The sequence below is a fragment of the Heloderma suspectum genome, chromosome 4 (assembly GCF_057233095.1).
Source record: "Heloderma suspectum isolate Gila_16-S chromosome 4, 16-S_ref, whole genome shotgun sequence".
Classification (NCBI taxonomy): domain Eukaryota; kingdom Metazoa; phylum Chordata; class Lepidosauria; order Squamata; family Helodermatidae; genus Heloderma; species Heloderma suspectum.
This window is the reverse complement of record NC_139461.1, coordinates 54847988-54992166: the sequence shown is the minus strand read 5'-3', so window position 1 is coordinate 54992166 and position 144179 is coordinate 54847988. Positions and strand designations below refer to the sequence as shown.

Genomic DNA, 144179 nt, shown 5'->3' with positions numbered 1-144179 from the left:
TTAACGCTTTTTTAGCTATGTTTGGATGCATTTTTGAAATGCGAATCCAAAAGCTATTTTGTCTCTCATAGCACAAAATTTATCTACCGCTGTTAAGATATTTTCTCCTTTTCCTTGCATACTGGTGTTTATTTTATTCAAATGTTCAAATATGTCCGCAAGATATGCCAATTTTGTGCACCAAAGTTTGCTTTGAATTAGATCGCAGAATTCATTTTGCTGATTTTCCTCAAAAAGTTTAAGCATTATTTCCCCCAATTCATATACACGACAAAGCACTCGACCTCTTGTGAGCCAATGAACTTCTGTGTGTAGTAGAAGCTTTTTAAACCTTGCCCCCATGTCTTCACAAATATGAGCAAATAATCTTGATTGAGGAGGTCTAGTTTTAATGTAATTGACCATTTGAACCACTTTGTCCAAAACTTTTCTTAATTCATTTCCAATGGTTTGCACAACTAGTGCTTCGTGATGTAAAAAGCAATGAGTAATTACAATATTTTCATTCTCTTTCTTTGCTAAAGCTATAAAACCTTTTGTTGAACCAACCATTGAGGGTGTCCCATCTGTGCATATTCCTACACAGTTTAACCATTGCAAATTATTTTCCTTCATGAAGCAATCTAAAGTTTTAAATATATCTTCACCTCTAGTTCTCATTGGAAGTTCTAGACAACACAAGAATTGCTCAATAATTCTGTCAGTATGAATGAAACGTATAAAAACCAATAATTGTGCTAACCCACTGACATCTGTTGCTTCATCAAATTGCAATGTAAAGATCATATTATCGTCTTGAAAAATATCCTTCATTTGCTGCTTAATGTCATCAGACATGTCTTGAATATGTCTTCCAATCGTGTTATCTGCCAAAGGGATTTTATTAACTTCTATCTCAAATTCGGGCCCAAACATTGTTCGAACAATAGTAGCACAGTAAGATTCCTTTATGGTGGTTTCAGCAATAGCATGTGGGTCCTTGTTTTCGGCAATTATTTGAGCAACCAAGTAACTTGCCTTTTGAGCTTTCTCTTATGTCTTCATTTGTGAAGGATACAGACTGCTTCTTTACAGATTTTGAAAGCTCAATAAAGTATTCTACTGGTTTTTCTGACAAATGACAGTGTTTTGAGATAAATGATGCTTTAATTTATTTGGTACCATACTTTCATTTGCAAGTATATCCCCACAAACTAAACACTGGGGACAAGGATTGTTTTCATTACCAGAAAATGTGAACCCCAGTTTCATATAATCTTTACTGTATAAACGAGGCTTGGAAAGTTTTCCTCTACACTTCTTACGTACTGATACAGACCGTTCAACAGTTGATTCTTGCATAGTTTCCTCTATAGCGGCTACATTTTGTTCATTGTAAACGTCATCTTCACCAGCTTTCCTTTTCTTAATTAGAAATGTATCCATTTTACTGGTAATTCAACTGCAATTTAATGAATAAATCTATGTGAATTTATTTCTAGGTTTTAGCATTAACTAAATATAAAAATAACAGGACTGTTTTTAGCGCTTATCTTTCTCTGTTTTTTCTTATGAAAATAACAGCACCTGTTCTCTACTCCCACAGTGATAAAGTGAAATAAAGATAGGAATCAGGACCAGGAGAAAATGTGAAAAATAAACAAAATTAACTAACGTATTTACAATACATATTAGGACACATAGGCCCAGGTAGGAGCTCAGCTGCAAAAACACATGAAGTAGAGAAGCAAAAGTCCAACAAAAATGGTGTAAATATATATGTCTCACTACAAGGCTATATTGCTGCAAATATTTGCAATGCCTATGTCCAGAGTCCAGTTCCAGCACACTCTGGTGGTACACTGCCGGTGGGTGGTTAATCCACGATTACAGCGGAATAAAAATAAAAATAAATGGCAGAAATCATATTATAAGCGCCACGTGGTGGGTGGCTTGCTGTTTGCCACACTGGGTTTGGAAGTGGCCTCCCTTCAGCCACCAGCAGGTGGGTTGACTGGGTGGCAGCCTGCAGCTGCGCTCGCCCGGGTGATTGGGAGCACGCTGATTCCGAGGCTTCTGGCTCCGTTCCGACTGGCCAAGATGGCAGCCAGCCTGCTTGGTGCAGTCCCAGGCGGCGTTTCCACCCACGCACTACTCTGGCCTGGCCATGCAGCAGCGCGGTGCAGAAGTCCGCGAAGGGCGCTCTTGAAATCTTGCAGGGCTGGTGGCCACTGCCACTTCTCCGCGCCGGCATCGGCCAAGCTCTGCTCCCAGGGCGGTGCCTCCACTCCCCTCTCTTTGCCCCGTGGCTCTACCTTGCTATACTGCTCCAACACCGCCAATCACGTGCATCCTACGTCAAGACGCCACATGATCCTAAAGCAGCTAATGTTAAAGCAGCTAAGCCTTAGCTGCTAAGCCTTAGCAGCTAAGGCTTAGCTGCTTTAACATTAGCTGCTTTAGGAAGTTCCGGGGGAGGGGCCAAGGGAAGCAAACGCAAGTAAGGGAGCTCCGCGGTGCCCTTCCGCACAATTTTCTGCATTTCACGTGACACACCTACACACTGCCACCAACACACTACTGTGTCGCAGCACACAGTTTGGAAAGCTCTGTCCTAAGGCAATAAACCAACCAACAGAGAATTGCAGCCTCGAGATCGTGCATTTAGAGCATTTAGGGAATTTGGGCTATAAACGGTGCCATATCAACTGAGGGGATCTCTGTACATTGTGATGTGGGCATCCAGGGGACAAGCGTCATTGAGCACAATGGGAGTTACTTCTGAGTAGACGCTAACTGGTTTTATCAGGGATAGGAAACACACAGGAAATACCCCTTTGACTGGGGTCACAGTGAAAGGCTCACCCTTGGGCAGGGCTAGCATACCTGAGGTCAATGTGGGGGTTGGGGCCACAACAAGTATACTGGAGTGAACCCGACTTAAGGAAAAGAATCGGACTTTAAGCGGTTTCAAGAAATCTGAAACTTCCCTGATAAGATCCGGGGTGGCTGCTGGATGGCTATGACATCATACATCCCTAATGACCTCCAAATGCAGCCGGCTCAGACAGAGGGCTCCTTCACAGGGAGCTTTTATCCTGCGATTGCGATTGCTCCTTCACGGAAGTTTGCGGGCTCTTTACATGATGACGTGACCCTGCCATGACCCTCCAGGGCATCTCCTGCACTAAATGCCCTTTGTTCCATTTTTAAATAGATCGCAGATAATGAGCTATCAAATTACCCGCTTGTGTTCTGCTTCAGTTTCCTCCGTGAAAAGAGTTAAAGCGGCAAGAAGAGAAGCGAAATCAATGAAAGATAATGGAAGACTCAGATATGGGGAGAAGGGGTGGGGAGGATGCGCATGTAAAGGGAGTCAGTGGTGATCCTGCATTTAAAATGGAAGTAGAAAGCCCTATTTTAAATGCAGGATTTTAGGCTGGTGTAGAAATGCCCTAAATCGCTGGTGGAGACACTTAACCTTAGGAAAGATTCAGAGGATACAGGCATTTCTGCTCCAAGTCATGCTTCAGTTTTCTTTCTCACAGTACAACAGATTGAGGTCTTTGATTAAGTGCAAGTAGGGATGGACGGAACAGTTACCTTCCGTTCTGTTCTGTTTCCGCGGTGGAGGGGAGGCGCTCCGTCCCTCGCCCTGGAATCCCCAGCGGGGGGGAGGCGATCCGGTCCTCCCCCCTGGAATCCTGCCTGGCCGGCTTGCTCTGCAGCCAAGCTGCAGAGCCGCTGGCCGCCCGCAGCCGGACATCCAGCCACTGTGCAGCCCTGCAGGGATGCAAATGGCAGCTGTTGTAGTCGCCGCCATTTGTGTCCCTGTATTTAGCCATGATAGGCTACATAAATATTTACGTAGCCTATCACAGCAGGGGGAAGAAACCCAGCGTACGCAAATGGCCGTAGCTGCACCATTTGCGTACGTTGGGTTCCCCCCCCCCCCGCCGTGATAGGCTACGTAAGTATTGACGTAGCCTATCACGGCTATGAAGAGAAGAGAAAGCGAATGGCGGCTGCAGGACGGCCGCCATTCGCAAATCAGCACAGACGGGAGCAGGGAAGTGCTTGATTTCGCGCGCATTTTGTGGGTTGGGGGTGGCGGGGACTTCGTCCTGCGCAACTTTTATGGGTTGTGGGGGCGGGGGCTTCATTCCGCGATGGATTTCGGGGGGCCAAATGCACTGGCATTCGGCCTTACCGAGATCCGTTGCGGAATTCTCTGACATCCCTAAGTGCAAGTTGCTCTCTCACGGAACATGAAACATGTCCATGAAACCTGTTGCTTTGTGGAATGAGCTCTGGATGAGATTGGTGAAGCTAGCCTAGTAAAATGAATGGGAGCAAACGCACAAATGATTTGGCAGAACACCGCCAATATTAAGAGGGTTTCTCCCCTCTTGTTCTCCATTGACAACATCTACTCATGAGCATGTGATTGCATAAAACTGCAAAACACATATATACAAACATACATAAAACTGAAAGTCATTCCAGTTTCTCTTTGATGTTTTTGACTCAACCATCTGGTGACATTTCTCAAAACTGGACTTCAAATACTGTCACACCCAAGAGGCTTAATTAAAGCTTTGGGTCATGATTAAAAGCCACATGGGCTCCCGCACCACACAGTGGCATATGAAGCATTACCCAAGATTGCAGAATTTTCTATGCACAGCTTTTAAGCATAGTTTAAGCCCTCTGTATGTGAACCAGACCTAAGGGATTATGGAATGTGCATACATAGGCACATATTCTGCGATTCTTAAAAAAAAGTTTAAAAAAATATTTATAGCCTTTTCTACAACAGACATTTGCATGCACATCAAACAATGTGATTGGGATAACCTGACTTTTATAGAAAAAGTGTTAATGTTTCTGAAGTATTTATATGTTTCATAAATATTTATAGCTATTATTCACTGTTGACAAGCATTTCTTTAACTGCCTTGGCAAGAATAATTTACATTCATTTTAGGAAGTAGCTGGAACTGATAGCTGGACTGCTCAAGAACTTCTAGAAATATGAAATATGATTCTTTAAAAGAAAAACCCTCTGTGATGATTGCCCCAGGAATGACATCCATGGAGGACAACGAGATTACAGTCTTCAAACTGTAATGAGAATGGCTTATGTTTGCTATTCCTCATGCATGGTGCAAACCTGTCATGAAAATGGATTGCCTCGGTTTGGTACTATTTTCTGTTCTTGTCATGATAATAAGACATCAGAAGTTTAATGTTCAATATAGCCTGTGAAATACAATAGTATATAAAGATGTGTGGATATTAAAATGCTTGCAACAGCAACCTCTAGCCTAATACCAGGGTACCACTAGCCAAGCTGTAAATGATCACTAGTACTCTAGCTTATTGCCTTTCTGTTTATGAGATTTATTTTGTAATTTTAAAGTAGATGCACAAGCAAGGTAAGGTGGAACAAACTTTTACTTTTGCTGGGTTGCTTTCCTATCCAATTTACACACCCAGAGTTCCCCTGATACGGATCTAAATGGTTAGGGGAAAGCTCCCATAGTCATGCTGGAGCACTTCCAGGTCTTTTCATAAGTGTGTCTCCAAAGACATTACCATGTTCTTGTGCACGAGCTCTGAATCCCCAAAGGATTTATTAAGTAGCTCTTCCACAAACACCATTTAGGCATTCAGTCCCAGGGTGGCTGCATTTTCATTGATGAACTTTAGCAATGTTGGCTAAAGTCTGACCAACTTGGCTTCCATTTTAAATGTATCAGGCTCCATTTTGGGAAACCATGAAGATTGCAAAACAGTTGGGCCTAATTAGAATGGAGGTTCAGCTAGTTCTGTCCAGCTGCACTCTTTCAACCTCAGGAAGAGAAATCCTGAATTCTGATGAGAACTGCCTATGCCACTATCCCCAGGACCCTGGAATTCCCAATTAAAGTAGTAATGGTTCCCTGGCAGAGGGCGGTTATCCAGTGCCTGCTGGCATTCACAGGAAACTACCTTATACTAGATCAGACTGTTTGTTTATCTAGGCCAGTGCGGTCTTTACTCTGACTGGCAGAGGCCTTTGACATCACCAGCTCCTGATCCTTTTAACTGGACATGGCGTGATTGGACCTGGGCTGGGACCCTCTGCATGCAGAGCATTTGCTCTGCCATTGAGTTATGCTCCCTCCCATTCATTCCTTGCCCAACTGTAATTAGCCCAGGGCTGGACCAAGACATTTTGCTATTTAAGTCAAAGGACAAGATGGCGCTCCCCCCATTCAGCATACAGAAACTGCCTGGATTGGCAGTTCTTACTTCAACCCCAGGGACAGGACAATGTTCTCCACTGCACCGAAGGGCAGCGGACTAACTTAGAGGCATAGGGTAGGCTGCATGGCACGCAGCTCTGTCCTCCAACACTCTGCCATTGCTCCACACCTCCCAGCCTATGTTGCTGCCTGAGACACTTGCCTCACTCCAGGCATGAAGGCACGTTCTCCTTTCTGTGGGCTTCTGTCTGCTGCATTCCCTCCCTCAGGCTGTACTGAGGGAGATGAGAGGGGGAAGCGGGGCCATTCCATCAGCCCTGCTGAAAAACTACTTCCCCCCCTCTTCCCTCCCCATTCCTTTTTCCTTGTGTCATGTCTTTATAGATTGTAAGCCTGCGGACAGGGGCTATGTTGTTTTTACTAATCGTATGTAAGCTGTCTCAGGAGCCTTTGTGGCTGAGGAGCAGGATAAAAATACTGTAAAGAAATTATTCCCTGTGCTGTTGAGCAGGCATTGTTGGGTGGGAGGTACTTTGCTCCTTCAGGTGAATCAGGCCTGGGGGAAGGTGTCCACAAGTATACTGGCTCAGGTTCCACATACTCCTGAACCCAGGTTGAGATCTGTTTCAGGAACATGGTCCAGTTTCTCAGCCTTTTTGATGGCTGTACCTAAGCTCTGGAACTCTCTTCTATGGCAGGCCCATCTCACCTACTCACCAACAACCTTCTAGGAGCTGGTGAAGACTTTCCCCTTTTTTAGAAAGACCTTCAGTGGGTAATTTACTTTTGGTTTAATTAGTCTCTGTGCTTTAATTTTTTATGCTAAATGTTGTGTTTTCTGCTAGTGTTTTTGGGTTATGGAGGGATGTTTTAGTGGTAAAATAAAATATTTATTTGTTGTGATAATAATATCATAAAATAATATATTTACCTAGGACTCCTTGGAGAATAAGAAGGTTATAAATATTTTAAATACATACAAATAGCAGGCCCAGAGTTGGCCAGCTCATCCACTACTGACTCTAAGCTCAAGGCTGGGACAATGACACATTTTCTCTCTCTCTCTCTCTCTGACACACACACACACACACACACACACACATACACAACACCACACACCTGGAAATGATAGACTATAGATAGAGGGGAAAAACTCAGAACTATAAAATTTGATCATAAGAAGAGCCATGATAGATCGGACCAAGGGTCCATCTAGTCCAGCATTCTGTTCTCACAGTGGCCAAACAGCTGCCCATGGGAAACTCATAAGCAGGACATGGGTGCAACAGCACCCTCCTGCCCAGGTTCCCAGCAACAGGTGTACACAGGCATACTGCCTCTGATACTGGAGGTAGCATATAGCCATTAGTATTAGGAGCTATTGATAGCTTTATCCTCCAGAAATTTGTCTAACCCCTTTTTATAGCTATCCAAATTGGTGGCCATCATACAACTTGTGGAAGTAAATTCCATAGTTTACTATGCACTGTGTGAAGAAGTACTTCCTTTTATTTGTTCTGAATCTCCCACCAATCAGCTTTATGGGATAACCCTGGGTTCTAGTATTATGAGAGAGGGAGAAAAATGTTGCCCTATCCACTTTGTCCACACCATGCATAATTTTATAGACCTCTATCATGTCTCCCTTTACTTGCCTTTTTTCTAAGCTAAACAATCCCAGCTATTGTAACAATTCCTCATAGGAGAGATGTTCCAGCCTTTTGATCATTTTAGTTGCCCTTTTCTACAATTTTACCAACTCTACAATATCCTTTTTTAGGTGCAGTGACCAGAACTGTACACAATATTCTAAATGTAGTCACACCTAGGGGTGGACGAAAGTCACTTACCTGTCCTCGAAGGACGTTCGCGGTGGGGGGGAGGCGCTTCGCTGGTCCCCCCGCGAAGTTCAGGCCGGGGTGGGGAGGCTTCCCGCCTCGCCCCGGCCAAAATTCAGGCTGGGGGGGAGGCTTCCCGCCTCGCCCCGGCCGAAATTCAGGCCGGGGAGGAGGCTTCCCGCCTCGCCCGGCCGCGAACGTGAAAGTTAAAAAAAACAAAACGCCCCCTGATAGGCTACGTGACGATTCACGTAGCCTATCACGGCTAGATCTGCAAAGTCAGCCGTGATAGGCTACGTCAATCGTCACGTAGCCTATCACGGGTGACTTAAAAAAAGAAAAGAAAAAAAGCACATACGCTAATGGCGGCCCCCATAGGGAGCCGCCATTCGCGTTCCTTATTTAGTCGCTGTAGTCTACGTAAATGTTTACGTAGACTACGGCGAAAATAAGGGCAACGCAAATAGCATTGCCCTTATTTTCGCCGTAGTCTACGTAAATCTTTACGTAGACTACAGCGACCAAATAAGGAAGGGGAATGGCGGCTCCCTATGGGGGCCGCCATTATCCGTACACGCTTTTTTTTTTTTTAAGTCACCCGTGATAGGCTACGTGACGATTGACGTAGCCTATCACGGCTGACTTTGCAGATCTAGCCATGATAGGCTACGTGAATCGTCACGTAGCCTATCAGGGGGGCGTTTTTTTTTTCCTTTCATTGCAATGGCGGCGGCGGCAGCTGGTCGAAAGACCGGCTGCCACTCCCACCTCGCTCGAACACCCGCCGAACCGCCGGCCGGACCAGCCACCGGGAGGGACATTAGGTGAAGGTAAGTCCCGTCCCGGGGGGTGGTGCGGGGTGCGGGGTTCGGAGGATTTCTCCCCGAAACTTGTTCGGGGGGCCGAACATGTTGGCGTTCGGCCCCCCGAAGTTTCGGGGAGAAATTCTCCGCCAACCCTAGTCACACCATAGATTTCTATAAGGGGGGTATGATATTGGCAATTTTACTTTCAATACCTTTCCTAATTATGCCTAACATGGAATTTGCCTTTTTCACAGCCATCACACACTGGGTTGACATTTTCAACAAGCTGTCCACCACAACCCCCAGATCTCTTTCTTGGTCGGTCACCAGTACCTCAATTTCCATCAGGTTATACTTGAAGTTGGGATTTTTTGCCCCAGTGTGCATCACTGTACATTTGCTTACACTGAACCGCATTTGGCATTTTGATGTCCATTCTCCCAGTCTGGAAAGATCCTTTTGGAGCTCCTCATAATTCCCCACCCCCTTTTTTTAAACCACCCTGGTGTCATCAGCAAACTTGGCCACTTCTGGTCACTCCTAATTCCAGATCATTTATGAATAAGTTGAAAAGCATTGGTCCCAATTAGGGATGTCACCCCCGAAATCCATAGTGGAACAAAGCCCCCCCGCCCCCACCCCGTGAAAGGCGTGCAGAACAGGACACCCACCTGCTGCCGTTCGCGCTGACTTGCAAATGGTGGCCGCGACTGCCATTCGCTTCTTCACTATAGCCGTGATAGGCTACATAAATACTTATGCAGCCTATCACAGCTAACGCAGGGACGCCATTTGCATCCCTGTGGAAGCCGTGATAGGCTGCGTAAGTATTATGTAGCCTATCATGGCAAAAAAAAGGGAACGCAAATGGCGGCTATGGCGGCTGCCATTTGCGTTCCCCCTTTTTTTTTTTGCCGTGATAGCCTACGTAAATATTTACCTAGGCTATTACGCCAAAAGAGGGGTGCAGATGGCGTAGTGGCCGCCATCTGCGTTCCCTCCCCCCCCCCCCGCTGTAATAGGCTATATAAATATTTATGTAACCTATCATCATGGCAAAAAAAAAGGGAATGCAAATGGCGGCCACCGTAGCCACCGCCATTTGTGTTCGCTGCTTTGGTTTTGGGTTTTTTTTGCCGTGATAGGCTACATAAATATTTACTTAGCCTATCATGGCAAAATACAGGGAAGCAAATGGCAGCGGCTATGGCAGCTGCCATTTGCATCCCTGCAGGCTGCCCAGCGGCTGGATGTAGGGATGGACGAAAGTTCCTTACCTGATCCCGAAGCTTGCTTCGTGGTGGGGGGGAGGCGCCCCGTCCCTCCCTGCCGAAATTCTGGCCGGGGGGGCACCCCGTCCCTCCGGCTGCGAATCCTCTAGTCCTGCTGGGACGCAAATGGCGGCGGCCGTAGCATTTACGTAGCCTATCATTTACATAGCCTATCACGGTGTTTTTTTAAAATCTAGCCGTGATAGCTTACGTAAATCTTTACGTAGCCTATCACATTTTTTGTTTTTTTGGTTTTTTTACTTGGAAATGGCAGTGGCGGTGGCTGCCGCTGCCGAATCGCTGCTGGAGCCACCGCAGCCAGGGACATTCGAGCAAGGTAAGTCCCATCCCAGGGGGGCAGGGGGGGTGGCAGACCGTTTCTCCACCAATTTTGGGGGGCCAAATGCGCTGGCATTCGGCCTCCCCAAGATTCGTGGAGAAATTCTCTGACATCCCTAGCCGGATGTCCAGCTGTGGGCGGCCCTGGCTGGCGGCTCCGTGGAATGTCCGCGGAGCAGAACTGGCTGGAGAGAATTTCGGGGGGAGGGACGGAGCGCCTCCCCACCACCACGAATGTCACCCTTCGAAAAGGTAAGTGACTTTTGTACATCCCTAGAACTTAGGGATGTCAGAGAATTTCTCCACGAATCTCCGGGAGGCCGAATGCCAACGCATTCGGCCCCCCCAAAAATTGGTGGGGAAATTCTCCAACACCCCCCCGCCCCCCCGGGATGGGACTTACCTTGCGCGAATGTCCCTCGCGGCGGCGGGTCTCGGCGGCGGTTCGGCGGCGTTGTGGCAAAATTCTTGGCGGGTGGGGAGGCGCCCCGCCCCTCCCGGCTGAAATTCTGGCTGTGGGGGAGGTGCCCCATCCCTCCCCGCCGAAATTCTGGCCAGGGGGAGCACCCCGTCTCCCCGGCTGCAAAAGAAAAAAGTAAAGTGTAACCCCCCCCCCAAAAAAAACGTGATAGGCTATGTAAAGATTTATGTAGCCTATCAGGGCTAGATTTTCAAAGTCAGCCGTGATAGGCTACGTAAATCTTTACGTAGCCTATCACATTTTTTTTTTTTACACTTTACTTTTTTCTTTCGCGGCCGGGGAGACGGGGTGCTCCCTCCGGCCAGAAGTTCGGCGGGGAGGGATGGGGCGCTTCCCCACCGGCCAGAATTTCGGCCGGGAGGGGCGGGGCACCTCCCCACCCGCCAAGAATTTTGGGGGGAGAACCGGAGCACCTCCCCAGCCCCCCGAAAAAAGCTGCGGGACCAGGTAAGGGACTTTTGTCCATACCTAATTTTACTATATTTACATCTTCTTTTTGCTTTTACTATAATTTGCTGTAATCATGGAAGGAACCATCAGAAAATCCTGGAACTTTCATTTCAGACTGTTTGGCCTAACTTAGACTGTTTAGTTGTTCTAAAAAGTAAATGTCCCCAAAGTCTTAGGAAATAAACCTTCTTTATAATAACCTTTGTAATGGAAAATCACAGTGTTTGTGCACCAGAAGAGTAATTTTAAGACTTATCTTGACACTGTAACACAGGAAATAAAATCAGAAGCTCCTTGCCTCCTTTCAGTCTTGACCAAGGAATCAAAACAGAAGGGCTGTATTTCAACAAGCAGAGGCTTGAACAACCATTCTACTGTGAATTTAATTGCAGAATGTAAGGACAAGTCCTCTTTTAGTGATGTTTTTAGAAGCAGTACACACACACACACACACACACACACACTGTCTTATTTATGAATCTATGGTTAAGGCTGTGAGTGACACAGTTCCCACAATTAGCACTTGGGCTCTTTAACTTGCATGGAAAAACTCCATTGCTGTAGGATATCTTTCTCTTAGGGGATAGTTACTCATTACATGCAAATGTGAGCAACAGAGATGCTGTGCTGTGTTTAAAAAGGGAAAGCAACATCAGGAGAGGAGAATTTAGAGTGGAGAAGTAGTGTGGGGAATGAAGTACCGTTTGTCCATTTTCCTGCCTGCTGCTTTTTTTCTGCTCAAAATCATGCCCCTATGGCTTTCCTACTGCAAGGTTCCAAAAACCTCACTGAAACTAGTAGAGCTGAGGGCTCTAGCCAGTGTGCCAGGATCCAACCAGCCAGCTTAGGGAGGCAGTTGGACCATTGGATGACAATAGAGTAAAAAGAGTACTAAAGAAGGATAAGGAGATTGTGGAGAAGCTGAATGAATTATTTTCATCTGTCTTCACTGCAGAAGGGGTAGGACAGATACCTATACCTGAACTGATGTTTTCAGGAAGGGATTCTGAGGAAGTGAAGCAAATAGGGGTGACAAAAGATGAAATTCTCAACCTTACTGACAAATCAAAAGTTAATAGTTCACCAGGCTCAGATGGTATCCATCCTAGAGTTCTTAAAGAACTGAAATATGAAATTGCTGATCATCTAACAAAAATATGCACCGTATCCCTAAGATCAGCCTTTGTAGCAGAGGACAGGAAATGGCCAATGTAACACTAATTTTTTAAAAAGGATCCGGGGGGATCTGAGAAATCACAGGCTGGTTAGCTTGATGTCTGTTGCAGGTAAGCTGGTTGAAAACATTACTAAAGATAAAAATTAGTAAGCATATCGAAGGAAAAGATCAGCTGGAAAAGAATCAACATGGCTTCCACAAAGGTAAGCCGTGTCTCACTAAGAATTCTTTGAGAGTGTCAATAAACATGCGGGCAGGGGTGATCCAGTAGACACTGTTTACTTGGACTTCCAAAACGCTTTTGACAAAGTCCCTCACCAAAGACTCCTGAACAAACCTAGCAGTCATGGAATAAGAGGAGAGGTTCTCTTGCAGATCAGTAACTCATTAAAGAACAGAAAGCAGAGAGTAGGAATAAATGGTGAATTCTCCCAACAGAGGGATGTAAACATTGGGGTCCCACAGAGATCTGTATTGGGAGTCACAGTTTCCACTAGGAAAACTCTAAAGCTCAGGTAGTGCAAGAACATTCTTCCCCAGTACTCCATTCTGAGAATGAAATGGGCAGATCATGGTTTGAGCCCCTCGCCCTGCCCGCAAAGTGGTCTCTCCTGGGTTTCCTCCTCGCCTGCATTGGTGTCCTCCTGTGATAGGCTTACTTGTAGGTAGTGGTGGTGGCAGCACTGTGAGCTGCATTAGACAGTTGCCAGCTGCTCACCATTTGAATTTCCCACAATTCCCTGGAGTGATGCTGAACCAGGAGCATGCTGGGTAATTAAAATGGCAGCTGGCTTCCAGACCTAGTCACCCACATAGCCCAGTGTTAGCACTAAGCCCTGCTGGGACACAGGAACCCCGGTAGTTTTTTGAGAACACCTGCTGCTGCCTTCGGCCTTGTGTTTGTTGTCTGAGGTGAAGCCTCAAAGCTACATTCGCTAGCTGGAAAGCCCTTCTTCCTAATTCCAGAAATACCCTGGTGTATCAGTGGTAAAGGTTAACAAATTATATATATATATATATATATATATATATATGTTGTTGTTGCGTGTTATTTGTTCTATGATATTATGTGAATGGTTTTATATTTTATATAATGTAATTTAATGGTTTTTAATTTTTGTGAATTGCCCAGAGAGCTTTGGCTCTGAGGCAGTATAGAAATATAATAAATGAATGTAGACATGATACTGCATATGCTCAGATGCATTCCTTTCTTGATTACTAACTCACTTTTCCCAGCAATGAACCCTCGTATTGGAAACAGATCCTTAATCCCTGTCCAATGGTAGTGTGAGCCCTGTTCACATTTTCCAAATACATTTACTGACTATATTACCGTATGGAAGGGGGGAGCAGGATTTTGCCCCTACCTGACAACCTCCCTACTTTTGATAGAAGGTGTGAATAGAGCTGTACATACAGACAACTTCATGTGCATACTACGCTCTCCATATCAGTCAGGGACTTTTGAGTGCAGAGGGTTCCTGATAGGATAGAAGATCCTATTCTCAGTGCAAAATAATGGTCATAATGTAGAAGTTCCCTGTCTCTGTATGGTCAGTGGATGCTGGTGGCTCCGATCTCAGTGGGGCAGTGAATCTGCTCCGGGTTTCAGTCAAAAGGCACCTTGGATAGCTCCTTTAGATTTCTGATTGGTTCTGACTGAAGCCCAGACCAGATTCACCGCCTCACTGACATCGGAGCCACCAGTCCCCACTGCCTATGCTCATCCAGTTGTAGGGTGCCCTTCACACCTTCTACTTGCAGAGACTGGAGACAGGGCCAGCTGCTATGACCCTGCTCCGGCCTACACATGTTCACATTTTGAAGTGTGAATTGGGAAAGTGTTCTTTCTTAATGGGTTGAACACTTGCTTCCACTATTTTCTAGTGATGCAGAATATTAACTTCCAAAGTGGTTAGATCCCCAAATTAGAGGTGGCAGGCCTTAACCATCAGACCTGAAATGCCTATGCCCAATCCCAGATTATCTGGCAAAATTACAACCCCCAGGAACAAGAGAAAGGCATTCTGTACATGCTCAAAGGGACCTTTTTCATCATTCATGTAGGTCTTCCATAGCTGAGTTGTGGTACTGAAAAGCAGTGCCTGTTTTGTGCCCTGTGTCTAAGCCCTGAGTTTGCAGTGGTTTCTATATATATTTACTCTCGCAGTGTTAGGAATTTTTAAAATATATGTTTCATTACTTCAGTCTCCTCAGAGACAGGCAGCCATCCTTATTTATAACTCCCTTTTTCCATTTGGAATTTGTGTGTACTTGGTTTTCATTCGTTCTTCTGTGTAGGTCAAATGTCACCTTTATTCTTATCTGCAAAGAGGTGAGCTGACCCACTTTGGTACTCACAGGAAGATAAGTGAATTGCAATTTTAAGATTAATCCCCATCAGCAACACACACATGGATGGCCTTGTCAGTATTAGACCCTATCAACATTGTTTCTCTTCACTGTGCAAGTGTACATTCCACACTGTGGACAAACTGTTAACATCTCTCCTTCCTGACTTTATTTACATTATATATTTATTTATATGAGGTGTTTTTACCTTGCATTTCTTAACAGCCTCAAGGTGGGCTACAAGAAAGCAATGAAAAAAAAGAATAAAATACATTAAAAACTTCAACAAAAAGAGAAGAGCAGAATAAAACAGCAGATTTAAAAACAAAACCATAATAAACTGGCAGCTAAAAGATAAACAATTACGGATGGACAAATCTCTCCATTTGAATTTCTCTCATTTTCTCATTTTTCCACTCTTAAATTTGGGTGGTCTCAAATTGTGAATTTCTTCAGTTTTGTTGTTCATTCATCTTGAACTTTGAGATTTTTTTTTAACAGTTGCATGCATTTTTGTGCATCTTTTGCCTAATACTTGAATTTTGTATGCATTTTAACTAATATACACATTTTTGCAAGCCATTTCCCTAATATAATGCATTTTAAGCATTATTCCCCCTAATATATGGATTTTTGCATGCATTTTTTCATTGGAGAAATCCATTGCAAAATTTGGAGAAGTACATATTTCAAAGGATAACAGAGTTTCATTTTCCATAGTGGTTTAGTTTCTACTAAAATGTGAACTGAACTAATTTCTCCTCTATCCCTATAGACAAACCTCTAGAGAGCTAGTGCGGTGTAGAAGAGTGCTGGACTAGCTAGGGCTGGGGAGACCAGGTTCACCCACTTAGCTGTGAAGCCAGCTGGGTCTGCATGACCTCCAGCCTGTCACTATCTTCTCCTCCTAACCTGCCTCACAGGATTGCTGTGAGAATAAAGATGGGAAGGGAAGAGACTTATGCACACTGCCTTGAGCTTCTTGGAGGAAAGGTGGGATACAATTTTAATAAATAAAATCACCAGGTCAGGTGCCACGAAAGGCCCAAGACAACAGGACTCGCTTTCCCTGGACTCCAAAATATAGTAAAGAAGGGCCCAGGTGACCCGGTGGAGGCCAGTGTCTTCGATGTCAGTGGGGCTGTGAATCCGCTCTGGGATTCAGTCAGAACTGCTCTAGGTTCCAGTCAGAACAAGTCAGAACTCTAAAGGATCCATCCAAGCTGCTGAACCCTATCCCCCAAATAGGTTCAGCACTTTGGATAGCTCCTTTAGAGTTCTGACTGAAAGCCAGAGTGGATTCACAGCCCCACTGACATCGGAGTCTCCAGCCTCCACCTCTGAAGGTTTTGTGTTTCTGAAGAACATCTGAACTCATGGATTCATGTGGGAGGAGATGGTCCTCATTTCTATCCCAGTGCCCATCCTGATGTCCAAGTTTGCATTCTGGCACTGTCCATATATGCACCTTGACCCCATCACTGAGGTTTCCTTATCTGCTGACAGAGAAAAAAGCAAAATACAATCTTATCTTATGTTAATCTTATCAGGGAAACCGCAGTATATAATCCTACAATTCTGTTATCTATAATCAGTGCTGTTTTCTAATGTGGTGTTATTCATGCCGATCACAGTTACTTTACCCATGTCATCTGGATCACAGATTTTCATTGGCACAAGAATGTAAAGGTTATATTGCCATCTTGTGTTAGGTAAAAGAAATAACAGCACTTTTCTCCCCCACGTATCATTACCACTGGCTATAGAATAACTTTGAAGGTACACTCTAGCTACTAAAATACCTCACCATCGCATTATCTCTGTCACCCTTAAGGGTTTGTCATCATGGGATTCATGGCAAATAATCTTAGGTTGGCCATGGTTGAGGTGGTAGACTCCTGAGGTGATAGACAATACAACTCCAGGCTGAAGGGGAAAGGATGAAATGTTCAATGGCGTTCCTGCATTACAACAAATCCCTGTATGGTGTGTTTCTGTTGAGCTAACTCATCACAGAGAAAGATTCTAATCCAGCCTGCTCCCTGTTGTGCTAGTTTTCTACTCACACACATTTTTTTAATGTGAGAAAAAAAACTTATCTCTTGCCTGCTGACTGAAGTAGAACAGCATATTCTGCCACATCATTCTTCTGTACAAATTAATTGCAGTGTGGAATGCTCCTTTTCAGGGTCCCAGTGGGCTATTTACTCCCTTTTCCAGGATTCCCTTCCATTTCCCCTGGGTTTCTGCTCCCTTCCCTCAGTCGTGAGTTTCTGTTTTCTTTTTCTTCTTCTTCTTTATTACATTTCTGTACCACCGCATAGCTAAAGCTCTCTGGGCAGTTCACAAAGATTAAAAACCATTTAGAAATGCATCCATTGTGGTGTAGCGGTGAGAGTGTTGGACTGGGAGCAGGGAGATCTGGGTTCTAGTCCCCACTTGGCCATGGAAGCTCACTGGGTGACTTTGGGCCAGTTACAGACTCTCAGCCCAACCTACCTCACAGGGTTGTTGTTGTGAGGATAAAATGGAGAGGAAGAGGAGGATAATGTAAGCTCCCTTGGGTTCCTTGCAAGAGGAAAAAAGGTGGGATATAAATGCAATAAAATAAATAAAATAAATTATACACAGTGTATAAACAGACAGCATTCACAGTGACAACATATATCAGAAATCAATTTATAAACAATCCACAAAAAGACAATCCAGGACTGATTAAACTTATTATATGCTGCCAAATGCCTGAGAGGACAGTTTTAATCCAGTGCCAAAAAATACCAATGTTGGCACCAGGTGGGCCTCGTCAGGAGATCATTCCGTAATTGGGGGGCCATTACTGAGAAGGCCCTCTCCCTTGTTGCCAGCCTCTGAGCCTTCCTCAGAGGAGGCACCCAGAGGAGGGCCTTAGGTGCTGAACATAGCATCTAGTACAGGTCAGTTCATGCTGAGATAGGTGCTCCATCAGGTACTATTCCCCTCCCCCTATAGTGGGTTTCTGTTCCCCTCCCCCAATAGTGGTGCAGCCCCCCCTTTAGATGGCTGTGCATATTATTTCACTTGTGAAGCACTCAAATAACATTTTTCTCTGCCTTCTTAGACTTTACAGATCCTACATTCCTTACGTTAGAATAAAAACAAGTGTTTGCAAACTCTGATATTATAGAATTATTAAGCATATGCAGTTCTGCTGCCCTCATCACCTTCTATCCTTTGGGTGGTCTGGCAGGCTGCAGGACCCTGGACTGTGGCCCCAAGGTCCAGTCCGAGATGCACCACTATAGTCAGCCATGTTCAGTCCTCATTGGGCTGTTTCGGGGTTCCCCATCTAAAGATTTTGTTGCATTTCTGAAAACTCTGTAGTTTGCCTGAGCATGCTGATACGGCCCCCTTGGACATGGGGAGTGCTGTTTTGGCTGCGTGAGAAACACACTTATCTCTGAACACTGGAAACAGAAGAGGTATTGTGTAAAATGGCTTTATTTAATAAGAACAACATTATGTGTTTCTGCTAACAGTGCATGTGCTCAGTAGTTTTCCATCTGATGCTCAAACTTGTGGTTAAGTGCCTGTGTGGTATAGTGAGCTAGAGCACTGGACTAAGGATGGGAGACCTTGGTTCAAATCCCCATTCATCTATGAAGCTCACTTAACGACCCTAGGTCAATTACTGTCAGCCTAACCTACCTCACAGGGCTGTTGTGAGGATAAAGCAGGGGTGTGTGTATGCTACCCTGAAGTCCTTGGAGGAAGACTGGGATAAAAGTGTTATAATTACTGACTCATTTATTTAGATTTGAAGGCTGCCCTGTCCCAATGTCTCTAGGTGAGTAACAACTTGAAGGCATATGCATCCATCAAAAAGTAATAAAAATCAACCTGATTAAAATGCTGTTAAGTCCTCATGCTTCTTAACCAGGGTCCACAAAAGACAGTCCAAACCTGCCAGTATCCAAGAGGTGTTCAAGCTTAGACATTGATGGGTCTCCAGAAAGTAGGATGCAATTCTAAAACTTAGTTCAGTTCTCAATTGAACTAAGCAGTAGGTCTCACTGAACTCAGTGGGTCTTACTTCCAGGTAAGCATGCATAGGACTGCATGAAAAAAAAACCCTCCATTGCTACAAGATAGCCACCAAGAAACCTTGTCCGTACGCCCCTGCTATCTGAGCCTGCATTGTGCAAGATGTCTCAAGGAAAAAGTACCCGCAGCTGCTTTTGGGACAGCAATGAAGGCTAGGGATGTACGGACTGTGTAAAATCCACTCTGTGTTTCGCGGATTGTCAGGCACTTTTTGTTCTGTCAACCGCCCATAGATGGATGCGAATATTTTTTTATGTCATTCGGAAAAATGCGGAAATATTTACTTAAGTATTTACGTAAGTATTTACAGAATTTACCTCAGTATGTAACATTTAGTGTATTGTCCCCATTCCATTCAACGTTTCCTCAGCAGAAGCTTTTTCTATGGATTTATATGCATAAATTTCGGGAAAGTAAAAAAATCATGCAAAAGTCCAAGGACTCTGTGTGGCCTGAACAGGGGGTGGGGGTGGGGCACTCTGCAGTAGATTCCGCAGGTTGGATTCTTAGAAATCTGAGCTCTTTTTAATCCATCTCGAATTTCTCCAGCATCCATTCCTAACGAAGGCAGCTTCTAAGCTAGGGATCGACAACTGCACACTCCAGTGCCAAATCTGGCCTCTTCAGAAGCTCCAGCTGGCTGTACTAGCTTGCCAACCTAGAGACAAGAAGAGGGTATGGAGAGAATGCCGCTTACCAGAACTGGGCTCTCTGACAGCCCACTCTGGCAAACGCAGAGCTTAGCCCATCATTTCATCTCCTCTGCAGACTGGCCTTGCTGTGAAACTTGTTGCTTACTAGGGATGAGCAGGCCTCCCCTCTTCTGTTCTTTAACTATTCTCCCAGGGGTTCACTCTGCCCTGCATTTTGGTCCCCCAGAATTCCAGGTACCTAAGGCATACCTGTGGACTGAAAAAAAAACATCCCCCAAATGAGATACAATTATACATATGGTTGCACGCTATTATTTTTGTCTCATTGTTACCTGTGTGCAGGAGCATGGGGGGCTGTTGGGAATTGAAATCCAAGGCATCTGGAGGGCATCTGGTTGGGGAAGGATGGTACAGTGGTTAGAGTAGTCAGAGTAGGGCTGGCGAAGCCAAGGATGGAAACCCCACTTGGCCATGAAGCTTCTTGTACGATCTCGGGGCAGTTACTAGCTTAGTCACTGGCCTAGCCTATTTCACCTCGTTGCGAGGATAAAAATGAAGAACCAAGTATGCTACTCTCTGAAGGAAAGAAGTGGGGTGAAAATGAAGCAAATAACATTTCCCCACAGTCACAGAAGTGATGGCAGATGTTACCTTTCATTCTGGGCAGGGAGACAGAAAAAAGCTGGGGTATGCTGGGAGTTGTAGAACTTTTTCTGTCTAAACATGTATAGGATTGCACCCAAAGCTGGATTCAGATTAGTCATGCTTAGAGTAGACCCACCGAATTCAATGGTACTTGTTAATCATGGCTAATTTAAGTCCCATTGATTTCAGTGGGGCTACTCTTATAAATATGGCTAAGTCTGAATCCAGCCCGGTACATCAAATTGGTGGGAACTTCAGTAGCACTAGAAGAGTCACTCAAGATTCACTTTGGCAGAAGATGCACGATTATGTAGGGATGTACAAAAGTCACTTACCTTTTTGGAGGTTGACATTCGCGGTGGGGGGGAGGCGCTCCATCCCTCCCCCCGAAATTCTCTCCGGCCGGCTCCACTCCACGGTAGGGATGGACGGAAGTCCCTTACCTGATCCCGAAGCTTGCTTCGCGGTGGGGGGGAGGCGCTCCGTCCCTCCCCCTGAAATTCTGGCTGGGCGGGGAGGCGCCCCATCCCTCCCTGCTGAAATTCTGGCCAGGGGGAGGCGCCCCGTCCCTCCGGCCACGAAACTTCGTCTCCTGCCAGGACGCAAATGGCGGAAGCCGTAGCCGCTGCCGTTTGCATCCCTGCAGTCAGCCGTGATAGGCTACGTAAATGTTTACGTAGCCTATCATGGCTGACTTAAAAAAAAAGCGCGTACGCAAATGGCGGTGCCCATGGGCGCCGCCATTTGCGTACGCGCTTCCCCCCCCCAAAGTCAGCCGTGATAGGCTACGTAAACTTTTACGTAGCCTATCACGGTGTTTTTTTAAAATCTAGCCGTGATAGGCTACGTAAATCTTTACGTAGCCTATCACGTTTTTGTTTTTGTTTTTACTTGGAAATGGCGGCGGCGGCAGCCGGTCAGAAGACCGGCCGCTACCGCCGCCGGAGCCGCCGCCGCCAGGGACATTCAAGCAAGGTAAGTCCCGTCCCGGGGGGAGCGGGGGGGCAGACCGTTTCTCCACTAATTTCGGGGGGCCGAATGCACTGGCATTCGGCCTCCCTGAGATTCGTGGAGAAATTCTCTGACATCCTTACTCCACGGCGATTCTGCAGAGCTGCCAGCCTGGGCCGCCCGCAGCCGGACATCTGGCCTCTGGGCAGCCTGCAGGGATGCAAATGGTGGCTGCCATAGCCGCCGCCATTTGTGTCCTTGTATTTTGCTGTGATAGGCTACGTAAATATTTACATAGCCTATTATGGCAAAAGAGATGGGCGCAAATGGCGGTCACTATGCCATTTGCGCCCCTCTCTTTTGCCATAATAGCCTATGTAAATATTTACGTAGCCTATCACAGCCCACCCCAAAAGGGAATGCAAATGGCGACCACTGTAGCCGCTGCCATTTGCGTTCCCTTTTTTTTGCCGTGATAGGCTACGTAAATACTTTTTTACATGCAAATGGCATCCCTGTGTTAGCCATGATAGACTACATAAGCATTTACGTAGCCTATCACGGCTGTAATGAAGAAGCGGATGCGGCCACCTTTCGCAAAGCAGTGTGAACGGCAGCAGGTTGGTGTCCCATTTCATGCACCTTTCATGGGGGGGGGGGCTTTGTTCCACCACAGATTTCGGGGGAGATCCATGGAGGAATTCCGCCGAGATCCATGGCGGAATTCTCTGACATTCCTACGATTATGTCTTAATCAAGGGATCATGTCTGCACTAGATCCTTTGCTTAGCTTTTTCTTTCTTTCTTTCAACTTGAGAGCCTACTAGGTGTAACACTCACCATATCATGGTCCCTGCTTCTCTCCTTTAAAGGAGTAGGGGTGTGTGCGTGTGTATCCTTTCCTCACCAAATGCCTTATTCCACTAAAAATCACCCACCAAAGTTGATATTCACCCCTGGAAGGTACCATTGCTTCTGGTCTGATCTGGAAAGCTCCCACACCCCACCCACAATCACTGTTTAAAAAACAAAAAAGGGACATGACCCCTGTCATGTCTAAGGTTTTTATCCTTCACGGAAGTTTGTGGGCTCTTTACATGATGCTGTGAACCTCCAAGGCGTCTCCTGCACTCAATGCCCTTTATTTCATTTTTGAATAGATCGCAGATAATGAGCTATCAGATTACCAGGTTGTGTTGTGCTTGAGTTCCCTCCGTGAAAAGAGGACGCAGCAAGAAGAAGATCAATGAAAGAGAACGGCAGACTCAGATATGAGGAGTAGGAGGGGCAAAGGGGGAAGGAAGCAGGTGAAAAAGGGAGTCCTTGTGATCCTGCATTTAAAATGGAAGCAGAAAGCCCTGGTGTAGGCTGGTGTAGAGAAGCCCTAAGTTTAGCCCTTTATTCATTCTCTCCAAATTCTGAACCTTCTTGGTACTTTTGCTCATTCCTTATGACCTTTCTCATAATACTACAAGCAGCATTGTGATGCCTGTAACAGCACACAATATTTGGTCATTCATATAAAGTCATGGTTGCATATGTGCTATAATGATAATGAGCTCTATTTAGCCTTACACTTAAAGTAGACCCACTGAAAATGGTAGGATTTAAGTTAGTCATACCTGACTTAAGTTCCATTGATTTCAGTGGGTCGACCCTAAGTATGACTAAGTCTGGATCCAAACCAGTATTTTCTGTTAATCCCATGTAATGTTTTGTCTACTTCATATTTGGATTAGACCTCCCTCTCCCTCCTTCAAGAAGATCATTTTTTAAAAAAAGTGTATTTGATTTATAATATATATACTGCCCATCTGACAAGTGCCTTCAGGAGGATTTACAATCCGTTTCCAGTTAACTGTGATAACTTGCAGTCAGCATGGTGTTAAATTCTGCAATTTTCACATTGCAAAGGTGGTTTTAAATGGAAGTGCTACAATCCCCAAATAAGAACTATTCCATGCCATAAATGGGCATCATTGTCAGATCTCAGTGTTTGTTTATTTCGTACCTTATTTTAAATGCTTATTATTTATTAATATGTGTATAACCCACATTTCTTAAAAGTTCATAGCATTTAACGTGGCTGGGAAATGCTGGGAATTGTAGGACTTTTTTCTGTCAAAACATGCATAGGATTGCATGCTTAATGCGTTATATCTGGCTGCAGTTTCACTCAGTGTTAACACTTTTCTCCTCAACTTCCCATTGGACACTTTATAAACAGGAGAAGAAAAATGTGCCCGTTTCAAGAACTCCCACCCCCGCCCCGTTTATTCAAATGTGCAAATTAGCGATGGGTGTGTGGGAACGGATTAACAATGGAGCCCAACAAAGGGCAGTTGAAGTAAACTGACTTGTCGTTTCCCGAGCATCCACTAGATGGCATGGCTAGGTTTCCGAATACCCTTGATGCCTGCCTGCCTGCGTATGATTGTATCGAGAATGGGACACGTTTGCTTCCCTGTTGTCGTACGTGAACTTACTGCTTTGAGGCTGATGAACTGCCTCATGACGGTTACAACTTCCGAAGTTGACGTCGTTAAGAGATTGAGACAGCTTCTCTTTCCCTTTCCCAAGCAGCGGTCAGCGACAGGGAATAGGTCCACAGCTCCTTCCAATACATCTTGCAAGTTATAAATACATAAGATAAAACAAGTAAGAAAGAACGACCAGGAGAAGGAATCTTTCCTAGCTCTTATTAAAATATTTGGTATGAAATATTACAGTCTTATGAAAATACAGCTCGATTCCGATCTGTCGCACTCGAGTAAACTGAGAATTAGTCCTTCCGATTTGTATAGATGAAGCTTGGGCAATGGGTTGGATCCAAATTTATTCATACTTAGAGTAGACCCCTTGAAATCAACGGGACATGAGATTAGCCATGATCCATTTAAATAGCACTGATTTCAATGCAACTAATCTAAGTATAACTAAATCTGGATTCACCCTAATATGTTTACATGTACGGATCAATCTACAGTTAACGCAGGGATTTTTACTTTGCAATACTATACATGTCTATCCAGAAGTAAGTCCCACTGATTTCAATGGGGCTTGCTCCCAGTTAAGTGGGTAAAGGACTGCAGTCTTAATCTGTTCTCCCGAAATAAACCCCAGTGATACGGGGAACTTTAATCCCCTGAAAGCCTGTGATCTTTAAACACACTTAAGTAGAAGTAAATGCAATTTGAACTAACGGGGGTTACTAAATTGCAAGGAAATTACACAAACAGGGTGGTAGAATTCTAGATTGTATCACTTTAGAAGACTGAGTGGGGTGGGGTTGGGGATCATGTGTTTGAACGCTCCTCCACAAACAATAAGAACGCCCTCTCCCTCCCTGCACGTAGTAAACTAGAATATTCGGGAGAGAAGTATGTTAAATGTTTTGGACTAGCTTACACATAGCGTGAGGGTGTGTGAGGTTATGGAAAGCGAACCTTCAAGAATACCCTCTCCCATCTGCAGACTGAAAAGTCCAGAATTCTTTTCTCCTAATCTACCTCCCCCAGCCTGCGTAATCAATTAGTAGTTTTTCCTAATTAGAAGAGGATGCTACCTAACGAGACGTGTTCCGTTTGCTTTGAAGCTTGAGATTTCTGTTCAATGGGGCTGTCTCCCTTCTTCCCAAAAGCCCAGTCCTATCTGTGCATACTCAGAAATGCCACTGAATTCAATGGACCTTACTGCCAGGAAAATGTGCATAGGCTTGCCGTTTACTAAGGGCACAATCCTATGTATATTTAAGACAGAAAAAAAAAGTCCTACAACTGCCAGCATTCCCCACCCAGCATGGTTTGTTGGGGAATGGTGGGAGTTGTAGGACTTTTTTCTGTCTATACAAGGATAGCATTGTGCCGTAAGTTTCTTCAGAACCGCAGGCAAGCCTTCGATTTAACGGGGGGTTGGTTGATGTGAAAGGACCACCAAAAAAGCATCCAGGGACCTAGAAAGAATTCCCTACTCTCTCAAAAAGAAAAGGAGGGAACCATTTTCACCCCCGTCCGTTCCTGAGAAAGAAAAGAGAGCTGCAGTCCTGCGCACAGTTTCCTGCTGGGAGTAAGGCCCATTGACCTCAATAGGACTTGCTTTTGAGCAGAGATGTGTACAGAACGACGCAGCTGCAGGAATAATACCGTTCGGGGAAGATGCAAACGCCACAGTTGCTGGCCTTCGTGCGTTGGATCTCGAACCCTACGGGGCCTCGCTCGGTTCAGTCCTGAGCTTGCCCCCCACCCGACTTTCGAGAAAGGCACCGAGGCGAGCCAAGGGCTGGGGAAGGACGTGTTCCTCCGGCACAAACAACGCCCGTAGTATAGATAGTTGCCAAGGCACCTCCGCCGCGCGTTGCATTGCGCCTTGAACCAGCCTGCTCCTGTCTCCTGGTGGCTTTTATTGCCCCTGCTATAAAGGGTCGTAAAAAGAAAAGAAAAGCTGACACTCTTTCTTGGCAATCTTTCTCTGCAGGTGGCTCCACAACTGTTCTCAGTTCTTGAGGAAAGTGGGACGGAGATGCTTTAAAAATCATAAATAAGGGTGCAATCCTATGCCTATTTAGACAAAAAGAAGTCCTACAACTCTCAGCATTCCCCAGCCAGAAAGAAGTCCTACGACTCCCAACATTCCCCAGGTAGCCATGCTGGCTGGGGACTGCTGGGAGTTCTCCTGTCTAAACATGCATAGGGTTGCGCCCTAAACAGAGGAACACAAATCCTTTGCCAAGAACAGCTAGAGGTGTCATCCACCTCCAGCACTCGTGATGAATCGGTTAATTGGACTTGGGACTATAGCAGCCTTCCTCAAGCTGGCCCCTTCCAGATGTGTCGTACTACAAACCCCTTCTTCTCCGGCCAGCATGCCCCATGCTAGCTGCGGATGATAGGAACTGTAGTCCAACACATCCGGAGAGCGCCAGGTTGAGGGAGAAGGCTGAACCTATGCGGGGCTACGCAGTGTGGCCCAATTCTGTCCTTCTTTACTTGGGGAGTGAAGTGCTAGCGAGATCGAAGGGGAATGATTCCCGAATCAGAGCGCCTAGGATTCCGGTGCAAAATCAACGGGAATTCCTTCCAAGGTGCAAAGAGGGAGAGGTTTCCCGAGCTTCTTATTGTTGTATTATAGTTGCATGCTGGCTGGGGAATCCTAGGAATTGTAGGATTCGACATAATGGTGTATGTTTAAACATCCATAGGACTGCGTCCTTAATTATTAATTAGTTTTGTATACCGCCCAACTGGCACGTGTCCTCCAGGCGATTTACAGTCATAGTTGTATAGAAGAAGGGGAGATTTATTTTAGCTGGTACAAAAAGCCCCACCTTCGGCAGTTCCGTCTTCTGCACAGGTTCTACCAGCACAGGATCCTGATCCTTCGAGACAGCTACCACAGGCACAGAATTCTGCCTCCTTTCACCATAACTACACTGCTCTTTGCGCAGGTGAACACAAGTGTTTCCTCTGCTCCCCCCCCCCCCGCGTGTGTGTAACTAGAGAGGAGTGTTCAAGTGTCCTTTCTATTACGTTTTACAGCCCGATCTCCCCTGCGTTTACACGGAAGTAAGTCACACTGAGTCCAACGCACGTGAGCTCAGGATGACCAACCTTGTTTTTTTAACCGCCTGATCCTTAATTGGCTTGTTTACTTCAGATTAAGCCCCACTGCATTTAAAGGGACTTGACAGCTATTAATATTAAGATTTCCCATCTGTACAATTATGACAATACCGGGCTACCTACCTCAAGAAAGTTGGATCAATCTAAAGAGAGAATTAGGTGATGAAGATAATGATGATTAGCACATTTAAAGTGCCATATACATTTTAAACAAGAGGAATACTCCAAGTCCCGCTGCGTTAGGAAAGAAAAGTATCTATTTATGGATTCAGGAGGAGACAAAAAATAGAGGCAGCGGTCTGATCAAATCGTGCATTGTCCACTTCTTCCAAGCCTCCGCCTCCCTGCCGGGCTATGTTCTCCTCCAGTCGTTTGCTTTTCTCAGCTTCTGTGTATTAAACTAAAAATGGATATCCCGAAATTTAACTCAGCCCGAGACAATGGTCATTACAAGATCATCGCTCGTGAAACCGGGAGATCAAAGCCCCCGCAACTCCAGCAGGTGGAAGTGAATCTACTGGGCTAGCAATCGGCGAAATAAGACTCAAATGTGATTTCTAAATAAATAACATGAATAATAATAATAATAATAATAACAATAATAATGCGTTTGACAGGAGCGGGCTGAGTTTCACTTAACTGTGTTTTCGGTTAATTTTTGGTTGAATCAGTCAAGTTATTCTACTGGTTATCTAAAGAGAATATATTAAGAGGCAGAATAGCATGGTTAGAAAACAGCATTAAAATTTCTTGGAAGTTGGAAGTCAGTTCCTTTGCAATCCGTGGGACTTACTTCCAAGTAAACGTGGGGAAAATATGGCCAGAACCCCACTGATTTCAATGGGGCAAAATCTTAGGACAAGAACCCCTGCTTCAGAGCTGTGTGTACTGTACCGAATTGCCCAATCCACATCTACCTACCTACCTACCTACCTTCGTTCCGAAGAAAAACGTGTTGATTCGTACTCGAAGTCTCCTTTCGGGAAAACCACTACCCAACTGGGTCTCCGTGAACGGGGAAAAAGAACAACCCAAGCATTTTTTTTTATTCATTTCAATGGGTCTATTCGAAGTATGACTACCATTGGATACAACCTCATGGGGGTTCCACCTTATTATTTCCCTCTTCAGTAATGTGTCTCCTTTTAAATGCTTGCACCATTATCATTAGGGGGTACAGTGCAGAAAGGGGATTCAAGAGATCCTGATGAATGGGCCTGAATTCTGACTTAACACGGTTGTTAATAGTAATAGCCTTATAAAGCAGTGCACTAGGCTCATTTCACACACTTTTCCAGACGCCTTGCACCCTGATGCTTTGTACGTTTACTCATAAGTAAGCCCCGCTAAGTTCAATGGGGTGTCTGGACATAAGATCGCAGCCTTAAACCTCACAGGATCCGGCCACATCAGCGCTCAAGTGCTCAGCTTAAGACGCTACTGGCCACCACAACGTGGTGAAAACAGCCCCCTGGAAATCTAGGGCGATTTACTTGCGCGCTAAGGATCGTCGGGGTATCTTTCGGCTTCGCTAGAGCCAGCCGGGTTCTTGGCATCCCGATGCTAAGGCGTCACTTCTTACAGGGGTCAACAACCTCCAGCCAGGTAAACCTGTTTAGAAATGCGTTGTGTCACACACATCAGCTCAGACCACACAGAAAAGTATCCGGCTTCTCGAAGGGCTCTCAGTATGGTTGCCCCTGGTGTCAGCTTTCCCTCCCCCGCCCCCAGTCCTGGCAGTGCCTTTGATGGCTACGTGCTAGGCAGAAATTGAACAGGTCAAGAGCCTGTGCCGGGAAAGCAGTGACGGGCAAGCTGCACCTGTTGAGTTTCCGTTTCCAATGGTTCACTTTTCCCTACTGCGCTTTAACTCCCGTGCCTCTGGATCCTCATGAAGGAGGGCACAGACCTCAGCCCGGCGCCCGGACGCAGTTCGGTTAGGCCAAAGTGCAGCAGGGCAAATCTGCCCTGGGTTTCAGTCAGGACCAGTCAGAACTCTAAAGGAGCGATCCAAGGTGCCGATCCCATTTTGGGGATAGGGTTCTGTACCTTGGATAGGTCCTTTAGAGTTCTGGCTGGTTCTGGTGGAAGCCCAGGATGGATGCACAGCCCCACTGACATTGGAGCCACCAGCCTCCACTGCCAAAGTGAACTTCTTGAAACCTAAAAGTCCTATCTCTTGGGAATGATTTTCTTTTAAAGTTGAGTATAGAACAGTCTGCTCCAACCCAGTGCTCTTCAGATGTGTTGCACTACAACTGACAGCACCTCCCAGCCAGCATGGGTGACTGGGGATGCTGGTATTTGTAGTCCATCACATTTGGTGAGCGCTAGTTGGGAAAGGCACCGTTTCTTCGAAGTGAGCCCATTAGCAACGCTATCTGAAAATATATATTTTCCCCATTCTGGAATCTCACTGATCTGGGTGGGATTTCCTTCAAAGCGAGTGGAATCCGGGTGGTAGGTTCACCTTGCGCCGCCCACGGTACAATCTTCTACATCATGTCCACTCAGAAGTAAGTCCCATTGAGCTCAGTGGGGGGCATACTCCCCGGTAAACTAGTTTAGAATTCAGTGGAGGCTGGTGGCTCCGATTGTGGTGGGGCTGTAAATCCATTCTGGGTTTCAGTCAGAACCAGCCAAAACTCTAAAGGAGCTACCGAAGGTGCCGAACCTATTTGGGGGATGGGGTTCGTCACCCTGGATAGCTCCTTTACAGTTCTTGCTGGTTCTGACTGAAACTCAGCATGGATCACAGCCCCACCACAATCGGAGCCACCAGCCTCCACTGCAATTGCAGCCTCAGGGCGCAATCCTATGCATGTTTAGACAGAAACAAGTCCTATAACTCCCAGCATGCCCTAGCCAGGATAGAGTTGTAGGACTAACTTCTGTCTAAACATGTCTAGGATTTAGCCCTTAATATGATTAGGATTCTGGGGGCAGGTTGCACAATAAGAAATGCCTCTGAGCATAAGCAGAGTGCCTTATCCTGTCTACCGAGTAAGGACCCACCCGGGATCTTGGGGTGGATCAGGCTTCCTAGGTAGGTCCGATGGAAAGTCTTGAAAAGTGTGTATCTCTTTTAAAAGAAATTAATCAGGGTCACACTATCAATAGCCTTTCCTTAAAAGGAACAATCCGGTGGATTTCCGAGTTCTACACGTCTTTTTCTGCCAAATCGTCCCTCGATCTAAACGAAACCTGCAATGTATTTGGGAGGAAGTCTTTTCCAAACGGGGCTTACGTTTCTGGGACAGAGCAACGGTGCGTTTAGGATCGCTGCCAATAACTTTGTCACACAAACAACGCACCTTGGCTTTACGTTTTGAGCCGCTGGTCTGTGAGCGGTCACAGACCACAGACCCCCTCCCCTCTGCGCGTTTACTCGGAAATAAGTTCCACTGATTGCAGCCCTAGTCCTACTGAAGCCAATGGGACAATACGCTGGTGTAAATTCAAGGGGTGAGATGGTTCGGCTGGAAGAAGGCAGTTTGCAGTGAAGGCCGGTGACTCCGATTTCAGTGGGGCTGTGCATGCAATCTAGGTTTCAGTCAGAGCCAGCCAGCACTCTAAAGGAGCTATCCGAGGTGCTGAAGATATTTTGCGGCATAGGGTTCAGCGCCATGGATAGCATTTTTAGAGTTCTGGCTGGTTCTGACAATCCCAGAATGGATTCACAGCCCCTCTGAAATCGGAGCCACCAGCCTCCACTGGCAGTTTGTACTGCTATCAGAATGTTTTCTCCCTTCTCCGTCCTCTCGTTTCACACACGGCTCAATGTAGCGGAAAAGTTCGAAACCGAGAGTGCCGTGAACAGAGCCCAGCCTTCTTAAATAGGATATCCTGCTTTTGTCCATCTTCCCCTAAGTAGAAGAGCCTGTTTGGGGGTTTAAATTGAAAACAAAACAAAAACCAGGTAATCGTCACTGGCACTTAACAAAACTCAGCCACAGGAGATCAAATGGATGTTTACTGTTACAGGTCTGGTTAATTCCCTGCCACCCGCCCGTCGATCATTCAGTTCAACACAGAGTGGGCAAAGGCGGCTTATACGATGAGATTTAGGTTAGCTTAGCTCCCCAACTACACAGAAATCGCCAGGCTTCAAGTGCAGAAACATCCAATGAGGAGTTCTGTAAGACTGGAAGCCTGTTTCAAGAACCAGCTGATCCAAGAGAACCCAAAAATAGAACGGAAGGTAGTATCTCTATCTCTCCCCCCCCCCCCCGCCCGCCCCTATTTTCTGGTCAACAAACAGGAATTCGAAAATCCACGCATATATAGAGGCCCTCCGCGCGATCTAAGTGGGCGTGTTTCCCCTCCGCACCTGGCTAATATTTATTACATGTTATACCTCTCCATATAGAACCCGTAGGAACCTGTTCCTACGGATATCCGCAGCTCGATCCTATGGAGAGTCAAGCGCGCCCAATAAGTATAGGTGCGCCTAATTCTCCATAGGACCGGGTTGTTCACTCTGTGCAGCCAGTATCTGACTGTTAAGAAGGCTGAATCTAATCGTTCTAGCACTAGGGCGTTCACGGGATGTATGCAACACACTCTCATCGGGCATTCAGTTTCGTATAAAACAGCTGATGCAAAAACAAGGGTCTTGGGGCATTTTAAGGATTAACAGCTCTATTGCGGCATACGCTTTTGCGGGCCAAAGTTCAGTTCGTCAATCGCGCGTTATGAAGCGTGATCCTCAGTGGGCAGATTCCTGAATACAAAGTGAAGGGAATGGGGCGATGTTAGTACCAAAAGGCCCAACAATGGCGCCTTGTTATGAAGACTACAAACGAGGACGACGTATAGGCAGTGGAGGCTGGTGGCTCTGATTTCGGTGGGGCTGTAGATCCACCCCAGGTCTCAGTCAGAACTCTAATGGAGCTATCCAAGATGCTGAACCCATTTTGGGTGCAGGGTTCAGCACCTTGGATAGCTCCTTTAGAGTTCTGGCTGGTTCTGACTGAAAGCCAGAATGGATTCACAGCCGAAATCGGAGCCACGAGCCTCCACTGGATAGACGATTCAAGCAGGGTGGATGGAACCACTTCCCAGATGCGGATGAATTAGCAGAGCCATCGTGTAACTTTCGGTCCTCATCGAGCCACTCCTAGTCTCCATTGAGGCCAAGTCTGACAGTATCTAACGTGGGAATGATTCCACCACAGCAGAGTCTATCTAGCCTGTTACGGGGAGATTACAATGCTCCTCCCTTGGTATCTGAATATTACTTTTGTGTGCATTTTATTCTCTTAAGTGGACAGTCCATTTTGGTCTATATAAATAACAGAATTGGTGTGAAAGTGTGCCATTTTCGGCGCGACACAAGGACAGTCGCTTGGGGAGGGGGGCGTTGTTTTCATTTGAATGGTCACAAAGATTTGAAGACGACATTTAAGTCCAGACCTAACTCCCTCCCACTGATACCAGCTTGTACTTAACTTTGGCTGGATCCGTACCCCCGTTTAGTGTATCCCTCGCAGGGGATCTGAAGATGAAAGTATTCTATCGAGAATTTATTCAAAACGGAGTTTAGGGCTGAATCCTATGCAAGTTTAGACAGAAATCCTACTGTTCCCAGCATGCCCCAGGCAGCATGGCTGCTGGAGGGATGCTGGAAGTTGTAGGTCCTTTCCCCCCAGTCTAAACACGTATGTAGTATTGAGCCCTTATTCAAAAGTAAGTCCCACTAATTTCAGGATTGTATACATACGGCTGCAGCATTTTGTTACGATTGGTTCTTAACCTAGCATTAGTGTCCCACAGCCTCGGCTGGTGGAAGACAAAACTAAACTTCGCCTGCGGCCCGTTTACATCTGGCTAGTTTTGGGCAGGGTCGGGTATGTGCGCGCGCCATGCGCTTTCCTTAGCCGATTTTCGCCTGCGATCTACACAGCCCACTGAACTTCCGATCCCAGGCATGTTTCCTCAAAGATCCAGTTGTGTTCGGTAATAGTGACTTATTTCTGACCAACATACGTAGGATCGCGCTGCGAGTGGGCTTCAACGTGTCCGAAGTCTGGCACCACGCGTCTATCCCTAGTGAATATCACCTGACTTCTTAGCACTCGTGCGGCAGAAGACTCCGAACCGAAGGGTGCAAATCCTTGGCAGAAAATTGTAGTGAATTTAATGTACCCTAATTCCAGCTAAGCGTAGGCATGATCCTGCGTGGAAGTGCCAACACTCCCGTTGTAAGCACGTTGTAGTAGCTGGCTGTCAGTCGCACTCCCTCCCTAGTGGTTACTTTCTGTAGGGCTGCAGCCTTTGCAAATCGCCTTGGGAGAAAGTCCCGTTGAACAAAGCGGGGCTTCCTTTCGAATAAACGGGTAGTGTAGTGTAAGATCGGGCTGTAAAATAGCAAGGCACCTGCCTGGGCCCCTCACCCTTTAATCTCTGAGCAATGCGGACAGGTGGCCGCTATTCGGTGGTTAAGAGGGAATTGCGCTCTGCACAAGCTCGGGGGCACGCTCTTTTCCTTCCTTACCCGAGAGGCCGCGGCAGACAGCTACGGCGAGCAGAGGGGAGACGGCTGAGCTGGGGTCATCCACAGCAATGAGGGGGGAAACAAAGGTTTCGAAAAGGGCCCGGGCGCGCGACGCGAGGAGGCACTAGCCTGCGGCGACGGCGGCTGAAGCTTTCAGTTTTCCTTGAGGCTCTTGGTTACTGTTTAACATCCCCACCCACGTTTCAGTTTGTTTAGTAAATCGATCTGATGCCGCTGGGGCTCTCTGCCTTCTTGCCCCGCCGCCATTGAGCAAAGTGAATCTAGCCCCTTCCCGGGCATCTGGCCTAAGGCGCTTGGCGAGCTCGAGTCGAGCCACGGACCGAAGCCGGCGCGGGGCGTCGAGCCAGCCCGGGCAGGGGGAAGAGGAGGCGCGCGGGTGGCCCGCCGCCGCTGAGCGGGCTCGCCCGCGGGCCCAGCAGCGACGCCCTCTCCGCCCGACAGGTAAGTTGCACCAGGGGCTGGCGCCTCCAGGGAGCCGGAGCGGGGCGCCGCCGCCGCGCCGCCCGGGACCAGGGCCGCAGCGGGACCCTGGCGGGCTCCGCGCCGAAGCGCTTGTTGCTGGCGAGCCACACGGCAAGCGGATCTACGGGGACAAACGGGGAGGGGAGGGGAGGGGAAGGGAGGAAGAGAGCAATGGCTTCTGGGCTGGGGTCACGTGCTTGCCTAGCCCAGGCCAGGGCCTCCCCCTGCCTGAATCGGGCCGGCGCTGGGACCCCCCCCCCCCGGACAAGGCTCCCTCCGGTCGTCTTCTTCACTCGCCCTTTTGGCACCTTCCTTTCGGGAGAATGTTTGCCTTAGAACAGACTTGCCTGCCCTCCCTCCCTCCCACCCACCCACCCATAGCTGCGAGCCGAGCTACAGCCCCACCCAGTTATACCGAAGTCACTTTCTGCCGCTCTTTTCGGACTCCGGCTTCGTAAAAGAAGAAGTCTGAAAGGGAATCGCGCGCGAGCGCCCCCGCCCCGCGCATCAGGAGCCGCTCCTTTGGTCCTCACTTCCGGTGGGCGGGGCTTCAGTAGAAATATTCTTGAGTTGACTTCCCCGTTGATCAACGAGAGGCCTGGGTGTTCACCCTTGTTCATCTCAGGATCGAGGCACTGGAAGACAAATGACTGCTCTGAGGACTTCATACTTCTGACAGTCCAGGAGTTCCATACCTGTAGCAGGGCTAAGGTCCCAGCGAGGGCCTGCTATGATGGACAGGGCGCCATGTTTATAACCACAATAGATGCAACCCTGGTACCTGCAACAAAATTCACTTTCTAACAGGGGTTATTCAGGGCACTGTTAGCCAGCCACATCCTTCCCTAGAATACTCCATTCCACCCCCACGTCAGTTTCAGTTTCCCCCCCCTATGGCTACTCAGTATGCCAAGTCCTCACTGGGCTGTTTTAAGGTAGGGTTGGGTGGGGGTTTGCCCCCTTAGGCTATTTTTTAAAAATGTTTTTTCCTTCGTACTTCTGCAGACTTTGGGGTTCCACTGACCATGGTGATCATTCTTTCTTTTTTTCAGTGTCCCATTTTGGCTCCAGTCCTCCGTGTTGCTGCTGATATTTGTAAGTCACTCTGGGAGCCATTTTGGCTAAAGAGTGGAGTAAAACGCTGCAAACAAACAATTATTTTTTAAAGCATGGAATTTTAGATGACTGTGTGGAACATTCCTGAAATGTAAACAATCCCTATTGGGGCTGAATCTACACATAGCCGTTATACCGCTATCATACCGTTATCATAACTATTGCTGCCCATTGGTGTCAGGTGGACCAACAGTTATGATAACGGTACGATAACAGTATGATAACGGTACAACGGCTGTGTGTAGATTCAACCCTGGTCAAACTTAGAGTTGTAAACTCTGGGGCTGAATCTACACACAGCCGTTATACCATTATCATACCATTATCATAACTATTGCTGCCCATTGGTGTCATGTGGACCAACAGTTATGATAATGGTATGATAATGGTATAACAGCTGTGTGTAGATTCAGCCCTGCTCTGTGCTGCGCCTGCCACATGTGGCTGTAGCTCGAATCTTGCAGTCAAATAATTGGCTGGTTAGTTCACATCTTTATGGGAATTTCAGCCCCTAACACACCCCCTTCCCCCATCCTTCTTTATTACATGTATTTATTTAAATATTTAAATGCCACCTTTCCACAAATCTTACCACAGTTCAACAAATGTGCACAATTCAAATAAAAGCAACAATACATAAAAGCAATACAACCAAATTACAACATTAAAACCACTACTCACAATTTAAACTCTGCCTTTCTTCGAAGGCATTCAAAACAATGTACATACTGTAGCATCCGCCCCCCCCCCCCATTTTATTCTGACAACAATCTTGTGAGGTACGTTGGTAGGTTAGGCTGTCCCAAGGTCCAACTGCCTCTTCATGATTGTCAAGTCATTGTGATTCAGTGACAGCAGAAGTCACACCTGCAGACTTGCTCTTCTGTGTGACTCTTTAAGATGAATGGACAATTTTGGGCAGTCTGGGGGGCAATTTCCAGCCCCTGGACCCCACTGCAGGCCATATACCTGCTGCTACCACCAAATTCAGTGGCACAGTGGTGGCAGCCTCCCAAATCAGTGGTTTACTGACCACTACAGAACTTTTGCTGACCACTACAAGTTAACTTTGGCCTTTCTAAAGTGCCATAGGGGGTTGGACAAATTCCTGGAGGAAAAGGCTATCAATTGCTACTAGTCCTGATGGCTATGTGCTACCTCCAGTACCAGGGGTGGTATGCCTATGTACAGCAGTTGCTGGGGAACATGGGTGGGAGGGTGCTGTTGCGCTCATGCCCTGCTTGTGGGTTCCTGGCCAACAGCTGATTGGCCAATTGTGTGAACAGAATGCTGGACTAGATGGACCCTTGGTCTGATCCAGCAGGGCTCTTCTGCTGTTCTTATGCTGCTGAATATTGGTGGGAGGTTTTTGCCCCCAATGTCCCACCACCAAATTTGGTGGTGGGGCAGTGGCAGGGACTACAGAAGAGGATGGGGGGCGCATGTGGGCTGAAGGATGTGTGTTGCCCACCCCTGCTGTAGACTGGGTGTGGGGAAACCAGTGGCCTTCAGTCTCCCTGACCATTGGCCATATTGGCTGAGGTTGATGGCAGTTGGAGGGCTGCAGGTTCCCACCCCTGCTGAAGGCCCAGCTTTTGCATGTGCATTGCTTAGTGCCCCTGCTTTGCAATCTCAAGGTCCCAAGTTCAATCCTGGCATCTCCAGGTAAAAGGGATCAAGTAGCAGGTTAATGCAAGAGACCTCTGACTGTGAGCCCAGATAAACATTGCCAGCCTGGATAGGCAGTACCGGGCTACTCAGACTTTGGGCTCCTTCACACGCAGCTTTTTATCCTGAGATTGAGATTGCTCCCTCATGGAAGTTGGCGGGCTCTTTACAAGACGCCATGAACCTCCAGGGCATCTCCTGCACTAAATGCCCCTTGTTCCTTTTTAAAATATATCGCAGATAATGAGCTATCAAATTAACCGGTGGTGTGGCGCTTGAGTTCCCTCCATGAAAGGAGGAAAAGCAGCAAGAATAGGAGCTAGATCAATGAAAGAGAACGGCAGACTCAGATACGGGGAGAAAGAGGGGTGGGGGGGAAAGGAAGCATATGAAAGAAAGAAGGGGTCCATTGTGATCCTGCATTTCAAATGGAAGCAGAAAGCCCCATTTTAAATGCAGGATTTTAGGCTGGTGTAGAGATGCCCTAATAGTCGGACCTGGTTTAAGGCAGCTTCCTATGTTCCTAGCAACCTGATGCCCTTTTGGTGTCCTGGCCCAGGCCCACAGTCTTCCAAAACAGCCTTCCCTGTTCACTTCTCTCCTGCCTACACAGCATGACCTCCTGTTCTTCGGCCCCACGTGGGGCTGTGAAGTAGCCCTAAGCCTTCTTCAGGCAGTCAAACACATGAAGGGACCAGCCGGAATGTGCAGGTAGCCCCATCCCCTCAATGATGACAGGCCATGCCCCTAGCCGACACGTGACCAGCTTCAGACTAAAGTGGGCCTCCTCTATGCGTGTAGGATTTCTTCCATGGGGATGGGAATCCTAAAGGACCAGGGGTCCTGTCCCCATATTAGAAACCTGAAATGTGTAGAAGGAGCTCTTTTCAGCTGATGCAGATCATGTGTCACCTGGGGTGGGGGGTGGCTGGTGCTTGAGCTGTGGTGTACTGGCCAATGTTGAAGTGCAGGCACCCACTGTGACAGTCCCTGTAGCCACACCCCCAAGGAGAGTCCAAAAATTCAGGCAGCTGGTTGATCCAAATCAACAAGATGGTTCTAACTGTTTTCATCTCCACCAACAGCAGTTCTTTGGTAAAGCCAATGGGTCTTGATTGCCCATTCAAGACCAGGCCACCTCAAAATCCTTTGCATTACAACAGGGAACGATATATTGTTCCTGGGAAAATTCATCCCCCGCCACTACTGTGAGGATTACAGCTAAGCTCAGAGGGGACAGGGAAGTCTGAGGTAGGGATGTCACAGGAGTCTGAGGGGGGGGGTGTACTCTGGCAGACTCCCCCCTGCTTGGCCTCCGGGACTCCGTTCCGCAGACCACTGTGCTTGCCTGACTCTGTGTGCAGTGAGCCAGGCGAGTGCGGTGGTCCCCACTGGTTCATTTACGTCTGGACCATTTCTGCCTGTAATCTCGAGTAAATGGCCGCTTTATGGCCCCCATTTGCATAAAAGGCCCTTTACATGAAAGAACACCAAGGAATCAGGTGGCCACACACCGTTTGCCCATGGACCACCTGCTGGCTCACCACGCAGCCAGCAGGGGTCTGGCAAGCAGCACATGAGGTGGACTTGGGTGAGTCTGTCCATCCTAGTCTGAGGGGTGGCGGAGGCAGTTACATCATCGCCCCTGCTAATGATGTAACTGGTGCTGCATCCCTGTGAGCCCGGGCTCCACTAGACCACTGCACATGAGCGCAGGCAGGGGACAGGAAGTGGAGACGAGTGGCTCCGATTTCGGTGGGGCTGTGAATCCATTCTTGGTTTCAGTCAGAACCAGCCAGAACTCCAAAGGAGCTATCCAAGTTGTTGAACCTATTTTGTGGCTAGAGTTCAGCACGTTGGAGAGCTCCTTTAGAGTTCCCAGAATGGATTCACAGCCCCACCGAAATCAGAGCCACCAGCCTCCACTGGCCCCTTCGTGCCTGAATAGGGCTCTACTGGTTCTGTGGTTCCTGCTGCTCAGAGTAGCTTCCACGGTTCTTCCCTTGGCCATTTTCCCCTCACAACAACCTTCCAAGAGAGGTTAGGATGAGTGCTGGTGGCTGCCCAAGCTCAGTGAGCCCTTCTCCGTGAGCCCCTGCTGAAGGAAGTAAGGCGGGTGGCTACTAGGAGGAGGGCTTTTTCTGTTGTGGCACCCCGGCTCTGGAATGAGCTCCCTAGTGAGGTTCGCCTGGCGCCTACATTGTACTCCTTTCGGCGCCAGGTGAAGACCTTTTTATTTCCCCAGGCATTTTAGCTTTCTAAATTTTTATCTTTGCTGTTTTAAATCTGTATTTTAAACTCCTGTACTGCTGCTAGGTTTTATTGTGGTTGTATTGTTATATTGTGGTTTTAATGTTCTATATATTTTAAATTGTTTTATTGTGTGTTGTTTGGTTTTAGTTTTTGTGAACCGCCCAGAGAGCTTCGGCTATTGGGCGGTATAGAAATGAAATAAATAAATAAAAATAAATAAATATAGTTGAGCAGGGATTTGAACCCAGGTCTTTCAGGTTCTAGATTAGGGGTGCAGAACCTTCAGCCCATGGGCCTAATTTGTCCTGTGCAGTGGCCCAATCCAACTCGTGCCATTTTGGGGGGTTCCTGTTGCGGGGAGGGCTTAGGTTCCAAGCTGTGCCTCCTGGAGAAAACCCCTTGGAGGGCTTCCCCACTAGCTCTGATCTCAGATCTGCTGGACCACCTGTGCAAGGGCAAGAACCAGCGCTCTCCCCTGGGTATGGCCCCAGCTTGTGCTGCCTCTCATGTCTCTGAGACTGGAGATAGCAGTGGGGATGAGAGGCGTTGGGGGTACGGGTGACCTGGGCTTTCTCTGTGCTGAAAGGAAACACAGTTCCATGCCTCCTTCCAGCACAAAGAAAAGAATGAACGAAAGAAAGAAGGGGGTGATAGGGGGCAGGGCTATGCCCCTGAGGTCTTCTGGTCCATGGGGTATGGTGCCCCCACCCCCAAACAGTTCTGCACCCCTGTTCTAGCTCAGCACTCTAACCACTTCTCTAAACTGGCTTTACACTAGGGCTGGACAACTTGTGGCCCTCCAGATGTTTGAGCCTTTAACTCCCATCAGCCCTAATGAGCATAGCTAATGGTGAGGCATGATGGGAGTTGTAGGCCAAAATGTCTGGAGGGCCACAAGTTGCCCAGCCCTGCTTTTCACCCTTCTTTCAACCTTATTGCCTCTGGACTCACTGAGCCTTAACTTTCCTACCTCCTATGACAAATTTCTAGTCCTCAGCCTGCTCCTCAAAGCTGCTTTTGTCCCTAGAGCAATGGTGCAGAACCTCTTTTAGCCTGAGGGCCACATTCCATTTTAGAGACGCTCTTGGGGCCCACATTCCAGTGTGGGACAAAGGGCCAAAGACCAAAGGAGAAGGTCCAAAGTACAATCCCCCCCTCCACATATTATACTTCAAAGCAATTACGGCCAGTAACTAAGCTTTAAGAGAGGCATTTCAACCTTTTTGAATGGGAAAAATGGCATGAAAGCTAGGAAGCCACAACTATCCATGTCTGGGGGGAAGTGGGCGGGGCCAGACAAAGAGGGGAGCCCTGGAGGGCCAGCTTTGGCTCCTGGGACTGAGGTTCTTCCCCCCTGCTATATAGCCTGTGAGGCTTTTAAACCCAGCCAAACAGGAAATTCAGCAAGTGTCTAGCTTGTTATGCAGTGCTGTGGTGAGGAAACCGGACCTGCCAAAATTTCCGTGTTGTACAGAGGAGTCCAGGGGCTGTGGTGGCTTAGTGGTTAAGATGCTGAACTGCAGACTGGAAGGTCGGCAGGTCAGCAGTTCGAGACCCGAGTGCTGCGTGACGGAGTGAGCTCCCGTCTTCAGTCCCAGCTTCTGCCAACCTAGCAGTTCGAAAGCAAGACATTGCAAGTAGATAAATAGGTACCACCTCGGCGGGAAAGGTAACAGCGTTCCGTGCACCTCGGTGTTCAGTCATGCCGGCCACATGACCATGGAAGCGTCTTCGGACAGCGCTGGCTCTTCGGCTTAGAAACGGGGATGAGCACCACACCCTAGAATCGGACATGACTGGTTGGGGACACCTTTACCTTTTTTTACAGAGGAGTCCAGACCAGATCTCTTTGCATCTGGTCACTCCACTTACAGCCCCATAGCTAGGTGAGTCTGACGAAGACCCAGGATCATATGCAGCAGCATACTGGTTGGTGCAGGGGTGCATAGAGTTAAACGTAGTAAGCAATATCTAGTAAATCATTGAGAGTCTAAGGGTAAGTCCCATTGAGCAGAATGGGACTTCTAAGGAAACATGTGCAAGACTAGGTAGTTATTTAGTGGATCGGTGGGATTTACTTTCAGTCAGATGTGTTTAGAATTCAGATGCAAGTTTTATCACATGAGAAGGAAATCCCACCTTCCACAATTTTAAGAAATGCTCCCAGGTTTTGTGTGTGTGTGTGTGTGTGTGTGTGTCGGCAGCTGGGGTGGGGGTGGAGACTCTGAAGTTGCAGTGCCTTTTAGATACCTTTTGCAGCCCAATCCTGTGCATGATCACTCAGATGTAGGTCCTATTGCGTTCATTCGGGTTCACACTCCTAGGGAAGTGTGAGCAGAATTATAGCCTTAAAATATGATTTTGCATTTCATGCTATATGCACAATGAAAAGGAAACAGCAAACCATGAAATATTCAGTTAAAGCCAGGTATGGGGAGAGTATTATGAACATTTTATTGATCATACCTTTCTCTTTCTCTTTCTCTTTCTCTCTCTCTCTCTCTCTCTTTTTTGATGTGTATAAAGGGAGTTAAGATGGAAAGCTTAAAATGCTGTTTTGTAACCTGCTCCATACTTCCCATAATTCCTCTGTCGCTCTGCAGCTTTGAGGAGGAGAAACACCCCCCCACCTCAGTTATAAATGCTGTTTTCATTGCCTGGTACTCAATTCCCTGTCTCTTTCTTCCTGTCTCACAGATGCATGGCAGCTCTGCCTGAGGCACACCTCATAAACATTAAAAAAAAATCCGGTGTAGGACAAGATCCCAATGCAGTTATCTTGTTCGGAATGTTGCCTTTCATTTTAGTGGCTCATAGAATTGGAGTACAGGAACAGAAAAACTTCTCACTCTTCCTTCTTACTCCAACTTTCCCCAAGCTTTATGAGGAACATCCAAGACTAAATTCCGTTCCCATTTAACTCTGAGTAAATGCAAAATAGCTTTCCTGTGGGTGAAGGTTTTGTTTATTTTTGAGGTGACAATGAACAAATTATACATTCTTTTGGGGAAGGGAATTTTTGGCAATGTTTAGTTGGGAGGAAAATGCAGAGGCATGGAATTGTGACATTTATTTATTTATTTATTTATTTACATTTCTATTTCTTACATTTATCACCTTTTAGCTCAGGGCTGCAGAGTCTGTTTTAGTCGGAGGGCCGAGTTCCATTTTGGAGCAGCTCTCAGGGGCTGCATTCCAGTGGTGGTGGGGGGGGGGGGGCGAAGGCAAAAAAGGGTGGGGCCAAAATACAAAAAATACCAGCCAATATTAGCTTCAAGCTCTTACTGTCAGTAACTATGCCTTGGGAGAGGCATTTCAATCTTCTAGAAAGGGGGGGGGATGAACAAAAGATGGGAAACCACCAAATGATTGGTGGTTGATGGAAAGGGGGTTGGGCTAGGAGAAAGGAGAGTGGCTTCCTGGGGACCCCTGGGTGGCTGGATTTGGCCCCCAGGCCTGGGGTTCTGCACCCTGATTTAGCTTATGTCAACAGGGGCGCCACACTCAAATCTGGGAGTTAATATTACCCCTCCTCTCAGCATTGACAGAGGTCCTTCTTGTATTCATTCATGTTAGCTATGTAGTATGCAGCTTAACTGCCCTTTACTTTTCACATACAAGTAATGGGATGGGGCCCCAATCCCAGTTAGGACCATCGCACATGGGTAGGGAAGGTTTAAACCCCCGTCTCCTAGGGTGTTGACAAGTTAGAAAAGCTGCAAGTTGAGAAGGATGTAGAAAAGCAGTTCTTAAACAAGATTGTAGGCCACAATTTTGGTTTGCTTGTTATTTGCTGTTGTATCTCAGTATGAGAGCTAGGGTAGCATAGTGACGAAGAGTGCAATCTGAAGTAAGTCCAGTTGAGTTCAGTGGAGCTTATCCCTAGGTAAGTGGGTATGGGATTGCAGTTTAACAGATTTACAGTGCAATCCTATGCAACTTTATCCAGAAGTAAGTCCCACTCAGTTCAATGAGCCTTACTCCCAAGTAAGGGCATATAGGATTGCATCCTTAGCAGGGAAACAGGAAGTCCCTGGTTCGAATGCTGCTTGTACCACAGAGTTTCTCAAACTGTGGGTCGGGACACACCAATTGGTCCCAGCCAACCTTCAGGTGGGTTTCACTGCTCAGTGCTTCTTTGCTTGACCATCCTGTGCCATGACTTCACCATGCACATTGCATAGCAAGGTGTGGAAGTGGGAGTTGGTTAGAGAGCAAGGAGGATGATGATGATGATGATGATGATGATGATTTAAACACTGGGAATAAAGAGGGAAGCTGTTATAGGAGGAAGAAATTGTAAAAGCAGCAGGGGGAAGGGAGGGATGAAACTGCAGTTTGGGATAGGGTCCAGCAGTGCAGGCTGGTGGCTCTGATGTCAGCGGAGTGGTGAATCTGCTCCAGGTTTCAGTCAGAACCAGTCAGACCTCTAAAGGAACTCTCTTAGGTGCAAAGCAAAACAAAGTCCTATGAGGAGAGACTGAAAGAACTGGGCATGTTTCGCCTTGAGAAGAGAAGACTGAGGGGAGATATGATAGCGGTCTTCAAGTACTTGAAAGGTTGCCACAGAGAGGAAGGCCAGGATCTCTTCTCCATCATCCCAGAGTGCAGGACACAGAACAATGGGCTGAAGTTACAGGAAGCCAGATTCTGGCTGAACATCAGGAAAAGCTTCCTGGCTTTTAGAGCAAAATGACAATGGAGCCAATTACCTAGGGAGGTGGTGGGCTCTCCCACACTGGAGGCATTCAAGATGAAGGTGGACAGCCATTTGTCACGGATGGTTTGACTTGGATTCCTGCATTGAGCAGGGGGTTGGACTCGATGGTCTTGTAGTCCCCTTCCAACCCTACTATTCTATGATTATATGTTATGATATGATATGGCCTACTGATATTGGAGCCACCAGCCTCCACTGGGATCCAGTATCAGAGGCAGTATAACTCGGAATACCACTGGTTAGGTAAAACAAGGAAGAGAGAACTATTGGGGTCATGAGAGCTTCCCAAAGGCATCTGGTTGGCCAGCAAGGGAACAGAATGCTCAACTAGATGGGCCTTTGTTCTGATCTAGCAGGGGTCTTGTTATGTTCTTATGTTCAAAAGAAGTCAGTGGAAAGGTTTCTGCAAGTGCAACTGTGTTTTTGCTCTTGGATGGAACCGAACAGAATACCTGAAACTGAATATCTGAAATAAAGGCAAATGCTGATTTAGAACTCAGCTCCTGTTGACCCTCAGTGCAGCTAACTGATATCCTACTAGGGATGGCGGAGAATTTCTCCACGAATCTTCGGGAGGCCGAGTGCCGACGCATTCAGCCCCCCGAAAGTGTTGGGGAAATTCTCCGCCGGCCCCCCGCCCCCCCCCCAGGATGGGACTTACCTTCAGCAAATGTCCCTCTTGGCGGCGGGTCCCGGCGGCGATTCGGCAGCGTTTCGGCGGGGGCGGCAGCCGGTCTCTCAACTGGCCACCGCCGCCGCCATTACAAAATAAAAAAGTACAGTAAAAAAACCCACACCCGTGATAGGCTACGTGACGATTTACGTAGCCTATCACGGCTAGATTTCCAAAGTCAGCCATGATAGGCTACGTAAATTGTCACGTAGCCTATCACGGGTGACTTTGGGGAAAAAAAAAAGCACGTACGCAAATGGCGGCGCCCCATGGGCGCCGCCATTTGCGTTCCTTATTTGGACAGGGGTAGTCTACGTAAAGATTTACGTAGACTACGGCGAAAATAAGGGAACACTATTTGCGTTGCCCTTATTTTCGCCGTAGTCTACGTAAATCTTTACGTAGACTAGACGTGCCAAAATAAGGAATGCAAATGGTGGCACCCATGGGGCGCCGCCATTTGCGTACACACTTTTTTTTTCCCCCCAAGTCACCCGTGATAGGCTACGTGACGATTTACGTAGCCTATCACGGCTGACTTTGGAAATCTAGCCGTGATAGGCCACGCAAATCGTTACGTAGCCTATCATGGGTGTGTGTGTGTGTGTGTGTGTGTGTGTGTTACTTTTTTTTTCGCGGCCGGGGAGACGGGGAGCTCCTCCCCAGCCTGAATTTCGCTGGCAAGGGATGGGGCACCTCCCCCCCGGCCTGAATTTCGGCCGGGTGAGGCGGGGCGCCTCCCCCCCTCGGCTGAACTTCGGGGGGAGAACCGAAGCACCTCCCCCCCACCGCGAAGCAAGCTGCAGGACAAGGTAAGTCCCTTTCGTCCATCCCTATATCCTAGTGACAAAATGATGCATGTATAAAGCTAACAGTGCCTATCTGCCTTTTAGGAACACTTCCTCTTTCTCTTCACTGTGTATAACTGGCACAATTGTTGCATAAAACTGCAGAATTCCTAACTGCAGTTGCTGTTCGGGTCTGGAAGAAACTGCTTAGAAAGGCATGTCATCTTTTCTGAAGGTTTTCAAGGCAAGTCTGAACGGGTAGCGCTGTGTTAAAAAATGCCTTCCGCATTTTTTTAAATCATTCTCATTCAACTTGATAGAAATTACTTTAAAAATATCCAAAGGAGAAGAAAATTTTGGAGAAATTCTCATGGGTGGGGTTCAGAGTTATTGTGCTCACTTTATTTCTGAGGTGGCTGAGGAGTGTGTGTGTCTGTGTGTGTCCTGTCTTTCATTGTACAATTGTATAGGGATGTCAGAGAATTCCTCCATGGATCTCGGTGAGGCCAAATGCCAGTGCATTCGGCCGCCTGAAATCCATGGTGGAACGAAGCCCCCCACCCCTACCCCACGAAAGGCGCACTAAACGGAGCACTTACTTGCTGCCGTTCGCGCTGCTTTGCGAATGGCAGCCGAATCTGCGCCCACCATTTGCTTCCTCATTATACCTGTGATAGGCTATGTAAACAATTACATAGCCTATCACGGCTAATGCAGGGATGCCATTTGCGTCCCTGCGGAGGCTGTGATAGGCTACGTAAGTATTTACATAGCCTGTCATGGCAAAAAAACAACAACAGCGGATGCAAATGGCGGCTACGGCGGCTGCCATTTGCGTTCCCTTTTCTTTTTGCCATTTTAGCCTACGTAAATATTTACGTAGGCTATTACGGCAAAAAAGAAAAGAATGCAAATGGCGGCCGCCGTAGCCGCCATTTGCATCCGCTGTTGTTGTTGTTTTGCCGTGATAGTCTATGTAAATACTTACGTAGCCTATCACAGCCTCGGCAGGGACGCAAATGGCATCCCTGCATTAGCCATGGTAGGCTACGTAATTTTTTGGCCGTAATAGCCTACGTAAATATTTACGTAGGCTAAAATGGCAAAAAAAAGGAACGCAAATGGCGGCTGCTGTAGCCGCCGCCATTTGTGTCTGCTGTTTTTTTCTTTTCTTTTTTTGCCGTGATAGGCTACGTAAATATTTACGTAGCCTATCACGGCAAAATACAGGGACGCAAATGGCGGCGGCTACGGCAGCTGCCATATGCGTCCCTGCAGGCTGCCCAGCGGCCGGATGTCTGGCTGCGGGTGGCCCCGGCTGGTGGCTCTGCGGAATCTCCATGGAGCGGAGCCGGCCGGAGAGAATTTCAGGGGAAGGGACGGAGCGCCTCCCCTCCACCCGAATGTCACCCTTCGAAAAGGTAAGTGACTTTCGTACATCCCTACAATTGTAACTCTGGTGGCCTCCCTGCCTTCCTGAACTTTAATTAAAGCCCAGGGGGAGATTTCATGAAGTAGCTCCTTCTCCATGGGGCTTTTTCAGATCAGAAAGGATGGGCAGTGAGGGAGGCTGTAAGGTGACAGAGAGATGCGAAAAAGAAAAACAAAACCACAGTGCCCTCGGCCACCTCGCAACGAATCATCGAATCATAGAGGTGAAAGGGGACATTCAAGCCATTGTGTCCAAGCCTCTGCTCACTGCAGGAATCCAGTTTATAGCATCCCTGACAGATGGCTGCCCAGGCTTTGTTTGAATACCTCCAGGGACAGAGACCCCGCCACCTCCCTAGGCAGTTGATTCCATGGACTGACTGCTTGACCGTTAAGAAGTTTCTTCTGATGTTTAACTGGAATCAGTGATAAGGTCAGCTCAAAAATAACACCAAAAGAAAATCTAAAGCACTCTGAGAATGAGACAGAAAAACAGAAGACTCTTGTCATGGGGAAAGAAAGTGTTTGGGAAACTGGAGGGCAGATTTTGGCACAGCACTAGCTCTACCTCTTCTCTAAAGCTGGACAAACACTGTTCCCTCTCACACCCAGTGCAGGGCTTGCAGGGAAGGAGCAGTATCATAAGCATCTGTATTAACAACAAGATGTATACACAATTACCCTTCAGAAATGTAAACTTGGGAGAACCTGGGGAAAGTGCGGAACACAGAATGACAACTAGAGCTGAGCCAAAATTTCTCAGAAGACACTTTTCTGAGAAAAGTTCTGAGATTTTTCTTTTTCTTACCCTCTAGAAATAGAAAGCCAATTTGCAGAATTTTCTCCACCATTTTTGGGGGTAGTGGCCCACCCTCACATGCATACAATGCCCCGGAATATGACTAGAGATTGCGCATTGTGGAGGATGCAAAATGGTGACCAGGCTGCCAACACAGTTGCTGTTGTTGCCACTCGCAGTTAGGGATGTACGGACTGCATAAAATCTGCTCCGTCTGTGTTTCGTGGATTGTTAGATGCCTTTTGTTCTGTTGCCTGCCCACAGATGGATGCAAATATCTTTTTTCCGTCATGCAGAAAATACGCAAATAATTACGTAAGAATTTATGTAAGTATTTACATAATTTACCTCAGTACGTAACATTCAGCATATTGTCCCCCATTCCATTCAACGTTTCCTCAGCAGAAACTTGCATGTTTTCCTACGATTTTATATGCGTTAAATTTGGGAAAGTTAAAAAATCATCTGAAAGTCTGTGGACTTTGTGTGGCCTGAAGGGGTTGCTCCACAGTGGATTCCGCAGGTTGAATTCTTAAAAATCCAAGCTCATTTTAGTCTGTCTCGAATTTCTCCAGCATCCCTATTTGCAGTGTCAGTGCAAAACGCAAAAACCCTTAGGAAAAAGAAAGAAGTTGTTCTACAGCCACTGCTAAGGGTGAGCCCCAGCTATTATAAAGTGTTAGAGAATTATTCCTCCCCCTGGAGAAATTTGGTGAAATGGTCCCTCTAATTTTTCTGCCCATAAATAGGGTGGAGAATTTTGACAGGCCGTTTGTAAATGACTATATGGACATTTAAAGCTCATGTATGATTTACATCAGGCCTATACCAGATAGAATGCTTCCCATGCCACCAGAAGGTTAATACCTCCTGTTTTTGTGGTTTTTGGAGGGAATAACAAAAACTAGGGAGCAGGGTGGGGGAGTTCTCAGCCATCTGCCATCCATATTGCATGGTGCAGGTCTGCCATGCAAAGTGCTGGACTAATACAACTATCTGCAACTTAGTTTAAAATATACAGTCAGGGCCAGAAATATTGGAACAAGGATAACTGTTTTGGCAGTTGGCCTCTGTATACCACCACACTGAAGTTGAAAGGAAACACACCCAGATGGGAGCGAAGTCAGGACTTTCAGCTGTAATTCAAGGGGCTTGACAAAAGTGGGGCACTAACCATTCAGGAAGTACAGCCAGTGGCAAACACACACACCCATCATTGGTGGCTCATAAGTAATGGAACGAATGGCTGACAAGCAGCTGCATGTCCAGGTGTGGCCTGTTTCCTGGGTGCCCCATGACCAATCAAGCAGATAAAAGGCCTGGAGGTGGTTCTGAGTGTTACATTTGCATTTGGTAGCTGTTCACTGGAACTCCCAACATGAGGTCCAAAGAGGCATCCATGAGAGTGAAAGAGGCCATCATTAGGCTGAGGAAACAAAGAGAGATAGCAAAAACAGTGGAAGTGGCCAATACAACAGCTTGGAACATCCTGAAAAAGAAGGAATTAACTGGCAAGCTCAGCAACAGCAGAAGGCCTGGAAGACCACGGAAGACAACTAAAATGGATGACCGCAGAATTCTGCTCATGGTGAAGAGGAACCCTTCCACAACATCTAGCCAGGTCAAGAACAGTCTTGCGGAGGTAGGCATGTCATTGTCAACATCTACATTCAAGAGATGGCTTTATGAATGTAAATACAGAGGCTTCACAACAAGGTGCAAACCACTGGTAATGCTCAAGAACAGACAGGCCAGATTAGCCTTTGCCAGCAAACACCTAAAAAAGCCCGCCCAGTTCTGGAATAAGATTCTTTGGACTGATGAAACCAAGATTAACTTGTACCAGAATGATGGGAAGAGAAAAGTATGGAGAAGGAAAGAAACAGGTCATGATCCAAAGCATGCCACATCATCTGTCAAATATGGTGGAGGCAGTGTTATGGCATGGGCATGTCTGGCTGCCAATGGAACTGGGTCACTGGTGTTTATTGATGACCTGACTGCTGATAAAAGCAGCAGGATGAATTCTGAAGTGTATAGGGCTATACTTTGTGCTCAGATTCAGCTGAATGCTGCCAAACTGATAGGATGCTGCTTCATATTGCAGATGGATAATGACCCCAAACATACAGCAAAAGCTACCCAAGAGTTTCTTAAGGCAAAGAAGTGGGATGTTCTTCAATAGCCAAGTCAGTCGCCTGATCTTAGGGATGTACGAAAGTCACTTACCTTTTCGAAGGGTGACATTTGCGGTGGGGGGAGGCGCTCCGTACCTCCCCCCCTGAAATCCTACCCTGGCTGGATCCGCTCTGTGGTGACTCCGCGGAGCCACCAGCTGGGTGCATCCGCACGGCAGGTCTCCGGACGCAAATGGCGGCCGGCGTAGCAGCTGCCATTTGCATCCCTTCACTGAGTCGTGATAGGCTATGTAAATATTTACGTAACCTATCACGGCAAAAGCGGGGATACAAATAGCGCCTGCTACGCCATTTGCGTCCCTGCTCTGAGCCGTGATAGGCTATGTAGATACTTATGTAGCTTATCACGGCTTGTCAGGGACGCAAATGGCAGCCGGCGTAGTGGCCACCATTTGCAGCCGCAGCCCGGCAGCGGCTGGAGCTGCCGGAGCTGCCGCTGCCGCCGCTGCAGCCACCACTGCAGCTGCAGCCAGGTAGGCTTCATTTTGTGGGGCTTTTGCGGGGTGGTGGGGCGGGTTGCTCCGTTCTGCCATGGATTCCGGGGGGCTGAATTCACTGGAATTCAGCCTCCCTGGGATCCGTGGCGGAATTTTCTAACATCCTTACCTGATCTCAACCCAATAGAGCATGCTTTTCACTTATGGAAGACAAGACTGAGGGCAGAAAGACCCATAAACAAGCAGCAGCTGAAGGCAGCTGCAGTCAAGGCCTGGCAAAGCATCTTGCGGGAGTAAACTCAGCATTTAGTCATGTCCATGTGTTCCAGACTTCAGGCAGTCATTGAATACAAAGGATTTTCATCCAGGTATTAAAGGTGATCCTTAAGTTTGAAATGATGTTGGTTTGTTCCATTACTTATGGGCCACCAGTGATGGGTGTGTGTGTATGCCACTGGCTGTACCTCCTGAATGGTTAGTGCCCCACTTTTGTCAAGCCCCTTGAATTACAGCTGAAAGTCCTGACTTCGCCCCCATCTGGGTGTGTTTCCTTTCAACTTCAATGTGGTGGTGTACAGAGGTAACTGCCAAAACAGTTATCCTTGTTCCAATATTTCTGGCCCTGACTGTATACATTAATATAAGCAGTCCATATATCTAAATAAAGATCCAGATGAAATTGACAACTGTAGTATGTATGTTCAAACGCAGCAACAGCAGAAAGATCTTCAGACCATTGAATGATGCGTGTTTATCCTTCCAGGCTTGAAATATGAGTCTCTTTGCAACTGTTAGTGCTGTCAAAGTCCACTTCTGTTGTCCATCTGCTAATCCTCACATCACCAGAATATAATTTAAAAGTGCACGAACATCCACAGTTATCACAGATTTTTCAAGAACAAAATTTATGCCGGCCTCTCTCTCTCTCTCTCTCTCTCTCTCTCTCTCTCTCTCTGATGAATGTAGTTGTGAATAGTTATTGTAAATGGACATGCTTTTTTGTTATTTTTGTTTGTTTGTGTTGTTGCTTTCCCACTGTTTTTGTTTTCTTTTGTTAGAACTGCAAATAAAGGTTAAAAAGGGGGGAAAAAAACCACTACCTGCAACTTACTAAGATCAGTAGCAAAGCGTCTATTGATTTTAATGGATCTGGATTGCACCCTAACTGACGTATTGGATGCTGTTGCATACCTTTGACCTGGCAATTCAAAGTCTCTTAAATAGATGCAAGCAGTGGCAGATAACATTGGGACACGCTCAGGTTTTATATTTCTTTCTTTCTTTCTTTCTTTCTTTCTTTCTTTCTTTCTTTCTTTCTTTCATTTCTATACCGCCCAATAGCCAAAGCTCTCTGGATGGTTCACAAACTAGGGATTTGGGATATTTAGTACTTGTTTGTATGTCCTTTTTAATGGGTGATGATTAATAGTAGAGAGATACTACTGAGGGTAGTGTGTATGCAGGACAGGAAGTAAGAAATGTGTTTGTTTTTAAGATGTGTCAAAATATATTCAAACCTGCTGCTTCCTTGTATCTTATGGTATGTACAAAGATATTTTTTGTATCTCTAAGAGTAAAAGTGGTTTTAATTTTGTACAGAAATGGCACTTTTCTTCCTTATAGTTGCCAAGACTATGAACAGCAGCTGAAAGTATTTTTACAAGCTGATTACACATTTTCTACTTATAATTTAAGTCCCAGTGAGTTAAATGGGATTTAGGTCAAGGAAGTATGCTTAAGATTTCAGCATTAGACTTGATTGCAGCAAATTACATGATGGATCTATTTTTTCAGTAGTATGAATGGTAATTTTACAGGTAGATATACAGTTGTAAAGATCTGATGATTAATTTCTTTTTGACACCTTGCCTAACTGAACCAATCAGCTGTACAAAAACCTTGTTGGGCATCCAAAATAAGTTGAAAAGCAGGTAAAGAGATTCCCGATTGTGGTGACGCTAAGCATGAAATGTAAGCAGGGCTGCATATCCTGGATCTGTTATATGAAACCAGCTCTTGTTGCTGCCCTGATTTATTGTTTTTGATAGCTGCATTATTCCAGTGCTTGTGCGGAACCCAATAGGAAGTAAGGAATGCCATTCTTTTGGCAATAAATGCAACTTATAAACATGAAGTCTATAATTTCTTTTATGAAGCTATGTTCTCCTAGAAAATTATCTTGGTAACATAAGATAATCCTGTAACTTTAAGCAAAGGAGCACATATTGCACTCACTATTATACCGTGTTATATTAAAACTAAGGTTGAAATTTGATGAAGGCTAAATGGGAATAAGACCTATTGAATATTGTAGGACTTAATTCTGAGTAAATATCCATAGGATTAGACTGTGAATGATTTCATCATTGTAAAGATGTAAGAGCATAACTGAAATAATTGACAGCATCAGAAACCATAATTGTGCTACATTTTGGGTCACTTTTGAGGTATTTTAAAATGTACTTCAACAGCTGTGATTGAAACAGGTTTTTCACTTTACATTTTCATATTTTTTTAAAGTTAAATCCAGGTTGGAATAACACGTATAATGTCAAAACTGAAATCTATCAAACTGAAAGAGCCGAGCTACATTTTCAAATCTTTTCCAATTGTCAATTTAAGTTAATTGAAAGCGAAAGGTCTCGGATTCAGGATTGGGCCATTTAAACACAAGCGTGCTGCTTTCATTTCGTAGAAGGGCAATCTCCCTCCACACACGTATTTTTAAAAGGTTCATTCATAATTCTCCCTTCACACTTCTATTGGAAATGACAGAATTCATTATTTTTGAGCTTCAAACTATTTTCCTCCAACTTGGGTGATGAATTGTATGAGATTTACTTCACAACATGACATGGCAGCCCTTGAGATTTTAAAATACTGTGGGCAAGCTGCCTGCCCTTTGTAACTCCTCAGGAGAAAGAGTGGAGGGAACTTTAGACCAGACTCCATGTCTCACTACCCTATAAGTAACAGGGAAGGATTTTCTTGGGGCCAAAACAGACATTACTTGAAATCGGTGTCTAGCAGCTAAGTCTATTTTCATTTTTTATTCCAGAGTAAGTGCAAGGCCCTGGATGTGGATCAGGGCCCTAGGTGGGGGGTGGATTTTAAAACCCTGATCAGGCCTTCTGACAAGATGTAGGTCCTATATACACATTTAAAGTAATGTCTGTTTGGCCCTTAGTTGTGCTTGAAACAGTTCTAGGGTTTTTAAGGCCTGGCATTCACTGGAGCTCTGATAGCCAGCAGCCTTTGAGAAACCAGGCTGCTGCCACCCTACCCTGCCCCGCCCCATCTTCATGCTTTATTTACAGTTACAGTATTTTATTTATTTATTTAAAACATTTCTATCCCACCCTATATCATTAAGATCTCAGGGCAGCATACAGATAAAATCAGTGTAAACAACATAAAACAATAAATAAACACCTAAAAACATATTAAACTATTAAACAAACTAATACCAGTTAAAATCTACAACAATGAAACAGTTAAAACAATGTGCTAGAGAATGCATTTAGCCCTCAAAGGCTTTGGTAAAAAGCCATGTTTTTACTTGGTATTCTAAGAGTATACAATAACTGGAAAGTTTTAAATCCATATGGTAATGCTTTTCTTAGACCAACTCAAAGATCACCAAAAATGTGCCTAATAAAGGTATTGCACTATATGGATTTTGGAATTTTTCTAATGGCCAACATGGCTGCTTTTTGGGGTGGGGGGTGAGGGGGCAATCTTGTTTATGATATAGTTAAAAATCCCAAAATTCTCCTAGCAGACATGAAACTATATATCTATATCTATATCACTGTACTTCAGATTGCAAATGTCCTGCAATGTAATCAGTTTACACACCCCTTCCCTTTAAAATGTGTGTGTTGAAAAGGTGAAGTTGGTGAGGAGAGTCTGGAACAGTTTACACTGTGCTATAGGTAACCTTCATACATGCCATTGATCATAATCCAGAGAAAGCTAGGTACTTAAGTCCTACTAATTCTCATATAATTTAGGTTTGCTCTTCTGAATTTTATTTATGTTTAGTTTTTAGATTTATTTATTTATTCATTCTATTAATACATTTATATCCTGCCTTTTTCCTCTCGCAAGGAACCCAAGGCAGCTGACATGGTCTTCCTCCTCTCCATTTATCCGCACAACAACCCTATGAGGTAGGTTAGGCTGAGAGTCAGTGAGCTTCATGGCTGAGTGGGGACTAGAACATGGATCTCCCAAGTCTCAGTCCAATACTCTAACCACTGCACCTCCACTTTTCAACCATCAGGCCCTCAAAGTGGTTTTACACCGCTTCAAAACACAGTTTGAACTTCTTACTCCCTTCTCCCGTCCATCTATCCCATCCTCAAATCTTACTATGTATCTCTCCGTCACCCTTTTGTAAACAATTAGAGAAAACCCCACTATTATCTTCATAGCTCCAAGACTTTATTCCCAAATGGTTGGTAACCTTTGGTATCTCCTCAGGGCTGCTGTCCCCTGGGGTTCTAGAGTTCTTGTAATGTATCAGGGGCCAGAGCAGTGAGGAGCAATGTGGAAAAACTGCAGTTGAGTCATCGAACATCTGCTTTGCATGTCAAAAGTCCCAGGTTCAGTCCTCAACATCTTCATCTTGGCCTAGGAGAAACTCCTGTCTGAAAACCCTGGAGAGCTGCTGTCCATCAGTATAGAGTATATTGAGTTAGATGGACCACTAGTACCATGTGGCATTCCCTGCCCCTAGGTTCGTGAGACCATCTGCCCTGGCAAAGGTGTGTGGCGGGGAAGAATTTTGTCAACTTTCAGGGGTTGGGTGAAAGTCACAGCCCCCCTTCATTAGATGGAAGACTGATTTGTGTGATTCTTCCCCTTTGTATTGGGGCAAGGGGCAGCAACAGTGCAAACTGGGCATTCATATAGAGTGACCATGACAGATGTGACATTGTATTAGGGATGTACAAAAGTCACTTACCTTTCCGTGGATTATGTTCATGGTGGGGGGGAGGCGTTCCGTCCCTCCCCCCGGAATCCTCGACGGGGGGGAGGCGATCTGTTCCTCCCCCCCGGAATCCTTGACGGCCGGCTGTGCTCTGCGGCAGCTCTGCGGAGCAGCCGGCCAGGCCTGGGCCAGAGCCATCTGCAGCTGGATTTCCGGCCGCAGAGGGCTCTGGGTAAACAAACAAACAAACAAAGAAAGAAAACCATGTATGCAAATGGTGGTGGCTACGGCCGCCGCCATTTGCGTTCCTTATTTTTCGCCGTCTTAGTCTACGTAAATATTTACGTAGACTATTACGGCGAAAATAAAAGGGAACGCAAATAGCGTAGCGGGCGCTATTTGCGTCCCTTTTTGATTTGCTGTTTTAGCCTACGTAAATATTTACGTAGGCTAAAACGGCGAATCAAAAAGGGACGCAAATAGTGCCCACTACGCTATTTGCATTCCCCTTTATTTTCGCCGTAACAGTCTACGTAAATATTTACATAGACTAAGACGGCCAAAAATAAGGAACGCAAATGGTGGCAGCCGTAGCTGCCGCCATTTGCATACGCGGTTTTTTTTTTTTAACCCAGCTGTGATAGGCTATGTAAATCTTTACGTAGCCTATCACATCTCTGTAAAAACAAAAACAAAAATGACAAGACTGCAAATGGTGGCGGCGGCAGCTGGTCGGAAGACCAGCCGCCGGAGCCGCCGCCAGAGCCGCCGCCGCCCGGAACATCCGCCCCAGGTAAGTCTCGTCCCAGGGGGGATCTGCGGGGTGGGGGGGTGGCAGGCCATTCCGCCACAGATTTTGGGGGGCAAAATGCACTGGCATTCGGCCTCACCGAGTTCTGTGGTGGAATTCTCTGACATCCCTACATTGTATGAGTGGTGGAGGGGAGGAATTCGTCTCTCTTGTTGACCGTGCAACATGTGGTAAATGAATGAAATGAAATGCTTATAAAGTTAAAACTATCAAGCATATAGAAAGTCAAGTTTTGTGAAGAAGAATCAACATGGCTTCCACAAAGGTGAGTCCTGTCTCACTAACATATGCTGCTCATTGATGACAATGACAGAAGTTGCTCACTGATGTCAATGGCAGGTTTCGTGCTACACTTTTTGTACTTTAGAGATTAGCGAGACAGGACTTACTTTTGTGGAAGCCATGTTGATTCTTCTTCAGCAAGACTTGACTTTCAGTATGTTTGATAGTTTTATCTTTAATAACACTTTCCATCAATTTACTTAGAGCAGACATTAAACTTAACTGCCCTGTAGTTTTCTGGACCCTCCGGATCCCTTTATAAAAATGGGTGTTACATTGGCTACTTTCTCGTTATCAGACACAGAGGCTAAGCTTAGGGACCTGTTACATATTTTTGTTAGAACATAACAATTTCACATCTGAGTCCATTAAGAACTCTCCAGGGATACCATCTGGACATGGTGCCTTGTTTGTTTTCAATTTGTCAAAAGGTCTATGACAGGAGTGGGCAACTTCCACTGGTCAGTTTCCTAGTGGGGGTCATACCCTGCCCAGCATTGCCATCATGCTGCTGGATTTGCCACTGAAATTTGGCAGCAGGTCAGCAGCAGAAAAGATATGATTTTGCCATTAAATAAGGCACACAGGGAGCTCAAACCTTGTTTTAAAGCAAAATTGTCTCCCTGGTGCCTCTGGGGAGTATGATTTTGGTTTAAAACAAGGCACGTTCTCCCTGCATGCCTTGTTTATCAGTAAAATTGTTGCTTTTTTTTTTTTGTGCTCCCAAATTTGGCTGGCATTAGAGGAGTGGACTGGGGCTGCAAAAAAGGCTGAGAGGGTCTGCATGTGGGCTGTGTGTTGCCCACCCCCTGGTCTGGAACATATCTCTTACTGGAAAAACAGGAAAGACAGATGCAAAGAACACATTCAGCTTCTCTGCAATCTTCTTATCCTAGCCTCCCTGAACCTGGTGCCTTCCAGATGTGTTTGACTACATCTTACAGCATGCCCTAGCCAGCATCTAACCACATCTGTAGTCAGATTCCCGCTTCTGATGAATGTAAGGATTTTTTTAAAAAAATGTTGGTCTTAATGTTATTAGTAATATGCTTCTGTGTATTTAAAAGGGGGGAAACAGTAATTTATACAACTGAGCACCCTTCATAACTGATCGCATATGTGCACATTTTGTACCTGAGTACAAAGTGTATCCTGAGGAGTGCCCTTGATCATTGTTAGGCTTGAAAATATAGCTTGCGAAGCTACTGCATGTTCCAAGGTAATGGATTCAGGACTCAATCTGAGTCAGAAAACTTCTAACTATATTGACAAGCTGTAGGGAGTGGGTTGTAAAGACAATTTGGCTCAAGGATCTATGCAAAAATGTCCTCCTTGCTTAAGGGTGGGAATACATAACTGGGTTCCAAGAAAAGTTAAAAAAAAGGTATGCTGCAGTCAGACTATATATATATATATATATATATATATATATATATATATATAGTCTGACTGCAGCATACCTTTTTTTTACTTTTCTTGGAACCCTGAGTGCTCATTGGAAGGACAGATACTGAAGCTGAAGCTCAAATATTTTGGCCACTTAATGCGAAGAGAAAACTCCCTGGGAAAGACCCTGATGCTGGGAAAGACTGAAGGCAAAAGGAGAAGGGGACGGCAGAGGATGAGATGGCTAGATAGCATCACTGATGCAATGAATATGGACTTGAGCACGCTCCGGGAGAGAGCGCAGGACAGGAAGGCCTGGCGTGCTATGGCCCATGGGGTCACGAAGAGTCGGACACGACTGAACGACTGAACAACAACAAAAAATATATATTTATATTTATTTAAAAGAACTGAAAGTGTTATGATGGAGGTATCATTGCCTTTTAAGTACAGACACATTTCTTTGGTCCCACTGCCAGTAGTGAAACAGGTTTTGCAAGGTTTAGAAACACTACCAATCCACGTCCAAGGTGATAATGAGATAATTGTATGTACTGTGGGTGATGATGATACCACCTTCATCACTTGGGAGTGGGGGAACCCTATTGTCTGTCTCCAGCTCGAGCAGGCCATCCTAATAATTTTTTTAAAAAGGGCTGGGAATCCCTAGCTGGTACTATCCATCTCCTCCCAAATCCTTGCTGGCAAGGCTTGATTGTGACAATTTCTTCTTAAGAAGGAGGCCGAAAACTGAGCTGAAATGCTGTACAATGTCTTTATTAAATCACGCAGAAGACAGAGAGGCCTTGCATGTTGATTTGATGGTTGAATCTGTCAGTTCTTGTTCTCTTTAGTGCAGGCTTTGATGCAGGTAAAATGGTAAAAAGTGGATTTTGTATGGTGGGTGCTTTCAGTCTCTTAGAAACTTGGCTGAGAGGCCAACAAGCGGATCTCTTGTTTGTGTTAACACGTTCTGTTGTTCTGAGCTGCCCGCATACTAAGCGGACTGGAACCTGACTAATCTTCTCCAGGCCCCAACCCATTGCTAACTGTAATCAAAGTGAAACCGACCAGCCTCTGAGGCTAAAAACACACACCCACACATACAAAAACACACATGCGTGTCCTAGGAGCACTGAAAAGTGAAACCAACCAGATTACCATTCAGCTATTCACCTTCCATGTAGCATATTATAGGACAATTGCATTTTACCAGCATTCATATGGCAACATTCTCATGTCATATTATGTTATTTTAAAGATTTATATATCACCATTCAGCAAAGATTCCAGAATGGTTTACAAAAACAAGATAAAATCCAAAAATCCAAATATGATAAGTTTCATTGTGTTAAAATAATGCTTTAAAAAGCCTAGGAAAATAAAAACATCTTTGCCTGGTGCTGAAAAGTTAACAATGTTAGTGTTAGGCAAGCCTCTCAGGGGAGTGTGTTGCACATATGGGGCTCCACCACTGAGAAGGCCCTGTCTCTGATAGGGATCCCTGGAACGCAGCCTGCAAAGATTACCTATGTGCATGGACATGTTGGTATGGCAGCAGGCATTCCTTCAGGTACCTGAGTCCTGAACTATATAGGGCTTTAAATGTAAGCACCAGCCCTTTGAATTGTACTTGGAAATGGACTGGAAGCATGTGAAATTCTTTCTGTTCTGGTGAACAGTCAGTCCATCTATCCATATTTAATATGGTTATGTACTCCTCCCTGCTACCACCCCCTCCATTGGACAGGGACAGGATATTGTTCTATTAGTGCTGGATCTATGAGCTTGTTGACAAATGCACATATACAGTATCATGTAATTTTTCATCACTTACTCAGTGTGATTGTTGCTGTTGGAGCATTAGCACTCAAGATGCTGGCATTGCAAATCCAAATCTGGCAAAAACTAATTCATGTGGGTGCAGGAAACATTTTGTATTACAAAAATGTCCAGGAGCTTCCAACACATTTCACATTTCTAAGTCTTCAACACTGACTTGTTTAAACAAGTCCCTTATCTTTACACTCTCCAAAAGGAGTTGCATAAGTTCCATTTCCTACAGGAAGTTGGCCTTTCATCCCTGACTAGCCCTGGAGCATTGTTTTGGTATTTTTTAATATGGCAAAGGAAGGAGCAGGTGTGCTCTATATTTGAAGAATCTAAGTTTATCCATAGCTGGATGGAAATCTGATGTGTGAGATGAGATTGTCAGTGGCCTATCTCCCCCCGCTGACGAGAAGCATTTAATTCTGTTATTGGTATATGACATTCTAGATCACTGTTGAAAATCGATAAGCTGCTAAAAGGTCAGCCTTACAGCTTGACCTAAATCCATTTAGAGCCACTTTATATACCTCATTAGTAATGTAATTTAAGGGTAAAATGCCTTACCCACATACTGTTATACAGTGTCATTAGTATGTTTATTTTTATTTTTCCCGTCACACAGCATCTTGATAACTGTGTACGTGCCTGGTGGTCTCTAGACGCTTACATTTACAGAATAAATAGATCAGAGGTTTTCACATTGTGGTCCAGAAAGCTTTTCCTGGCGGTTTGCAAACAACTGATGGATGACTTGATGGTATATCTTCTTCCTTATTTACAGAGGCTAAATTGTATTAGTAGAAACTAAAAACCCATTTAAATATCCCCCCCCTTCATATTATCTATATGAGTAATTGCTGTAATTTCAAAATGATCTTATGCACTTTTGGGCATGAGAAGTGAGCTTGTGCAGGAATGCCTGTCTAGGAAATAATTCATAGTACAGCCTATTACAACACAGGAAAACCTTTACAAACTTGGAACGTTTGAAATACAGTGCAGTATTTGACAGATTTAAAGCAAAGCTTTTAGTGAGTTTACTGAGAATTCTGCTAAGAGTACTCCTATCAAGTATTATCAAATAGTAATTATCACTTGGAAGGCACCAGACAGATACATTGGGTGAAGAGTTACAACTTGCATTAACATAGATGTGCAGTGAGACAAACAATAATATAGAAGATCTGTCCAGGCACTGCCTAACCCCAGGAGACTTCTTGTAGCATCCCATTGTGTCTATCTGGGCAATACCACCCTGGCTTGAAGCACTGGATCAACCAGTTGCCAATCCATGCCTTTCATTATCTGCTCACCATGAAGGTGGACCAAGAGACCCATGATTGCTTTAGCCCATCCCATCGGTCAGCGTAGCAATGTGATGACACCTGCATGGTCCAAGGGTGGCCTCTTACATCCCTTGGTAGCCGCATTGTTGCTGAGAGTGCGAGGAAGGCAGAAGGTATGTACCCAAGGCCAATCAGAATGCATCCCCAAACCCCACAAAACCCTACTCAAGGTTACCCAAGTTGGCAACTAGCGGCCGTCACACTTTTGCACAGGGAAGGAGGGCAGGTAGCCAGATAGAGAAGAGGCTGGGGAAAAGGTAGAGCTGCCTTAGAAGCCATGCAACTTGCTCCCCTGCCCAGACCAGGCATTGCCTCGCTGTAATGTGGGGTCACTTCCCTCATGTCCTCATTCAGCTTTGAGTGGGGAGAAGCAAATCCATGTCCAGGAAAGAGCCAGAGGAGTGTTAATCCTCAAGCGGTTATTTTTATCCAGCCTCAAATGGATAATGGTAGCTTCTTTTAATGTTAGTCGGTAAAGGATGTCCTGGTCGTCTCTGCATTATTAGTTCATTATGTGATGATGGATTCTGCGAATGTAGGAAATGGGTGCAAATTAATTTTGAAGTCAGCCAGTTTTCTTTACCCTGACAATAATTGGAGCCTTTCCCCTCCCAGTCAGTGTTAAGGCACATTGCTTTATATAGACAGTCTGGGGTGCTGCTTGTGAGTAGCCTCAGGAAAACTTTAGAAAAGAAAGAAAACAGAGGTAATATTTTTCCATTCACCCTATCTCCGGTGAAAAAGCTTATTGGGACTCTGGGGTTATGGAGAGATGGCATTCCAGGAGGGTGGTTGGGTGGTTGATGCAATGTCAGAGCTGGCTGAAGTTTCCCCCCACTTTGGAAAAGTTAGGGATCTGAAGTCTCATCAGAGACATAATGGCACCAAACCTGCACAGAATTGTAGGATACTTTGAATTGTTTAACCCTTGAATAATCCATAATGTCTGGGTTTGGACATCACCGAACAGCCTCGGGCGGAGCGGAGGTGGAATATTTGAAACAGCAGTGACATGTGCACAGCATACAACCTGGAAAAGTGTGGGTTGATTAATTAATTAACCCCCAATTTGCTGGTGTTACGTGTGAACCAGGTCATTGATATGTGAGATTTGGAGCCTATGGGGTCTGTGCTTTGTTCATGGCTCCTTTTAAAGACCCAAAATGGGGAGCTAGGGAAGTGATTATTATGCTTCAGACAGAGATATGCGAATCAGAAAAATTTGAGCTGGCTGAAGTTGTCAGAATTCCACCTTGAAGCTCATTCTGACTCAAGTCTGTATCAGTTTGCAAGCTTTGTTTTTTTCTTTTCACATGAAAATCCATCTGTATTTTTGTGTGTATTTTTCCAAATGTACACATCAATTGTCCATATCTTTGACATGTTTGCATTGTTCTCCAATTTATTAAAGTATATTTGTGTGCATTTTTCGAAAGTACACATTTGTTCATGAGCATTTTTCAAATGTACACAAACTGTCGAACACATTTTTGTGTGTCTGTGAATCACATTGTAAGCTAGGAAATGTACAGACTTTGACTGCAAATTGCATCTGAGTCCATGTTTGGTATGAAAGGTGCAAACTGGGTAAATCCTGGTAAAAAAACAATCTGAAACAAATTTCTCATACATCCCTAGCTGCAGATGAATATTCCCTTACTACTAGGGATGGCGGATAATTCCTCCACGGACCCCAGTAAGGCTGGATTCTTTTGAATCCGGCCTCCGGAGTCCATGGAGGAATGAAGTACTTACCTCCACCCCCCTGAGGAATCCTCCCTGGTTGGATCCTTCTCTCCGCCAGATCCGGAGCGCCAGCGATACAGCCGCCATTGCCATATCGCTGGCTGAGGCTGACTGACTCCGGATGCAAATGGCGTCCTCTATGCCATTTGCGGCCGTAAAGCTCTTAGATTAAGCTAAATGCAGCCGTAAATGGCTGTATTTAGGTTAAACTAAGGGCTTTACAGCCACAAATGGCATCTACTATGCCATTTGCATCCGTGGTTTTTCCTTAGGGATGGCAGAGAATTCTGCCACGGATTCCAGTGAGGCGGAACGGCCTCCTGCGGCTCCAGCGGCGGCAGCTCTGGCAGCTGGTCTCCTGGCCGGCTGCGGCCGGGCTGCTGCAGCTGCCACTGGCGTCCTTGCAGCTGTGATAAGCTACCTAAGTATTTACGTAGCCTATCACGGCTAACCCCCGCCCAAAAACCAGTGTACGCAAATGGCGGCTGCTACGGCGGCTGCCATTTGCGTTCCCTATTTTTTGCTGTTCTAGCCTACATAAATATTTACGTAGGCTAGAATGGCAGGAAAAAAAGGAACGCAAATAGCGCCCACTACGCTATTTGCATTCCCTTTTTTTTCGCCGTAATAGCCTACGTAAATATTTATGTAGGCTAGAAGGGTGAAAAATAGGGAATGCAAATGGCGGCTGCCGTAGCCGCTGCCATTTGCGTATGCCGTTTTTTTTGTGGGTTGCCATGATAGGCTACATAAATACTTATGTAGCCTATCACAGCAGCCTGGCTGGATGCAAATGGCGGCCGCAACGGTGGCCGCTATTTGCGTCCGCAGCAGCTCGTCTGCAGCCGGAAATCCGGCTGCGGATGGTCCTGGCCAGCTGCTCCGCGGAGCCGCTGTGGAGCAGAGCCATCCGGGCAGGATTCCGGGGGGGAGGACTGGATCGCCTCCCCCCCCGTCGAGGATTCTGGGGGAGGGACGGAGCGCCTCCCCCCCACCGTGAAAAATTCTGCGAAAAGGTGAGTTTTGTACATCCCTATTTTTCCTGTGATAGGCTAGCCTATTGCGTGAAAAACCACAGACACAAATGGTGTAGCAGTTGCCATTTGCAGCCGTAAAACTCTTAGTTTAAGCTAAATGTAGCCATTTATGGCTGCATGTAGCTTAATCTAAGAGCTTTACGGCTGCAAATGGCATAGCGGACGCCGTTTGCGTCTGGAGTCAGTCAGCCTCAGCCAGTGATACGGCAATGGCGGCCATATCACTGGCGTTCTGGAGCCGGCCAGCGGCTCCGTGGAATCACTGTGGAGCGGAGCCAGCCGGTGAGGATTCCGGGTGGAGGGATGGATTGCCTCTCCCCAAGTGCAGATTCCTCAGAGGACCAGCATGTAGGGAATCCTCCCATCCCTACTTACTACTGGAAAGGCAGAGATCAAGGGGATCCAGCGAGGCAGGGGAGAATATGAGTGAGTTGAGAGACCCTGGTGGGAAATGGCTATTCACATTACTTTTAGAATATTCTAGGAAACAAGTATTCACTAAGATATTTTTTTTTAATTGTGTGAGCAGAAAGCTATAGGGTTTGACCCAGACTTAGTCATGCTTACAGCATGCCCATTGAAATAAATGGATCTCTAAGTATGATTTAAATCTGGATCCAACCCATTGCTTGTATTTTTCAATTCCTCCCATGTTGTGTATAACTGTGCTGAGCAAGCAACTGGCACCGCCAATCTATAGTGTTTCTTGGAAGATCTTATTATATTTAATCCTTTTGTTGTTGTAAACTCTGCAATAGCAGAAGTGGCTGCATGCTCCTGAAGCTCAGGTTTGTGGATGAATCAAAAAGAATTTGCAGAACCTAAAAGAATGGGACTCGTAAGATTAGTTGTGGTCCACTTTCTCATTTGTGATTTCTTTCTTTCTTTTTTTCGTCTCTTCCCCCTCCTTCTTTTCATTTTGTTTGAGATTGAATTTTAGAAAGAGCTTTGTTCCAGACAGTAGCTTATAGCAGTGGTCTGCAGAGATGAGATTTTGTTGAATCATAGAACTAATACACAGACAGAAAATATGTGAAAATTGAAATGACAAGGTAGAGTAGCTTGGTTGTTGAGGTAGATAAAATAACCAGGTTTGCAGGGAAATGGCAGGGAGCGGTATGTGGGTGTGTGTACACACACACACACACACACACACAAGATCTGAACTGAATTTATCTTGAGCCACAGTTGTGGTTAATATGGCTACATGTTCTAAACACTTGCTAAAATGAATGATTTCTTTACCCCTCATTTTCATGATGCAAAGAGGCAGTAAGGTGGTTTTACTCCATTGTCTCATGTGTTTGGAGATAGATGGCGTGCGAAAAGAAGAGAATGGAAGAGAAAAGTCACTGGAAAAGTCACTGATGCTGGGAAAGATTGAAGGCAAAAGGAGAAGGGGACAGCAGAGGATGAGATGGCTGGATAGCATCACTGATGCAATGAATATGAACTTGAGCACACTCCAGGAGAGAGCGGAGGACAGGAAGGCCTGGCGTGCTATGGTCCATAGGGTCACGAAGAGTCGGACATGACTTAATGATTGAACAACAAGGGTGTAGAGCCTCTTTCAGCTCAAGGGCTGAATTCAGTTTTGGAAAAGCTTTTGGGGGGGCACATTCCTGTGGTATGTGGACCTGAGGGCAAAAGAGGCAGGGCCAAAGGCAAAAGAGGCATGGCTAATATGCAAAAGACACTAACATATTTTGGCTTAAAATAACTCTCGAGGGGCTGTAGTCCTGTGGTGGGTGGGGCCAAAGGCAAAAGGGGTGTGGCTAATGTGCAAAAAATGCTGACATATTTTGGCTTAAAGCTCTTACTGCCAGTAGCTAAGCCTAAGGGAGGGCATTACAACCTTTTAGAAAGGGGGAAAAATCACATGAAACCCAGGAAACCATCAAAAAATTGGTGGTTGTGGTTGTGGGAAGGGGTATGTGGCCATCTGGGGAGCTCTAGAGGGCAAGGTTGGGACCCCAGGTGGTCCAGAGGTGGACCACAGGCCTGAGGTTCAACACTGCTGATGTACGGACACCTCCTGCCCAGAGTACATGGGAGATGTTCATAACCACAAGCTGTGGTCCATGTGTTAGATGGTCACTGCCATGTCTGTTAGCAGTTCATAACTGACCAGGGGGTTGGACTCGATGGTTTTGTAGGCCCCTTCCAACCCTACTATTCTACTATTCTGCGGTTCTATGACCAGCCTGAAGAGGTCTTGTTCACTTACTAGAGGCTGCTGGATGATGAAGTATGTGTTGGATGGTTCACAGAGATCCCAGCTGAGCTGATTGACGATGTCTCTGTAGATCTCCACAGCTTACCTCAGCTAGTCACTACCAGGATCTATTTTCATTGCAATAGTGCACCCTGCAGCACCAAACAACAGAGAGTTGTTGTTGTTTTCTTCCTGTTGGTTGCCTTGATGTGTAATTGTATCTCCATTCCCCAAATCCCCATCTACAAAATGGGGAAATCATATCCTACTTATCTGGATTGCTAAGTTAGGACAAAATAAAAGTTTGTCAAGTGCTCGGTGAAAAATATTAACTATACATTTTAGATTTATCATGGTACATGTAGAAATTATTTTTCTGAGTTTAATTCTTAAACTTTCCGGATACTTAAGCCAAGTTTCTCTCTCACTATTGTGTGAGGTAATTAGTGAAATTTGTTATGAGTGAAAGTACTGTTCATTCCGCATGGTTTACAGCTTGATGAGGGCCAGTTTAAATGCTTGGGGAGATACTGTGACAATTAGTACAGACATGCATGAAGTATTTGTGTTGCTGAAAATGTTCTCCAGTTGAGTCATTTGTTTTACCTTATGAAACTACCTTCTTCATTGTTTTGAAGGTTCAACTGTTCTCCCTTCTTATCAGGCTGTGGGGCTTTCCAGTGTCAAGACACCTAGGTGGAGACTTCTCAGAACAGAGAGCTTATCAATGTTTGCTTAGGATCTATTGCCTTTTCTGCCATAAAAATAGCTATATATGCCTATAGTGGCCATAAATGGACAGATAAAACTTTTTCTCAAAGAGGTTTCTTCTGTAAAGTCAGAAGAGAGGAAACTTTGCAGTAGAGCATTTCCAGTCTTAAAGAAATTCTGATCTCCTCCTCCTGCTGCTTCTAATTGTAGCAGTTATGTTATTATAAAGCTTTGAAAGATCCTTGTGCTACTTATTAGGGCAAAATAGCTTGTACACAGCCAACACAGAGGCCTGGCTAAATATAATCTTTTCTTCAATTAAAGGATCAGGATTGGGTCACAGATTAGTGCACCTTCTCACCTCGCTTTCCTGGCTTTAAGTAGGATGCAGAAAGAAATTCTGCAGCATTCTCCAGATCACCTAAGCCCAGGTAATGTTACATCTACACTGGACCTACGGAGTGAGTCCTATTGTCAGTGAAACCATCTTATTTATGGTCATTGTGGTAACTTTTAGGGATGTACGAAAGTCACCTACCTTTTCGCAGATTCTGTTCGTGAGGGAGGAGGCGCTCTGTCCCTCCCCCCAGAATCCTTGACGGGGGGGGGGAGGCGATCCGGTCCTCCCTCCCGGAATCCTCGACGTCCAGCTCTGCTCCGTGGTGGCTCCACAGAGCAGCCAGCCAGGGCCGTCTGCAGCCAGATTTCCGGCTGCAGAGTGGCTGGTGTGGACGCAAATGGCGGCCGCTGTAGCGGCCGCCATTTGCGTCCAGCCAGGCAGCCGTGATAGGCTACGTAAGTCTTTACATAGCCTATCACGGCTGGGCAAAATACACACAATGGCGTACGGAAATGGTGGCGGCTACGGTGGGGGGGCGGGGGGGGCAGGAGGCCATTCCGCCATGGATTCCGGGGAGCCAGATTCTAAAGAATCCAGCCTCACTGGAATCCGTGGTGGAATTCTTTGCCATCCCTACTTGTATTATATCGCCAGACTCCGAAGTGTTATCCAATATATCTTCTATCACATTTCACAGCTATTGAATTTTTATTCAGAATACCACTGTATATCCATTAGAGATGTATGGATTCCCCACTGTCCGTTCCGGTGGGGAATCCATGAGGGGGGGAGCGATCCGTTCCTCCCCCCAGAATTCTCACGGAGCAGCTCCACTCTACGATGATTCCGCAGAGCCGAGGGCTGCCTCGTTCCGCCATCCGCATGCCCCAGATTCCCCCATTTTTTTCCCGGCTCCCTGAACTTACATAAATAATTCCATAAGTACCGCTGAAAAACCCTTTTCGCATGCACACCGTCAGTCCCCATAAACCTTGAGTCATAGGGAAAATGCCTATTATTTTCATAAAAAGGGTAAAACCCTTCTCAGGGATTCCCCACATAACGTCCGGTCACCTGACCTCACCTGCTCTCACCTCACCTGTCCTGACCTCACTTCACCTGACCTCACCTCCACAGACAATAAACAGAAAAGATGGAGGATTTCCATGGACTTCGCGACTTAGCCCCAGTGAAAGAAAGCCTTGTGTCACAGGGAAAATGCCTATATCATAAAAAGGGTAAAGCCGTTCGCGTTCTTCTTCCATTTCCGATTTACAGATTTCTTTTCGTGACAATTTTCGTAAAATCTGCCATTTGGTGGAGGAAAAAAAAAAGGGGTCCATGTGAGCTCCGGTCCAGGTTGACCAGGCCGCCCCGTTCCGAGGAGGATTCCACAGACCGGATTTGTCAGAATTCGATCCCATTTAAAATTCGTGTCATACCAGGAGGAGTCCCAAGTCAGTCTGATCTCAGAAGCTAAGCAGGGTCAGCCCTGTTAGTCCTTGGATGGGAGACCACCTGGGAATCAGGCTTCCTGCATTGAGCAGGGGGTTGGACTTGATGGTCTTGTAGGCCCCTTTCAACCCTATGATTCTATGAGATCTATGACTATGAAATGCCTGAATTCTAAAAACTTTACATGAGAAGAAAAGCCCTCTAGAATTTCAGGGCTGAGATGGGTGTGGGAAAACTGGTTCTGTGGTGCTCCTTTGCCACAGCCCACAGCTATTGCCTGGTACGAAGGTCTGTCATTAAGCAGCACAGCTAAATAAACAGGTTGGGATATGATTACTTTTATGCCCTTCCCTCACTTTATGTCACTTTATTGCCCTACTAATAGCTATTAGGTTAGGTGTATAAGAGCTCTGAAAACACACAAGTTGAAGAAGTATAGAAGAAAGCAAACGTTTCCCACAGAGGCTCTAGCTTTTCTTAATTGGAGAGACTAAATTACCTTGCATAGATAAGCAACAGCATGAGAGATGGGTTTAAAATCAGGTTCAGCCCTGGCTTTCATTACACTCAGTGCTGTCAGCCATGATTTTTACTGCGATGTTCTAGGGGCCCTGCTGGGATACAGGCTGTTATTACAGCCAAGGTTGTTAGTTTTTTTAACTTACCAAATTTCTGATCTGTGTACTGTGAAAGTATTCAGTATTGTATCACCCTTGATTTTATTTTTTTTTAAATAATGTCCTTCTTGTCTTCATTGGTATTTCTTCAAGAAATCCAGAAGATTGGATTAGCAGCAGTTTTCTCAAGGAGAGGGGCCAATGATAGTTTAAGAATATTTCAGCTTTCTATTTGGCATTCCCTGCAGTTCCCTGGGGCAATGCAAAAAGGGGATCACTCGGTGAGAACTTTGCTTAGGTCAGCCTTCTGCAACCTGGTGCCCTCCAAATGAGACCACACTCCCATCCTACCCGGTGAGCAGGGCTATTGATTGACTGGGGGATGATGGTTTTTGAAGTCTGACATATCTGGAAGGTACCAGGTTGGGAAAGGCTGGTTTAGATCAACAGAATTTTGTGGGGGCCTGTTATATCATTGTATGTATGTACAGTGGAAGCTGGTGGCTTCTATGTCAGTAGGGTGGTGAATCTGCTCTGGGGGTCAGTCAGAGCCAGTCAGAACTCTGAAGGCGCTCTCCAAGGTGTGGAATCCCCCTTATTCCCAGCTCCAATACCTGTACAGGATCACCACTGTCCAAACAAGACTAAATTTACATGGTTATCCATATTTTGAAACGACAACTTTCTTGGAAAGCTTTGGGGGAATAAAGACAAGAAGACTGAAAAGAAATTACAAGAGTGAGGTCACGGTGGAAAACCTCTGCTTTGATGTGATGTGGTCATGGGTACTGCATCACTGAAGATGAGAAGTTACTAGACCCTCTCTTCGGTCTAGTATATACTGGTGCCCCCTCTCCATATCTCTAAGCCTTCCTACACTTGATGTCTGCCATATAAGCATGAATTTATTGTTATTGTCAAGTCAAATGTAATACTGAGTAATACTTTTGAACCGAAAAGTGCAGAGACAGTAGGAAAAGGTAGGGATGGGTGAGAATTTCATTTCAGTCCCTTTTTTATATCGATTGACCAAAATGTGCAGATTTGTTCATATTTGGGTTGGAAAGAACTTGAGATTAAAACATTCAAATGTGGGAGAAACCAAAACTGAGAGATTCATAGGGGTGTACGAAAGTCCCCTTACCTGGCTCCGCCGGGTTCCACTGGGGGGGGGGAGGCGCTCCGTCCCTCCTCCCGGAACCTTGGCTGGCCGGCTCCGCTCCGTGGGGATTCCGTGGAGCCGCCGGCTGGCTCCGCCAGCAGCTGGACATCCGGTCGTTGGCTAGCAGGGACGCAAATGGCCATAGCCGCCGCCGTTTGCATCCCTGCAGTCAGCCATGATAGGCTACGTAAAGACTTACATAGCCTATCATGTCTGGCTTAAAACAACAACAACAACATGCGTACGGCGAAAATAAGGGGGAACGCAAATAGCATCCGCTACACTATTTGTGTTCCCCTTATTTTCACCGTCTTAGTCTATGTAAATATTTACGTAGACTAAGACGGCCAAAAATAAGGAATGCAAATGTACGTTCCTTAAGGAAATTTTAAATGTACGTTATTTAAAAAATAAGGAACGCATTTGCGTACGCGTTTTTTTTTAAGCCAGATGTGATAGGCTACATAAGTCTTTACGTAGCCTATCACGTCTTGTAAAAAACCCCAAAAAACAAAGCGACAAGACTACAAATGGTAGCGGTGGCAGCCGGTCGGAAGACCAGCCGCTGCCGAAGCCACTGCTGGAGCTGCCACCGCCCAGAACATCCGCCCCAGGTAAGTCTCGTCCTGGGGGGGATCTGCAGGGGGGCAGGGGGGGGAAGGCCGTTTCACCACAGATTTCGGGGGGCCAAATGCACTGGCATTCGGCCTCACCGAGATCTGTGGCGGAATTCTCTGCCATCCCTAGAGATTCATCCATCCAGGCCCTGGGCTTTGAGTGCTTTTCTTTTTAAAAGTCTGGGGTTGAATCCCTGTGTATTCAACCCTGTCAGTGCCTACTTCAGGTTGCCACCTCTTTTTTTGGACAATGCTTTTCATCTTTTAATAGCTGTATGGCAGGCATGTATATCATGGTACTTTTCATGCTGGAAATAGCTGTACCTATTGAATTTGGCCTGTGCAGATGGGTGAGAATGTTTTTTAAATTTGGTTTTGATGAGAACTTATAAATATCTTCATATTTACCGAATTCATACATGTCTGTGTATTTGGGATGGAAAGAATTTGAGAATTAAAAAAATTGCATTTGGGAAAAAAGTTGGCATTCCCAACTTGAAAACAGCACAGGAATCACTGATCCATAGCATCTGGGACACATGGTGCACCATTCAGATGTATGACTTATGCAGAGATCCCCAAACCTCTGACTATGTTGCCCAATTTGGCTGGGCAACCATAGGGCACAGCACATTACAGTTTGGGGGGCAGAGAACCAGTGTTGCAACACCCAAGATCAGAGCTAGTTGGATCAAGTTCCTAGTGCTTCTGATTACAATTAGGGATGTACGAAACACTTACCTGGCTCCATTCCGGGGCATCTGCGGTGTGGGGGAGGCACTCTGTCCCTCCCTCCAGAATCCTGCCCAGCTGGCTCCGCTCCGTGGCGACTCGGCTGCTGCCGGGCTGCTGCGGCCGCAAATGGCGGCCGCTATGCCGGCGACCATTTGCGTGGCTGCCAAGCCGTGATAGGCTACGTAAGTATTTATGTAGCCTATCATGACAAAAGGCAGCCACGCAAATGGCGGCTGCTATGCCATTTGCGTGGCTGCCAAGCTGTGATAGGCTATGTAAATACGTACGTAGCCTATTACGGAAAAGAGCAGGGGCACAAATGGTGTAGAGGCCGCCATTTGCACCCCTGATCTTTGCCGTGATAGGCTATGTAAGTATTTACATACCCTGTCATGAAGAAAGGCAGCCACACAAATGGCGGCCACTATGAAGGCAGCAGCTGGGAGACCAGCCGGAGCCACCGGAGCTGCCGCCGCCAGAGCCACCACCTCTGGAGCCACCAGAACGGCCGCCAGGTATGCTCTATCCCAGGGGGATTCTGCGGGGTGGCGGGGGAGGGAGGCCGTTCCGCCACGGATTCCGGGGGGCCAGATTCTTAAGAATCTGGCCTCACTTGAGTCCATGGCAGAATTCTCTGACATCCTTAATTACAATATTTTGAAAAGTGTGTGTGTGTGTGTGTTCTGCAGTCACCTGTGGTGTGGCAATAAAGAAGAAAGCTTTGGTCTCTTCTTCCCTTTTATAAGCCTTTGCAGATTCTATTTCAGGACATAAAACTATTTTTCCTCATAGCAAGAGGAAATGGGCTGATGGCACAAATTTTTGGATAATCTTTTTTTTTTTCTTTAGACCTTGGCTGTTTGGGGTTGCAAACCCCAGGGGAGCTGCTAAACTGGTGGCTGGCTAACTAGTGGGTTCTGTTCAGCTTGGTGGGCCAAAAATGGTGCAGGCATGAAGTAAAAGAAGTCAGGATAACCTAGCTATGTTTCGCCATATGGAAGCAAACACCAAGCAAAGCCTCCAAAAAGAAGATGGGAACACATTTGCCTCCTAACTTTGTAACAATCCATCATATTTGAGAACCACCATATTTTTGTTGCTCTGTGTATGTTAGAACATGGTGGTTATATTTCATATTACAAGACAAATTTAAGATAAATCTTTATTGGAGCTCATGTCTAGAATTTATTTTATCCCCCCCCCCCCGCCTCGGTAGCATTTAAACCAAACAATACTTTAAACTTGGGGTGGGGGGAGTTTTGTCACCGAAAATTTTAATGTAGGACACATTTCCCAACTGGCATAGCTTTCTTCTGATTATGAAGCAAGTGCAAACTGGTTCTTTGAACCACAGGAATGTAAAGGGAGCAATAAGTTATTAGAGATGCCCTCCTCTCTATAAATAGTTAAAGGAATTGCCACCAAGGGGTAGTCTCACAACAAACTACAAATACGTTTTCAAAGCATGGCTTTTCATTTTTAATGTACAAAGAGTTCACGTTTTACTAGAAATGTCTGACGGATTTTCTTTGAATGTAAGAGTTGATAACTTCTTCTGAATCTTGAGTTGCCCTTTTGGTAGAGGTCCCTACATTTTCAAAGGTAAATATCAAAGTAAAAAAAAGAAAAGAAGTCTGCATACATGATAGTGAAATCATTGGAGGATAAGGTTGGAAGGAATCCCAGAAGTCACTGATTCCAAGGATTTGCGCTAGGGAACACGTGCACTGAAACCTCTTCTAACAGATGCTTGCTGGCATCACCTGGGAAAACCTCTGGAGATCAGGATTGCACCACCACCCGTAGCAACTTGTCCAGCAGATCTGCCTGTTAATAGGGGTCCCCCTTGCCTAACATTTAACTGAAGTCTGCTTTATAGTAATGGAAGTAATGGAAGTTTCCAGGGTGGCTTACTAAAACAAGATAATACATGAAGAATACATGAAGAAGCTTGGGACTATAGAAGCCTGTTACTCAGAAGTATAACAGTGTTGGGTCTGGGTGGGCCTTTCTGCAAAGAGAATTCCACCAAAGGCAAAGCGGCATGGCTCACTTCCTTTCTATCTTGTATGAGTGATTGGTGTGTGTTTTTTCCTCTGCTGTGGATAAATTGGTTGTGCTTTGGACTAGAAATTCTCAGGCTTAGACCTATAGGGATTAGGGATGTACGAAACACTTATCTGGTTTTGTCCAGGGACATCTGTGGTGGGGAGGAGGCGCTCCATACCTCCCCCTGAAATCCTCGATGGGGGGGGGAGGCAATCCATTCCTCCCCCCAGAATCCCGCCCGGCCAGTTCTGCTCCGTGGCCAGGCCATGGAGCCACCGGCCGGGCCAACCCGCAGTAGGGCCTCCAGCCGCTGCCGGGCTGCTGCGGATGCAAATGGCGTCCTGAGTAGGGGACGCCATTTGTGTCCCTATGGTAGCCCGTGATAGGCTACTTAAATATTTACGTAGCCTATCACGGCTAAAGCGGGAATGCAAATGGCGTCCCCTATGTCATTTGCGTTCCCGCTTTAGCTGTCATAGGCTACATAAATATTTACGTAGCCTATCACGGAGAAAATGGGAACGCAAATGGCATAGGGGATGCCATTTGAGTCCCTGCTTTAGCCATTTACGTAAATATTTACGTAGCCTATCACGGGCTACCATAGGGATGCAAATGGCGTCCCCTACTCAGGATGCCATTTGCATCTGCAGCAGCCCAGCAGCAGCCGGAACCGCTGCTGCTGGAGCCGCTGCCAGAGCTGAAGCTGCAGCTGGAGCCGCAGCCAGGTAGGCTCCGTTCCGGGGGGCTTTCGCGGGGTGGTGGGGCGGGTTCTGTTCCGCCACAGATTCTGGGGGGCCGAATTCACTGGAATTCGGCCCCCCTGGGATCCGTGACAGAATTCTCTAACATCCCTAATAGGGATACAAAAGACAATGCAAAGCTAGGAATACGGACTGCACTCTCTCCTTGATGGTTTGGATAATGGAGAATCACACAGGTTTATACGCTACTTTGCAGTGAACTATCAAAGCAGTTAAAAAAATAATATAACAATAAAATCTAACAATAAAAATACAATAAATTAGTCACTGGTCAGCAATAAAACTGTAACTATACCGGCTGGGTTGCATGATATTCCCCCAATCTTAATCTAGGGTTGGTTCCCATATGATGGTGATGCCCACATGGTCACTTCACATGAGTAGCTTCGGCCACTGGATTAATAGTCCGGCTGTGCTCATATGGAAGTGCTGTCAGTATCAAGAGGTGGCCCTATGTGCACAGCGTATGCATAACCAGAAACCCTTTTTTTTTCGTGCTAGGTGACAGCTTGGGGGAAAAAATCATGTGTGAACAAGCCACACTGCATTTAAAAATGCAACTGCACTTCAACTGTTTGGAAACCACAATATCATTAGAACAGAAGCGCAACCTAGGAAAAATGCAGGGGGATTTTGTACTGCAAATGGACATTTTGAAAGACGGGACGATGTGGGAACATTTCAGTAGCAAACTCCAGTCAGAGGAACCTGATTGTCTGGCAACAAAGCAGTACGAAAAATTCAGAATGGAGATATTTTGACAGTGTTCTATTATTGGCTGTGAAGCAATCAGGGAGGGACCGCTGCCACGTGTGAACTGGCTCTAGGTTAAGGTCGAGGGAATGCAATGAGAATAGATTTATAAATTCTATAACAGAATTTCTGGAGCTTCAACTCTAATATGGAGTTTCAAGCTCTCTCCCTTCCCTTTCAGAGCAAAAAAAGAAAACAAAAACAAGGTAATTCACCATGGAAGACAGAGAGCCATGTCTCACTTTGTGAAATTATATTTTGGACTTGTGTGTTTCTCAAGGCAAATGAGGATAAAGTGTGTGTAAAACTTATCTAATACATAAAATGTTTATGATCAAACATGAGCCTATGTTTTTCATGAAAGGTTATTAACTAACTACTAATTGCCTAGCTTTTCTTGAACAGGGAGGGTTTTTTTAATCCTATAAAAAACCCAACTGCATCTTACATTTGAACTCTCTCCTCTTTCCTCCCCTTCTATCATTTATGAAGGTTTTTTTTTTCCGATTGGAAAAGAATAAGTAACTTGGTTTAATCAATATTTAACTAACTGCACCGGTCACATGCTATTTAACTATAACTCAGCAAATCTCCAATTGAGGATTGCTAATCTATACCCTAGATATGTACCTCTTCTCATCCTGATTACCGAAACATCACAGAAACTAAAGCACAGTTGTTGTTTTTTTAAAAAAACAATTTGTGTTCACTTCTATAGTATCTTATTGAACATAGAAATACCATCTCTAGAGGCAGTATGGTATAGTGGTTAGAACTAGGGGATGCAGCTTGAAATCCCCACTCTGTCATGAAGCTCACAGGGTTACCTCCCTTGAGCCATTTACTACCTCACAGGGCTGTTGTGAGGATAAAATGGAGGAAAGGGAAGAATCATGTCTGCCACCTTGAGCTTTTTGAAGGCTAGCATGTAAATGTAATAAAAATATTCTCTTCATCTTTTGAAAATGTTTAGCTTGTACATTATGACATGTAGGTTTTCCCTAACATGACTAAGAGTGACGGTGGATTTTCCTCATGAAAACAGTCTGGCAAGAAAGGGTTATCCCATGTCTGGGATAGCTGCTTATGCATTGCCAAGAAAGAGGACACAGATGTGTATAATAATAATATTTATTGATTGATTGATTTATTATGTACAACATTTTTATACTGCTCCACATCTAAACAGATTCCAGAGTGGTAAACAATAAAAGATAAAAAGAATAATATTTATTTATTTATTTATTATGTACAACATTTTTATACTGCTCCACATCTAAACAGATTCCAGAGTGGTAAACAATAAAAGATAAAAAGATAAAAATAATAAAACAGCATAATCTTTTTTTTTTTTACAACATGACAAAAGATTTTTTTTAATAATCTTTAAAAAATGCTAATATATATCAAATCTGGAAATGATTACTATAATTTAAATAGAAATATGGTCCAACTCAGCATAGTGGGGAAGACTATGACCAGGTGACTGGTGTGCCTACCTCCTCAGTCCGCTGTCCAGGTACACCTTCTAGGCCCCTGCTTCTCTCCCTCCTTATGGATCTTTAGCTTTAAACTGGACCTAGACTGGACAGCCTTCAAATAGGGGATGCTTTCAAACAGAGGATGGTCTTCTGACAGCCCTTCAAGCAGAGGACTGTCCTCTGTAAAGCAGGACATGTGGCCATCTCAACCCTGTCTCCCAGTGCTGTGGTCCCTATACAAATTGAAGTCCCCTGTGGCTGGTTTTTGTTGTTGTTGTTGTTGCAAAAACATAGAGAGACAGGAGATCTGATTACAGATCTCCATCTTGTCTAGTTTGGCTTGAAGTCTGCAGGCCTCTGCACACTGACTTGGGAGTAAGTTACAACTGAACTCACTAGAGCTTAACTTCTGCATAAACAAACATAGGACTAGACAGCACATCGGAGCTGTAGAAGTTATGATTGGCCAAGGTAGACACAGTGCAACAGTCATCTATCACGGCCTGCCAGGTTCCTGATAGCTGTCCTATTTTTACAGCTCTGAGCACACTTTGTCTTCGCCACTATACCATGTTGACTCTAGAGATGGTGTTTCTATATTCAATAAGATATGACAGAATATGAATATCTATGGGAATTTTAAACTGGTAACCATGTACATGACAGGCCTGCCACCCCCGACTATAAAAAGTGTAAATAAAACCAAGAAGAAAGGATATTGCAGCAAGCAGCATCAGCAGTGGTGGGCCTCAGGACACCCGCACTGGCCTAAGGTGCTACCACTAGGCCTGTTTGCTACTGCCACCATGACCTTCTGCTCTCTGGCTGGTCAGTTGAAGGCCGCCCTGAGTTTAAGGGGCCTAGACTTTGGCCCCGAGGTCCAGCCCGTGCTGCACCATTGAGGTCAGGAGATGCAGAAACACTTTAGGTCCCTTCAGAGAGTGGGATTTGTCTGCGGTCCATGCCCCACCATTGTGTCCTCGGCCAGTCCCATGTAAAGTTCCAGCTTATGGGAAGAGGCTACATGCATTCAGCAGGTTTCCCCATTGCAGGGATTTCCCTTATGCATGGACAATGTGAGAGTCAGAGGCCACGAGGGTGGGGTCAGCAGGCGTGTCCCTCCTCTCCCTTTTCACACAGTGTTAATCATGGGGGGACCAATGACACATGGAGGCTTCTGTTTAACCCAGTGGAGGCTGCTGGTTCTGATTTTGGTGGGGCTGTGGATCCATTCTGGGTTTCAGTCAGAACCAGCCAGAACTCTAAGGGAGCTATCTGAGGTGATGAACATAGTTTGGGGACAGGATGCAGCACCTTGGATAGCTCCTTTAGACTTCTGACTGGTGCTGTCTGAAACCCGGAATGGATTCACAACCCCACCGAATTCAGAGCCACCAGCCTCCACTGATTTAACCTTGATTAAAACTTAAGATATGTCCAGATGTTGAGCCAGTCATGTTGTCATGAAAATGGTACAGTAGCATTTCCTGGATGTAGCTGAATGGATGGTGATCACTGTGGATGTATGCTGCTCGAGAGATTTGACATAGAAAATATATATTCTCATTGCCAAAGTGGATTTTGGACTTAATCGTAATCAGTAAGGTAACTGAGGATTTAAACAAGCATACATCATTATTAAAAACAAACACAAACAAACAAACTCCCCCTTGATTGTGTGCTAAAGACGACTGAGAGCAGGTAGAGACTAAAAGACGGAGCTATGCAACCAGACGTCCTCGGTTTAGATTTTGCCTCAAGCTTATTAGGTGGCCTCAGGCAAAGCCCCTGCTCTCAGTCACTACCCCCTTAGCTGCAATTTGTGAATACAGTGCAGACATACCTTAAGCTTTTTGTAAGGGTGACAATATAGCAATGTATGTAAAATGCTTTGAACAATCTAAAATACTGCAACAACAACAACAACAACAACACATTAAGGATGCTTTACAGTGCAAAGAATCACTAGTTTTTATGTAAAGCCGGGACATGTCTAATTATGAATTTGGTGCACAGTAAGACCAACTTCCAGGTAAAGGTGCATAGAATTGGGCAGTAAAGGTGATTATGAATGCCCAGTGGCAGCAGGGTGGCTGTGAGAATATATGTTCAAGAAACAGGCTCGGAATTGTCGGTTCTCCCACACAGAGTTTACCTAGATTTCATAACAGCTAATATAACTATTTGCTGGAGTAAATGTGCTATGAAAATACCTCACTAACACTACAATCCTATTGATGTCTACTCAAAAGTAAGTAGACATCCGTAGTCATGTCAGTGTGTATAGAAATGCACCCTTAACTGACTCAGGGTGCACACCTATGCATGTTTGGACAGAATAGCCCTACATCTCCCAGCATGGCTGGCTGGGGAATGCTGGGAGTTGTAAGACTTTTTTTTTCTGTCTAAACATGCAGAGGATTGTGCCTTTAATGGCTGTGCTTCTTTTTCTCCGCCTTTTGACTGCTAAAGCTTTCAGATTCAGAGTACAACATGCAGCATACAGTGAAAATACAGTTAACATAAAAGACTTTTCAAGCTTGCTTTTTCACACAATAGCTCCTCACGCTGCTTTGGAGGCTGCTGCTAAGTCTCTGAATTTTAGGGGCAGCTTGTAAGGAAACTGCTTTTGGAGGGTGGACAGAAGCAATTATGGATGGAGCTCTCCAAAGATCCAGTGGATTCCAGACAGGAGTATAAGTCCCTTCTGTTCTGACGGAGTAGGTGGATAATCAGACATAGGCTTTCCTAGCCTGTTTCCCTCCAGATGTTGTTGACTACACCATCTGGGATTCCTGACTATTGGCCACGCTCCAGCCAGTACGACCAGTCATTGAAGTCCAAAGCATCTGGAGGTTGGGGAGGGCTGCTCAAAGCCTTCTCCAGCTTGCTGTTTTCCAGATGTGTTGGATCATCCCCAACCAGCATCACCAATGGCCATGCTGGTTGGGGATGATAGGAGCAGTAGCCCAACACATTGGGAGGGCACCAGGTTGGGGAAACCTGATTTAAAGACTGCATTACCTTTAACTTAGGTTTACACCATAGATTGACTGGGTTTGCACAACATGCTAACCCACACTCAGTGATTGAGTGGGGGTTGTTGTTGAACCATGGGTTGTTTGTTGAACCATGGGTTAGCGTGCCATCTGAACCCAGGACATTTTCCATAGGGTGGCTTGTTAACCATGCAGTGTGGCTTATTTTTCTCAAAGAAGCCACCTTGAGAACCCATGGTTTGTCGGTGGGTTGTTCAAAGTGATTAGCAAGCCACATTGCATGGTAAACAAGCCACCCTGTGGAAAATGTCCTCGGTTCAGACAACCCACGGTTCAACAACAACCCACACTCAACCACTGAGTGTGGGTTAGTGTGTTGTGTGAACAGCCCTTTACCTTTATAGCATTTGCTTGTATTGTACATGCTGCAATCATAACACAGGATGTTACAAAAGATGTGTTTTCACAACTGTGTAATGCAGGTACACACATCTTTTGATTGGCCACAGAGTTCTCTGCCACATGGGGAAACAAGTTTTCCTGACATATTTGGCCAGTGAATACAGACTGCAACCCCTACACATTCGCTTCTGGGATTGCAGATCTCCTGGTTGGCATACAAACAGGCCAGGAGGTTCACCTGGACTGATGACTGTCCCTGTGTCCCAGTGTGTCAAATGGTCTGAAGTATAGCAAGGAGTGTCAGTGATGAGAGGGTTAACTGCTCATGAATGATATAGAGGTTTGGTGAGGATGTGGCAGTTTAGGAAAAAATATGTGGAGCAAATATCTTTTGAGTAGGCGTTTAAGAAGAGCGGGTTGGCTTGATAGCGGTTTCAGGTGCAAGTCTCAACACGCAAACCTAAGGATTCTCAGTGGCTGTTCTGTTTGGTTTTTCATGAAGATGTTTATAGAAATAACCTTGATTTTTATTAGCTTGTTTTCTATTTTATATCATGATCAGAGTGATTCAATCTAGTAGAAACCAGGACAATTAGCACACGAAGGAGCCTTGTAGATAACACAGGAATGCTTTCTGATAGCATTCTTATCAGCTGGTAATGAGCTCAGAATCTTTTAAAGTACAAAACAATGACTTGAACAGCCATTTCCCCCCACCCCCCTTGTAAGGGTGGAACTATAAGTTAGAAGAAACACAGGATTGTTACCAGAACTGGCAGAACCACCTTCTAGTTCTTTTTTTGTAAAGGGTAACGTTAACTCTGAACTGATCTCCGGTTATCGTTATGCAGTGCACCTCTCTATTCCTAGTGATCCCACCTCCTTTCATGGTTGTCTCACAGACTGGATCATGTGTTTAGCACCATCTCCATGCCTTGCTACTGGGATATGTATGCGGGACTCTTTTCTATGGTTTTAAAGCAGGGTGGATGACAAGTGTATACTTTCTGAAGCCATATTTTTTATCTTGCTACTCCTGTAGTAGTAGGTGGGCCTAAGGCGTTTTGCTGTCTGGAGCAGCAACCCAACAAGTAATGTTGGCACCTGAGGCAGAAAATCCCACAGGTACCTCTCACCCACTCTGGCAATTAAAATACAACAATAATAAATCAAATAATTAGTAACTTGCTTCTATTTCACAGCACCTGAAATCTGGTATCTGAGGCAGCTGCCTCACTCTGCCTAATGATTGGGTTGGTTCTGGTAATGAGTGAAGTTCTAGGTGAAGCGATCCACAGATTAGTAAATGTTAGTACCGCTACACTCACACTGCCACTCTAAGAATGACGAGAAGTTTAGCTTAGTTATGACTTTTAATTGGGGACCCTGAAGCTTTTATTTTTAAAATAAAAATCTGGACCAATACTATTGAAAGATCATAATAATGGAAAAGAAATCTTCTGAAAGCTTATTTTATCTCTCCTGTTTTGCTGCTGCTCTCAGGGGCTTCAAGCCAAATGCAGCTTTCATACTGAAACCCAGAGGGACACTTGCCCATTTGGCCAGCAACTGAAAAGGTTTTACTCAGCAGCCTTTCAAGTAGAGATTGGCTTTCCTAGTTTATTTCAAGAAAATATTAAAAATGCTGTTTGGAAAACAAAGGTAAAAAAGTTTTGAGAAGCATAGAACACCCCCTCCCAGCACCTACCAAGAAAACAATACTAGAACAACATTCTCATTCCAGACACTTCTTGACATGAAATAGTTCAGTGTTGTGACCCTGACAGCTTGGTAGAAGTCTTAGTAAGCATAATAAGTCTTCTCTCTTCTGCTTCATGGTGTTCCAAGGATGTTTGTAGTTATCACGATCGCTGTGTGAAAGTTTACAAAGTGGGGTGTCCTGAGGAATGCATGAAATAATCTACTTTTTTGAGACTTAGTTTTACAGATTAGAAAAATGTGTCTTTTCTCTAGAAATAAATGCTGGTGCTGTATGAAGACCAAATTGAAAGGCCCCTTATATAAACCACGGCTTCTCTAAGGGTATTCTCTGGATTCTGGTCAGGATAGCCATTTCCCTGCTACTATTAGCAGTGAGTAAACAACAGCTGGGGGGAGGCTTTAGCCTGACTGCCCCTCCCTGCAATCCTAATCAACGTAATTGTTTCCTCACCGCTAATAGCAGCAGGCAGGGAAATAGCAGTCTTGATCAGGATTGCTTGGGTGGTGGGGAGGTGAGATTAAAACCTCCCACCCCAGTGACTGTAATCATCATCACTGGGGTGGGAGAGAGGAAATGAGTGTGTGTGTGTGTGTGTGTGTGTGTGAGAGAGAGAGAGAGAGAGAGAGAGAGAGAGAGGAATGTGTGTGTGAATATATGTGCCCTGGGTCCACCCACCACTGCCCCACTCAACACCAGCTCTGCCTGATGTCTTTTGCAGGGGCCAAAGCGGTCCTTCAAATCCAAAAAGATTGCCAGCCCCTGCTTTATAGCTTGGAGGTCTTCTTCTCCTATCATGGCTAACGCAGGGACTCCATTTGCATCCCTGCGGAAGCCGTGATAGGCTGCGTAAGTATTTACGTAGCCTATCATGGCAAAAAAAATGGAACGCAAATGATGGCGGCTACAGCGGCTGCCATTTGCATTCCTTTTTTTTTTGCCGTGATAGCCTACGTAAATATTTACGTAGGCTATTATGGCAAAAGAGGGGTGCAAATGGCGTAGTAGCCGCCATTTGCGTTCCCTTTTTTTTTCACTGTAATAGGCTACGTAAATATTTACATAACCTATCACAGCAAAAAAAAAAAAAAAAAGGGAATGCAAATGGCTGCCACCGTATCTGCCACCATTTGCATTCGCTGTGTTTGTTTGTTTTTGCCGTGATAGGCTACGTAAGTATTTATGTAGCCTATCACAGCAAAATACAGGGACACAAATGGCAGCGGCTATGGCAGCCGCCCTTTGTGTCCCTGCAGGCTGCCCAGTGGCCAGATGTCCGGCTGCAGGCGGCCCCGGCCGGTGGCTCCACGGAATCTCCGCGGAGCAGAGCCAGCCGGAGAGAATTTCGGGGGTAGGAACGGAGTGCCTCCCCCCCACCGCGAATGTCACCCTTCGAAAAGGTAAGTGACTTTCGTACATCCCTTCTTCTTCTTCTTCTTCTTCTTCTTCTTCTTCTCCTCCTCCTCCTCCTCCTCCTCCTCCTCCTCCTCCTCCTCCTCCTCCTCCTCCTCCTCCTCCTCCTCCTCCTTCTTCTTCTTCTTCTTCTTCTTCTTCTTCTTCTTCCTTTTTAAGAATTTGATTACCCCTCCCTGTTTTTGGTGGAGGCAATTTGTATGAAAAGAACATGCATCATAAAGGTGCCGCTAGGGAAGAAAGCTCCAAAATGTCAGGTTTGCAGGGGTGTTTTTATTTATTTATTAAATTTCTTAATCGCCCATCTGGCCAGTCACCCAGCAACTCTGGGCGATGTACAACAATACAACAGTTTTAAAACAATAAAATTCTACATTAAAAGATCATATTTATAAAAATACCCTAGCCCACCCCAAATGCCTGCCTGAACAACCATGTTTTTAATGCATGACGGAAGCTCATTAAGGAGGGGGCATGGCAGAGTTCCCTAGGGAGGGAGTTCCACAGAGTGGGGGCCACCACAGAAAAGGCCTTCTCCCTCATCCCCAGTTTAGCTGTCCTGGCTGATGGGACAGAGAGAAGGCCATCTGAGGCTGATCTTGTTGAGCGGCTTATCTGGTGTTGCTGGAGGCGCTCCGGGAGATAGGCTGGGCTGGAACCATATAGGGTTTTAAAGGTCAAAACCAACACCTTGAATTTGGCCCGGAAAACAACTGGTAACCAGTAGGGATGGACGAAAGCCCCTTACCTGATCCCAAAGCTGGCTTTGCGGGGGGGGAGGTGCTCCGTCCCTCCCCCAAAATTCTGGCCGGGGGGGAGGCGCCCCGTTCCTCCCCCCTGAAATTCTGGTCGGGGGGGAGGCGCCCCATCCCTCCCCCCTGAAATTCTGGCTGGGGGGGAGGCGCCCCATCTCTCCAGCCACGAAACCTCCTCTCCTGCCGGGACGCAAATGGCGGCAGCCGTAGCCGCCGCCGTTTGCGTCCCTGCAGTCAGCCGTGATAGGCTACGTAAATGGTTACGTAGCCTATCACGGCTGACTTTGGAAAAAAAAAAGCGCGTACGCAAATGGCGGCGGCCCATGGGTGCCGCCATTTGCGTGCCTTATTTTGGTACGTGTAGTCTACGTAAACATTTACGTAGACTACGGCGAAAATAAGGGGAACCGTATTTGCGTTCCCCTTATTTTCGCCGTAGTCTACGTAAATGTTTACGTAGACTAGATGTGCCAAAATAAGGAACGCAAATGGCGGCACCCGTGGGCCGCCGCCATTTGCGTACGCGCTTTTTTTTTTCCAAAGTCAGCCGTGATAGGCTACGTGACGATTTACGTAGCCTATCACGGCTGACTTTGGAAATCTAGCCGTGATAGGCTATGTAAATCGTTATGTAGCCTATCACGGGTGTGTGTTGGTTTTTTTTACCGCACTTTTTTTTTTTTGCAATGGCGGCGGCGGCAGCTGGTCGGGAGACCGGCCGCTGCCCCCGCCCCTGCTGAACCGCTGCCGAACCGCTGCCGGGACCCACCGCCGAGAGGGACATTCGGCCACGGTAAGTCCCATCCCGGGGGGGGTGGGGGGCCGGCAGAGAATTTCCCCAACACTTTCGGGGGGCCGAATGCCTCGGCGCTCGGCCTCCCGAAGATTCGGGGAGAAATTCTCTGCCATCCCTAAGAGAGACTCAAACAAATAACTTCAAGAATATCTCAAAAGGATTAAGAATTGGATTTTAGAAAAGGATTTTAAGATAGGACTGGATTGGAAAGGAAAGGGTTTTAGGAAAGAGTGGCTGGAATAAAGAAGGAAACTGGTTTAGGATTAGATAAGAGAGGTACTGGTATGAATGAAATACAAGCCCCAAACCTCCTTAATGCCACCACAACTCTGATCAGAAGAGAGTAGGGATGGCGGAGAATTTCTCCACGAATCTCTGGGAGGCCAAATGCCAACGCATTCGGCCCCCCGAAATTGGTGGTGAAAGTCTCCGCCAGCCTCCCCCCCCGGGATGGGACTTACCTTGTGCGAATGTCCCTCTCGGATGCGGGTCCCGGCGGTGTTTCGGTGGCGTTTCGGTGGGGGCGGGGGCGGCAGCGGCGGCCGGTCTTCTGAGCAGCTGCCGCCACCGCCATTGCAAAATAAAAAAGTAAAGTAAAAAAAAAACAAAACACCCATGATAGGCTACGTAACGATTTACGTAGCCTATCACGGCTAGATTTCCAAAGTCAGCCGTGATAGGCTACGTAAATCGTCACGTAGCCTATCACGGGGGACTTTGAAAAAAAAAAAAAAGCGCGTACGCAAATGGTGGCACCCATGGGGTGCCACCATTTGCGTTCCTTAGTTTGGCACGTCTAGTCTACGTAAAGATTTACGTAGACTATGGCGAAAATAAGGGCAACGCAAGAGAGAGAACTAGCAAAGAGCACAGAACAGAGTAGAGCAAGTTGATATATTACTTCAAGGACCCTCCCCCAACGTAGGGGTGGATGAATCTGTCAGTTTCATTTTCTTTCGTTTTCTCTCTCTTTTTTTTTCAATCCTATGTTCAGTTCATCCCCAAATTTGAGACTTTTCCCAATCTTTAGTGCAGTTCATTGCGAATGTTGAGATTTTTTTCAAAAAAAGTTTGCATAAACATTTGTATGTATTTGGGGGCACATTTCTCCTAATACATGTATTTTTGCCTGCAATTTTGAATAATATATACAGTTGTAATTGTAACAGGTAATTGTCATAATATATTTTGAATATTGTTTTCATCAATATATGCATTTTTTTGTGCACTCTCCCCTAATACACACTTTTTTAAAAAATGGAGAACTCCACTGCAAATTTTGGAGAAGTGAAAGATAAGTGTTTCAGTTCATGTATTATGTCGAAAGCGCAAAATTAAGGAAGTTTACATTAAATTACATCATGAGAAATGTCGGGTTGGATGAATTACAGGTCGGAATTAAGATTGCTGGGAGAATTATCAACAACCTCCGAGATGCAGACGAAACCACCCTAATGGCAGAAAGCGAAGAGGATCTAAAGAGCCTCTTGTTGAGGGTGAAAGAGGAGAGTGCAAAAGCTGGTTTGAAACTCAACATTAAAAACACTAAGATCATGGCATCTGGCCCCATCACTTCCTGGCATATAGAAGGGGAAGAAATGGAAGCAGTGACAGATTTTACTTTCTTGGGCTCCAAGATCACCGCAGACAGTGACTGTAGCCATGAAATTAAAAGACGCTTGCTCCTTGGGAGGAAAGCTATGGCAAACCTAGACAGCATAGTAAGAAGCAGAGACATCACCTTGCCAACAAAGGTCTGTCTAATCAAATCTATGGTTTTCCCAGTAGTAATGTATGGCTGTGAGAGCTGGACTATAAGGAAGGCTGAGCGCCGAAAAATTGATGCTTTCGAACTGTGGTGCTGGAGAAGACTCTTACGAGTCCCCTGGACTGCAAGGAGGTCCAATCAGTCAATCCTAAAGGAAATCAACCCTGAGTGCTCATTGGAAGGACAGATACTGAAGCTGAAGCTCAAATATTTTGGCCACCTAATGCGAAGAGAAAACTCTCTGGAAAAGACCCTGATGCTGGGAAAGACTGAAGGCAAAAGGAGAAGGGGACAGCAGAGGATGAGATGGCTAGATAGCATCACCGATGCAATGAATATGAACTTGAGCATGCTCCAGGAGAATGCGCAGGACAGGAAGGTCTGGCGTGCTATGGTCCATGGGGTCACGAAGAGTCGGACATGACTGAACGACTGAACAACAACAACAACAACAACAACATTAAATTATGAACTAAACAAATTTATCCCTCATCCCTACTCCAAAGCACTGTGGTTGGAGAGACCTGGAAACATTATTTCCTGTGATGCTAGTCACATCAGTCACAAAACTACACCCCCAACTCTCCCTACCCCCTCTTCTTGCTCTGGCATCTTACTTATATGGAAAGTTTTGGGAAAAATTAGGGAATTTTTGCAAGGACACTGTCTGTTTCTACCTTGGCCTCTGAATTGCCCATGAGGATTCAGAAGGACCTAGATTCACTTTGGAAGGATTTGGAGGAAGCTTGCTTTGCATTGGTTGAATCCTGAATCAGTCCAAATCAGCTTGATTTGGGATTTGTCTGAATCTGATATATACCCCTAATTTTATAGAGAAATCCAAAACAAAAGGAATAGACTACTGCTATCTTCAGTAATATGTGGCTTTAGCCACCAATACGAAAATTGTGATCATTTACTCCTGCCCAACCTCTCGTTTAGACTTCAATGTGCTCTACGTGGGGTTACCCTTGAAGACAGTTCGGAAGCTGCAGCTGGTACAGAACGTGGCGGCTCGCCTGATTAAAGGCACCTGCCGGCGAGATCACATTACTCCAGTGCTGAAGGAGTTGCACTGGTTACCAGTTGTTTTCTAGGCAAAATTCAAGGTGTTGGTTTTGACCTTTAAAACCTATATGGTTCCAGCCCAGCCTATCTTAAGGAGCACCTCCAGCAACACCAGACAGGCCACTTAACAAGATCAGCCTCGGATGGCCTTCTCTCTGTCCCATCAGCCAGGACAGCTAGACTGGTGTGGACGAGGGAGAGGGCCTTTTCTGTGGTGGCCCCCACTCTGTGGAACCCCCTCCCTAGGGAACTCCATCATGCCTCCTCTTTAATGAACTTCCGCCGTGCATTAAAAACATGGTTGTTCAGGCAGGCATTTGGGGGTGGGTTAGGGTATTTTAGAAAATGTTTTTACTATAGAATTGTATTATTTTAAACTGTTTTATTATATACTCTGTACATCACCCAGAGTGGCTGGGTGACCAGCCAGATGAGTGAGTAATAAATTTAATAAACAAACAAACAAACAAATAAACCCTTGCTGGGTTGGCCTCCTAAAACCCTTCTTCTTTTCCCATGGGAAAAAGAGACAGGGGGGCTGTCCATCTGGGTGCCACTCTGTTGAGCTGTTTTGAGTGCTTCAGCCTAGGGGTGTACGAATTACTTACCCCATTCCGGTCTGGGGCATCCGCGGAGGGGGGAGGCAATCCGTCCCTCCCCCCGGAATTCTCCCCAGCTGGCTCCACTCTGCGGCCGGGCCTGCCTGCAGCCGGACTTCCATCTGCTGCCGGGCTGCGGCCACAAATGGCGGCCACCATAGTGGCCTCCATTTGCGTCCCTGCGTTAGCTGTGATAGGCTACGTAAATACAATGCAAATGTATTTACAAATGGGGCAGCCATTTGTGGCTGCAGACCAGGGGCAGTGGATGGACGGACCAGATGGCTGACACCAGTTAGGGTTCGTCCCGGGACAATTTTGTGGGGTGGCAGGGGGGATTGCTCCGTTCTGCCATGGACTCCAGGGGGCCAGATTCTAAAGAATCTGGCCTCACTGGAGTCCATGGCGGAATTCTCTAACATCCCTACTTCAGCCAAATGGCAGCCAATGAACACCCCACCTCCCTTTCCAATGCAAAAGGGAGCTACGGAGTTTGCCCATTTGGCTTCCATATGGCTGAGTAGGTCTGTGCACCTCAGGTGTGGAGCAACCAAGAAAGTATCCCTTCTCCCTTTCCTGTCTGGAGCAGGAAATCATGAGCCACAGCCCTGCCTCCATGGCTGCTGAATTTGCCACTGAAATTCAAGTAGCAGTTGTAGCATTCCAGTCACCTCAGCAATGCAGCAGCCACATCACTCCCAGACTTCTTCCCAGTGTTGGAACCAGAGAGGGGGCAGGGATTGCTGCACACCTCTGCAGCTTCAAGGCTGGAAAGAAGGCTCGGCTTGTCACACTCATTAGTGGTAGTGGCTCAGTCACCATGGCAAGGGTGGCAAGTGAAAATGTGAATGCCTGAATGTTGCATTTATGGAAACTTTGGATGGCTACTTTGTGCTCGATCAACAACTTCAGATATCTGAGACTCTTTTCTCCATTTGAACAAAGTTCAGAATATATCATGTTAACTATTAATGAGATGCAACAAGCCAGGTTTTAGAGCTCTTGAAGGAGCATATATGATACAGTCAGTACACTGCCAAGTAATGAATTACTTCAATTATCTATGTATGTGGTAGCCTGTTGGTAAATGTTCACAGAATGTGAAGCAGGAGGTCTGATCAGAGTATCTAAGAAGTTAGTTTTTTCCTCATGAAGTAGTGCATTTGTGTGAAATGGGTAGACTTGCAACAAACAAGCACACCGACTAATTTCATAAGGCCTGCTAAAACCGCCTTTGCATCTCTTGGGTCTGCTAGACACAGCTCTCCAGCAAATAATTGTACCTGTGTAGGGGGTACAGGACCAAGCCTGGACCTTGCATTCATTCCCTCGTCTTGCATATAACTTCTAGTATGAAAGGATGTAGGTGCCTATATTCTTGCACACCAGTAGGCCCCATATATTCAACACATGATTCAACCCTTTTTGTGGTGGACGGGTTGTACTGTGTAGACCAGACAATGTGTAGACCAAGTACTGTGTACTTGTAGATCTCTGGGTGATTTGCAGTAGATCATCAAGGATTTGTGAAATAACATAGAAGCGACAAAGTGACTCCCCCTCTCCTGCCCTAAATTCTACTATTGAAATGAAGAAAATTTCATTGTAAGAGTTGATAGGTTGTTGGATAACTCATTTTTGCTTTTGCTTTTAAAAAAAATCAGATTCTTTTAGTTGGTAGCACTTTCAAATTACAAAGCAGTCAAACCAAAGTGCAGGTTGAATATATGTTATAACTCCTCCCACTGCAACATATAAGTGACATGGTTACAGTTAACACTTGGATTATCAATCACTGATTGACAGAAAAACAGAGCGGATTGCATCTTCTACATTGGAAAAGCTGTCATTTTTTAGGTTCACATTCAATAATGAAGATCTCAGAGCCAATTCTGGACATGGATATGGCAAACTACACTGAAGTCTTAGATCCAAGTTATACTAGTTTGGAATTTGAGACAATGCAGGTCTTGTATAATGGGAGTGGTGAGTTTGAATCTTCTCAGAGATGAAAAACTGAGTTTGAGTAGGCAAGAAAGAAAAAGAAATTAACACTGTAAAGGGTTAGCCAAATGTTTCACTATGAATAGTGCAACTGAGGTGTGTTTTGAAAACTGCATTTCTTTCACTCTTTTTCTTTGCACTTCTAAATGCATGATAATAACTTTATAATATCTTGATTATATAAAATATTACAGTAAGCTACCAATGGATCCTAAAGTTATTACTTGCCAGGTTGGAGTTCATTCCATTCATTTAAAAAAAAAAAAATAGTAGTGAATATGTTGCGTCTCTCCTCATATTTTGGTGGTTAGAAATTAGAAGGGACAAGAAGTACCATTTTTAGATGAATGGAATAAATGCATATAGCACAGAATATTAAAGCATAAGATATTGTATTGTAAGAAGCTCTGAGGAGGACATATCACCAAAAGTATTAGTTAAGACAACGTGATAAATCTATTCAGTTTTTGGAATCAGAAAAATCAACAAGTTAGAAATGAGTTATTCTGAGTTGTATAAACAGAATTATGGGGTGGCCTGATCAAATTAAGTATAATGCTAATTAATGTTGAATTTTTAGTTTGGCTTAGTCTTTGGATAACTCTTCAATGGAAGATTGATTTGTGTTTGTTATGGATATATATTTGTCTACATAATCTGAAATAACATAATATTTTAAAAAATAATATTATTTGTGGTGCAGAAATAAAATGCCAGTTCTATGTAATAAAGTAACTGTATGGTAGTGTCATTGGTCAATTAATCAAACAAAGAAAAATGTTCTTTCTGAATTTATTTTATTTACTATAAGATGAATGAGTAACTACCATTGGCAGCTTGGGAATGAGGAATATTTTTGTACATAGTATTTAAAATGACAGTTAAGATACAAATATCCAGAGGGAAAAAATAACTGACTACACAGAAAAATATTCCAATGTCTAATTGCAGCTGATATATTTAATACATGGTAATATTCCAGAGTGTCGATATGCAAACCGGAGTGACTTGTTAATCACAACAACTCTCTAGAAGCTAATGTTTATCTGAGAGAACTTCTTGCTGTTTGATTAGAGTAACATTTTAACTTCAGTTGGGTTGGAATTGTCTGTGTAAAGAATTTTTGCCCCAGTGCAATCAGACTAGTGAGTCAGGTATGAAGGAAACAATATTTAACTTTTCATATATAAATAGATTACCTGTTTGGGCAAGAGATGTGGGTTTGGGCAGGAGATGTGAAACGGAATTTCTGAATAACTTTCTCTATTTAAAACATGTTTGTTCTTCATATCAAATAAGTCAGAGGAACTATAATAGTACTAGTGTAGTTTACTTTAAAAAAAGAAGTATTTCAAAAGGTATTCCACAATCATGTTGCCAAAGATAAATGTAGATTTGATCTGTTGGTATTTATTGTTGGTTATCAATAATGAAAGAGAAATACGATTTTGAGTTGGTACACTTATTTTGCTTTATTTTAAATGCTTATATTTTTCATTGAACTGTGTGTGTGTGTGTGTGTGTGTGTGTGTGTGTATATATATATATATATATATATATATATATATATATATATATTTCTGTTCAACTGAATGAAGGAGAACTAAAACAATGGATGGATATTAATGATAGGCAAATGATAGTAGAAATCTTGGGGAGAAGCCAATCAATTAACTGTCAATTTATATTGTGAAGTTTGATAATTTATAAACTCGATGTTTTTACAAGACCAAAAGTTAATTTTGGTTTAACTATTAATTCTAGTTGAGAAATCTTGAAAATATGAGCTCAGTTGCTAAGTAAGGCTTCCCATGTTGACAGAATGGTGGTATTGTACTGAACACAACTCTGGATACCCCTCTGTGTGTCCTAGTCCTTGTCTCTTAATTGATCTATTATCCTTGCAACAGCAAAAGCAAAAGCAAACACCTTCCCATCAAATTAGTTGAACAAAAATAGTAAGTGAATCATTTACAGTCATGTAAATATATAGCCATAGTGAATTTGTTCCAAATACAGAGATATGTTTTCCCCCCTGGATGCAAAATTTAGGAAGGGGTTTGAACCATGGAGTTGTAGGCCTGCGTGTATGGATCCATCAAGGCTTCCAACCGAGAGTGTTACATGCAGGAACAAAGAAAACACCGCATACGTCTAACACCTGACAGTCAAATGTGGTGCCACTTGCTGGAATAGAATTACATGCATCCACTAAAGAGCTGATAGGTCCTGTCAATTTAGACAGTGTCAAGAGCCTGAATCCAGACACAAACTCAACCAGTAACATTTGGCACTGTCTTAGCCAATCATACCATTTTAGCAGGGGGCTCTTTGCCTGTTTCTCTGTGTCAGAACATGTGGATGGGGCAGGGGGGTGGGGAAGGCCTAGTTATTTATAGTTTCTTTATAGAGGATCTACAGTGTTTGACAGCCACTGTGAAGTCATTTGAAAATTAATGCATGATGATTTTACCAGCCTCTCAGAAAATGTTGCCTTATGGCAGCATCTGTCAATTATTTAAAACTAACAAGGATGTTTAAGCAGTTAGATGCACATGTGGAGCGGGGCAATTGTCTTAGCACTATAACTTCTACAGCAAGGCTTGGAGTTTAACCCCCCCCCCCAATTCATTGTTATGAGCATCATAAATTCTGACAAGTGGGCATGATAGGTTTGAAAGCATTCATTAGAATAACAATCGGAGGTAATTAGGCATGCTGTGTTTTCTGTAGTCTTTAAATGGTAAATGCTAATTAAAAGAGAAGGCCAGTAAAATCTCCAGGCTGGTGTAATTTAGTCACGGTGTTGCATTTCCTTCTCCCACTCCAAAGGTTTTCTCCTAATTATCCACCTTGTTCTTACCGCTCCTCAGAAAGTTGCTCGACCGAGCCACTCGGTATGAACGGTGCAGACAGTGGGGTAGGTGGCCTTTGTGCAATATGTGGAGACAGAGCGACGGGCAAGCATTATGGTGCCTCCAGTTGTGATGGATGCAAGGGGTTCTTCAGACGCAGCATACGGAAGAATCATGTTTACACCTGCAGGTATGAGGACTAACAGATTGAAGGAAAACGTACTTACTTATTTAAAGTATTAGCCTGCCCTTCTTTGTAAATCCAGGATGGATCCCTGAATGTGTATATGGTGAAGACAGATGCAACATAGGGTGAAGACAAATGTAATATTTGAAGCACAGTTGGCAGAGCACCTGCTTAGTGTTCATTGACCTGGTTCACACAACATGACAGCCCACCATGGGTTAATTTACCTACAGGAACTGTTGTGTTGTGCCGGGTACTTGGTGTTCCCGAGGTGTTCCCTCAGCACCACTTTCTGGGTCCTGCCCATAGGAATGAGTACAGCCAAGTCAACACAACATGCCCTGTACCCATTCCTGCCAGATGCCCCAGGATATCATGGTAAATGGTATAAATTAGAAAGCCAGACTGGAAGGGATCAAAATCGTCAGTTTCATCCAGAAACCACTGGAGCTGAGCACTGATGTGCCATCACTGCCATGGTGAAAGAGGTGGGTCCTTTCACTCATATTTCATGTCTCTTAATATTTGCAACACTCCAGTGTTTACTGTAGAAAAGGTTACTTGCTGAATAGTACTCAGTGCATTAAAGACTGAACTGCTTTTCCCAGCAGCCATTTAAATTTCTGGACAAAACTGTTTCATTTGCAAATGACAACAAATGTAAATTTTGATCTGCAGATACTTCTCTGCTAGCAATCTTCACTCTGAGGTTCCTCGCTGCCTTACTGTCCCCTGCTTTATTTTGAGTTCCCATATCTCTGCTATTCCCTCCTGCCCTCTCAAGTATTACTAGATCTCTGCTACAAGGTGCCCTCTGGCATTTTCTTTTATCTCCTTCTCATTTCTCAAGAAGGTTGCCTAGGACTGCTGCCGAGGTTAAAAGGTACTCTCTCTCCTGCTATTACTGTCACTTGACTCAGACCTCTCTTTCGAGATCTTTTGTTATCTTGAGGCTTGCTGGCTCAAATTTATCTATATCTATATATCTTAATATCGAAAACAGTGGAACTTCAGCATGCATCTCTGCATACTTGATTTCAGCCATGGTGGCTGAAATCTATAGCAATTGAACTGCCTGATTATATTGGTCCATTTTAACTTCAGTATTGCACAACCACAGCTAAAGTGATGGTCTAAGCCTGACAAGTCATAGGAAAATATGTAAAATAATAAAAAAAACCCACTAGCCCCAAATACACATTTCCCCCATAGGCTAAGACATGAAAATGTGCATGGGGCGGGGGGGGGGATTTGTGTATTTTTGCAAGTGTGAGTTAGCACAAGTGTGATTTTGTGCAAATTCACGAAATGGGAAAAAATCCGGTCAATGAGCAGATGACAGAACGAAAGGCACCTGACAATCCATGAAATGCAGATGGAATGGATTTTACAAAATCCATACATCCCTAATCTCAGGCTGGAAATATTTCCTAGTTCCAACACAGGGGTCTTACTACTAACAGAGAAGGGTTGTTATTTTAACATATATGTCTTATCAGTGGCCATTAGCCACAATCGTTAAATGGAGCCTACATGAAGAAAGACAGTATATTTCTGAATTCCAGATGGAAGGGACAAACACTGGGGCATTGACTTCTTGCCTTCATGCAAGTGTGGTGTGGTGGTTAGAGTATTGGACCGGGATTCAGGAGATCCACATTCTAGACTGTCCTGTCTAGGTCATGAAGCTCACTGGGTGATTTGGGGCCAGTCACTAAACTACTTCACAGGGTTGTTGTGATGATAAAATGGAGAGGAGGAGGATCATGTACACCATCTTGGGCTACCTGGAGAAAAGGCAGGATATAAATGAAACAAACAAATGAGTAAAGGCAACAGCTCATCCCCTAGATACTTCCAAAAAGCATCTGGTGGCCCCCTGGAATCTGAGAGCTGGATGAGATTAACCATTCTTCCCCAACCTGGTGCCCTCCAGATGTGTCAGACAATAACTCCCATCATTGCCAGCCAGCAGGGCTAATGTTGACTGGGTATGCTGGAAATTGTTGTCTGATACATCTGGAAAGCACCACATTGGGGAAGGATGATAAACAGTTCCTCTGATCCAGCAGGGCTCTCTTAGGGATGATGGACAAATCTGTCAATTTCAGTTTGTCTCAGATTCTCATTTTTCTAATATTATGTTCAGTTCATCCCAAATTTATAGAATTTTTCCAGTCTTAAGTTTGGTTCATCCTGTACTTGGAGAATTTTCTTTAACAACTAGTCTGCGTGAAAATTTGTTTGCATTTTTGTGCTGATTTCTGTTAATGCATATATTTATGTGTACATTTTTACCTGCTATACACATTCTTGCAAGCAATTTTCCTAATCTAATGTACTTTAGAATGTTATTTTCAAAAATATATGCATTTTTGTGTGCACTTTCTCCTAATATATGTGTTAATTGAAACACTCCCATGCAAAATTGGGAGAAGTGAGAATTTGAAATGATAGCCAAGTTTCAGTTCATGTATTGGTTGAAAAGGGTGAAATTAATTTAGCTTGCATTAAAAGGTGCATTGAACAAATTTGTCCCCCATCCCTACTCTTTTTTTGGTTCTTAGTCCTGATCATATGCACCAGCAGAAGAGGATCAAGTTGTAAAAAGAGTCAACCTAAACGTTCGCTAAACTGAGAGCAAAATTTATATGCCTTGCTTTCCCGAGATGATGAATAACCTAATGGGATTTTACTTGCCCATCACAAGGAATTATTCCCTTTAGAAGATTGGCAAAGAGAAATGTTTCAAGGCTGATTAAAGAAAAAATTCCAGTGAAGGTTGATAGTTGGAGACATTGTTTTGACAGTGCCCATTAATTGTTTCAGTCATGCTAATCAGGATCCTCCTGTATTTGCGCTCTAATATATTTACCCTCGATTCTGTCCAACAGATTTAGCCGGCAATGTATTGTTGATAAGGACAAGAGAAATCAATGCAGATACTGTCGTTTAAAAAAGTGTTTTCGTGCTGGGATGAAGAAAGAAGGTAACCTTTTTTTTACCTCCTGTTCAGAGAATAATACTTTATATCAATTAGCAAGAAATAAAATCTATAAGCAAATAACTGATGTGTGTGTATGTGTGTGTGGGTATATCTATATCTCTACCTATATATATATAGCTATATCTATCTATATTTGTGATGCCTTTTGAGAAAATAAGTGATTTTTTTTTTAAAAAAGGAGTAGAAATACATCTCTAATAAGAAGTTGGCTTCTTCTAACAAAACATTATTTCTCCTGCTAGCCATTCTTCCAAAACTACCAGGCTTCACTTTTATTTATTTATTCATTTATTTATTACATTTATATCCCAACTCTTTTCCTCCTTAAGGAACCTAAGGCAGCATATATGATCCTCCTCTCCATTTTTTCCTCACAACAACAACCTTGTGAAGTAAGTTGGGCTGAGTGTCTGTGACTGGCCCAAAGTCACCCAGTGAGCTTCCATGGCTGAGTGGGGATTAGAACCCGGATCTCCAAATTCCCGGTCTAGCACTCTAGCCACTACACCACACTGGCTCTAGGAAAAAAGAAGAAGCCTTAAACTGGATTTCAATCAGCATAACTCCCTAGCCCCTGCACCTCTCTTTCTGAAACTTTGTAGATTTCTTGCCTGGAGACACCTCTATGATATGTGCCATTTTCATACAAATTGATCCCCAAAAACATGGGTGGGGGAGAAGGGAAAGTGAATCACTCACTTTCCCCGCCCCCATTTGAGGATTTCCCTTCTACATAAACCACTGCATCTATCCTTCTGAAACTTCATAGATTTTTTTTTACTTAACTAAGGCCAGCTCTGTGTTGTCTGTCATTTTCAGAAGAATGGCCCACAAGCAACATAGGGGAATAAGTGTTTCCTTTTTTTGGATACCCTCAAAATATAAAAGCACATTACATGTAATGTGTCCTCAAAATATAAAGGCACAAATGTAAAGGGACATTACAACTTTCACAAAAAGTTATCAGAAGTTCTCTTTAAAAAGGTCACATAACATAATAAATTAATAATAATATAATATAATATAATATAATATAATAGTGCATAGCACAAAACCCCCTGCACCTATTTTCCTGACACTGGGTGGGTGTAATCCCCTCCTAATGAGCTACTAGGTCTATGAATTTCATTCACTTCTAACAAACTGGGGAAAAAGTTATAGCCAGGTTTTGATTTCTCATGAGTCAGTGGGAGGCACGAAGCCTCAGATTTCCTAATCTCAACTCAGGTTTGGTACCCGAGGCGAAGCAGATGGCGTCCAAATCAGTCCAAGCTGAATCAGGCCATTTTCTGAAGTGCCAGATCAGGAAGGGCCTGAGTTAAATCTTCTGGTTGGTGCACATCTCTAAATATATATTGATAGTTCCATTTCTTATTGCATTCTTTAACATTCCCCCATAAAAGTGAGTGAGTGAGTGACTGCCATTTACTCTGGTGAGGAAAAGTGTATCTCTGCACTTGGGACAATTTTGTAGTGGGAGAAAACCTGTAGTGCTCACTGTCTTTGACACTGAGGGCCAAACCAGATTTGACATGTAGTTGCATCTTGCATCTTGCAACTTGCATCTTGTATCTTTTTCCTACAGTATTTCATTTCATTTCATTTCTATACCACCCAGGAGCCAAAGCTCTCTGGGCAGTGTACAAAACAAAACTTAAAACCATAAAATACAGTTTTATGTAAAACATAATATAAAACCCTTAAGTTTAAAGCAGAAGCAAAGCAAAGTAAACACCAGAATAAAAGCCAGCAGCAGCATAAAGATCTAAAAACACACTAACACAATGTTTAAAGCTGGAGGACTAATAGGCCTTGGAAAATTAGTCTGGCCTTTTTTTTTTTTTTTTTTAAGGAAAAAACCCCCACAAAGCCTCTGAAGCTGCAATCAGGAATAGATGAGCAGCAGAGACAATGGCAACTCTTTCCCCTGCCCCTTGTCTATTCAAAATAACTCCCAGTGTGCACTGAATTCTGGAATATTTTGGATAAATTGAAGGAGCTTAGTTGGAAGCCAGTTTGTACACTGACACCATAAACAAACAAACAGAATCCCATCTGTTCTGGATTGTACTTGAAGTTGTTGCATGGTGGTTGATTTTCAAGTCAAAATGAAGTAGTGATGCCAAAACTAATAGTGGACTAGGACAAATAATATCTAGCTTGATTTTTCCTTTGTCATGGACACATTTAATGTAGGAACATTGTCAACTCAATTTCAGGCTATTATTAAATTATAACATTGTTTTATTTTCCCTGTGTGGGTGTCTGAGAGACAGACAGACAGAGAGGAACTGCACTCATTGCCTTACTGGATAAGTCTGACACAGATCTACGTATCTGTAAATACAGAAAGGAGCTCCCAAACATTCTCTCGTCCATCACTTTTCACAGAAAATGGCCCTAGTAAATTTAATTTGTCTCTTATTGCATTATGATTTTCCTGACAATCGTATAATGCCTATGTTTTGAACTAGGAATCTAACAGTCCTAAAACCTCAGTCACAGGGCTCTCTTGATGTTTTCTTCATATTTCCATTACTGTTCTGTAATGTATGTATGACCGTCTGATTGTAATCCCAACCCCTCTTAAGTTAAAAGGAAATCCTCTTAAGGCCAGCCCCACCATTAGGCAGAGTGAGGCAACTGTCTCAGGCGGGCAGATGCTGGGGGACAGTAACCCACTGGCCATTTCTCCTGAGCCTCCAAGCCATTCTCCTCTGTTGGAGGACAGAGCTGCAGGTGCCATATGGTCTGTCCTGCACCAGTAGTGCAACTAGCCTACTGCTTGTTGGTTCACATCTAAACTGCTGCCCTCAGGGGCAGTGGAGGACATTGTCCCAGCCTCTCTACTGAAGTAAAATTCAACTGCCAGTATGTGGAAATGGTGGTGGGCATCTTTATCCTTTGCCTCAGGCAGCGGAACGTCTTGGGGTGACCCAGTCAGCTTACACACCTCTGGCAGGGCTTTTCTCCCCATATAAGCCTTGCCTACCCATTCCAACTGAAAGCTAGTTTCCAAACTCCCCAAGCTTGTGAAAAGTTACAGTGCGGGGTGGTTGTAGTAGTAGTAGTCAAGGAACAAAACTACCTGACCAGTTACAGCTAAAATAGCTAGACGAGCACTTCTCATTCTTGTCCTTTATGTTCTTCCTTACTTTCATGTTTTATCAGCTTTCTATGCCAAGGAATACCATTTTACCATATTTTCACCATAGGCGCATCCTCTTTTATTTAAAACATCTGCAAACTAGTAACGAATGTTTATGAGTTACAAGAAAAGACAACAGTTATTTTGGAGAAATGTCTTTTTTCTTTTTTTAAAAAATCCTTTTTTAAATGCAATCCCACCATTTACGCTCGATGACCATAGCAGTGAGGTACCCATCATCTCTCTGATATAATTTTATATTTACAGCTTTAACTACATTTTGTTGTTTAGATGCTGAGTTAAGGAATGAAAAAGATAGCATTTCTCCAGTGAAAAAGGCTGGGGCATCATTCTTGATTCACGTCTGCATGACCATTTATCACTTAGTGTTTATCACTGCACGACATTTCTTATTATGACCTTAATAAAAGGCCCATCAGTGAATGTCCTTGGCCAAGAATCTAGTGCGCCTTCACCATAAAGTGTGTTCATTCTTCATATAAACTGCAGAACACTATATAGTGCGTACAACACATTTTTATTGAAGCATTGGTGCTGGCTCTCAACTTCTCGGATGCAGATTGCTTCCCTAAAAATAACAAACGGATCATTGGAAATGCATCTACTGCTCTTATAAAAGGTTATGAGGTTCTGTGCATGGACTAAAGAAATATGTTGATCAGAACTATGTTTTCTCTCCTTGATGTGACCTTGGACATAAAATAGATTCAGGAAAGCTGATCGGTAGCTTTATTTATCTCTTTCAATTTTGTATTAAAAAGGACATCTTGTTGTTTCACCAGCTTTGCATTCTACCATGCCATTCTCTTCCCAGAGTCTCTTCTATGATTATTTCTGTTCCAAACTATCTGCTCAGAAGTCTGTTATTTAATACTATTGAACATCTCTCAATGTTAGATCCTTAAGGTTCAATGGACTTGGGCTGAAAAGCAATTGGTTGGATCCAGAGTTGCACGGAGTAGAAATCTGCAAATGGAATGATCCCATGGGTGGAACTTGGGCAGGGGAGGTGATTTTCCCCTCTGTAGCCCCCTATCCCCCTGAAAATCTGCTTGGGAAACTGTGTGTGAAGCTTGAGGCTGCAGGGGGGGAAAGGAATTGGTAAAAATTGCCACCCTGCCCCTTCTTCCAGCGGGGAGCTTCCACTGTCCACCAACAGAAGAAGCCCTTTCCTTTGTATGTGTGAGGTGCAACTCTGGATTCAACCCAATGGTCTTTCTTTTTATAGTGTTGAAAATGCTTTGAGATAGATTTAATTTCCTATGGTGTACCCATACATTTCTTTTGTCACAGTCATGTCCGGTTATGCAGGTTTGGAAAATGGTAGAATGACCTGCAAATCATTTTTAGCAGAGGTGGAAGTGAGTTTAGGAGCATTTATTATAATATAAATATAAAATTTTACAAAGAAGGTTTTCTGTTCCTCGTTTGACTCTCATAAATAATATCATGAACAAGTCTAGACAACATGGTCTATGGTTCATACAGTTTCTTAATAATACTTTACAACTGTTCAGCAACATGGTCTGCATGCAAATAAATCACAAATTTGTTGTTTCTCCCCCTCCAGCTGTACAAAATGAACGGGATAGGATAAGTACAAGACGGAGCACATCTGATGGCAGTAACATTCCCTCTATTAACACATTGTCCCAGGCTGAAGTGCTCTCTCGTCAGGTACAACAATTCACTGTCAATGCCTAAGGAGTCACCTTGACCTTCTGAATAGTCTCTGTATCCATTATTTATAAATGCATCTATCCTTTTGTATTTGCAATACTAAAATAAGACAGCAGTTCTCTGAAAAACATTATAGCTTTGTTCAGCTTCTGTAATAACAATGCTTTATACATCGTCCATTTTTAAAATAGTTAATTGTCTGATTAAGGTAAGGCCATTAGCCCCATTAGATGTAATTTGTAAGGAGCCTTATGAAATGTTTCTCCAACCATTGTGAGTTGGACAAATGTCCAGCTTCAAGTTGGTGGAATGTCAAAGGTTGAGAGCCCATTTCTAAAGGTTGATGTCTGCTGTAGCAGTGAAAATAGAGCTTGGCCTGGGAGTGGGAAGGGAGTGGGCAGATACATTGTTGATCACTGTATGTAGCGAAGAACCATATAGAAAATCTTCATGTAGTCAGAAGACACAATACTCAGACTTGTCTTTGGTGTCACTTCTTTCTCTCTTTCTGTCTGAGCTACCACAGGTTTTTCATCCCTTCTTTCTAAGAACTGGCCAGATTGCTCCTCTTTTTCTCCCTATGGCATTCCCTTATCTTTGGCTCTGCCCACTTTTGTCCCCCCCCCTCCTATAGCCCCTTGACCCTGTAGTATGGCTACAGAAGTGACTATAGTATGGCTACAGAAGTGTCAGGAGAAAAGAAAGTCTAAGACTGCAATCCTATTTGCAGTTCCCTGGATGCAAGTCACATTAAACATAACAGGATTTACTTCTGAGTACTACTTCTGAGTAGACATGCATAGGATTGTGCTGTTAGTCTCTAGTGTATATTATGCATATGGGCTAAAGACTCATTATACATGATTGGTATCTGTCTCTCTCCATCCATCACTATATGTTGTTGTTCAGTCGTTCAGTCATGTCCGACTCTTCGTGACCCCATGGACCATAGCACGCCAGGCTTTCCTGTCCTGCGCTCTCTCCCGGAGCGTGCTCAAGTTCATATTCATTGCATCGGTGATGCTATCTAGCCATCTCATCCTCTGCTGTACCCTTCTCCTTTTGCCTTCAGTCTTTCCCAGCATCAGGGTCTTTTCCAGAGAGTTTTCTCTTCACATTAGGTGGCCAAAATATTTGAGCTTCAGCTTCAGTATCTGTCCTTCCAATGAGCACTCAGGGTTGATTTCCTTTAGGATTGACTGATTGGACCTCCTTGCAGTCCAGGGGACTCGTAAGAGTCTTCTCCAGCACCACAGTCCGAAAGCATCAATTCTTTGGCGCTCAGCCTTCCTTATAGTCCAGCTCTCACAGCCATACATTACTACTGGGAAAACCATAGCTTTGCTTAGACGGACCTTTGTCGGCAAGGTGATGTCTCTGCTTCTTACTATGCTGTCTAGGTTGGCCATAGCTTTCCTCCCAAGGAGCAAGCATCTTTTAATTTCATGGCTACAGTCACCGTCTGCGGTGATCTTGAAGCCCAAGAAAATAAAATCTGTCACAGCTTCCATTTCTTCCCCTTCTATACGCCAGGAAGTGATGGGGCCAGATGCCATGATCTTAGTTTTTTTAATGTTGAGTTTCAAACCAGCTTTTGCACTCTCCTCTTTCACCCTCAACAAGAGGCTCTTTAGATCCTCTTCGTTTTCTGCCATTAGGGTGGTATCATCTGCATATCGGAGGTTGTTGATAATTCCCCTGGCAATCTTAATTCCGACCTGTGATTCATCCAACCCGGCGTTTCTCATGATGTACTCTGCATATAAGTTAAATAAGCAGGGCCACAATATGCAGCCTTTTCGTACTCCTTTCCCAATTTTGAACCAATCGGTTGTTCCATGTCTGGTTCTTACTGTTGCTTCTTGACCCTCGTACAGGTTTCTCAGGAGACAGGTAAGGTGGTCTGGTATTCCCATCACTTTAAGAATTTGCCACAATTTGTTGTGATCCACACAATCAAAGGCTTTAGCATAGTCAATGAAGCAGAAATAGACGTTTTTCTGGAATTCTCTTGCTTTCTCCATGATTCAGCGAATGTTGGCGATTTGATCTCTAGTTCCTCTGCCTCTACGAAACCCAGCTTGTAATTCCGGTAGTTCTCGGTTCGCATACTGCTGAAGCCTAGCTTGTAGGATTTTGAGCATCACCTTGCTGGCATGTGAAATGAGCGCAATTGTGTGGTAGTTTGAACACTCTTTGGTGTTGCCCTTCTTTGGAATTGGAATGTAAACTGACCTTCTCCAGTCTTGCGGCCACTGTTGAGTGTTCCAAATTTGTTGGCATATTCAGTGCAGCACTTCAACAGCATCATCTTTTAGGATCTTAAATAGCTCAGCTGGAAGACTGTAATCTCTGCTAGCTTTGTTGTTACTAATGCTTCCTAAGGCCCACTTGACTTCACTCTCGAGGATGTCCGGCTCAAGTTCAGTGACTGCACTATCATGGCTATCAGGGACATTCAGATCTTTCCTCTATAGTTCTTCTGTGTATTCTTTCCGCCTCTTCTGCTTCTGTTATGTCCCTGCCTTCTTTGTCCTTTATCATGCCCGTCTTTGCACAAAACGTTCCCTTGAGATCTCCGATTTTCTTGAAGTGATCTCTAGTCTTTCCCATTCTCTTGTTTTCCTCGATTTCTTTGCATTGTTCATTTAAGAAGGCCTTCTTGTCTCTCCTTGCTATTCTCTGGAACTCTGCATTCAGTTGGCTATATCTTCCCCTTTCTCTCTTGCTTTTCACTTCCCTTCTTTCCTCAGCTACTTGTAAAGCGTCCTCAGACAGCCACTTGGCTTTCTTGCATTTCTTTTTGTTTGGGATGGATTGAGTTGCTGCCTCCTGAACAATGTTATGGACCTCCGTCCATAGATCCTCAGGTACTCTGTCTATCAGGTCTAATCCCTGAAATCTGTTCCTCACCTCCACTGTATATTCATAAGGGTCATACCTTATTGAATTGAGGTCATACCTGAATGGTTTAGTGGTTTTCCCTACGTTCTTCAATTGAAGCCGAAATTTTGCAACAAGAAGCTCATGATCTGAGCCACAGTCAGCTCCAGGTCTTGTTTTTACTGACTGTATAGAGCTTCTCCATCTTTGGCTGCAAAGGACATAGTCAATCTGATTTCGATATTGACCATCTGGTAATGTCCATGTGTAGAGTCGCCTCTTGTGCTGTTGGAAAAGAGTGTTTGCTATGATCAGCATGTTCTCTTGGCAAAACTCTATTAGCTTTTGTCCTGCTTCATTTTGTACACCAAGGCCATGCTTGCCTGTTATCCTGGTGATTTCTTGACTTCCTATTTTAGCATTCCAATCCCCTATGATGAAGAGGACATCTTTTTTTGGTGTTAGTTCTAGAAGGTGTTGTAGGTCTTCATAGAACCGATCAACCTCAGCTTCTTCGGCCTCAGTGGTTGGGGCATAGACTTGAATTACTGTAATGTTGAATGGTTTGCCTTGGATTCGTACTGAGATCATTCTATCGTTTTTGAGATTGTACCCCAGTACTGCTTTTCCCACCCTTTTATTGACTATGAGTGCTACTCCATTTCTTCTAAGGGATTCTTGCCCACAATAGTAGATATGATGGTCACCTGAATTAAATTCGCCCATGCCTGTCCATTTGAGTTCGCTGATTCCCAAGATGTCGATGTTCAATCTTGCCATCTCATGTTTGACCACCTCCAGCTTACCTTGATTCATTGATCTGACATTCCAGGTTCCTAAACAATATTGTTCTTTACAGCATCGGATTTTCTTTTCACCACCAGACACATCCACAGCTGAGTATCCTTTCGGCTTTGGCCCAGCCGCTTCAGTCTTTCTGGCGCTACTTGGAAATACCCTCTGCTCTTCCCTAGTAGTATATTGGACACCTTCCGACCTGAGGGGCTCATCTTCCGGCGTCATGTCTTTTAGCCTTGTGATACGTTCCATGGGGTTTTCTTGGCAAGAATACTGGAGTGGGTTGCCATTTCCTTCTCCAGTGGACCACATTTTGTCAGAACTCTCCGCCATGACCTGTCCGTCTTGGGTGGCCCTGCACGGCATAGCTTATGGCTTCACTGAGTTACGCAAGCCCCTTCGCCACAACAAGGCAGTGATCCATGAAGGGGTCACTATATACTATTCAGGTTTTTCTTATGTGTGTAGAATAAACACCTCAGGAGGGTCAGTGCTCTAGCACTCCAATCATGGTGGGTGACTTTCTGGAGAGGAGATCCTCCTTTGCCCATGGAGGCTCACCATGCGATTTGGAATGCTGATTTTCCAGCATGGAGACCCCCATGGATACAGGAGGCTCTTCTCTTCAGAATGTCACCCTCCATGAGTACAGGGCGATGAATGTGACAACAAAGAGGGGTAGGGCTCCCTCTCCTCACTTGTTTAAGATTCTCAGATATAAAATGTCTGAATACAGTTTCTTTCATCTGTCTTTGTGTCTGTCTGTTTAAGATATATGCACAATATACTCACTGTAGACTTCTGTTGCTATATTTGGGGGATGTATATCAGGAGGTCTGAAGGCACATGAAACCATTTGGCAAACATAATTATAACTTTATAAAGATCACTGTAAGAATGTGAGACCTATGTTCACAATTTCTCCCAACTATGACCAGATTCCTGTTTCAAGCCCCAGTTCTGGTACCACTGACATCAGTGTTAAGAAAATTGCTGGTATCAATGATGTCTGCGAATCTATGAAGCAGCAGCTCTTGGTTCTTGTAGAGTGGGCAAAATATATTCCAGCCTTCTGTGAACTACGGCTGGATGATCAGGTATGACACAATGTGCTTCTTCTATGGTTACATGACTGCACTGTGCAACAATCTATTTTCAGTTTGGACAGAACACCATTCTATGATGTTAAACCAAACCAGGAAACCTCACTCATTGTCAAAGATGCCCATGCCATAGTGGGATACATTCTGGCAAATGGGATTTGGCAGAGGGTCATGCGGCATGGTTTAGTAAGGCCACACTAACAGCTAAGCGTTATTTAACAACACTGGAAAGCAAATAAAACCCCACACATACACAATTTGATTCAGGTTTATTGACCTTAGCTGCCCATGAAAAGGTATATTACATCAAATTGCAAAAAGAAAATACATTCTATTAATATTGCCTTTGAAAACTGTTCAAAAATTTCAGGTGCTCCAGAGTCCACTGCAATACCTGGGTAGGCCGTCAAAGAGATGTGCCTGACATAACCCAATTGTTTGTTTGTTTGTTTGTTTTTCTATGTAACTGTTAATGTATCCAAGTGTTGCTACTTGTAGATATGAAACCGTTACTCTTTAAATACAGGGCGATATGAAGAAGGGAGGGGGGAACCTAAGGAGGAGGGAATGGGGTCAGGAGAGGATGAAGGGTTTACTGTTTGTATTGTATTGGAAAATGAAAAAAAATCTAAACACTCTTAGTAATCACAACAAAAAGCCCAGGACCTTTAATCTTAGCTCATGGGAGAAGCTGATTTGGAATCGTTACATCACTGGATCTGAGAAAGAGGCCTGGTAGAACTGGGTCCAGAGCAAGGCAAAACAAGATCAGATTCCACACAGGCTAGGGCCAAGCAAACAAACAAGAAGAAAACTCAAAGCAAGCTGAGAACCAAGAAAATCTGATACAGGGAAAATCTGCTTTCTATGGGTCACAGTCAAGTTAGGGCCAAACTAGACATTCCCTTGATACTTAGCATGCAGCTGTGTATATCCCCCCCTTGATTAATTATATGCAGGGGCAGGGGAAATAGGTCTTGGAACAAAGCGTGTGGGGAGGACACACTTATTTCTTCCTTCCACATTGCCATTGGAACAAACTCACTTCCCCTGGTGCAGCTTAGATAATAAGTCCCCACTGGTGTCAATCTAGCATTCTGATACCACTGGAGAGGATAGTGATACACCCTCACTGTTTGCTGAATTCCAAGTAAAATTGCCCCCACCTGCAATTAAGAGAAAAATAAGATACAGAGATGCATGTTATGTGTCAAGGGAACACCTAGTTTTAATTCTATAAGGAAAATGCCAAAGACTTCTTCCATCTTCCTTTTGAAAGGGCAGATGGGAGGCTGAGGCCAGTGAGGTCAGGGAAACTAAATTAGTTCTAGGAACAGAAGGGAGAGTATCTCAAGGCCTGTTTTCCATGAAGTCTCCAGTTATCATACATACTCAGAAAGTGGAAATCAAGCGACAAGAGAGTAGAGATGTAAGAGAAATTCATTTTAGTTTGTTTTTGACCAAAACTTACCCAGTTTGTACCTCCCAGAGCTGAACCCAGACTCAAATGTCATCTGTAGTCAAAGTCCATCCATTTCCAGTCTTTCAAGGTGATCCACAGAACAAACGCCAAAAATGCATTTGAAAAATGTGTACATTTGAAAAATGTGTACATTTGAAAAATGCATACTTTTGAAAAATGCACACAGACATGCTATAATCAATGGGGAAAATGCATTAATTTAAAATGTGCACAATGGAGGAGTGTGAAAATTGTGCAAAAATTTTGTGCACATTTTGGAAAATGTGCACAAAAATACACATGGGTTTTTGTGTGAAAAGAAAGAAACCAAAATTTATAATCTGATATGGAGATGAGTCAGAACAAACTTCAATGTGGAATTTGGAGAACTTTGACAAGCTCGGGTTTTGTGGATTCACACATCCCTACATGAGAGTAAGCTTTTATCAAAAAAGAACTTCCCATTGTATTTCTCTCCTCTTCAGAATTATAGTTTACTAATTGGGATGTGCCGTAACATAGTCGTAATAGCTAGTGTAGGTGATTTAAGTTATTCTACTTGCTTTATTTTGGTGTTACCATTATTCTATACAAATCTTTTTTTCAAGGTTGCCCTGTTAAGAGCACATGCTGGAGAACACCTGTTGCTTGGAGCAGCAAAACGCTCTATGGTTTACAAGGACATTATTCTTTTAGGTAAGTTTTTCTTTATTTTGCTTTTTAACAGCATGATTCTATCTAATCAGAAGTAAGTGTGCATAGGATCTCAGCTTAAGACATATGGGGCTACAGCCAGAGTTACGTGTGGGCAATGGGGCTGGTGGAAGCAGACTTCCCCACCTCCTCCTCCCCATTGCAGCCCCTTCCCCAGTCTCTCTGGAAATGCTACACAGAGAGTTGGAAGACCCTGATGAATAGGGATGTGCAGTTTTTGTAAAATCTGTCCTGCCTGTGCTTTGCAGATTGTCAGGCGCCTTTAATTCCATTGTCCATTTATTGGCAGATTTGGTTTTTTACCAATTTCCCAAATTTGAGCAAATTTGCATTTGCCCAAATTTGCATTTGCACGAATTTGTGCTTGCAAAAATGCACCAGTCTCCCCCAAAATGTGGAAATTCCCCCCAAATGCACAAATTCCCACAAAATGCACATTTCATGCTTTGGCCTATGGGGGAAATGCGCATTTTTGGCTGGTGTTTTTTAATTTTACATATTTTTCTATGACTAAATTTGCGTAAAATTATGAAAAGTAAAAAAATGGTCCACAAGTCCACGGAATCCATGCGACTTGGGAAAAGCCAGTCCACTGCAGAATCTGTGGGTCAGATTCATAGAAATCCAAACTCATTTGATTGTGTTGCAGATTTCTCCAATATCATGAGGCATGAGGGAAGGTTCCTGGAAAATCAGGCAAAGTTGGTGGGAAGTGTCTCTGCCCAATTTTTGAGGGACCTCCCCCATTCATTTTACAATGTATAGTCTTTTTAAGAACTCCCTCTCTCCCTCCCTCTCTCTCGTGTGATACTGCTTTGTGTATATTTTGTTTCTAAAAATACATTGATTAACTTCTTAAAACAAAATGTCCCATCCATTTCTGAAGCTGGTTTAGAAGGAAGACAATAACTTAGTCACACCCTCCTTCCAATATTTGACTGAATGGGTAGGTGGTCTCTGCCAGCAATAGACATCCCCTACTCCCTCACTTCTAAGAACATACAGGAACCCTGCTGGATCAGACCAAAGGCCTATCTAGCCAGCATCCTGTTTTTCACAGTGGCCGACCAGATGCCTCTGGGAAGCTCACAAGCTGGACACCGGCCCACCTCCTCTTTGGGCCCTCAAATGGTCTAGACAGCGGAGACCCATTTTACTAACGTGTAGATTTGTTATCGTAAAAATAAGTGTTTCCGACACAGATCAGTAGATGAACTAAAATAACATTATGCAGAATGATATGCATATACAGTATTTTATTCATTCATTCATTCATTCATTCATTTCATATACAGTAGAGCACATTATACATGGGAAGAACTGCTGATATACATGGAGAAGGACTTTGTGAACACAGTCATATGCAGAAATGTGCCATCGAAAAATAGAAACTGGCATTGCATTTTTGGGCTCCAGATATTATTAATACTACTGATTCTATTTTGTTTCTTAAGGTAATGATTCTGTAATCCATCGCAACAGTTCTGAAATTGAGATCAGCCGAGTTGCAAACCGGATTCTGGATGAGATTGTACGACCATTTCAGGAACTTCAAATTGACGATAATGAATATGCTTGTCTAAAAGCAATTGTCTTCTTTGATCCAGGTATGTTTTAGAACTCTCCTTTAGAATAGCAAAGATAGTTAGGTCAGGGAATCTAGGTTTTTTGGATGAATAAGACCATGATAAAAGATTTTACTTTGGCCTCCTTTTGGATATTTAGAGATACATTGAGTCACATGCTTTTAGCTGAAAAGTAGAAGACTGTCCTGTTCCAGTGTTCTTCTAGATGTAGCTTCTAGTCTAAAATAAACATGTCTCATGAGTTGTATCCAATGTTTATCCTACTTAAAGTAGACCATTGAAATGAATGGGACGTAAGTTAGACTAACATTGGAGGTTTGGGACTATGAGTTCTGAGACTAGCCTAATGCAGAATCACAGGACACCTTTTGTATCTTTTGTACAACTGATAAAGAACAGACAATATCACATGCTTTTACAGCCAATAGCTGGCAACCTTTGTGTTCTTTGACTTGGTCAAGGTATTGGGACCCCTGCTGGCACCCAGAGCCATGACTATACCTGCTGTCTCTCAACAGAGTTCCTCAGGGATCCACTTTTGTTCCCCACTATACGTGGCTCCACAAGTCATATCATGTAGATTCAGCACTTGACGCTGATGTTCTCACCAGTCATGGTTCTTTAGATGCAAGCAGTTCACCTTTCTGGGTAACAAGATGATATAATTGATAACCCCTTACTTCCTACACTCTACTCCACTCCACTCCAGGAGTAGCCAAGGCTTAATTTGTGACAGGACTTAATCCTGGAATCAGCGTTCAGTACAGAGTTGCGTATAGGAAGATCTCAAGGAAGATCTCAAGTAATAAAGAAAAATGCTTCTGACGATATGCTGTGTTCATTTCCCTGCCACTGAGTAAACACCACACTCTATTGCCAGACAGAATGGGAGTGAGCATTCCTTTCAGGACACAGGCAGAACTGTGGTGCTCAATACTTCTGATAAGGCTCTCTACGGGTTATAGGGTTGGGAGGGGGTAACTATGTGCTTCATTGCATTTTTGTTGTTGTGCTGTATCCTTGTGTAACATTTCTTTGTTGTTTGAAGATGCAAAAGGCCTGAGTAACCCAATGAAGATTAGGAACATGAGATTTCAAGTTCAGATCAGTTTGGAGGATTACATCAATGATCGTCAGTATGACTCCAGAGGACGCTTTGGAGAACTCCTGCTACTTCTTCCTACTTTCCAGAGTATTACCTGGCAAATGATTGAACAAATACAATTTGTGAAACTATTTGGAGTCATTAAAATTGACAGCTTACTTCAGGAAATGTTACTAGGAGGTGGGTGTGTCAGTTGGTTTTGACAAAACTCCCTCTTGTGCAAAATTATTGAGGCAGGAGAATGAGAAATCATGCGATGCTAGTCTATCAAGACTGGAGTGGTTTCTTTCTTTCTCTATTAGCCTGGGGTGTTAATAGGGCTCTGACTACGTAGAGTAGACAGTGGTGGCCTAGATAGATGAAGCAAACTCATATGTTTAAAAGAGACCTTTGAATCCAACTGGAGATGCAAACAGTAGTGCTGGGAGTGAGTTCGTTCTTGTGCCAATACTTACAGTAGAAACTCCTTTACCACCTCCTTGCCTGGAAGGTGTTGCTCTGTGGAGATATTATTGCCCTGTATCAATTAATCTCACAGCCTTTCTCAAGCTACTTTATTATGAAGTTGGGGGACTTCAACGTACATTCGGAGGCCATCCTCACAGGAGCACCTTGGGACTTCATGGAGACCATGGCCTCCTGGGAGCTGCACCATATTCTAACTGGGCCCACCCATGTAGCCGGTCATGCACTAGACCTTGTGTTTGTTTCTGGAGAAGCGGGGAGTGATCTGGAAGTCGGGGATATATCCACCACCCCCTTGTCATGGTCAGATCACTATCTGGTGATGTTGGACTTCTCGGTTCCACAACCCCTCCGCAGGGGTGGAGGACCCATTAAAATGGTCCGCCCCAGGCGTCTTATGGATCCAAATGGATTCCTGAACGCGCTTGGGGATTCTCTGGGGCATGCCAACGGCCACTCGGTCGAGACCCTGGTGGGTGGCTGGAATGCCGCAATCACTGGGGCATTCGATCGGGTGGCTCCGAAACGCCCTCTCCCCCTGAACAGGGCTCGGACTGCACCATGGTTCAATCCGCGGTTACGAGCTCTGAAACAGGAGGTGAGACGGCTAGAGCGCCGGTGGCGGAAGTCTCGCTCCAAAGACAATCAGACACGGGCTAGAGCTGTATCTTCAGCCTATCACGTGGCGGTGAAGGCAGCAAAAGAGGAATATTATGCTGCCTCCATCGCATCTGCAGAGTGCTGCCCCAGGAGGCTGTTCCAAGTGGTCCGGAGCCTGGTCGGTCCTGTGGCTCCGGAACCACTGGAGCATTCTAAGGCCTCCTGTGAGGCTTTGGCAAGGCACTTTGCAGATAAAATTGATCAGATTAGGTGTGTTACTCTGCACGCTGTGGATACAGTTAGTGAGCAAGAGGCGGCCTGTGGCAAACCGGTTTTGTGGGATCGGTTCCAGCTTCTTCCTCCTGATGAAGTGGACAAGGTGCTTTCATCTGTAAGGCCGACCACCTGCTTACTTGATCCTTGCCCATCTTGGCTCATTATAAGCTGCAGAAAGAGACTGGGTGAGGGGATCAAGGTGGTGGTGAACGCCTCCCTTGAGGAGGGAGTGATGCCATCAGCCCTCAAGGAGACAGTGATAAGACCGCTCTTAAAGAAGCCCTCCTTGGATCCTCAAGTTCTGAACAACTTTTGCCCAGTCTCAAATCTGCCATTTTTGGGCAAGGTGATTGAGCGGGTGGTGGCGGTGCAGTTGAAGGCACACTTGGAAGAAACTGATTATCTAGACCCATTTCAGTTCGGCTTCAGGCCTGGGCATGGGACAGAAACGGCCTTGGTCGCCTTGGTGGATAATATGAGGAGGGCTCTGGATAGGGGTGAATGCTCCTTCCTTGTTCTCCTCGACCTCTCAGCGGCTTTTGATACCGTTGACCACGGTATCCTCCTGGACCGCCTGGAGGGGTTGGGCATTGGAGACACTGTATTGCGGTGGTTCCAGTCCTTCCTCTCCGGCAGGTACCAGAGGGTAGCACTGGGAGAGGAGGTTTCGGACCCGTGGCCACTTACTTGTGGGGTGCCACAGGGTTCCATCCTCTCCCCGATGCTATTTAACATCTATGTGAAGCTGCTGGGGGCTATCATCAGGAGGTTTGGGGTGCAGTGTCATCAATATGCGGATGACACGCAGCTCTACCTCTCATTCAAATCTTCACCAAGGTTGGCAATAGAATCCCTGTCCAAATGTCTGGAGACGGTGAGTGGCTGGATGGGGAGGAATAAGCTGAACCCTGACAAGACTGAGGTACTTTTGGTGGGAGACAAGAGGAGGCTGGGGGATGTTGACCTGGTGTTGAATGGGGTACGGCTACCCTTGAAAGACCAGGTCCACAGCCTGGGGGTCATTTTGGACTCCCAGCTGTCCATGGAGGCTCAGGTGTCAGCTGTGAGCCGGACAGCGCTGTATCAACTCCATCTGATACGGCGGCTGCGCCCCTTCCTTCCCGACCATCTGCTCCCATCGGTAGTACATGCCCTGGTCTCCTCTCGTTTAGACTACTGTAATGCGCTCTACGTGGGGTTACCCTTGAAGATGGTTCGGAAGCTGCAGCTGGTACAGAACGCGGCAGCTCACCTGATTAAAGGCAGCCGCCGGCGAGATCACATCACTCCAGTGCTGAAGGAGTTGCACTGGTTACCAGTTGTTTTCCAGGCCAAATTCAAGGTGTTGGTTTTGACCTTTAAAACCCTATATGGTTCCGGCCCAGCCTATCTTAAGGAGCGCCTCCAGCAACACCAGACAGGCCGCTTAACAAGATCAGCCTCAGATGGCCTTCTCTCTATCCCATCAGCCAGGACAGCTAGACTGGTGTGGACGAGGGAGAGGGCCTTTTCTGTGGTGGCCCCCACTCTGTGGAACTCCCTCCCTAGGGAACTCCGTCATGCCCCCTCTTTAATGAGCTTCCGTCGTGCATTAAAAACATGGTTGTTCAGGCAGGCATTTGGGGTGGGTTAGGGTATTTTAGAAAAAGTTTTTATGGTAGAATTTTATTGTTTTAAATTGTTTTATGGTGTGTTGTGCATCGCCCAGAGTGGCGGGGTGACCAGCTAGATGGGCGATTAATAAATTTAATAATAATAATAATAATAATAATAATAATAATAACAACAACAATTACTTGTATTATATTCAGTGTACAAAGTGTGTTACACAGTGGCTAAATTTGGATAGGAATCAGCGTGTGCAGCCTGCTTGCACATTTCTCTCCACAGTCCTGACCTTATCCAGCACAACTGTGAGATGTTCAGAATGTTCACTTCTGTTTTGTATTAACTGCGGCTTGCCCGAAGCCAACAAACCATGATTAATCTTAACTGTGGTTTGTTTGAAACAAGTCAACTTCAAATTATGAAGCTAGCTTGTTTCAATGAAACATAGTCAATATTAACCACAGTTTAGGATTCAGATGAAATGCTAAATGGAGGTTAATCTAAAACGGAAGCATATGCTTCTAGTCTCCTCCTGGTGAGTGCATGAGAGGAGGAGAGGCAGAAGCATAGCTCACTCATCCCTGTCACAGGAAAAACAAATGGGAAGGCACCCATCATAAGAAGAAAAAGGCAGGACACCTCCAGCTACACAGGAAAAAGTTTATGAGGCCACACAAACACATCATTTTTACATAAGTTACAAAATAAAACCAGACCAAATAATAGTGATAAAAGAAATGACGTATGCATACTCAACTAAAACAATTTTTTTTTAAAAAAATAAGAGGGTATTAAACCAACAAGACCCAAGAAGATGGTTGTGCCTGTTGAGATCTACTTTTCACAGATGACATTGAGCCACTGAGCTTCCAAGTGTTCTGGGCTAGTTACTTTGTGTGTTATAACCAATGTGGAGTTATTTCCATCCTTGCTTGTGCTAAATGAGAGACTTAAGTTCTCGAAGACTTGCAACTTACTTCGACTAGAGAAATATTTTTTTTTGTAGTAGCAACACGTTCGTTTGAGCTGAAGTGATGCATGTTTGGGTCTGTTGTTACAGGTACATCTAATGATTCTGCTAATCTCCATCCAGTACATCCTCATCTAGCCCAAGATCCACTTACTGGGCAAACTCTGCTTATAAGTTCAGTGATGGCTCCTGAACAGATTTGTAAGTTTATTGCAAATATATCATTTGATTATAGTTTCTGTGAGTTATGTTGTAACTGGCTGGAGAATCAGTTAATTTTTTTCCAACCATTTTTTTTCAGCAACATCAAACTTGTTTGTATTTTATGATTCCACATATGGTGTACACAACACAGAACTGGTGTACACAACACAGAATTCAAGAACCTGAATAGTAGTGTTCATCCCTCCCCCCACAAGCAATGTTTTAGTCAAGGTTATGAATAATATAGGTATGACAAATTTTTACCCATAGCATTTTTGAGGCCGAAGGAGGGGCTTTCAGAGAGCATGAAATATTCTCTGAAAAAGGCCTCAACAGTACCCTTTTAGTGCTGCTATTTGCAGCAGATCTCAGCTCTTGTTTTGTACTTTGCTCTCGCTTCAGTGCCATTCCCTCCACCTCCACCCCACCCATTTTCTTTTTGAGTGAGCTCAGCCAATCGGAGATCCTGTAGTGAACACAAGTGAAACTACATACCTTGTAGCCAGTCAGAGGTGGCTACATGATGATGGTATTGAGAGCCAACAAATCAATGCTTTGTTATCAGTCTAATCTGGCATAGGGATTGGGAGGAACATCCATGTTGCTGAGCAACCAGGCTGTGCTCCTTTGTCCTCAGTCTAAATTGGGCGTGAGGAAGGGAGAGAATGCTCCCACTGCTGAAACACGAGAGGGAGAGACATCAGTGGAATGTCGTCACAGACATTGTTTGCACTTTCTGTCCCTTATGGAAAAGGTGGACAGCTTTCTCGGCAGGTGAAAACGTTAATCAAAAAGCACCCTCCCTCACCCCAATTTCAACTCTGCCCTAGTGAAGGTAAGTCCAGGTTGCCATTTACTGGGAGGTTCCTTTTGTACCTGTAGCTTGAGTGATGGAAGGGAGCAAAATCTTCCCCTTTGGTGTGCAGCTGGCAACTTGTTGTCCAGTTCATTCCCTGGGTGTAGAACAGGCACCAATCGGCTCCTGAAGTCAGGACTTGGGAGCAGTTTAGGGGAAGAGCCTTCTCTCCCTGGTCTACTCCCAGGCCATAAATAGGAAGCCTGGCTAATGGTTTCAGCACTGTCATCACCAACGTCCCTTCTAACCCTCCTTAATTCTATTGCTTGTGGACAGAGGTTAGCTGCTAGATAATGGGGCCAGGAAGGAATTTTACCCACATTTGTGATTGGTCTCAGGTCAGTGATGCTGGGGTTTTGTCATTTCATGGCAATGAGTCTATCATTAATGGCATTATTCTATATTTTGGTCAAAATATTTTTTCTATATTTCTGCAGGTGCTGGAAGCATTGGGCTCAATCCATAGCAGAATGAGTGGGGGTTGGGCATCCCTCCCTCCACTGAGGGTTCCCCATAAGGGATCTTGGGGTGTCACTTTTGGGCCCTAGCCCAGCTTGGGGGCTGGCCACCTTCCACACGCATAAGTCAGAGGATGGATTCAGGTTACTGTGTTGCACTGCACTGGCTCCAAGCAGTGGTGCAACTAGGTAATTTTAGGCCTTGGATGTAATGGTCTTATGGGGGCCTCCTTTAGATGTCCACATGTATTCTGTTGTGAAGCACATTTCTCTTTGCCCTTCAACTAGCATTCCATGTTTTACAACTATCTCTACATTCCTGATACGTTATAAAAATGAGAATAACAAAACTGGTTTGTTTTTTTAAGGAATTCTCTGAGCATGTGCAGTTTGGCATTTAAAACTCTCACAGATCATAGCACCAACATGACTGCAGGAATAAAATGGAGTTTGCTTCCGCTGCCCTGATGTCTTCATCAACTGCTCTCTGTTTGGTCATATGCCTCTCACATATGCTCTGGGGCCCTGAATCTTGGCCCCATGTTCCAACTCTACCTGTACCACTGGCCCCAAGATTCCTGCCTTTCCCATCAATGTTAATCCAGCATGCCATCTGAAATGGTGGTGGTGGCCAGCAGGCAGGTTGTCCGATGGTGGCTGGATTCTTGCTCTGTACCATACCAAGCTCTCTGAGCTGTAGCCAATAAATGTTGTGGCCATTTCAAATCCACTGCAGCTTTATTTCTCCCACGCCCCACCCGCAGTGTGCACTGCTAGCTCAAGTTTGATTTGATTTCTTTCTCATTCTTTTCCAGCGACTCCTGAAACTCCACTACCTTCTCCTCCACAAGGCTCTGGCCAGGAATATAAGATATCTACAAACCAAGTTATAGTTATTTCACAGCAATCTCTTCCAAAACAAAAGCCATTGTGATATTCATTAATGCTTCTTTTTGTAACATGAGCACTGTGTTAAACCATTGTGACACTGGAACACTCAGGACAGAGAACTTCAACCCACTATTAAAAGAGGCAAGGACTATTCCCTTTGGAGAAGCCTTTGGGTGTTTTGTTTTGTTTTTTCTTTGCGGGCAGTGGGGATTATTTTTGCTAACATTTTTTTAAAGCCTGAATTTAGATATAATTTCTGGATGCTGGAACATGAATGGGGGGGGGGGAGCTGTTCCTTGTTTGCAATGCCTTTGAATCATAATTGAAGAGGTTTAATTTATTGCCCCTTTATACCATTTGTCATCTTCAAAAAGTCTTAAGTAAGTACTATTCATAACAGAATGCAAAACCTGATTTTAATAAAATTGCAAGCTGAAATGTAGAAATAATGAAACAGCAAAGCAAGCAGTTTTAACAGTTAATCAAAGCAGGTGTCTCATTTTCTTGAGTATACAATGGAGGTTGAAAGCCAAAATACTTCCTGCAAGCATCTTTATGACATGTGTGTGTGTCTATTGTATAGTGAAGCCCTGTGCAAGTTTACTCAGAAATAAGGCCTGCTGTATTCAATAGAGCTCACTCACAGGCAAATGTGTATAGGATTGCAACTTCTGTAGAAGCAAGCATCACTAATGTCTGTGGACCTTATTTTTAAGTGAACATTGCTATGGGGGATGCTTCAAAAACACATTTTCTTCTGCTTTTAAATAAATCGCCCTCAAAAGATATTAAGAAAGCATGAATAGGACTATTATATTTTTATTTTTATTTACTAAAGAAACAATACTCTTCGGATTTGATGTTGGAATCATACTTTCAAATGTTGCACCATACAGAATATTTTCAAATATTTGGTCCTGGAGTAATCTGACTAGTCGCCTACCAAGCACATTGCTCTCGCAACATGGTGGCAGTGCCATTGTACCTCTGACTCCTCTTGCTTCTCATTTCCTCCGATTCTTCCATCTTCTGCATCAAGTGGAATTAATAGATGGATGTTTGGAAATGTGCCCTCAAATAACAAGGGCATGTGCCCTCAAATAACAAGCCAGCATGAAGGTGTCGAGAACCTTGTTTCAATTCATGCAAATGTTGGGCTGGATCCAGGATCTGCCTTTTGCAGGAGGACGGGGTCTTCCATGAGAGGAAGAGCTCTGCTCACAGAAGGTCCCTCTGCCTGATTCTTGGGGATCCCACTGCTTCCCCTCACCACAGCTCACCCCATTCAGCAGGTTCTTCTGACTCTGTTGAACATTTTCAGATGTTGTCCCTCTGTCAGTGGAGTGGAAACCACTGGCAGAATGGATTCTTCCTCTCCTCGGCATGTTCCTCAGATCTCCTCGGGAGCAGAGATCTGTCTAATGCTAGGCATAGTTACAAATATCAGAAAGAACAGCAGTAAGGCTATTGAAGAGCTATGTCCAGACACAGGCCAGAGCCTGTCTGCCAAGAGACCTGTGCACATGGATCTCCCAAGACAGCATCTCTAACCATGCTGTACATCGCTGGACCACCATTGTAGGCTATGAGCCAGGATGGAATGAATGGGGATGAGATGGAATGTGATGCTCCAAGCCAGGAGCCCTTTTAGGTTACCACTCTCCAGGTGAGAGGCGGGGCCTGAGAGTGGTAATCTGTGCTGAGAATTTGGACCCCAGACCTTCTTGGAGCAAGTTGCCCACTTGGAGCACTCCATGGTTCTGCAACTGCCTTAACATGCCAGTTTCCACGCCAGGTTGGCAGAGTAGAAAGGAGCCATGTGACTGACACTTTCTTCAATACTAAGCATTATGATATTACCTGAGCAGTGTAGCAAAAAAGCAGAGGAGCAGAGTTTTTGGTGCTTAACCCTGTACATAAATTTTAAGATGTACAATAGTAGGATTTCATAGACTGCCAAAATGTTCTAGATTCAGAAATGAAACTCTTGCCTTTTGGGGAGAACTCTTAATATTATTATCTATTTTATACAAACTACTCTTCCTTGTTAAATAATAAGCATATTGTAATTTATTGAGAATCTGATTTATTTTCTAAGTGCAAAATTATTTTTGTAATTGTACAAAATCAAAATGCCTGGCCACGTTAGAATGGTGTATTGTGCTGAGCTGTTTGAACTATGATGTAATATATGAGCGTAGGCTTGAGTAGCCATGAAATGGTTGCCGCAAATGTTTTCAGATTGACTGTTTTTCATCAATGCTCAATAAACAGATATTGAAAACAGATGAATGTTAAATGGGCCTTGAAGTAACTCCCCCCTTTGCATAATGTAAACAGCAGTGTTGTTTTTTAAATTGGCTGTCATAGCCATAAGCAGAAAAAGTTAAATCATATTGAAATCAGATGAGAACCACATAACAGTTCTAACTACATCAGCTAGAGCTTTGATTAGGGTAAATTCCTCCTATTTCATTTCCTTACTCTGTTCATTGAAATCCCTAGAATTTCTAAGAAGTGAGAGTGCTCTGTGAGGATGGCAGCTATTGTACTGTTTTTGAGGTTTCAGTTCTTAAAATTGTGTGTGATTTTCACAGCAGTTGTGATTGAAGAGGAGGGGCAGATTCAGTGGTGGATCTACCACCAAAACCAAATCTCTGCCATCTCGCTGTAGCCAGGATAGAAGGTGTGGGGACCTTTTCTTTCCTTCCCACCCGCTCTATTTCTTTGCCTCCCGTTCTGAAGGAATGACCTATGCCAGGCACAACTGGCATTTGCTGGTGCAGTTTAGGGCATTTGGGGAAGATGGGGGCCTCTTTAGAAAGCCACGTGTGTTACTTCAGTTGTGAAACACACAACTCACATTTCTCTTCCCCACCCCCACCCCATGCTTTACAACTGCTTCTACATTCCTGATATATTCAAGCTAAAACAACCAATACTTAGCCAACCAAAACATAAATACTCCGAGAGCATATGTAGTTTCACATTTTAAATGCACTTAAATCATGGCACCAGCATGACCACAGGGATAAAATGAAATTTGCTTCTGTGGCTCTGATGCTAAACAAATTGACTTGGGAATAAGCACCATTTGGATGAGTGAATATTGCTCAATATGGTAGAAAAGGATAATATAGAGAGTAGAAAAGGATAATATAGAGAGTAGAAAAGGATAATATAGAGAGTAGAAAAGGATAATATATATTTTAAAATAAATAATGAAATGAGCATCTATCACCATGCACATGCCTGGCTAGCTGCTTCCAACTATCAAATCTTCTTAAAAATAAGAAGAAAGGATGTTATGACAATCAACATCAGCTCTGCTGGGCCTGGCATGCTATGCTAGCCCAGGTGCTGACACCAGGCCTGTTTGATGCTGCGCTTCCCTCTCTGGGTGGTCATTTGGGCCCCCCTAGGTTGTGGGCCCTGGACTTTGGCCCCCAAATCCAGCCTAGGTGCACCACTGATCAGCCACCCTCCCCAGGAGCTCAGGACTGCTCTCTTAATTTTATCCTTATTCAGGAGCAAAAGGTTTTCCTCCTAAATTGGGTAATTTTATGTTTTCAATCCATATTCATTCTCTTTGCTTGGAAAAGGAAAAATACAGTCTGAAGTCAGTATACTCAGAAGTAAGTCATGCTAGATTATGGTCTGAAGGCACATGGTGCAACCACCTTGCTAAACAGGTTTAGTTCTGATCAGGGCCTGGATGGGAATGTTAAGGATCCAACAATGGGCTCACTTGGCTGAATTTGTTGTGCTCCAGGGATCAGGTAAATATAGTGTGGTTCAGAGATGGAACAGGGCCATACTCTAGGGAACCAATGCATCTAAAGAGATACCAGGCTTGGGCATGATCTACTGGGCAGGCATTGTTCCCCTAGTGGATTACTTGTTCAAATGTCCTAGTTAGTGTTAGGAATGGAAAAGAAATAGAGAGCAAACTACCTACCCCCTGTCCTTTATGCAGTGATTTACTAAAGCAAAGGATGCCTTAAAGATGAAGTAATAAGGCAACTGGGAAGTGATTTTAAAAGACATAGCCAAGACTATTTTAAGGCAAGAAAAATTACCTTCCTCTTCTCCCTTCTTTACATTGCTTATGATGAAGGCTATAGCTAATATTTTCCACATTGATTGTATCTGTGGGTGGGCAAATATATCTTAAAAAAAAAACATTCTCAGTGTTGTGAGTTTCAAATAAATTGTCCATTTAGCTTCTTTTTAAAATGCGCCTCTTGGCGACAAGAATTATTTGATTCAAATTATGGCTTACATCCAAAGATGCTCCGCCATTCACAGAAAGACTATTTCTGTTTTAGTGGAAGAACGTATATGAGAAAAGTGACACTGGATCCACCAATGATGGGCATTGTAGTCCAACAACTGGGAGAGCACCAGGTTGGGGAGGTTGGGGAAAGCAGTTTACGGTGCAATCCTGTGGTTCCTGGGAGGGCATGTCTTAGGGCGACCCTTAACCTAATATCATGTGGCCCTTGGTCTAATTTCAAAAGACCTCTGGAAGTGAACACTTCAGACATCTGGCAAGAATGATCTGTCCTTCCCTGGTGGGCATGGCCCACTGGCTGCAGAAGAAGGGAGAGAAAAGGGGTTGCTAGGACGAGAAACAGAAAAGGGGTGGCAGAGAGAGAGGGGAGAGAAGGGATAGCAGAATGAGAAAGAAAACAGTGGCCCCACCCACTTTTGTGGTCTGACTCTGTCCAGCACTGGGTTCATGACAAACAAGGGGGAGACAGGCCCTGGCACTCAAAAAAGGAAAACGTATTGTGCTCTACTATAAAGCATACCTCTCTCACACAGCAATATGCTGTAGGAGTAGTGTGTGCAAGCATTCAGAGAAAAGAATTACTGTTCATTTTGGATCAAGAGACTGAGTGGCTTTAAGCAGCTCCCGAAGAAGGAGCCATTTCTGAAACATGTAGAGCACAATAAATTTCCTTTTTCGAGCCCTGGGGCCTGCCTCCCCCTTCTTTGTCATTAGTCCATGGTGCTTCTTTGCTCTTTGCTTCTTCTCCAACACTGGGTTCAGCCACTGGCATGTGGCCCCTGACAGATAATTCCCAAGGGCATGCAACCCTTGACAGGAAGAAGGGTTCTCCACCCCTATCTTAGGGTTTGCATCCTTGACCTATGTCTCTGTTGGGTGGTTTATTGCTGCATAACCATTTTATCCTTGTAGACTGCTTCTATGAACAATGGGTTGTCCGTCATAGCTTCTGAAGACAATTATCTGTGTTAGGATCTTCTAGGAGGTTTCATGCAACTCATAGTAGTGTGTGTGTGTGTGTGTGTTCAGAGGGAGGGAGAGGGAAACAACCTAACAACCATCACAACAACAAAATCCACAACCCTGTGTGCTCATTTTGTTTAGTACTACAATTACTATGAATTTGTCTAAACTATTGCGTGTTTGTGTGTGTTCACCTTACTTTTCTTTTATAATAAAGTTCAGCTCAGACAATGATATACAAGGATGAACTTTTTATTATAAAGAGTATATATTAAAATGAGAAAGGATCCACCAATGTTTATTTGACTTTGTATGTTTAATTAGAATAGTCACATTATCTGTGGATATCTAACTATCCATATTATACTCTGTTTATACACCTGAATAGAAATAAGATGACAAGGAATATTAAAATGGTAGTCATACAGCACTTTAGAGAATTGCTTCTTTAATTCGTTCAGCTGCATAGCCAGTGCCACAACATAAACTTCTACATTTTGGGAAGAAATCTGCATATTCAAAGTGCAGTGAGAAAAAGAGAAGCAGATTCAAGATCTCTGGGATTTCAAAAACAAATTTGATGTCAAGCAAATATATAAATATAGTAGTTGTAAAATTACTTTTGTAAAAAAAAAAGTGACATAGATTAAAAAGTTTCTTTGTACACCAACCTAGATAAATTCAGTGCATATAGATTTCTATCAAAGCTGGAATCAAGTTTTCTTTTTCTATTTAATATTTTCATATCTTCTTACAACTTCATATTTCATTTTTACTCCTACCAAATGCACAGAAAATGGTGAGTCCTGTTGGAATTGAGGGCAACAAAAATTAGGTTCAGCAGTCTGCCTCATAGAAATGGTAGCCTCCAATCTACACCATTTTGCTATTTGCTAATAGCAAAATAAGGGCTATTTGCGTTGCCCTTATTTTCACCGTAGTCTACGTAAACATTTACGTAGACTACAGCGACTAAATAAGGAACGCGAATGGCGGCTCCCTATGGGGGCCGCCATTAGCGTACGCGCTTTTTTTTTTAAAGTCACCCGTGATAGGCTACGTGACGATTGACGTAGCCTATCACGGCTGATTTTGCAGATCTAGCCGTGATAGGCTACGTGAATCGTCACGTAGCCTATCAGGGGGCGTTTTTTTTTTTTTTAAACTTTTGCGTTCGCGGCCGGGCGAGGCAGGAAGCCTCCTCCCCGGCCTGAATTTCGGCCGGGCCGAGGCGGGAAGCCTCCCCCCCGGCCTGAATTTCGGCCGGGCCAAGGCGGGAAGCCTCCCCCCCCAGCCGGAACTTCACGGGGGGAGGAGCGAAGCGCCTCTCCCCCACCGCGAACGTCCTTCGAAGACAGGTAAGTGACTTTCGTCCACCCCTATCACAAGGTGAATATGAGCCAACAATGTGATGTGGCTGCAAAAAAAGCAAATGCTATTTTGGGCTGCATTAACGGAAGTATAGCTTCCAAATCATGTGAAGTACTAGTTCCCCTCTACTTAGCCTCATCTGGGGTACTGTGTCCAGTTCTGGGCACCACACTTTACGAAAGATGGAGACAAGCTGGAGAGAGTTCAGAGGAGGGCAATGAAGATGATCAGGGGACTGAAAACAAAGCCCTATAAGGAGGGACTGAAAGAACTGGGCATGTTTATCCTTGAGAAGAGAAGACTGAGAGATAGGATAGCACTCTTCAAGTACTTGAAAGGTTGTCACAGAGAGGAAGACCAGGATCTCTTCTCCATCATCCCAGAGTGCAGGACACGGAATAATGGGCTCAAGTGACAGGAAGCCAGATTCCGGCTGAACATCAGGAGAAACCTCCTGACTGTTAGAGCAATATGCCAATGGAACTGATTACCTAGGGAGGTAGTGGGCTGTCCCTCACTGGAGGCATTCAAGATGAAGGTGGACAGCCATCGGTCAGGGATGCTTTGACTTGGATTCCTGCATTGAGCAGGGGGTTGGACTCAATGGCCTTGTAGGCCCGTTCCAACCCTACTGCTATTTTATTCTATTTTGTTACTATTAGGTAAACCATTGTGTGATCTTTTGATCATAATCTCTTCTCCACCATGCACACTGCTTTGTTCAGGCATCATTCTGGAAGCTATACTATTACAATTTCACTAAATGGAAGAATACCTTATTATAAAAGGAATATGCCAAATCCCAGGTTATAAATTCTTGGGTGTAGACTCCCATCTTGGACAAATTGAAATCAATGGGATAAGTTACTCATGATTAGGTTAAATCCCATTGATTTCAGTGGTCACACTCTGAGTAAGACTACATCTGGAAACAACCCATTCTGTCATCTACTTTCTCATCTCTAAGACTACACTCCTATACCACTTACCAGCAATAAGTCCCACTGAACTAAATAGGACTTACATCTTTGAGTAGACATGCATAGGATTCTGCTGTGTGTGTTGTAAGTTTACAAATGAAACATAACAATAGAAGCTTTGGCAGCCAGAAATATCTAAGGATTCATGGAGGGAGCAATCCTATGGCTGCTAGTCAGCGGCTAGACGGCCATAGGATATGTCAGTTTCTGGGAACCAACCTTGGAGCCCATGCTCTGAGGACAGTTCCGGGAGAACCGACCTTCTCCCCCTCCCATGCTGCCTTGCAAGTAGCTTGGAACAGACCCATGCTCTGCACTCAGAAGAGGAGCATGGAGTGGTGAAAACAGGGCATTCCGAGGGGCGTTCCAGGGCAGGGAAGGCAGAAATGCTGGTACGACACATCCTATGTGTCGTCTGGCAGCCGCTTCCCCCACTCCGCCTTCCCATGGCTAGACAGCTGAAATTGGCTGTCCAGCCGCAAATGCAGAGTGGCTGTAGCATGAAGGGGATGATCCGCTCCACACTTCTCCTGCCCTGCATTGAATAGGCGGTCGCCTCCAAGTTCAGAGGCGGCTGCCTATCCCCATAGGATTGTGCCCTTATAGTATCATTTGCTATACTATGCTGTTTGCCACTTTTTTTTATATGGTTTGTTGACAGGGCTGTTAAGCAAATGTTCTCAGACAAGGTCTGTGAAAAGGTACATGTAATAAAAAAGCATGAAAACCAGTGTACAACCTGGAAATCTGAAACATCATTACTTTGTTTCGGGTAGAAATTCCATGTAGAAATTTCATTTAAAACAGTGATATTAACGGCAAATAGGACTAAAAGCAAGAGACTAGAGAGCTTCTGCTTTAGGGAAAGCATCAATGAATATTAATATCACAGTGTAGCCAATGTTAAATACTATGGTCTGTTGATTTCAGTGAATTGGATCCAGACTTAATAGCACCTTAAGTCCCACTGAAATCACTGTGAAAGCGATTTCAATGGAACTAAATGCAATCAACTTAGGTTGCAATCCTATGCCCACTTGCCTGGGTGAGTTAAGCCCAAATGAACTCAATTCAGTGGCATGAATAGGATCATGCCGTTAGTCTGGCTTCAACGAAATGGGAGAGATTTAGACATATATTAACACTGCCATTGAAGTCATCAGGTCTCAAATGGGATTAACTTTGGTTGAATTGTATCCTGAGTATGTTTAGAACAGAAGAGAAAATAGCTAAGATTTAGGGTTTACACAATTCTGTATTCAAAACCCACAGGACTTTGAGGAATTTTAAATTATTAACGTTGATATCCTAATCCTACCTATTTCACAGCTGCAGTTTGGGGAAACACAAAGGCAGTTTTCCTAGCCAGTATTTTCCAAACAGATATGCACAGCACTAATTTTTCATAACCCTGATGCGACAATCCTATCATACTTATTTGGAAATAAATCTAGGGATGTATGAGAAATTCATTTCAGTTCATTTTTTAATTAGAATTTATCCAGTTTGCACCTCCTGGGACCGAACACGAATGTGAACGCAATCTGCAGCCAAAATCTGTACATTTCCAAGCTTCTGATCCAATTTGTGGAACAAAAAAATGTGTTTGAAAAATGTGTGCATTTGAAAAATGTCTATTAAAAATGCCTGGTTCAGAAAAATGCGCACAAAGACACTTTAATCAATGGGAGAAAGTGCATACATTAAAAATGTGCACAATTGAGTCATACATTTAGAAAAGCACATGGAAATATGCATAATTTTTTATGTAAAAAGAAAAAACATGGCATGGCAGGAACGAACTCATGTTTTGCTGATTTGCACATCCCTAAGAAAATCACATTGAACAAATTGGGACTTGTTTCATGTTTTGCTGATTCATGTTTTGCTGATTCATGTTTTGCTGATTCACACAACCCTAAGAAAATCACATTGAACAAAGTGGGACTTGCTTCTTCATATAAAGGATCAGGCTGCCATCCCACTTTTACACTCATCTTCAGAATTATTAAATGGTCACTAAAACTAATGTGGAAAGACTTTTCTAAAATATGCATGTTGGCTTTAATCAAATACATTACTTTCAGGATAATAAAAAATATGATTCTTTGATCTCTATTCAGAGCAAAAGCACCCATTCTCATGACTTTGATCACAAAACATGAAAAAGGAAGATCTTGTCAGAGAAGAAATACAGCAATGATGAGGATTAAAAACTAGGGATGTGAGAACTCCCTGCTGCTCACCTCTCCCACCCTTCGTCGAAGCACACAAGTGATCGGCAGTCACCGTTGATCATGCCACGAACCGTTTGCGGCTTCACCAGGTTACGCAAAAAAGGGCAAGTTCGCACACAAAGCCTCGAATTTGCGCACTTTTAAATCTCCAAAATGCACACTTTCAGCTACAGCTGTGCAACATTTGTATACAGTATTGAGGAGAGTTGAGTTGCTGCTGCGATGTGCTAACATCCTGCTCTGCTGCTGACACAGACACCCCATCCCCCAAGCAAAAAGAAGAAGCTGATGATGCGTGTTGGGCAGGCCCCTGTGTTTCCCAACTGAACAATGATCTTTCCATATAGTGAATGAATCCAACCATTTTTTATTCTGTAAGCCATTAGCATGATGACTCACACATTGATTCGGCCTGCTGCGCCTCTCCTCTCCTTTGTTTTGCTAATGCTGGGCACTTGAGTCTTTTGTTGTCTGAGAATATGCACAATTATATGCTGGGGGGTGGGGGGCGGGGGTCTGGTCAGTTCAGCGCTATCACAGATTAGCAGACATAGGAATTTTTGTGCACTAGCTCCTGTCTGCAGAAGAGGGCTTCATCCAAGAAAGATATATTGCTTTTGTTTGTTGGGAGGATGCTCTTACAAACTGTAGCTTCCTCTCCACCCCTACTTTTCCTTCTCTCTCTCTCTCTCTCTCTCTCTCTCTCTCTCTCTCTCTGTGTGTGTGTGTGTGTGTGTGTTTGTGTGTGTGTGTAGGCTTCAGGCTACATTTGCTAATTCCCCCAGAAGGCAATTTATCTGAGTCTTTGTAAACTTCAGAAAATGTGCCATTGTGATGTGGCAACCTCTCTCCAACAGTCTTTGAGGAGGGGGATGGGGCTTCACTGGGACAGACTCTGGACTGGGCTACATGGGTCAAACCCCAGGTAAATCAGGGACATTTGGAGGGAGCTCAGAGAGGAAAAAGCAGCAGTAGCTCCATCCATCATCAGAATAAGTTTCCTGGAAAGAAGGCTGCTAGCTAGGATGAGGCTGACTGAAATTAAAAGCTGATCTCTGGAAGAACTGATGTTGATGCGGAGAGAGATATTACTGTGTTGGACTAGGAGTCAGAAGACCTGGGTTCTAGAACTTCTAGTCCACACACAGCCATGGGAGCTCACTGGGTGACTTAGGGCGAGTCACAGACTCTCTGCCCAACCAACCTCACGGGGTTGTTGTTGTGAGGATAAAATGGAGAGGAGGAGGATTATGTACGCTGCCTTGGGTTGTTTAAGGAGGGAAAAAGGTAGCATATAACTGTAATAAGTAAAAAAAGAAGAATTTGAAAGAGCCAAAGTCCCCTTGCAAGAGTGAGTCTTCTGTGGAAGCAGGTAGAGGCTTTGACCACTTATCTCATCAGAACAATTTTTTTGGTTCTTTGGGTAGACTATGGGAAGACCCACTCGCTCAGAAATCAGCAATACTGTTCATCTGCTAACTGAGGGCAATAAGCAAAATCACCTCTCCCTTGTTTGAAGAATGTATTTCCATGATAAAGGAGGGGCTGGGGCAGGTGACTCAGTACCTCATTCATTCTCTTTAGCTGACTGCCTGGGGATATAACTGAATGTCTATCAACTACGGTCAGTCAGATATTCATTCACATGCCTGGCTGTGGAAAGGGCAGGGGGGAGGGGGACTGAGTTAGGTGCATGCATGCTGCAGTGTCTGAATGGAAGTTGTGCCTTTCCTTTTCTATCCCTACCAAGCAATATCTCTTCTTGAGGTACACAACTGTACACAACTGCATAGAATCATAGACAGAATCAATCATAGAATAGTAGGGTTGGAAGGGGCCTACAAGGCCATCGAGTCCAACCCCCTGCTCAATGCAGGAATCCAAGTCAGAGCATCCCTGACAGATGGCTGTCCAGCCTCGTCTTGAACGCCTCCAGTGTGGGAGAGCCCACCACCTCCCTAGGGAATTGGTTCCATTGTTGTATTGCTCTAACAGTCAGGAGGTTTCTCCTGATGTTCAGCCGGAATCTGGCTTCCTGTAACTTGAGCCCATGATTCTGTGTCCTGCATTCTGGGATGATCAAGAAGAGATCCTGGCCTTTCTCTCTGGGACAACCTTTCAAGTACTTGAAGAGCGCTATCCTATCTTCCCCCAGCCTTCTCTTCTCAAGGCTAAACATCCCCAGTTCTTTCAGTCTCTCCTGATAGGGCTTTGTTTCCAGTCCCCTGATCATCTTTGTGGCCCTCCTCTGAACCCTCTCCAGTTTGTCTGCATCCTTCTTAAAGTGTGGTGCCTAGGGATGTACGAAAGTCACTTACCTTATGACGAAATTGATTTGCGGTGGGGGGGGAGGCGCTCCGTCCCTCCCCCCGAAATTCTGGCTGGGGGGGAGGCGCTCCTTCCCTTCCCCCAAAAATTCTGGCCGGGGGGAGGCGGCCCATCCCTCCCCCCCAAAATTCTGGCCAGGGGGGAGGCGCCCTGTCCCTCCCACCGCGAATCCTGGCCGGCCGGGTCTGCAAACAGCGGCAGCTGTAGCTGCCACCGTTTGTGTCCCTGCAGTCAGCCATGATAGGCTACGTAAATGGTTACGTAGCCTACCACGGCTGAATAAAAAAAAAACCAAAAACCTGCACGTACGCAAATGGCGGCGCCCATGGGCGCCGCCATTTGCGTACGCGCGGTGTTTTTTTTACTCAGCTGTGATAGGCTATGTAAACATTTACGTAGCCTATCATGGTATTTTTTAAAAATCTAGCCGTGATAGGCTACGTAAATCTTTACGTAGCCTATCACTTCTTTTTTTTTACTGGAAACGGTGGCTGCGGCAGCTGGTCGGAAGACCGGCCGCCGCAGCCACCACCGCTGAACTGCTGCCGAACCGCCGCTGGAGACGCCGCCGCCAGGGAGATTCACCCAAGGTAAGTCCCGTCCTGGGGGGGCGGGGGGGGGGCAGACCGTTTCACCACCAATTTCGGGGGGCCAAATGTGCTGGCATTCAGCCTCCCCGAGATTCGTGGTGAAATTCTCTGACATCCCTAGGCCTAACCAGTGCTGAGTAGAGGGGAACTAGTACTTCCCAGGATTTGGAAGCTATGCTTCTATGAATGCAGCCCAAAATAGCATTTGCCTTTTTTGCAGACACATCACATTGTTGGCTCATATTCAGCTTGTGATTGACAACAATTCCAAGATCCTTCTTGCTTGTAGTGTTGTTGAGCCACATATCCCCCATCTTGTAACTGTGCATTTGGTTTCTTTTTCCTAGGTGCAGAACTTGGCATTTATCCCTATTAAATGTCATTCTGTTGTTTTCTGCCCAGCGCGCCAGTCTATCCAGGTCACTTTGAATTTTGTTTCTGTCTTCCAAAGTAGTAGCTGTCCTGCCCAATTTTGTGTCATCTGCAAATTTGATCAGCATTCCCTGCACCTCCTCCTCCAATTTATTAACATTAATAAAAATGTTGAAGAGCACTGGGCCCAGGACTGAGCCCTGCGGTACCCCACTCGTTACCTCTCCCCAGTTTGAGAAGGTCCCATTGATAAGCACTCTTTGAGTCCGATTCTGTAGCCAACTGTGGATCCACTGGATCGTTGTTTCATCTAGCCCACTTTGAGCTAGTTTGCTCATCAGGATATCATGGGGTACTTTGTCGAACGGTCCACAAGGGAGGTGACTTGATCAAAAATGAGATCAGATTCATCTGGCAGGACTTGTTTTTGACAAATCCATGTTGGCTTCGAGTAATCACGGCATTGTTGTCAAGGTGCTTCGAGATGGATTGCTTTATCATCTACTCCAGAATTTTCCCAGGGATTGATGTCAGACTGACTGGTCTGTAGTTCCCAGGTTCCTCCTTTTTATTCTTTTTTGAAGATAGGGACAACATTAGCCCTCCTCCAGTCATCTGGCACTTCCCCCGTCCTCCATGATTTCTCAAAGAGAATAGACAGCGGTTCTGAGACAGCGCTGCCAGCTCCTTTATTACTCTAGGATGCAGTTCATCTGGCCCTGGAGATTTGAACTCATTCAAAGTAATTAGGTGTTCCTTGACCATATGCCTATCAATCTCAAGCTGCAATCCTGCCCCTTCAGCCTGTACTTCGCCTTTGCCGGGGAGTCATGGACCCTCTTTTGGGAGAAGACTGTGCCAAAGTAGGAATTGAGCACCTCTGCCTTTTCTTTTTCATTTGTTATTGTTTTGCCATCCTTATTTAATAACTGAACAACCATTTATTTCCTCTGCCTTTTACTATGCACATAGCTGAAGAAAGCCTTTTTGTTGTTTTTAGCATCCCTCGCTAACCTCAGCTCATTCTCAGCTTTAGCCTTCCTGACACCATCCCTGCAATTCTGTGCTACCTGCCTGTACTCTTCCTTTGTTACTTGGCCTTCTTTCCACTTCCTATATGTGTCCTTTTTTGTTTTCAGGCCATCCCTAAGCTTTTTGTGAAGCCACATTGGCTTCTTCTGTTGTCTTCCACCTTTTCTTCTTGTTGGAATTGTTTGTAATTGTGCCTTGAGAATTTCCTTTTTTAAAAGCTCCCACCCATCTTGGACTCCTTTTCTCGTTAGCGTTGCTTGCCATGGGACCTTGCTGATCATTGTTCTGAGTTTATTATTATCAGCTTTCCTAAAATCCAGGGTACGCGTTTGACTACATTCGGGTTTTGCTTCCCTTGGAACCAAGAACTGAAGTACAACATGGTTGCTTTCCCCCAGAGTTCCTGTAACTGCTACTTTATCCACTAAGTCATCTCTGTTGGTTAGGATCAAGTCAAGGATAGCCGATCCTCTAGTTCCTTCCTCTACTTTCCGTAGGAGGAAGTTATCTGCCACACAAGTCAGGAATTTCCTGGAGGGGCCATGTTTTGCAGAATTTGTCTCCCAACAAATATCGGGGAAATTGAAGTCCCCCATTACTACTACATCATGCTTCCTTAAAACATTGGCTATTTGCTTTTCAAAGTTTCATCCTCATCTTCTCCTTGATTGGGTGGCTGGTAGTAGACTCCGACCACCAGGTTCCTTTTATTCTTTGCTCCATTTATTTTGATCCAGATGCTCTCGATGGGGCTACCAAGCTCATCCTCCTGTATTTCTGTGCAGAGATATGTATTTTTCACATACAGTTCCCTTTCTGTTCCTCCTGTTCTTTTTGAACAAGTTATATCCTTCAATTGCTGTATTCCAGTCATGAGAGTCATCCCACCAAGTCTCACCAAGTCATAATTTCCCTCCTGTATTAAGAGTTGAAGTTTGTTCTGTTTGTTTCCCATACTTTGGGCATTAGTATATAGACATCGAAGACTATGTGCTTCATAGTCTGGCTTTCTTCCTACATGTGTCTGAAGACTATTATTGGGAGCTATCAGAGCTGTTCTCTCCATTGCAGTGCCTACATCCATTGTTACCCCCAACATTATATCTCCCTTCCCCGTAGGATTCAGTTTATCTTTAAAAAGGCAGTCCCTTTTGTTTTCCCCATTCTGCAGTTAGCGTATGTGCAGGCTGCGTTATGGGTATGATATTACTTGTCGTCTTAATGGAACAGTCGTATACAGTTAAAATATTCCGGTTCTATATATTTTAATTGACCGTGCAAAGTAAAGAGACACTCTGTTCTCATGACTTTTGCCTGAATGCATTTATGTTTATGTGGTTGTCACAGGTTTCATGGGACTGGTGTATGGCGTAAGTCACTGCAGTCATCCCAGTGCAAAAAGAGCCAGGTTGGAAATGGTATTAGTATAACTGTGCTCCTTGGTTTGTCCTGGGCTCTCTTCCCACGCCTGCAATCTTTCCTGTCTGCACTGGGATGTCATCACAGACCTAGCCATACAAGGAAAACTGGTGTTCAAGTAGCATGTTCACCTCACACATGCACACTTTCCATTGTGTAGTGTATTCTTCATGCAAACGTGGAGGAATTGCCCCTTGTAAAAATACAGCTAGTTGGAAGTGCTGCCTCTCAGAGCATGTTGACTTGAGAGAGAAAATGCCAAGCAAAGAGTTACATGCTGCCTCCCAACCCAGGATCAAAGCTTCTAGTTGCAGTAGGATAGTGTTCTCTGCTCTCTCTATTGTATTACCAACCAAATACAAGAGTGTCTTATCATAACAGTGGCCTCTGGTGTTTTGTGGGAACACCAGAAACTTCTTCCCATTCCTTAATTAACACTCATTTCCCCTTCTCCTACTTACCTGTCCTTGAACAGTCCAGGTACATTCTATGTGTGACTGCTTGCCCAATAGTTATTGATGCAACCACGTCTTGTCCTGGCCCTGGTGCAAAGTACACATTTTCCCAGTGTATGCAACCTGAACTGGACCACTGCTATAGGTCCCCTGTACTTTTCCTTCTTTCAGGAATGCATTGTATGTTTGTGAGATGCCATAGTGCCCAAATACCCATTCCAGCAGCAAGCTGACTATTTGTTATTGGCAAGGAGAATACTTTTCTAGCGATGTACCAAAGTCACTTACCTTTTCGCGGAATTGATCTGGAATCCTCGGGGGGGGGAGGCGATCTGGTCCTCCCCCCCTGGAATCCTGCCCATCCAGCTCCGCTCCGCGGCAGCTCTGTGGAGCAGCCAGCCAGGGCCATCCTCAGCCGGACTTCTGCTGCATCCAGCCAGGCTGGGAAAAAACCCAAACCAAAACAGCGTACGCAAATGGCGGCCGCCATTTGGCGTTCCCTATTTTTCACCGTTTTAGCCTACGTAAATATTTATGTAGGCTATTATGGCGAAAAAAAAGGGGAACGCAAATAGCGTAGTGGGCGCTATTTGCGTTCCTCTTTTTTTCGCTGTAATAGCTTACGTAAATATTTACGTAGGCTAAAACGGTTAAAAATAGGGAATGCAAATGGCGGCTGCCGTAGCTGCCGCCATTTACATACGCCGGGGTTGTTTTTGCTTGGCTTGCCATGATAGGCTACATAAATACTTACGTAGCCTATCACAGCAAAGACCAGGATGCAAATGGCAGCCGCAGCAGCCGGTCGAAAGACCAGCCACTGCCAGAGCCGCTGCCATCCGGAACATCTGCCCCAGGTAAGCTTTGTCCCGGGGGAATCCGCCGGGGGGCAGGTCGTTCTGCCACGGATTTCGGGGGGCTGAATGCCAGTGCATTTGGCCTCACTGAAATCCATGGCGGAATTCTCCGCCATCCCTATACTTTTCAGAACATATAGGTAGAATGGTTGGAGTAAGTCTTGCTGTGCAGAAAAGGCACATTTCTGTCTTCTCTTATCAATATTGGGATGTGTTGCTGGTCAAATTCCTCACACAACGGTACTCTGATGTGTACAGCTCCAGTTAAATCATAACGAGAAAATGAGGGGAAAAAGGAGAGCTTTTTAAAAATCCACTGCACATTCAGTGGGCCACAAGAAACTCCAGCGCTGCCAGTAATTCCTCCTACTCATGAAGATCTTTCAGCTGTTCCCCATGAGACATGGTGACCCTTGGGTTTTTTTTTGGGGGGGGTGTTCTGATGGCTTCCACGCTGCGACAGACACACAGAAATGCAAGAAGCAGAAATATGTAAAATGAGGTTTGTGCACGTTTCACCACAACTGACAGAAATGCGGGAAGCATAATTGCGGAAAATGAGATTTGTGAGTTTTGTGCGCATTTCCAGTCTGCATGACTGGGAAGGAGGAGGTGGAAAGAATTACATAGGCATGTCGGTCTGCTCCTGCTGCAAAGCCTAGCACCATGCCTGCTGCAGCTGGAAAAGGAACTTCCCATTTCTCCAGATATATATAGTAATTAATTCCCGCTAGTGTGACAGTGGTATCACCATTGTGGGCATATTTCTTGGGCTGTCCTTTTGGTTCTCTCACAGCCCAGTGGTCACCCCGGCCAAGCCGAAACACAAACACACAAAATGCCACCACAACCAAGAGACCAAGACCACACTGCCCTGTTTTTTAAAAATTTATTTATATAGGTATTTCATGTCTATTCTGCCCAATAGCCGAAGCTCTCTGGGCTGCCATTCACAGAAATTACAAACAAAAAACACAGAGAAAAACAACTATTTATTTCCCTATTGAAAAGCACTGCCCAAAGATATGTGCGCATATATTGATTTATGAATGAAGGACCTATCTTTTTCTTTCCGTATTTTCTGCTTGTGAACATATTCTCTTTCTCTCAAATGTTGGAGTTAAATTCTAAGTTTTAGAAGACATTTGCAAGATAATAGCCCATCTTCTTGCTCAGTGGCTATCTCAGCTTGCCAGTGTTAAGGAATAGTACTTTCTAATTGTTATGCAGAAATTGAGGGCAATGATGACCCATTTCAATCTGAATGAAACAACCATCATTCAGGTAGGAAGAGGGTTGTTTGCTCTGATCTTTTTTTATTCCCCTCCTTGACATCTCCCCAGCCCCCACAACACCTGGATCTCTCTGTGGCTGTGGCATTTCTCAATTCATTGAATGCACAAAATCAAAACGGCCCTGGCAGCTGCGCAATTTTTTTTCACCCCCCAAAAGACATTTATGCAGATATGCATATATGCAGATGCGCACATCGGGGGCAAATGTGAAAAAATGAAGGGCAAATGCACAAAACTGAAGGGATAGCCACTGAAGCCGTTCACAGAGCAGACAATCAGTGAGAGCTGGGAGAAACTGGCAAACAGGATGGCCATAGCGCCCAAGATTTCAGGGGAATCTCTTGACTGGAACCGAGCAGGGTCAGGCGAAGGAGGGTTTGTGAACTTCAGTTTGGGGAGCCGAACAAAGTAGGCATGGTGGAGCGCATTTGGCCCCCCCAAATCCATGGCGGAATGAAGCCCCCCGCCCCCCCACGAAATGGGCCCAGAATGGAGCCTACCTTTGTCAGCCGTTCCAGTGCTCCTCGAATGGTGGCCGTGTCTGCAGCCGCCATTCGCGTCTTTCAAATGGCCGTGATAGGCTATGTAAATACTTACGTAGCCTATCACGGCTAATGCAGGGGTGCCATTTGAATCCCTGCGGAGGCTGTGATAGGCTACATAAATATTTACGTAGCCTATCACGGCAAAAAAAAAAGGAACGCAAATGGCGGTGGCTACAGCTGCCGCCATTTGCGTTCCCTTTTTCACCGTGATAGGCTATGTAAATATTTACGTAGCCTATCACAGCTAAAAAAGGGAACGCAAATGGCGGCCGCTGTAGCCGTCGCCATTTGCATTCCCTTTTTTTTTTGCCGTGATAGGCTACGTAAATATTTACGTAGCCTATCACAGCCTCCGCAGGGATGCAAATGGCGTCCCTGCGTTAGCCGTGATAGGCTACGTAAGTATTTACATAGCTGTCAAGGATAACGGCCTGTTTTCCGCCATAAGATCGGGTCAAGCTGTCACGTCGGATGTAACCACCTGGAATTGTTTGTAATCTAGAGGCTCCTCGGCCCTTTGCCCAAGGCCAGACACAGCCCCTGCTACCTGGAAAGTGCCAACAGCTGGAGGTGGTGGGGAGTTCCAGCCTCTTGGAGGCCAGGGCGGCCCACCCAGGGACTGAGCTAGTGATTGGCTGAGGCAAAATCTGCCCTGGGTTGCCAGGGCTGGGCTTTAAAAGTAGGCTGAGGCTGAGACATGGGGTCTCCCTTCATCCTGCTGGTCCTGGACCTGCAGACAGCTGGTTGCTATCCAGGGAGATCCATACTTAGCTATGTAAGGATAGGCCAGGTAGATTTATTATTTTGCTTGTTATGCATTCATGAAGCTCTCTGTTTGTAATTAAGTGTTTTAGCTTTGTACCCTCTGTGTAACCTGCTATTTCCATTCTTCCCTTTCCCTCTACCCTTTTATTTCGAACTTAATAAACCTTTATCCAACCTTTAGTTGGTGTGATCTCTCTGCATAACCTCAGTGCTAATTTCAGTGCCTCTTGGCTTACGAGGGTGGTTACTGGGTATTTTGGGGGACTTAAAGGGCAGGTTTGGTCAGTCTTGTTTTTGGGAAGGGGGTCCTGGGATTGGGTCCTGGGTGGTCCTCCCTTGCAGGGAGGTTGGGGCTGGTCTTGGCGGCAGGGATCCCTTCCTTCCCCTCCCCTCCTTCCTTGACAGTAGCCTATCACAGGCTGGCATAGGGACGCAAATGGCGTCCCCTACACAGAACGCCATTTGCATCTACAGCAGCCCGGCAGCGGCTGGAGGCCCCGCTGCAGGTTGGCCCGGCTGGCGACTCCGCGGCCTGGGTGCAGAGCGGAGCCAACCGGGCAGGATTCTGGGGGGGAGGAACGGATTGCCTCCCCCCACCTGCAGAACCCAGCAGAGCCAGGTAAGCAGGGTTTCATACACCCCTAGAACAGAGAGACGATCGTCGAACATGAAGCAGGAAATGAATGTTCGTGACATCCCTATTAAAAACCGAATGAAGTGACATTATGTGGTTCAAGCACTGTTGTCCTTGCAGTAGTAGATATGCATAGGGATGTACGAAAGTCACTTACCTTTTCGAAGGGTATCATTCACGGTGGGGAGGAGGCGCTCCATCCCTTCCCCCGAAATTCTCCCTGGCTGGCTCCACTCCGCCGCGACTCCGTGGAGCCACCAGCCAGGGCTGCCCACTTTCAGGGTGGACACTGAGCCCATAGAATCCCAGAGTAGTTCTGATTCTGAGGAAGAGCAGTCGCTCCTGGGAGGGGAGTGCGCTCCTCTTTCCCAGGGCCAACAGCTGTTGGAGATTCCTCCCACCAACATTCCTAGATTAGATAGCAGTCCAGGGAGTAACGGAGCGCAGATAGCAGACTTGGTGGATGCGCGACGCAGATGCAGACGCAGAGAGCGGCGCCAGATGGAGGGCGCGGAAAGGAGGTGTAGTGCCCGGTTGGCACGCAAACAACGGCTGTGCCCAGAGGATCCAAGGGAAAAGGGGAGGGACTCCCCCTAGTCCTTAAGTTCAGGGGTCTGCCAGTAATTCCCTTTCAAACGGGGACCAATTGTTCCAACTTAGGGCATAGGTACTGTGCTGCTCAGATCTAGTTGCAAATGGTATAGTTGTTAAGTTGTAAAAGAAGAATAAAGCTTTGAAAGGAATTCCTTTGTCTGTGTCTGGACTTGGCTACTGGATTAGACTGAGAGAGGCCTCCAAAGAGCCCCTGACACCCACAACCGGACATCCAGCCGCTGGGCATCCTGCACAGGGACACCGTAGTTTGCCGTAGCAGCTGCCATTTGCGTCCCTGTATTTTGCCATGATAGGCTACATAAATATTTATGTAGCCTATCACGGCAAAAAAAAAAAAAGGAATGCAAATGGCGGCAGCTACGGCGGCTGCCATTTGCGTTTCCTTTTTTTTTTGCCATGATAGGCTACGTAAATATTTACGTGGCCTATCATGGCAAAAAAAAAAAGGGAACGCAAATGGCGGCCGCCGTAGCTGCCGCCATTTGCGTTCCCTTTTTTTTTTGCCATGATAGGCTACATAAATACTTACATAGCCTATCATGGCCTCCGCAGGGATGCACATGGCATCCATCCATTAGCCGTGATAGGCTACGTAAGTATTTACTTAGCCTATCACGGCTATAATGAAGAAGCGAATGGCGGCCGCAGATGTGGCCACCATTCGCAAAGCGGCGTGAACGGCAGCAGGTAAGTGCTCCGTTTCGCGCACCTTTTGCGTGCCTTTTGCAGGGCGGGAGGGCGGGGGGCTTCATTCTGCCATGGATTTCAGGGGACCGAATGCACTGGCATTTGGCCTCACCGAGATCCATGGCGGAATTTTCTGACATCCTTAGTTATGCAACAAGTGCTTTTTGCAAATATGACAGAACAGCTTCATCCATTTTGAGCACAAAGATCGCTTAAAGAGAAATTAATAAGGAAGTGCAATAATCAGAAATCAAGCTTGGAAAGGAAAAAAGCAGCACACTTGAAACAACAGTTTCTGCATTTAATCACATCCACCTTGAAATTCATGAGTTTAGATTATTTAGTCCAAGCATGGGCAGACAGTAGATCTTGGTTTACTAGTAGATCTCTGGGTGATCTTTAGTAGTTCAGTGAGGATTTCTGACTCCCACTTATTTAACAATAGAAGCATCAAAATGACTACCCTGCTGACCTAAATTGTGCTGCTAAAATGAGGAAAGCTTGGACTACCCACTACCAGGAGAGAATTCTTGTGTGGAAGGAGGGCTGAACTTCATTCAGTTCTGCCACTCAAAACAAATTCTCAACCTCAGAAATCTTTGATTGTGTTATTGCACCAAGCTCCAATTGGTGGATCAAGGGGTTCTAGCAAAACAACAACAATGCAAGCTAAGTAGATCCCACTGTCCTGAAGTCTGCCCACCATTGATGTGCTCCACCTAACTGAAATCAACATGGCTGGATAACTCCTCTTCCTCAGAGGAATGAACATAGCAAACCGTGTTTGTGTCCTCACTAGCAATGGGCAAACTAATCCTGTCATCATTTGTAATTTGCTCACCAAGTTACCCCCTTCATGGATCACTGCCTTGTTGTGGCAAAGGGGCTTGCATAAGTCAGTGAAGCCATAAGCTATGCCGTGCAGGGCCACCCAAGACGGACAGGTCATGGCAGAGAGTTCTGACAAAATGTGGTCCACTGAAGAAGGAAATGGCAACCCAATCCAGTATTCTTGCCAAGAAAACCCCATGGAACGTATCACAAGGCTAAAAGATATGATGCCGGAAGATGAGCCCCTCAGGTCGGAAGGTGTCCAATATGCTACCGGGGAAGAGCAGAGGGTATTTCCAAGTTGCGCCAGAAAGACTGAAGCGGCTGGGCCAAACCCGAAAGGACACTCAGCTGTGGATGTGTCTGGTGGTGAAAAGAAAATCCGATGCTGTAAAGAACAATATTGTTTAGGAACCTGGAATGTCAGATCAATGAATCAAGGTAAGCTGGAGGTGGTCAAACATGAGATGGCAAGATTGAACATCGACATCTTGGGAATCAGCGAACTCAAATGGACAGGCATGGGCGAATTTAATTCAGGTGACCATCATATCTACTATTGTGGGCAAGAATCCCTTAGAAGAAATGGAGTAGCACTCATAGTCAACAAAAGGGTGGGAAAAGCAGTACTGGGGTACAATCTTAAAAATGATAGAATGATCTCAGTACAAATCCAAGGCAAACCATTCAACATCACAGTAATTCAAGTCTATGCCCCAACCACTGAGGCCGAAGAAGCTGAGGTTGATCGGTTCTATGAAGACCTACAACACCTTCTAGAACTAACACCAAAAAAAGATGTCCTCTTCATCATAGGGGATTGGAATGCTAAAATAGGAAGTCAAGAAATCACCGGGATAACAGGCAAGCATGGCCTTGGTGTACAAAATGAAGCAGGACAAAAGCTAATAGAGTTTTGCCAAGAGAACACGCTGATCATAGCAAACACTCTTTTCCAACAGCACAAGGGGCGACTCTACACATGGACATCACCAGATGGTCAATATCGAAATCAGATTGATTATGTCCTTTGCAGCCAAAGATGGAGACGCTCCATACAGTCAGTCAAAACAAGACCTGGAGCTGACTGTGGCTCAGATCATGAGCTGCTTCTTGCAAAATTTTGGCTTAAATTGAAGAACGTCGGGAAAACCACTAAACCGTTCAGGTATGACCTAGATCATATCCCTGATGAATATACAGTGGAGGTGAGGAATAGATTTCAGGGATTAGACCTGATAGACAGAGTGCCTGAGGAACTATGGATGGAGGTCCATAACATTGTTCAGGAGGCAGCAACTCAATCCATCCCAAAGAAAAAGAAATGCAAGAAAGCAAAGTGGCTGTCTGATGAGGCTTTACAAGTAGCTGAGGAAAGAAGGGAAGGGAAAAGCAAGGGAGAAAGGGGAAGATATATCCAACTGAATGCAGAGTTCCAGAGAATAGCAAGGAGAGACAAGAAGGCCTTCTTAAATGAACAATGCAAAGAAATTGAGGAAAACAACAGAATGGGAAAGACTAGAGATCTCTTCAAGAAAATTGGAGATCTCAAGGGAACGTTTTGTGCAAAGACGGGCATGATAAAGGACAAAGAAGGCAGGCACCTAACAGAAGCAGATGAGATTAAGAAGAGGTGGAAAGAATACACAGAAGAAATATACAGGGAAGATCTTAATGTCCCTGATAGCCATGATAGTGCGGTCACTGAACTTGAGCCGGACATCCTAGAGAGTGAAGTCAAGTGGGCTTTAGGAAGCATTAGTAACAACAAAGCTAGCGGAGATGACAGTATTCCAGCTGAGCTATTTAAAATCCTAAAAGATGATGCTGTGAAAGTGCTGCATTCAATATGCCAACAAATCTGGAACACTCAACAGTGGCCGCAAGACTGGAAAAGGTCAGTTTACATTCCAATTCCAAAGAAGGGCAACGCCAAAGAGTGTTCAAACTACCGCACAATTGCGCTCATTTCACATGCCAGCAAGGTGATGCTCAAAATCCTACAAGCTAGGCTTCAGCAGTATGCGAACCGAGAACTACCGGAAGTACAAGCTGGGATTAGAAGAGGCAGAGGAACTAGAGATCAAATCGCCAACATTCGCTGCATCATGGAGAAAGCAAGAGAATTCCAGAAAAACGTCTATTTCTGCTTCATTGACTACGCTAAAGCCTTTGATTGTATGGATCACAACAAACTCTGGCAAATTCTTAAAGTGATGGGAGTACCAGACCACCTTACCTGTCTCCTGAGAAACCTGTACGAGGGTCAAGAAGCAACAGTAAGAACCAGACATGGAACAACCAAGTGGTTCAAAATTGGGAAAGGAGTACAACAAGGCTGCATATTGTCACCCTGCTTATTTAACTTATATGCAGAGTACACCATGAGAAATGCTGGGTTGGATGAATCAGAGGTCGGAATTAAGATTGCTGGGAGAATTATCAACAACCTCCGATATGCAGACGATACCACCCTAATGGCAGAAAACGAAGAGGATCTAAAGAGCCTCTTGTTGAGGGTGAAAGAGGAGAGTGCAAAAGCTAGTTTGAAACTCAACATTAAAAAAACTAAGATCATGGCACCTGGCCCTATCACTTCCTGGCATATAGAAGGGGAAGAAATGGAAGCAGGGACAGATTTTACTTTCTTGGGCTCCAAGATCACCGCAGACGGTGACTGTAGCCATGAAATTAAAAGACGCTTGCTCCTTGGGAGGAAAGCTATGGCCAACCTAGACAGCATAGTAAGAAGCAGAGGCATCACCTTGCCGACAAAGGTCCGTCTAATCAAAGCTATGGTTTTCCCAGTAGTAATGTATGGCTGTGAGAGCTGGACTATAAGGAAGGCTGAGCGCCGAAGAATTGATGCTTTCGGACTGTGGTGCTGGAGAAGACTCTTACGAGTCCCCTGGACTGCAAGGAGGTCAAATCAGTCCATCCTAAAGGAAATCAACCCTGAGTGCTCATTGGAAGGACAGATACTGAAGCTGAAGCTCCAATATTTTGGCCACCTAATGCGAAGAGAAAACTCCCTGGAAAAGACCCTGATGCTGGGAAAGACTGAAGGCAAAAGGAGAAGGGGACGGCAGAGGATGAGATGGCTAGATAGCATCACCAATGCAATGAATATGAACTTGAGCATGCTCCAGGAGAGAGCGCAGGACAGGAAGGCCTGGCGTGCTATGGTCCATGGGGTCACGAAGAGTTGGACACGACTGAACGACTGAACAACAACAAAAACACCAAGTTACAAATCCAACATCTTAAGTTTGACAAAAAGTTGCCTGTCATTTTGAGATCTTGGAATAGTAACAAATTTCAGCATATAATAATATGACATAGGCCACAAGCTTTTAAACAATGCTCTTCTTTATTTTCTTTAACATCACTAAAGGCAAAGCCATCTTGAAGAAGCTAAGAAGCCGAACCCCTTCCTCATGCCTTCAAAACAGGGCCAGAATTGTCTCTGGAAATGCCACTACATGGTCATGTGACAATGTTTCCAGGGACTGTATGGGCACAAAGATGGCTGTCCCATGGGCCCACAAAAGAAACCATCTTTCCCCTCGCCATACAGACCCTGGAAACAGTGCAACATGATCACATATTCACTACGTGTGCTTCCTAAAACAAATAAAGAATAAAGAAGAAAATGGTTAGAACAAAAAGATTTGCTCAGTTAGCAAGATGCTCACTTCTGATGTAATGGCTCTGAAAACAAGGGTGTCTTAGACTGGAGCCATATCATATTTTTTGTACACTAGGCACTAGACAAATGTACATGTGTAGGAGTTAAATGTGCCTGTGTCCAATAAGAAGTTTTGAGATGTCATGCTGGTGAAAAGCAAATACTTTCAGGTACAATACCAATTCAGAGTCCGTTTGAAGTATTGCTAATAATTCTTGCCCTGTCTGGTACCAAGAAGGGACCTTAATTCAAAAATCCATGATAAAAAATATTTTGCATTGTAGATAAACATTTTTCACTCTGGCAGTCAAATGAGAGTGTATTTGTGAGATTATATTTCAAAGGCTGTATTGCACTCGATCTGTGCAGAGGGGTTATCTTTGATGCTTGTCAGGCTTCTCAGGAGAATAGACCCCATCATTAAATAAATGCATTATATTCATTATTCCTTCTTTCTCCATGTCACCTTTTCTCTTTTTAATTTACTTTGTTCCTTCCACTGTATCACATGGGTCTTTATTTTCAAAACAGGCCACTTGTGTGCTACCTCTTTGGAAAATTTAAATATATAATGCACCTAACATTCCCTTTATCTGTCGTGTCAGAAATATCTTCAAAATGTCTGGTACGTTTGTAAAGCAAGAACAGCCTTACTGAAATTCTTTCTGAACCTTGTTAACTAATATCCTTGTCACAACCTTCTTTCCCTTACTTCCGCCACAAGTTAATCCATCATAGATCTTGTAATCTGAATGATTCTGGTTTACCTTTCCTTCTAGGAAGCAACGCTAACACAGATTCATATTCATCTGTGTATTCTAGTAGGTTTCGATTGCAGCTTAAGAAAATAAAATCTTTGTCACAAACATTTCTCCAAAGATCAACTATTCCTAATGTAGAGTCAAGGTATCTAAGGGGATCCTACTAGAACCCACATGTGATCCCCAAATTCCTTAAGGCACTGGACCTCAAGATAAACTGGGTGAGTTGTATTAAAGTCAATGGCCACAGCCCAGTCTGTCCCCCCCAATGCACCACAGTGTGCAGAGGGGAACATGGGTGGGCGGGTGCTGTTGCGCTTATGCCCTGCTTGTGGGTCCCTGGTTGACAGCTCGTTGGCCACTGTGTGAACAGAATGCTGGACTAGCCTTGGTCTGATCCAGCATGGCTCTTCTTATGTTCTTATGCTGTGGTGCAGCACACTGCAACATTTTGTGCTAAATGAAGCTTTATCCCTTTTATTTCCCCCCTTCATTTCATTCTAGCGAAGATGGCACCAGCTGGAGCCTTGGGCAATGCTGTGCTTTGCTTCTCAGCATGCTGTGCCCTGGCAGGCCACCCAAAAGTTTTTTTTCAAAAGGGATCCCATAATTTCCTGGTAAGCTTATGATCAGGGGGAGGAGAGCAAAGCATCCAGGGCAGTATGTGGGTGTGGAGGGGGAGAACTGTGGTAGCGATAGGAGCGGAGAGAGGAAGGAGAGCGGAGCAGCCAAGGTGGGGTGGCCAGGAGAACACAGGGGCTGGGAAACGGCCAGGGTAGGGGAGCGGGGGCTCTGGAGGGCACCTTGCTCAGCCCCCCCTCAAACCTGTC

The 144179-nt window shown here is 44.9% G+C and overlaps 1 protein-coding gene and 1 long non-coding RNA gene across 4 annotated transcripts; one reads left to right on the top strand and one right to left on the bottom strand.

The window, feature by feature from the left end:
* Positions 1 to 17249: 17249 nt before the first annotated feature.
* On the bottom strand, positions 17250 to 23833 carry LOC146346848 (uncharacterized). Its single transcript, XR_014789834.1, has 3 exons — positions 23763 to 23833; positions 20013 to 20071; positions 17250 to 18390 (listed from the first exon to the last, which is right to left on the bottom strand). It is a non-coding gene; the product is annotated as an uncharacterized LOC146346848 (long non-coding RNA).
* Positions 23834 to 33617: 9784 nt separating this feature from the next.
* On the top strand, positions 33618 to 118926 carry HNF4G (hepatocyte nuclear factor 4 gamma). Of its 3 annotated transcripts, XM_084848036.1 has the most exons (11): positions 33618 to 33852; positions 34926 to 34968; positions 92627 to 92798; positions 95690 to 95784; positions 100542 to 100648; positions 105271 to 105429; positions 107506 to 107593; positions 109066 to 109218; positions 110246 to 110482; positions 114312 to 114422; positions 116555 to 118926. In XM_084848036.1, exons 3-11 carry the CDS (start codon positions 92653 to 92655, stop codon positions 116671 to 116673), a joined length of 1215 nt encoding a protein of 404 aa, XP_084704162.1. In that variant the 5' UTR covers positions 33618 to 33852; positions 34926 to 34968; positions 92627 to 92652; the 3' UTR covers positions 116674 to 118926. The 3 variants fall into 3 exon arrangements, with proteins under 3 accessions (XP_084704162.1, XP_084704160.1, XP_084704161.1); XM_084848034.1 differs by lacking the exons at positions 33618 to 33852; positions 34926 to 34968 and adding an exon at positions 89532 to 89735; XM_084848035.1 differs by lacking the exons at positions 33618 to 33852; positions 34926 to 34968 and adding an exon at positions 90890 to 90907.
* The last annotated feature ends 25253 nt before the right edge of the window (positions 118927 to 144179 follow it).

Coding starts and splice junctions, on each gene's coding strand:
- HNF4G (XM_084848034.1), top strand. CDS start 89,621: ATGAAGATCTCAGAGCCAATTCTGGACATGGATATGGCAAACTACACT. Junction 92,799..95,689: donor AATCATGTTTACACCTGCAG/GTATGAGGACTA, acceptor TCTGTCCAACAG/ATTTAGCCGGCAATGTATTG. Junction 100,649..105,270: donor CTGAAGTGCTCTCTCGTCAG/GTACAACAATTC, acceptor AACTATGACCAG/ATTCCTGTTTCAAGCCCCAG.